General features: G+C 45.8%; 4 protein-coding genes across 21 annotated transcripts in view; 1 reads left to right on the top strand and 3 right to left on the bottom strand.

Moving 5' to 3' along the window:
* Window positions 1-2,025: 2,025 nt before the first annotated feature.
* ALDH9A1 (aldehyde dehydrogenase 9 family member A1) lies at window positions 2,026-42,171 on the bottom strand. Of its 7 annotated transcripts, XM_085882189.1 has the most exons (13): window positions 41,945-42,136; window positions 41,325-41,421; window positions 10,186-10,387; window positions 9,894-10,039; window positions 9,469-9,598; window positions 9,164-9,298; window positions 8,770-8,966; window positions 7,338-7,478; window positions 7,027-7,215; window positions 4,055-4,142; window positions 3,627-3,768; window positions 3,084-3,196; window positions 2,026-2,989 (listed from the first exon to the last, which is right to left on the bottom strand). In XM_085882189.1, exons 2-13 carry the CDS (start codon window positions 41,358-41,360, stop codon window positions 2,895-2,897), a joined length of 1,614 nt encoding a protein of 537 aa, XP_085738315.1. In that variant the 5' UTR covers window positions 41,361-41,421; window positions 41,945-42,136; the 3' UTR covers window positions 2,026-2,894. The 7 variants fall into 7 exon arrangements, with proteins under 7 accessions (XP_085738315.1, XP_085738317.1, XP_085738320.1 ...); XM_085882191.1 differs by lacking the exon at window positions 41,325-41,421 and having other exon boundaries at window positions 41,945-42,171; XM_085882194.1 differs by lacking the exon at window positions 7,027-7,215 and having other exon boundaries at window positions 41,945-42,140.
* An 11,174-nt stretch (window positions 42,172-53,345) lies between these two features.
* Window positions 53,346-77,865, bottom strand: C5H6orf47 (chromosome 5 C6orf47 homolog). Its single transcript, XM_085882196.1, has 4 exons — window positions 77,745-77,865; window positions 77,301-77,375; window positions 60,630-60,731; window positions 53,346-56,134 (listed from the first exon to the last, which is right to left on the bottom strand). The coding sequence occupies exon 4, from the start codon at window positions 56,112-56,114 to the stop codon at window positions 55,764-55,766; it is 351 nt and encodes a 116-aa protein (XP_085738322.1). The 5' UTR covers window positions 56,115-56,134; window positions 60,630-60,731; window positions 77,301-77,375; window positions 77,745-77,865; the 3' UTR covers window positions 53,346-55,763.
* A 1,155-nt stretch (window positions 77,866-79,020) lies between these two features.
* Window positions 79,021-89,891, top strand: UCK2 (uridine-cytidine kinase 2). 3 transcript variants are annotated; one of them, XM_085882185.1, is made up of 7 exons: window positions 79,021-79,173; window positions 80,197-80,356; window positions 80,868-80,964; window positions 85,594-85,736; window positions 85,868-85,965; window positions 88,082-88,130; window positions 88,444-89,891. In XM_085882185.1, the coding sequence occupies exons 1-7, from the start codon at window positions 79,093-79,095 to the stop codon at window positions 88,578-88,580; spliced, it is 765 nt and encodes a 254-aa protein (XP_085738311.1). In that variant the 5' UTR covers window positions 79,021-79,092; the 3' UTR covers window positions 88,581-89,891. The 3 variants fall into 3 exon arrangements, with proteins under 3 accessions (XP_085738311.1, XP_085738312.1, XP_085738313.1); XM_085882186.1 differs by having other exon boundaries at window positions 88,412-89,891; XM_085882187.1 differs by lacking the exon at window positions 80,197-80,356 and having other exon boundaries at window positions 79,072-79,173.
* Window positions 89,892-103,368: 13,477 nt separating this feature from the next.
* Window positions 103,369-116,849, bottom strand: part of LOC147026600 (ras-specific guanine nucleotide-releasing factor RalGPS1-like) — a 278,462-nt gene continuing 264,981 nt past the window's right edge. For 8 of the 10 annotated variants that reach the window (XM_085882173.1, XM_085882179.1, XM_085882171.1 and 5 more), the window contains 2 exons: window positions 107,245-107,350; window positions 103,369-105,758 (listed from right to left, as the gene is read on the bottom strand). In XM_085882173.1, the coding sequence (XP_085738299.1) occupies window positions 105,589-105,758; window positions 107,245-107,350 (276 nt within the window). In that variant the 3' untranslated portion in view covers window positions 103,369-105,588. The remainder of the gene's footprint in view (window positions 105,759-107,244; window positions 107,351-116,849) is intronic. The other 2 variants (XM_085882177.1, XM_085882180.1) reach the window with 1 other exon arrangement.

The raw sequence follows: 116,849 nt of genomic DNA, 5'->3' as shown, positions 1-116,849 counted from the left end.
GGATTGTCCGTCCGGTGGGCGACGTGCCGCGATTCGAGTTACGTGGCCGTCAGCACGCCGGCGGGCGCGAATCCGCAACAATATAATATATTTTTTCGGATACCTGGTTTAAGGAAAAAAAATGACCCCTTTTTTGTCAAATTATTGGCAATGGAAAAAAAAAAATACTGCTCGTTTATGAGACTTCACACCGAGGTTTTAATTCACAAAAAAAAATAAATCTTTTTTAAATTAAAAAAAAAAAACACACCTCATGTAACTTGATCAACAAAACTTAAACAAATAAAGCTGAAGAACTAACCTTGAGAGAGACTTCACGCTAGGAAGCACAGAGAAGATAGATGGACACCGTGCATGCGTCCCGTACTTGAGTCAGTCACTCAATGATACAAGAATCCGCCGCGTACAGGCCGTCCACTAACCAGTGAGGGCGGTTTCACACTGGCGCCATATAGACATCATTAAATACATTCCCTATGGTTGTTATACTTGTAAATAATATAAGAGGTTGAAGCCTCTATTATAATAACCAAGGAGTTTCCAACAATATGCCGTACGTGTATAGTAAAATTACGAATATTAAATCAAACAAAAACTACTCAAAAATACATTAGCCTATTTATTACTGTTTCTCACAGAACCCCTAGCGACCTCTTGCGGAACCGTAGGGTTCCGGGGAACCCTGGTTGAGAAACACTGGTCAAGACGTACCACGGAATATGACAGCGAACTCCTAACGTATACACAACTTACCCATACTGTATTCGACGCGTGCCAGCGTTTTACACACATTTTTCATAGGTCGGCATACGCTGGCTAAATCTTCAAGGTGTGACTGCAATGTTGACACTTCCAATTTTCAGGCGGTTATGATTTAAATCTGTGTGCGGCAGGTTTTTAACAGAGAACACCACGAGTTCGTCGGCGATACGTGCAGCGCGCTATGCCTAAGTTAAACTATCGTTGGGCATAGGTTGTGAACGCCGACAACAGGCTAAGCATTCGTTGGTATAAGTTATCTATAACACAACGAAACGTTCTGTGCCCGTTACTAATATGTTATGCATACGACCAAAACTTAAAAAAAAAAAACCTCAAAACTTCAGCGTACGCCGTTTTACATACATTATTATACGTTGCCATTGCTGGCTAAAACGTCAAGGTGTGACAGCGCCTTAACACAGTGTTCTTGTGGCAGATGGCACTTGTTGGCGCTAAATACAATCTGGCCTCATCAGCCAGTCAGTGTATATTATATATATAAAAAACTTTTCATTAATGGAAAATATGTAAGCATATTACTTGCCTGGTATTAAATTCAAAGAAAGTTGTGCAAGGCAAAGTCCCATTCAGATGTTTTCTTCAGACTGAATAGAAACAATAGCAAGTACTGTTAAATAACACTAATTAAACATACCGGAAGCACCTGCTCACAAACGGGAGCAGCCAGGGGGGTGGGGGTGGTTATATTATTATCCTTATGCAAACGTGCAATTCAAAACACCTCACTGCACTGGAAAAATTGGGGACAGAAATACTGCACTGTAAAGGGTGGGGAATTGCAATACCTTCTTCCACTTGGACGCAGAGCTACATAATACATATTTACATTGAGAATTTGTGTCCTCCTCCCTTCACTCCCCAAGACCAAAGGCAAAGAAAAAAAAAAACATCCCTGTACATTAATTGGGGTCATGTTGATCCTATGTAGCAAGTATGGATGTAATCGGCCCAGAACTGTAGAAGGAGTAGCAAGACAAACACACAAACACACACTAGGCTGTGAATTATCTATCTATAATTCCAGCAATCTGTGTGTGTGTCTGTCTGTCTGTCTGTGTCTCTGTCTGTCTGTCTCTCTGTCACCGCCGTTTCTCGACGACCGCCGGTCCGATGTCATTGAAAAACTTGCCAGGAATATTGCCGGGGACCCGCGGATGTGCCTTTTTGAGGTTTGATATCGATCGGACGAGCGGTTCCCAAGTTACGCCCATTTATCTGTCGACCAATGACAAGACACGGGGCTATGACATCACAATTAATGTTTATTTATTATTTCTTTTGCACGATTGAAACTTGCCAGGAATATTGCTGGGGACCCGCGGATGTGCCTTTTTGAGGAGAGACAGAGAGAGACAGAGAGAGACAGAGAGAGACAGAGAGAGACAGAGAGAGACAGAGAGAGACAGAGAGAGACAGAGAGAGACAGAGAGAGACAGAGAGAGACAGAGAGAGACAGAGAGAGACAGAGAGAGACAGAGAGACAGAGAGACAGAGAGACAGAGAGACAGAGAGACAGAGAGACAGAGAGAGAGAGAGAGAGAGACAGAGAGACAGAGAGACAGAGAGAGAGAGAGACTGCACATACGGGCCCGCCCCTACTAGTAATAAGGATAAGGAATGCATGAAAGTTCAAAATGTACCTTTTGTTATGTGCATAAATCATTTAAAACAATGTGACACTAACTCATAAGAGCAGTCAGCAAATTGGTGAAAAGTCCTTGGTCCCTTCCTTGGACCACCTATGCACTTTCATTCAACTGGTGTGAAAAGGGTTTTTAAAACCAACAGGTTGGGGTTTAACGAGCACAAGTGGCAGGCTGCAAAACATGGCCTGGATTTGCGGCATTACTGGATCTCGCTGAATTTTTATTTCAAGTGTCGAAGAATCACAGAGCAACTTGTTAAAAAAAAAGATAAAATGCACAACAGAACAATGATAACAACATTTAATACAAATTAATCGAATGCTTGGTTCGACAGGCCCTCACGAGATGGGAGAGAAGCTCGGAAAACCCATTGTTTAGCAGCAGGTGAGGCAATGTGCAGACTGCTTTATCGGTTCTCACAAATCATTTGTCCATAAAAATGTCTCCAACGGCATCCGTTGTAGTTCACAAAGTGGACTCAACGTCTCCCAACTCCACATACACCGACTTGAGTTGCGAGTAGTGTTCAATTGTCGCAGCACCATTCTCTCTACCCAGGCCTATCCAACACACAGATGCAAAGGGACGGTCACTCTTGGATGTGTGGCCACAATCGGACGGTAACCTATAAACGTACCACGGAGCGGCCCTCACCAGACATCTTGTAGCCACCAACAGGCATCTCCATGGGAAAGATGTTGAAGTTGTTGATATAGCATGAGCCGGCCTGCAGAGCAGCCGCGACACGGTGAGCCCTGGAAAGGTCCCTGCAAGCAGAGATGGAGATCAGATGTGCAAACTCTGCACCACTCTGTCAGACTACTTTCCCTAAACATTCCCAGATTGGTAAATATTTTTATTTTCAGACGTATCGGTATCGGTCTGCACAACATGTGGTTTTACAAGATCAACATTATTTTTTAAATCGGTTTGTAGGAGCCACTTCTGGAATATCAGAGTTTTTTTTTTCTTCCTCATCCCAAAAAGAGGTTTGTGTATTTATTTATTTTCCTCTGCTGGGTGAACCTTTGAGCTTTTAGTGCTTAAAAACCAGTGTAGTTTGTTGTTATTGCTGCCTTTACATATCCACACACAAGTCATCGACTTCTTCCGGGTTCACCACTCCAAATGGACAAATGAGCGAAGCAGATAACAAACAAGCATATCAGCAGAGAAAACAGAAGTGAAGACTTCTACCTGGTGAAGACACCGGAAGAAAGTCCAAACGAAGAGGAGTTTGCTCTGCATACAACTTCATCTTCAGTATCAAAGGACAAGACACTCATGACTGGACCGAAAACCTCCTCCCGTACCACTCGCATCTCGTCTCGACAGTTGGCTGCACGTCAGGAACACAGTAGCACAGCATTAACGACGACAATACACTAACCAGACAATGAACATAAAACTGAACGATGGAATGAACAGCACAAAAGGGTGATTTGTAGTGTGTCTTTTTACTCACCATGGTAGGGTGTTCTCTCGGTGTAGAGCTAATAATTGGAGTTTAAAAAAAAAATGGAGAGAAAGGTGTGTGCGTGGGGGGGGGGGGGGGAGGTGGCGTGCTCAGTGTGCAGATTGCCAAATAATCTTGTTATAGGATATAAATATGATAGGATAGTTACCGAGTATGCATGGAGTCATGTAGAAACCTCCTTGCAAACTGTGCTCCTTGGGTACAAACCGTTCTCCACCACACACCACTCTGGCACCCTGGCAGAAAATGTACACGTAATGACGGTGTTCAACGAATAGCAGGATTACAGGACCCACATCATCAAGAGCGCCATTCATAGCTGCAAAAGTTCTCCGTGAGAGTCTTTGAACAAGCCTTATTGGGGGAAAGCCCGATGAAGCTTTATGTGGTGCATCCCTTATTCGAGATGACAGCACACATCGAATGGTGAAAGTTTTATGCACAGAATCAGTTATGGAGTTATTGTCATGTGTTGCACCTGCTGGCCTTTGAGAAGTGAGGCTCAGGGAAGAAAATAAAAATAAATAAATAAATTCCACACCACAAAGTGAAAAATTATTTTGCAATAACAAATTGTACAGCCAATCAGGGATCCACAAAGGCAAGGCAGAGACAGCCACACATAAAGACCAGAAGATTAAATAATTTCCTTTCTCATTTTCTCAGACAAGGATTCAAAAAAAACTTCCTCCTCTCCTCTCGTAGCCAATGTCCAGCTTTCAACATAATCTTTTCATCTCCTCTCATTGAGATGGAGTCCTTCAAGGCAGTGTTCTGGGCCACCATCCTATTCCTGATCTTCATCAATGATCTCTCTGACTCTCTGGAAAACCCTCTTTATCTCTTTCCTGATGACTCTACCCTCTGCCATGACATCCCTCATCCTTCAGACAGGCAGGCTGTAGCCTCTTCCCTCTCTTCAGACCTTGAAAATAATCACAAGCTGGTCAAACACTTGGAGTATGTCTTTCAATCCTGACAAATCTCACACTCACTATCTCTCTCTCTTCCTTTATCCTCTCTTCCCCCTCAAAAGGATCGCAAACACTCCTCCACCTCCCTCCCCTCCCCCCAATATACATTCTTAACAATCCTCTTGAGGAAGTTATCACTTCAGTCATATTACTGGGTCTCACTTTTGGCCATGATCTTTCTTGGGCAAGCAACATTTTAAAGTTGGCTTCCAAAGCCAGCTGCCGTCTGTGCAACGTCAGTCATAACAAGTGAAATCCTTCAATACAGCGCGTGTGGTGAAGCAAATGAGTACACAAATGTTAAAATATGCAATTTATGCTTTTTCAGTTGAAAAACAATTAAAAAGCGTACTTAATATTTGAAATGTAAAAATCTTGTTATTATTGTGATAAGCACCTTTATTATATTACAGAAGGAATGAAATCATTCGATACAGCGTGGCAGGAGGCCGCAAAAGAATGATAGCATAAGAAGAACTTAGCTTTCAGCATTCGGCGACCGGCGCGAAATGCGATGGTGGGCGGAAATGACATCTTTCGGCGCGAAATGCGATGGTGGGCGGAAATGACATCTTTCGGCGCGAAATGCGATGGTGGGCGGAAATGACATCTTTCGGCGCGAAATGCGATGGTGGGCGGAAATGACATCTTTCGGCGCGAAATGCGATGGTGGGCGGAAATGACGTCTTTCGTTCGTTCGTACATGAGAGGGGAGCGTTTCTTGGTTTTTTACCGTCAAGCAATTAATTAAATGGTTTTCACATATATAAAACACATTAGTTTCACAAATTTCCATTGAAATACTCAGGTATTTCTGTCAATTCTTGCTATTTCCGTCGAGGTTACGCACTACATCTACCGGACAGCAGTCATTGGCTGTCTTGAGGCACGTGGGGGGGGGGACAGGGGACACCGGAGACGTGGTAGACACCGGGGACATTTCACTCGGTGCAATTGTATACAGCGCACGCGCTGTAAAAAGTTATTCCTTGGCACACCTAACTTCCTATCCTACGATAAGGCTTCCATTTGCAGCTTGATGGAATACTACTCTCCCCTACGGGCTGGGTCCCCTGCCTCATACCTTTCTCAGCTTGACATTATGGAAACCAAGGCTTTCAAAATGATTGGAATCTCCCGTGATGAAGCTGAGTCCATGGGCCTATCACAGACAGTTTGGTGGTCTTTCTGTCTTCTACCGCCTCATTTCTGGTGTGGCACCATCCGCTCTTTCTGTACTTTGTTTCTCTCCCCCCCCCCCAGGTTTCTGCAGGGTCCACACGACAGTCCACCATCAACTCCCAACTGGCAAAACTACCTAAATCCAGGATCACTGCTCTCTTTCTTCCCTCCAAGTCTTCAAGACAGCTGATCATCGCCAATCCATAACCATGTTTTTTTGTAACCCCATAATACCCCATGCATCCTTTCCTACCCCTCATTCCTCCCCACACCCATTATTTGTCCAAGTCTCCCTCTATTCTGTCCCTCAACCCTGCTCATGGTTTCCCCTCCCACCACCCATCTCTCTCTCCTATTCCTTTTGTTCCGTTACATCACGATCAATTCAGTATTGTAGCTCTTACACGATCCCTGACCTTGTGTAGAAAAAAAGCAAAAATATTCACCATGGTCACATGAAGTAGTTTTTGATTCTTGAGATTTCGAGTTTGGTTTCTCTTAAACACAAGTGTTTGTACATTTCCATAGCACTGAGGGAAAAGAAGGTGGTAGCTGGAGTACAGAAAGCTAAGATTAATCTTTTTATGGCTCTGTTATTGTTGTTTCGAATGCAGCCTGTGGCTGCTGGTTTCATCATTTCTGGAGCGCGGCTGTGCTGCTGATGCAGTGCCCGTTACCAGTCAGCTGGTACTGCATTTTACCGACCTCGGAAGGACGACAGGCCGAGTCAACCCTACCTGGTGTTATTTCAAAGGCACGGCAGGGGCTCCAACTCAAGATCCTAAGATGTTAAGCCAGCCACCTCAACCATTAAGCCAACAATAAGCTTTTTACTGCTCGAAGTAATACGTAGTTTGTGGATCACCTCCCCCACCCCCTCCCCTGGATTCAACAATACATGTTTATATTTTTAATGATTAAATGCAAAACATGTTCATTCACGTTTTACTGTTTATCTGCCAACCTCGACACGCGCACCCTCCACATATTGAAGGACGCGGTTCAAGTGCTCTGCACTGATTAGCGCTCCCATACGTGTCTCCTCACGCAAGGGGTCTCCTGGGACAATCGCCCGCACCCGCTTCTCGATCCTCTCCAGAAATGTGTCCAGCAATGGACGCTCCACAAACACTCGGGTAGCATTGCTGCAAACCTGCATTACCAATCAGCCACACCAGCTCTTTCAATTAAGTGTATGCCACCGCCACCCTCTTCCTCTCACAATCTCACAAAAATAAAATAAAATGCAACATAGTCATTACCTCCAAAACCCACCTGTCCTTGACTCAGGAAGTTTGCCATCAATGCCCCGTTGATAGAGTTTTCAACATCGCAGTCTGCGAAGATCACAAGTGGAGACTTTCCGCCAAGCTCCAGCGTTACCGGCTTTAGGCCTTCTGCCACCTGTTTTAGCACCTACACGGTATACTGTCAGCATTAGTTTGGGTCAAGGATCACCAGGTGTCTCATGTATTAGCTGAACTTTGCATGCCATAGTCTTTGATAAAGAAAAGGCACAGTGCTGTAATATGTACAAAGATACTTTATTTCTAGTAATCCCTGAACCAAAATTTCAACACCAAGTGCTTTCAACCTTTTTGTACTTGTGAGCCACTTCACATGACCACCAAATCTCGGGAGCCAGAAAGGGGATAATGTCCGACGAAGAAAGATATTCTTAGATCCACTTATCGGAACATAATGCACGACATTAAAAAGTAAATAGTTATTATTGGTGTGTGTGTTGTGTATATGTACAAGTATATTGATTGTGCTGGCAGGATGGCGGGAATGCACACTCGCTTCTAAGCTGTCTTGCCTGGGTTTGAATCTCGACCCAGCTACAAATTGCTGTTTCACAGGCAGGGCGATTCATCAATGTGTGTGTGTGTCGTCCCTTGGATGGACGTCACACTGGGCGTCCTGTCTGCCAGCATTAGTTGGTGGACTTCAAAGATCCCACGGTGTCTGTTGTGAGATGTAGGCACGAATCACTGACAACCTGAACAAACTCAAAATTCCTGCACACTCGGTCGAGTATCTTGTGTTGGAGTAGCGACCCGTCCAGGATTGTAACCCGAATCAATAAACTACTTTGGCTGAACCGACACTTGTGGGACATGTGTAGAATGAGGTCTAGACATAATAATGATGACGACGATTCTTTCACCCTGGTTTTCCAACCCCTTGTGCTTGACCTTGTTCACAGACCCTGCATTTTCCTTCCCTCTCCTGCCACCCCCTTTCTCTGTCATTCTAATGGTGCATTTCCCACTTTCCAGCTTGTTCTGTTCTAACTCTTCCAAGGACCAAAACTTCATACACATATACTGTATACATAAAAAATACATCATGTTGAACTTGCTTTGCACACGGTCAATAACGAGGCCATGGACCCCATCTTGACAACGCTGCTCTAAACAATTCACAATAAAGGTGCACAGCAGCAAATTCATGATTAGCATAGCTGGGAATGGAATATCGAGAGCAATGCATTTCAGCAGCACAGCAATGAATATGTTGTCCTATAAGAGATACCGCTGATATTGCCTCCAAGGACAACACATTTGCAGATGTTCCAATTTCAAACAAGTTCTTCATCATATCAATATCTCTCAAGGCAGCATAAAGGGCGACAAAATAATACTTCTGTGTTGAGATGAGGAATGTGGTTCATGGTAACTTTTCAGCTCTGCAGTCCTCTCACCTGAACACCAGTATTCACACTTCCCGTGCAAGAGACCTTCGCGACCGCCGGATGGTTGCACAGCGCTTCACCCGTCTCCACAGACCCTTGTACCACGCAGAAGGCCCCAGGTGGCAGGCCGGCTTCAAGGTAGAGCTCAGCCAAGCACACCGTCGTAAGTGGGGCAAGTGGGGAGGGTTTGAACACCATTGTGTTACCTGCAGGGACCAACATGATCCCAAGTACTCTGAGCAACTTTGGGGAACTTCAACAAACCATGTATGTGCTGATCTCGTTTCTCTCTACACATGTACATCAGTGGTGTTGTCTGAGCTTAACCATAAGAAGCAATCGTCCTGCGAGTTGTGTGTAAATGTGATTACACTATTTTTAGGAATGTTTTCATAAAAATTACCACAAGCAAGGGCAGGGGCACTTTTCCAGCAGGCTCCTTGAAAAGGGAAGTTCCATGCCCCGATGCCAGCACACACCCCCAGCGGCTCCCGGCGTGTGTAAACAAACGCCTGAGTACCCAATGGAATATGCTGGCCTGAAAGCACAAACACCAAGGTTCTACCTGGGTACCCATAATGTAGACAAAAGCTGGTGTGGTGATCCCTTTCCACCCTTGACACTAGAGTCCACCCACACATTCCCCAATTCCAACGTACATAACATCAAACGTAATGCCGGAAATATGGTTGCATCAAACTAGCAGACCTGACATGGTTTGGGTCATGCTTGCGAAGAAGTCGAGGCACTGCCAGCCCGAGTCCATGTCTATACGAGCTTCGTAGATTGGCTTTCCTGTGTCCTTGGCCTCCAGCACCGCCAACTCCTCTCGACGTTCCTTGAAACAACATTTGAGATTGAAGACACAGCAAGGAAACAAACTTTACGAGGACAACATTGACATTCAAGGGGTCACTGACAATGACTCAGGACAATTGCTAACATGAACCTTGGTTGGATCCCAAATCTTCATAAGCAAACTCCAATAAAAGATTGCAGCTCATAAAGGATAAAGGTTTTATTTGGTAAAGAATACAAAATGGCAATTTGAGCAAGAGCTGTCAGCAATAAGAAAAGAGCATCACATAGAGTAAGATAATGGAATAAATCGGCAGAAGAGTGTGACTACCTACTCGGATGAGTGCTGCTGCTCGGCGCAGGACAAGTCCCCTCTCAGTGGCCGGAACCGAGGCCCACGCTGGAAAGGCATCCACGGCAGTCTTGATCACGTGACCCGTTTCCTCACGGCTTGTCATTGGGAAACGGCACAGAGTTTCACCTGTCAGGATGGAATTTGGTCACTTTGGCAACTGTAAGACTCAACCTCCAATCCCAATAATAAGCAAACAAGTTCTATGACTAGTCAACAAAATGTTTACTTGGTACAGTGGCCTGAAATGTGGATGCAACATGAGAAATGCTCACCAGTGGCAGGGTTCAGCAAATCATAAAGCTCGGTGCTAGAAGACCTGGGAGGTAAATCCTTTCGCCCATGTACAAAATTCATGGCTGAGGCTTCTGCCCGAGGTTGCCCTCCGGTCAATCGTCGACAGAATAAACGTGAAGGTGCCACACGAAGCAATGCATGCCGATACAGCTGCCCAAGCACCATGGTGACACTGCGGTGCTTAGGGTAGAAAGACAGAAAAGGCTCAGGATCAAAAAAAAATGAAAAGTAAAAGTAAGAATAAGTACAGAAGTCACGGAATGGTTTTGTGAAGTTTCATGTCAGTCTAACCATTGTTGCTCAGAGATTGAGCTGGTTGTGTTTCATCCCCCTGTAAGGTGTGAGGTCCTCGTGTAAACCCAATCATTTAATCCATCCATCCATTGGGACCATACTCTGTGCAGAGCATTGGTGCTGTCTCAGTGGCATCCTTGGCTATTGGGCACAATCCTGGATGGGTCACCACTCCGACACAGGATACCAGCAAGCTGGCACTCATTTTTACCGACCTCGGAAGGATGACAGGCAGAATCAACCCCACATGGTATTAATTCAACGGCTGAGTGGGATTTGAACTCAGGATCCTTGGATCCCAAGCCTACCACCCTAACCATTAATCCAACACCATGAATATCATTTAATCCTTGTCCTTGTAATGCTTTCCACCTATATTTGTCAGCCAGAGTTGCTATTCCATAATGAAACATCACAGTTCTCCTGTTTGTTTCTTAATGTAAAGGACAATGGGGTTTGGAGGAAATAAACCTAATGGGAGGGTGCGGGTGGTAATGTGTTGCACATACAGGGAGGTTAAAGGTTGGGGGTTGGGAGAGTTCAAAGTTTAGCAGTTTTGCCACTCAAATGCAAACTGGTGGTGGACGACTGAAATTAATGAAAGGGGACTCCTGCATCACCCTAAACCATTTGCAAGACCCCTCATCAAAGTCACGCGTGAATAAAAAAAAAAAGAAGTTTGTTTTATTATAAAACACACACACGCACACACATTTGAGATGTATAATCTGGGTTCAATTCATGACCAAACTATAAAGTGTCACAATGGTGCTTTGCAGACAGACATAGATATTGAGGAATATTATTAAGTGGAAGGGGTCCATAGTTAGAATGTAGTATGTATACTATGGTCCATGCGATTCGCATAGCGTAGATTTACTCTTGTAAACAGGGAAAATGTCAAAGTTGTCTTGTTGCACATGATGCTGAGGAGCCAGAGTAGGTAATTTATAGACAGTATAGCTAGGGATAACGTTGTATGTATAAAACCCTCTCGTTAGCAGGCGGGGCCAGGTGAGGACTTGCGGCAACAAAAAGGCACCAGAAAAGCACCATGCTCTTTAAAAGGACCATTACGAACTGTCGGTGTGTCGAGTATCTTGTGTTGGAGTAGCGACCCGTCCAGGATTGTAACTTCTTCTTCTTCTTCTTCTTTCGGCTGCTCCCATTAGGGGTCGTCACAGCGACCTCACTTTACCGTCAAGGTATATCTAAGTACACTGGCAAGACAAAGTTGAGATGGCTGGAGATGGATATAGTGGATGACCTTGGTTGCCTTCAGTGTCTGACCAGGCTCTTACCTGAGCTTGCAGTTGATACAAAAGTTGATACCTTGCAGCAAAAACTTCCAACGATATGGGCCCATGCAAGGTTTCTGCGGTGCCTCGAGGGGTTCGGATTATTTATTTTATTTCATTCTACTTAAGCTCCATGTTCCCTTCTCCCTGCTCATGTCTGTTCACTCGCTTGGTTTGTCCATTCCACATCCTGTCCACCTTTCTCCCCATACTCCTTATAAAGATAATAAATGTTTTAGTCCAGTAGATTTAGCCCCAGAATGGCTGAACCTGAAACAAATTGCAATAGTTTTTTTTATTGCTGGATCTTGTTCAGGGGGTCACTCTGAATGTCCCAATATAAAATAGGACAAAATAGGACCACCGGAAGTGCCCTAATTTGCATAAATTCAAAATGGCCGCCATTAAGCACTTGGGGGGGGGGGTTGATATCTCCTAAACAGTGCGTTTTAGACCCCATAAATGTATTATTAGCAGATAGGAAAGTGACCCCAAGAAATCCAAATATGTCTTCAAAATTTGTATATGATGTCATATATGTCAGAAATGACGTTATAGGCATCATATATGATGTCATAGGTGTCAAACAAATTCAAAAGAGTTTATTTTCCCTTATCATATAGTATACATCGGGATTGACAAATAAACTATGCAATACAACAACCCCCCCCCCCAATCAGGGTAACCTACACCAGCACATTTCACCTTAGGTAAATGGACTCAACGGCCAGGTGACTCTTTGTTCAGGTGATCATGAGTGTATCTGTACAATACATCAGATTTATGCGGCTATTTTTACACTGTGGGCATGACTGATTTCATTTTGCATGCTTTGTGTAGTGACTGCTGTAGAGTGTACTGTGTATATGGTGTTTGGTTCAGATTGTTTGTGTGGGGTATTAGACGTCGTATGTATGCGCATAGCATTAGGTAAACTACTTGACTGATTTTCGTGGAATTTAGCATAGCTTTGACAATATTCTAAAAACTAATTTTCCATCCACAGGGCGACCTCGACACCATGGATGACAGACACAAAGTGTGCCATGTGCGAGAAACAGCTTGATGATGGCCGACAAATGTTTAATTTGACCGAGAAGGGTGCCCATAGTGAGGGAAGCTGCAAAATCAAGAGGAGTTGCCATCAACGTGATGGTGGGGCAGAAGTTCCACTCTGAATGCAGACTACACTTTTGCAACAAGAAATCTATACAGTTTTCGTTAAAACGAAAGTTTCGGGAGGAGCCAGAGCCGCCAAGTCACCTTGTCCAGTCAGACAACCTCAGAAACATTGCAACTGGAGTCATCGCACATAGTTCAGCAAACCCCCATAAAGCAGAAGAAGTTGGTTCAGCTATTCTACAGAAGATGTCTGGCCAGAATATGTTCGAGTATTCATTTAAGAAGGCAGACACCGCCAAAATAATGGGTCAGAAGGTGGTCTCTGCAGGCAATGAAACCATTGCTGTACCAGTTGATCCACAACTGCTGTTCCAGCGCCTGCTCCTTGTTGCGAACAGTGAACCAAACAGAGATTTGAAGGGCCTGTTCAAGCACGAACTCTCAAGCTATCCTGCGTCCTTGTTTGATGCCCACGGAGTTATGCGAGAAGCGAATAAGCCACAACTTGGCGACGCACTTGAGAACTGTGCACCAACAGCAGTTGGAGGAGATGCACCACAGCGCATCCCTGAGTACTACTTACTAGATGGCGGATCTCTCCTTTACAGAACACCTTGGAAGAAAGATGACACCTACGAGGAAATCTGTGATCACCAAATCACCCATGTCCAAAAGCACTACAAAAATGCCATTGTAGTATTTGACGGATATGCCCATGGCCCTTCCACCAAAGATGTTACCCATCAGAGGAGAACGAAGGGAGCTGTTGGTCCACGAGTTTCTTTTTTCCCCCCAAATGCCACTAACTACAAAAAGGAACACTTTCTAGCAAATGCTGAGAACAAGCAGTGCTTTATACATTTGCTGATGGAAAAGATGGGTGAAAACTGCATCAAGACCCAAAGTGCAGATGGTGATGCTAATGTCTTGATTGTGAAAACGGCTGTAAGGTGTTCAACGTCTGCTTGTACGCAACTAATAGGAGAAGATACAGATCTTCTTGCACTGTTGTGTTTCTATTGCGGTGATGATTGCAAAGGACTCGTCTTCAGGTCAGAATGCAAGTGTGGGGAGAAGGAGGTGAAGAGGAGAGTCTGGGACATTGTTTGCCTCAAGAAGCAGTTGGGGAAAGAATTGTGTCGTCTCTTGCCAGTGATCCATGCCATTGCCAGATGCGACACAACATCCAGGATATTTGGGATAGGGAAAGGAGCGCCCATGAAGAAATCCCAAAATCATCATGAGTTTGTCGCAAATTCTAAAGTTGGTTCAAGAAGGGTTGGGGGTAGAGGACGTAGATAAAGAAGGAGAGAGCGCTCTTGTCTATGTGGTGGAAAGATGGAAGAAAGCCTGGATGACCTGAGAGCCAGGAAGTTCTCGGAAAAGGTGGCTACCAGTGCTCGCAGTGTCCAAGTACAGACGCTACCTCCAACATCCAATGCAGCAAGATATCACTCACAGAGGGTTTACTATCAAGCCCAGGTTTGGATGGGGAAAGAAGAACTGAATCCAACAGATTGGGGGTGGTCGATATTTTCAGATGGTCGAATGCAGCCAAGCAAGATGGACTTGCTTCCTGCACCGGAATATCTGTTGAAAATAATCCGGTGCCAATGCAAGGGTAATTGTGACACCCTAGGTTGCAGCTGTCGGAAAAATGGCTTAGAGTGTTCACCATCATGCACGGGATGCAAAGGGACATCATGCACTAATAAGCGAGATGTTGCCACCGATATTGATTCAGACCAAGTAAAACCTCATCATGTGAATAAGCCAGGACATGTATAGGACAGATTCTGTGGAAGTATACATCTGAATTTGAATTTGTTAATGTACAAGGCATAGCTCATGGAACATTTCTTCTCCAATGGCTTGATTTCCAATCATCAATTTGGTTTCAGACCAGGTCACTCTACCCTGGATATGCTGCTTCTGCTCTCCCATCAATGGATGGAGGTCCTCAATGCCAGACAGGAAATCCGAGCCGTATCCCTGGACATATCACGTGCTTTTGACACAGTCTGGCACCCTGCCCTACTCACCAAACTCTCTTCCCATGGTATTCAAGGCCATCTCCACTCATGGCTCGCAGACTTCCTCTCCTGTCGCAGTCAACGTGTGGCCCTAAATGGAGTTCTTTCATCCCCTCTTCCTGTGCAGGCTGGAGTTCCTCAAGGTAGCGTTCTGGGCCCTGTTCTTTTTCTGGTTTTCAACAATGATCTCTCGGACTCTCTGGAAAATCCTCTATTTCTCTTTGCCGACGACTCCACCCTCTGCCGTACCATCTGTCATCCCTCAGACCGGCAAGCAGCAGCTTCTTCACTCACTGCAGATCTGGATAAAATCACAAACTGGTCCAACACGTGGAACATGTCTTTCAATCCAGACAAATCTCACACTCTCACTATGTCTCTTTGAAAGGACCGTTTACAAAACCCCCCCATCCACTTTCTCAACAATCCTCTGGAAGAAGTCTTTTCTTTCAAGCTTCTAGGTCTCACTATCTGCCATGACCTTTCCTGGGAAAGTCACATTTCCAACCTCGCCTCAAAAGCCAGTCGCCGACTGGGAATCCTCCGTCGTGCTAAGTCCTTCCTCGGCCCTCTTGAGCTCCTGACCACTTACAAAGCTTTTGTCCGTAGCCTGATGGAGTACTGCTCTCCCCTCTGGGCTGGTGCTCCTGCCTCCCACCTTTCTCGGCTTCACGCTGTGGAAACCAGGGCATTTAAGATCATCGGCATCTCCCGCAATGAAGCTGAGTCTTTGGGCCTCTCACTCAATAACCGCAGGTTGGTCGGTGGTCTTTCTGTCTTCTACCGACTCCTCTCCAGCCTTGCCCCCCCTGCTCTCTCTGCGATTTGTCCCCACCACATTTCCACAGGGCGCTCAAGGTCCGCCAACAACCCCCTTCTGGTAAAACTACCAAAATCACGAATCACTGCTCATCTTCACTCTTTCATTCCTCTTTTTTCCCGCCTTTGGAATAAACTTCCTCACTCTATTCTTTCCCATTCTTCCCTCCAGGCTTTCAAAACAGCTGTTCACCACCACCTCTTATCTTCCCCCATCCAAATCCTCGATCTTTTCTACCCCCGATAATCCACCCAAGCCCACTTCCTTCATTTCTCCTGCTTTCCTTCCTGAAAGTCCCTGAAATGTCCATCTTCTCTTCGCCATGTTCCCCATCCCATCCCCATCCCTCTCCCTTCCACAGTTCACCTAATGTGTCTGTTCCCCACTGTTTTGTCCCTTCCACTCCCGCCCCTCTTGTCTCATGCCTCCTTGCTGAGTTGTGTGTTAGCTCTCATACGAGCCTCGACAAGGGTATACAAAAAAAAAAAAAAAAAAAATTAAAAAAAAAAACATATTTCAGACGAGGATATTTCCAAAGAACGTCATACATGTACTTCCTACAAAAACATTGAGGAAAACAAATTATATCAATGACATCATCAATGACGTCATATACAAATTTTGACGACATATTTGGATTCCTTGGGGTCACTTTCCTCTCTAATAATACATTTATGGGGTCTAAAACGCACCGTTTAGGAGATATCAGCCCCCCAAGTGCTCAATGGTGGCCATTTTGAATTTATGCAAATTCGGGCACTTCTGGTGGTCCTATTTTGTCCTATTTTATATTGGGACATTCAGAGTGACCCCCTGAACAAGATCCATCAATAAAAAAAACTATTGCAATTTGTTTCAGGTTATAGTGTAATTCTACTGGACTATTTCTCCACCTTCTGCCTCAACACAAATTACAAGGCCATAAAGGTGATTGAGCAAAGTGGTGGGGAGTGCTAAGAGCCTGGTCAGACACTGAAGGCAACCAAGGTCATCCACTATATCCATCTCCAGCCATCTCAACTTTGTCTTGCCAGTGTACTTAGATATACCTTGACGAGAAAGTGAGGTTGACTCAGCACAACTCTCCCTCACTATAATCTACTTCAGGTGCAAGCCATGACATCATCGATCAATTCATTTACCATATCAAGTGTAAAGAACACAAAGAAGACCAAAACTTTACCATGAGCATGTGTAACGTGCGAACGCTCATGGACATGGACTATGCCGGAGCAGACAAACCTGAAATGAACAGCCCAAGTTGGGAGAGATCTTGCCAGATACAACATTCACAGAACAACATTAAGTGAGACTCATCTCGCTGATGAAGAGCAAATTACAGAAGCTGGAGCTGGATACATATTCTTTTGGAGTGGTCACAGTTGCAAAGAGCGTCAGGAAGCAGGAAGTTTTGCTGTCAAGTCCAACCTAGTCCCCAAGCTTCAGGCCGAATCGAGGACCCAAGAGAAAATAAGCAACAAGAGACAACACCTCAAGACTTAACATGGATACTTTTAAGTCAAAACTTCCAAGGAGATCTGTATTGCCAGCTACATGGGCTTAACCTTGTCTCTCACAAAGTGAAGGATGACTGTATGGCCTTCAGAGACCTGGTACACTCTGCAGCCCAAGAACATCTGGGATCCACCATCTATAAGCATCAGAATTGGTTTGATGAAAACAATGAGGCGATCTGTGCTCTGCTGGATGAGAAACACTGTCTCCTTGGAGCCGACTTAAATGATCGCTATGTGCTTCAAAGAAATCTGCCTTTAACAATATCCATAAAATCATACAAGCAAAGCTTAGAGAGATGCAGGATCACCGGCAAGGAAAGAGTTAGATGAAATTCAATCATATGCAGATCGAGATGATACTAAACGTTTTTATGATGCTTTGAGACAATCTACGGTCTGCAGGCTTCAGGAACTACACTGATCACAGACAAGACCAAAGTATTACAGAGATGGGTGGAACATTTTAACAATGTTCTCAATCACCCATCAACAATCAATTATGAGGAAATTGCTCACTTGCTCCAAATTGAAGTCAATATGTCACTTGCTGACATCCCAAGTAAAGCTGAGATTGTGAAAGTAATCAGTCCCCTCTCGAACAGCAAGGCACCAGGGTCAGATGCAATACCAGGTGAAATACACTCACAGGCAAAGTCACCAAACTACTCCAGACAACGTGGAACCAGAAAGCCATTCCTCAGGAATTCAGAGATGCAACAATTGTCCACTTTTACAAAAGAAAGGGAAATTGCCAAACTTATAATTATCGAGGAATCTCCCGACTGTGCAATGCTGGAAAAATGCCTGCAAGAGTCCTGCTAAACTACTTGACATTACATCTCGAACAGGACCTTTTATCAGAGATGTCAATGTGGCTTCAGAAAAGGTTGTGGCACAGTTGACATGGTGTTTGCTGCATGCCAGCTCGAGGAAAAATGCCAAGAGCAGAACTGAAATTTGCACCCAATGTTTGTCGATCTGATTAAAGTCTTTGATACAGTCTGTCGATCTGATTAAAGTCTTTGATACAGTCAGTCAATCAGTCGTGAGGGCCGACGGAAGATCAGTTGACTATTCAGAACAATTTATTGACATGGTAAGGCAATACGCGACTTTGGAAATGACATAATCCGCCCCAGAATGCTCAGCACGCATGTGCAGAAACCCCGAGTAACAACGGCCATTGCGGCAGGGAATGTATATCGTGCGTATCAGATAAGGATTGTGACATAAAATGGCTCACAAAGCTTCTCAAAGCCAAGAATACATGGATAAACACATGAGAGAAAGGGGGAGGGGAGTGTCTGCACAACGAAAGAGTTGGAGACTTTCTGTTGAACTCACCCAAAAAGTTGATACCTTGCAGCAAAAACTTCCAACGATATGGGCCCATGCAAGGCCTGTGGACGGAGGGCATTGCACGCGACCTCCCTGATCATCCCCGTCAGTGAATGGACTTTGAACTTTGCAGGATTACCTCATGTGAACATGGCAGGCTTGGTGTTTATTTAAAGGATATTTGCAATTGGAAAGACGATGCAGTCATTACCAACTTTCAGGCAGACTTCCCAGAGAGAGACACTGCATCTGGTTTGGTTGCTTCTTAGCACCAATGGAAAGGTCATGTCTGAGGCTTTGCAATGCATAAGGTAAGTTAACCCTTTGAACCCGAGCGGCCATTTTACCAGCCGTGATTTAAACCTCCAATACCCGAGCGGTTGGATTTTTGTCCAGTGAGCCCGGGGTGGGGAGCCAAAAATCCAACAAACTCAGGGCTCAAAAGGATAAAAATGATAATTTTTTTTAACCTCAGAGACATCTTTACCAGAGATACCAGATCGACTTGGGATGTATGGAGATATTTTTTTGATGGAAAAAAAACAAAACAAAAAGGAACTTTGACTATTTTGTTGATAAAAGCACCCCACATTAGTTCCACATTAAGCAATAGTTCCACATTAAGCACACCTTCATCATTTGTACCTGTATAGGGAGAAGAGGTACTAAGTTATCATTATATGCATACAATACATAGGAGTACTTAGGGTGCGAGCTGTTGCTACCCTGGTAATAAGTCCATAAATCGTGAGTTGTAGTGATTTGTGGTGCCACCGATGGGCTGCAACCTAAGTCAGCCTCAAATATTTTACTGTTTGTTGAAAGGCACGACTAAACAGATTCACAACAATGAAAGCCATGGAGGTTGATGTAGGGCAGACTGAAATATTTGTTGGTGAAAACCTGGGTTCCTCCATTTCTTATTTTGGTTGTTTTGAACTTGGTCCCTTCCAGCAGACCTTTAAAAATAAAAATAAATTCCCAGTTTAGATCATATATCGACCACCAAAAAAACAAATCTGATCAAATTCTAGGAGGTCAAAGTATATCATCCCCTAATGGTTCAGCAGCAGACTTAGAAAAACTGACTCGAGCAGTGTTGCAGATTTGGAAAGACCCCGGAGAGCTACATTCAACACATAAAAGAACCCTGGAGTCCAGATTCTGAGGGAGTATGCATCCTGAGGGAGAGAGACCAGGCCTCCAGAGCGTCAAGCGGAATGGGAAAGCACAAAGTGGAAATCAAAGCACTCTGAGCGGAATGCAAAGGCGCCAAGCAAGACGCTTCCTAAAGCGCAAAGCGGGACGGGCACGCAATGCGCAGAACGGAAAGCAGAAATGCAGAACGCAATGCACCAAGCGGAAAGCAAAGTCATCTGATCAACCAGCACCGCCACCCACTCAAGTACATGTACAATGAGAGGCCGGCCAGCAATGCCTATGCTTTTACTGTGCCTTGCCTGTTGCCTGCCACCCTTGTCATGACCCCCCAAAGGAGTGTCATCAATTTTGGCCAAAGGACCACTGTTCGTTTGTGGTTATGCTGGCCTGAAGTCAAGAATCCGCTATAGGACATTGTACAAAGACCAGCGTGATGGACCAGCGTGGAAGAGTTGATAGTATTGAACCCATCTGGTTTCAAGTTAAAAAAATCAAATTTAGAGCAGTGAAGATACATTTGTCAAATGAATAAGTAGGACTAGTTACATATACATTAGATTTCATAAGTTTCTTCGTGGGGACATGCATGAAACTTTTTCTGTACAAATGAAGTGTCACACTTAGGCCTAGGTCACATTTGCCACGGCGGCAGTGGGGTCTCCAAAATCTACGGCCACTAGCAATTATACAGCGGCCACAGTATTTCCACGGTCACACAATGTAGCAGTCACATATGTTTTCATTTTTCGGGGAGCCGCACGGCGTATTTAGGCCTAAGTCACATTTGCCATGGCGGCCGTGGGGTCTCCAAAATCTACGGCCACTAGCAATTATACGGCGCCCGCAGTATTTCCACGGTCACACAATGTAGCAGTCACATATGTTTTTATTTTTCGGGGAGCTGCACGGCGTATTTATAAATTGTGGAGACCGAAAACGTGGGGTTTCCGTACGGTCTTTGATTTGATGTCGCACGGTGATCTTAGGACGCTCCTGCGGCGGCCATAGAATTTTCAAGGCAGATGCAAGGCGCCTGCAAGGCGACTGCAGGGGGGGCCCTAAGGCGAACGTGCGGCCAGACGGATGGTAATGAATGGGTTAATTTTTTTTTTTCGGCTTGTCGAATTGCTACGCGAACGTAGAAATGAAAAAAGTTATAACTCCGCGTTATAATTCCACGGCGACCTTACGACCTGTAAAATATAGCCATATGGCGTAGGGCCACCCTGAAGCCACCGCAGAAAGTCTGCGGCCGCCACACGTTTGTCAATTCAGAGGGCATATGGCCGCCATATCCTCGCCGTAGAGCAAATGTGACTTAGGCCTCAGGGATCCAATAGGCAAGGCATTTGTGCTAAAGGTAACTAGATCTGACGTGTGCAGGAGCCGGCAGACTTAGGTCGAGTCTGGTATGGAGGAGAGGGCAGTGTTGCAGTTGTGGAAAGACCTCGGGGAATTGCACTCAACACATTGAAGGAATCTCTTGTTGATATTTCCAAAGTAATTTTGTTGAGTTAGGTTACCCTTCTCCTCATATCAGGGACAGGGAAATGCGTTGTGTGTGTCACAGGTTTGATTCCCCTTCTTCTCTGCGATAAAATCTTTATCCCTTCTAATCACGCTCTGTGTGTATGTGTGTGTATGTGTGTGTATGTGTGTGTATGTGTGTGTATGTGTGTGTATGTGTGTGTATGTGTGTGTATGTGTGTGTATGTGTGTGTATGTGTGTGTATGTGTGTATGTGTGTGTATGTGTGTGTGTGTGTGTGTGTGTGTGTGTGTGTGTGTGTGTGTGTGTGTGTGTGTGTGTGTGTGTGTGTGTGTGTGTGTGTGTGTGTGTGTGTGTGTGTGTGTGTGTGTGTGTGTGTGTGTGTGTGTGTGTGTGTGTGTGTGTGTGTGTGTGTGTGTGTGTACCGGGCGTAGTGGCGTGCGCCTGGAATCCAGCTACTCGGAGGCTTGGGTTGGAGGATCGCTTGAGGACGGGTACTCTGCACTGGGCCGTGGTACGAGACGTAGGGCAGCCCGGAATCATGGTGAAACCTACTCCTTATTCCCTGTGTCGAAAGAGGCGACCAGGGTTGCGTCAGGAAGGGCATCCGGCGTAAAACCTGTGCCAAATCACTATGCGGATATATATATATATATACATATATACACACATATATATATATATATATATATATATATATATATATATATATATATATATATATGTTGTTGTTCTTCTTTCGGCTGCTCCCGTTAGGGGTCGCCACAGCGGATCATCCGTTATGATCCGCATACTGATTTGGCATAGGTTTTACGCTGGATGCCCTTCCTGACGCAACCCTGGTCGCCTCTTACAACACAGGGATGGATATATATATATATATATATATATATATATATATATATATATATATATATATCTATATTGTTACGGCTGTGGAAATTCGCAGAACACCATGTCGGTCCTTAGTTAGTTATGCCGATAAGTCCGTGTTCAGTTAGATTTCCCCACCGTTGTTTAATGGGGATTATTCGTGTCACAGGGCTGTGATCCTTTGAGATAGCCGTTTTTCTTTACTATCGTTATTTTGGACCAACCACAACAACCTTCACAATGCCACCATCACAACAACCACGATCGCCTCAAACCACAACAACCACGATCACCTCAAACCACACCAACCACGATCCCCTCAAACCACAACTCTCTACCGGTGGCGCGCGGATTTTCCCGCCTGCTTTTCCCGCACTTTGGTGTGGGGGAAGTGCGATTCCAGCAAGAGGTCAAAGGTGAAAAAAGGTGGGGGCCTGATTTTGGGGGAATGAATCTCCCTGGACCTGTGCCAAGAATGATTCTCTCGGCCCCCGCGAGGCGCGCGGGGAGGGGGGGGGCGAGAGGACACGCCCCTTTTCTGGAAGCTTCCTGCAGGAGCTGGAAGGTGGGCGGAGCGATAAAAGGGGAGGAGCGAGGCGTTGGGACGGGGTGGGCGGGGGGATATAAGGGCGCGCAGGACACCAGTTGGGGCTTTTTGGTCTTTTTGTCGTCTTCGTGTGTGTGGTGGTTTTTGTGGGTGTGTGGGGCTTCTTCTTCTTCGTCGTCTTGGTCTTCGAAGAGTCTTGGGTTCGGTGGTTCGGGTTGAGTCGTCGGAGCTCAGAGTCGGTGGGGAGTCCGGGCGTGGCACGAAGGACGCGGACCGGAGGCGCTGCTTTGGAGCTCTGCCACGCAGACTGCGCACCCGGGAGGAGAGCGCTGGAGAGAGCTGGAGAGAGCTGGAGAGAGCTGGAGAGAGCTCGCCCACCATTGCACCACGAGGGTGCAGGTAACATGCAACGGTCTCGTGGGGTCCGTTCGGTCATCCAGGCTCCACGCCATAAAGGTCTACGGACCCTGTCTGGCGCCCTCGCCTTTGGGGGTGGCCTTTTCTTTCCTTTTGAATGAATGTTGGTGTTGCTGTGTCCTGTAGGTAAAAACTGTTAAGTGACGAGATGATTGCTTATAGACGGTCATAGTGCTTTTACCTTGATCGTTTCTTGTCCCCTTCCCCCATTGATAGCATGGCTGTATATGTGTACGTGCTGTAAATAAATGTACTTGTGTGAATGTACCCCGTTCGTTGCGTCCTCCTTTCTCCCCATTGAAATGCCATCTTGCATCACGGAATAATAGTTGGGGTTGTTAAATACCCGTTAAATTGAATCGGATCCGGCGAGGTCGGCCGATAATACCCGCTCGGTTATCACTGCAGAATGGAACGGACTGCTTGGGCGGTTCGTGTCCAAGCCGACCTGCGCCGAGGTACGGTCTCCCGGTAGGCTACCCGCGTGGGTACTTAGGTATATCGATATTCTGCGATTGACCCTATTCTGCGCGGGTAGAAAATTGGCGAGGCCGTGGTGGGGTTGAAGACCCACCCGTGACAGAGTTCCGGAAGGTCACGACTGAATTGTCCGTCCGGTGGGCGAGCGGCTACTATTAGTGAAAAGCGGTCGTTCGCACGCCGGCGAGCGTGAATTCGTAACAATATATATATATATATATATATATATATATATATATATATATATATATATATATATATATATATATATATATCTTCTTCTTCTTCTCCTTTCGGCTGCTCCCGTTAGGGGTCGCCACAGCGGATCATCCGATCCGCATAGTGATTTGGCACATGTTTTACGCCGGATGCCCTTCCTGACGCAACCCTGGTCGCCTCTTACGACACAGGGATATGGTACACCTATTTTAACCGGGGTATACACCGGCCCAGTATACTGGTACTCATTTCACCGACCTCGGAAGGATGACAGGCTGAGTCAACCCCTGGTGTATTAATTCAGTGGCCCAACGGGGCTTGAACTCAGGACCTTTTGGATCCCAAGCCGCTGCCCTAACCACTGCGCCAACACACCAGGCTTATATATATATATATATATATATATATATATATATATATATATATATATATATATATATATATATATATATATATATATATATATATATATATATATATATATATATATATATATATATATATATATATATATATATATATATTGTTGTGGTTGAGGAAATTCGCAAACCACCATTCAGGTCCCGTAGGTGAGATATCTCTGTAAGTACATGTGCAGTTAGCCCCAAACCCGTTGTTTATAGGGAAAAATGTGATTCATTCGGGCTGCGACCCTTTAAGATAGCTGTTTTTCTGTTCTATCTTTATTTTGAACCAACCACGTCTCAACCGCCATCACACAACCACCAACCGCAACGCCGCTTCACAACAACAACAACGCCAACAGCCACGACCTTTACCTTCACAGCACACCATCCCGCAACCATCGCATCACCGCCATTCCAAGCGTCACCGTGGCCAGGGACCGCCACTTTAGACGGAGTCTGTCGGGGAACTGCAGAGAGGGGAAGCCGGGAACGCGGTCGAGGTCGCAGTGGAGTCGCTCGTCACGGGACCCAAGCAAGCCAGCTATCCTCTTTCCCCAGAGCATCAACAATTCCCCCCTCCCCCCCCGGCGCTGAGATAGTGCGGAAAGGGGGCCCCGTTCCCACCCCATTCCAATCAGTGCCAACGAAACCCGCGGAGGAGCGCGGAGTCGGGGCACCGCCGCGACATTTGCGGCTCATCACAAGACGGGTAGGCTCCGCCTGGTCTCGCGCCCACAGACCACGTCTGCCCCCTTGTCGTTGAGGGTGGCCCTTTTCTTTTGCTTTTGAGTAAATGTGTTGTCGGCGCCGTCTGTAAAGTAAAACTGTGTAAGTGTTGCCATGTGCTCGCGTAGTCGGTATTAGATCTGCATTGTTGTGTTTCTTTTGTTGCAATTGCTTTTGGTGCATAATTGTTGTAATTGTATATGTGTGCTTTCCATGTGCCGCGGAATAAATGTGCCTTATGTTGAACTGTTTTTCCCGTTTCGCTTCGTCTTTTCTTTAATTGAATCTCCATCTTACTTCACATAAAGGGTTGGTAGTGGGCTAAATACGCCCGATAATTAATTGGAACCGTCGAGGTTGACGATAACACCGCTCGGTTATCCCGATAGTACGGAACGGGTCGCTTAAAGTGGCCCGTGTCCGGAGTCGTCCTGCGGCGAGGTGCGATCGCCCGGTCTACCCTCCGTGTGGGTACTTAGGTAGGTCGAATTTGGCGAACAACCCTATCCCACGCGGGGGGCCGATTGGCACGATCGTGGTGAGGCCGAAAGGCCCACCCGTGACTAGTCCCCGGCGTTCGTCCGAGAGGGTCACGACAGAATTGTCCGTCCGGTGGGCGACGTCCCGCGATTCGAGTTACGTGGCCGCTCGCACGCCGGCGGGCGCGAATTCGCAACACTGGTGTCAGGTCGTGGGACACAAACTCATCCCCCTCCTCGCGGCACTGGTGTCGGAGAGCGGGAAAACGGGCTCTCCTGTCTCCAGCTAAATTCACGGGAATCGGTCCAGGGGTGAGAGGAGCGACCCCCGATTCCCTCCAAATTACGAGCGATTTAAATTAACCCTTTACGAGAAATAAGATGGCGTCTCAAGGCGAGCGGGAGCCGGGGGTATTAGGTATGTGTAGTCATGTAGGATCCATGGCCCAGGTTGGTTCTTTTTATAATTATAACCCCACCACTAACTGTGGTCAGTGGGAGCGGCTTGAGCACGAACTTTGCCGGCAAACGGAGCCGCACAATGGCAGCGCGATCGCACCTCAGCGCAGCACGGAGCGGGCTGATATTAATGGCACAGCACGAGGCGTGAGCTCCCAGTCACCGGTTCAAGGCATGTGGTCACGGCATGTGCCATGGCAGGCGTGGCAGGATGAATATGTGAGCATTGGCAGGCTTCAGGCACAATTGGGGGATGTCTTGGAAAAGGTGAAGCATTATGAAGAATATATCGAGGAGGTGCAAAGTGGAGTGGACGAGTCGCAACGGCACGCAGACGAGCTTCAGAAAAATTATGTGTACGGGGGGACACAGCGATTGGACGATTTACTGGAACGAATTCGGTGGCAAAAACATGACTTGGCCAATAGAGTCGACGAACTATGTGGGAAAAAGAATTTGGTAGTGTTTTATACCCGTCAGTTGGAATATGCGAAGAGCAAACTGAACAAAAGAATAGAGGAACAGCAAATTGGTATCTCCCAGGAAAGGAAACAATGGGAGGAAGAATGGAAAACCGAGCTCGAAAAGAAGCAAAAGGAGCACGACTTGGAAGTAAAACAATTAATGGAAAAATTATTGGAGGAAGCAAGGCGGTTCAAAGAACTGGAGGGGAGAGTGAGGGAAATACAGTTGGAAGAGAAAAAATGTGAACATGATGGGGAGTTGGAACAATTGAAGGAAGAGATAAGAACAGGCAATCAGGAAAGAGAGAGCCGAGAATGGAAGATAAAAAGAGGAGAGAGACAGCTGGAGGAAAGGGCGGAGGAATTGCTGGAAAAGTCAGAACAGTTAAAAGAACTGCAGGGAGAATTGAGGGAGGAAGGAGAAAGGAAAACAAAGCTCGAAAAGGAAAAACGCAAACAAGATGGGGAATTGGAACTACTGAAGCGAGAGGTAAGGGCAAGCCAAGTTAAAAGAGAAATCCTGGAAGGGGAGATAAGAATGGGAAAGGAATGGCAGAAAAAACTAAATGAATACAGTAAAAAAGGGACGAATTGAGGAGGGAAGCGGTGGAAAGAAGAGATGAAATGAGTGAAGAAGCACGCAAATTGAGAAAGGAATTGGAAAAGAAAGCTTCTGAGTTACAGAAACACCAAAACAAAGAGACGGAATTACAAAACGAGTTGAGGATGGTGAGAGAAGAAAGAACGACAACAGAGAATGAAACGTTAAGGAACCACACTGAGCAGATTGAACAATTAGAAGCCAAAGCAAAGTCGGAGTGTGCGGAGATGAGAAAGGAATTGGAAAAGAAAGCTTCTGAGTTACAGAAACACCAAAACAAAGAGAGGGAATTACAAAACGAGTTGAGGATGGTGAGAGAAGAAAGAACGACAACGGAAAATGAAACGTTAATGAAACACAAAAAGGAGATTAACCAAATGAAGAAAACCATGAAACTGGATAAGGAAAGACAGGAGAGGAAACAAGGAAGAGTAATGAGACAGCAGCGAATGAAACACAAAATGGAGATTAAACAAATGAAGAAAACCATGAAACTGGATAAGGAAAGACAGGAGAGGAAACAAGGAAGAGTAATGAGACAGCAGCGAATGAAACACAAAATGGAGATTAACCAAATGAAGCAAATCATGAAACTGGAGAAGGAAGGACAGGAGAGGAAACGAGGAAGAGTAATGAGACAGCAGCAAATGAAACACAAAAAGGAGATTAACCAAATGAAGAAAACCATGAAACTGGATAAGGAAAGACAGGAGAGGAAACAAGGAAGAGTAATGACACAGCAGCGAATGAAACACAAAATGGAGATGAACCAAATGAAGCAAACCATGAAACTGGATAAGGAAAGACAGGAGAGGAAACAAGGAACAGTAATGAGACAGCAGCAAATGAAACACAAAAAGGAGATTAACCAAATGAAGAAAACCATGAAACTGGAGAAGGAAGGACAGGAGAGGAAACGAGGAAGAGTATTGAGAGAACAGCGAATGAAACACAGGAAGGAAATGAGCCAATTGAAAGAAACAATGAGATTGGAAAACAAAGAGCAGGAGGAACAGTGCGAGAGAAAACAACAACTATATGAGTGTGAAATTGAACAACTAAAACGGAGAGCAAGATTGGAGTCAACGGAGATTGAGGAGCTCCGGAGGGAGAACGAACAGCTAATGGGGCTCAGAGAGAAAGAACGACTCAGATGGGAAGGAAAAAGGAACCAGGAAGAGACAGAAATAAGGAACAAGGAGAGAAAATGTATAGAGACACGGGAGACAGAAAAATAGAGGAGAGACTGCATGATAATGACAAGGCTAGAGACGTACACACACACACACACACACACACACACACACACACACACACACACACACACACACACACACACACACACACACACACACACACACACACACACACACACACACACACACACACACACACACACACACGGAGGTAGGGGAGGATAATGAGGGGAGCTGGCGGACTGGGTGGAGACCCAGTGCGAGCAGCGGGATGGCCTCCTCCAGGTGCGAGGGGAGGGAGTATGCCCCCTTGAGGCGAATCACGACCAGGTGGGTTCGGTCGTGCTTTGCGAGGTTGAGGGGACGGGTGCTGTGGACAGGTGCACGGAGAGCTTTGGGGGTATAGAGGCCCCGGAGACCCTTGCGGGGACACGAATCCCCAGTGTGGTTGTCCCGGTGTGTGTGGTGCAGGGTGTGAGTGCGTCCCCGTGTGTGGAAGCGACCCCGTGTGCGAGTGGTGTGGTGGCAAGTGTGCCGAAGGGCGTGCTCCCCAGCACGCCGTGTGTGGATGAGACACCGTGGGCGAGTGCCCCCGCGTGTGTGAGTGGTATGGTTTGTGTGAGGGAAATGGCACGAGTGAGTGGAAGGCCGCGAGTGAGTGGAGCCACGTGTGCAAGGGAGGGGGCATGCGTGAGTGAACGGCCGAGTGTGAGGGAGACCGTGTGTGTGAGAGAGCGGTATGTGAGGGAGATGTCGGTCGGCATGTGTGAACATGCAGCCGCGTCTCCCGGTGTGAGTTTAATGGTGAGGTGTGTTAGCGTCGTAACACGCGGGAGTGCGTGTGTTGAATGGCGATGACGACGGCGACAGAGGAAAGAAAGCCGGGTAGCGGCTGTAGCTGTTTCGGGGACCGCGCCGGGTTCACCCAGCAGCGAGCGCGAGGTCCGTGCTCTGCAACGCACGAGGCCGCCACGTGCTCGCTTGCGGGAGTGAAGCCCGGTCCGGAAACGCCAGCGGTGAAGGTTGCCGATCACGCGGACGGACAAACTTTAGGCAGGATTACAGATTTGGACCGGACGGGTTCTCCACGCGGGCGTGTGTGTTAAGCTCCAACGGGCAGAGCACATGTGTTCGTGTGGGGAACCCCTCGAGACGTGGGGCTTGTGTTTTTTTTTATGCGCACGGTGACGTCATGGCTGCACGTGGGGTTGGAATCCGGCAGGAGGGGTATCCCTGCCGGATGGTACCGTCCAAGGAGGGACGAGGAACACGTGCAGCTGCATGACATCACGGGCAGGTGCAAAGTGCGCGAGCTGTGAGTTGCCGCGCTGGTGCTGCGCATGTGAAAAAAAAAAAAAAAAAAAGCAAGCCTCGCTTTCGGGTGAACAGGATTTCCCGGGCAAGGGGTGGAAGACCCCCTTACCCGGGCACAGGATGAAACTAGTCAGGGGGAAGGGTTAGCTTAGTTAGAGCGGCTCCATGGGGCAGGGGTAAGTCCTCATGGGGCCCGTGGAATGGATTAGTTAGAGGGATTGTAGCCAGATTTGGGTGGGAAAATGTTTTTTTTGGGGATATTTTGAGGACAGTGACAGGCAGTGAATGTGTAGAGGGGACGTAGTTCAGCAACGTAGTGTTAAAAGGAACGTGCTGTAGTTTAAGGGACGACGTGGGAGCACGAGTTAGTTAGGGGATGTAGTTAGCAGGATGGCAGAGTTCAGCGGTGTGTGTGTTGAAGAGGAGTGAGGTGAGTACATGTTGAGTGAGTGAGGCCAGCGGGTCTGTGTGTGTGGAGCGAATGGGGAATGCATGGTGCGATGAGTGATTGGGGGGAGGAGTGACTCCCGCCCAAGGGGCCCCCGGGGTCAGTGTAGACTGAGTTAGTGGGTTAGTCAAATTAACAAAAATGGAAGTCGTTTTGTTGTTGGTGGGAAAGTAGGCTCGAAACCCGTTTGGAGGGGTGCAGGAGCCCTGTTGACGGGCTGGGAACGTGGCTGCGAAAGGTGAGTATCGCTGAGTGGGTACCCCGGGCACCAGGCTAGTCGGCCGTAGTAGGCCAAGGGCCCATGGGGGGCCGGGATAGCTTAGTGGGCACGGGTGCGTCTGCTTGGTGCGGGGGCCCGGGGCGCCATTAGCCGCATGGGCAGTGTTGTGGGCACGGGTGACCCTCGGAAAGGGGCCTGGGAAGCCAGCCTGCCACGTGTGCGCTTCAGGGGAGGTGTCATGGGGGGCACTCCCCGGTGTTTAGGGAGCTGGTAGGCTCGGAGGCAGTGTAGTGCCCGGGGGTGCCATCGTAGGGGAATCGGCAGAGGGTCGTGCCTGCCAAAGGGAGCCACGTGTCCCAGCCATGAGACCCTGTGAGGGCACGGGAAGAAAATTGGGGGGCGAGGCCCGAAATTTGAGAGGACACAAACACAGGCGACAGGAATCTGGGTTGTTAGAACCAATAGTTTAAGCGCGAGGTGCTTGTTGAAAGCCCCGGGGTAGTTTAAAGGTTAATGGTTAGGGTAGATAGGAAGTGTACCCCTCCGCACCATCCATCCCCTCACTCTCGTTGTGGGCCGCTGGACCCACTTTGTGTTATAGATCGCTGAAGTCTGGGGAGGCCATCCTGAGGCTTGAGTTGGGCCTCGACACAGGACGCTAGCTCTCCATTATTCCCCTCCAGGAAGGGAATGTAGGGGATGGGAGTCGGCTAGGTGACAGGATAGGTTAGCCGAACAAGGACGATAAAGGGGGTTAGGGGACGAATTATAGTGGGGAAGTAAAAATAAAAACAACAAAAAAAAATAAGTTGGGGCTAAATTGGTTTTTGACAAATTAAGGGTGTGGGTATGGACAGTGACAGGCAAAGGCGATAGGTTGGGAGGGAGACCGTAGGGTAGGTCCGAGCCCACCTTCCGAGTGGCCAGCACCACCGCACTCCCTCCACCAACCTCCACTGAACGGCAAAGGCTGGCCAGCTTCATCTGCTGGCCGTGTTTCGCTTCAATGCCTGTGCCGGCCACTTCATCTGCTGGCTGTGTTCCTTCAAGGCCTGTGCCGGCTAGATGGTCTTCCGGCTGTGTTTGCCTGCAATGGCCTTGTTCTGCAGGCTGTGGTTGCCTACTCACCTTTGCCATGCCATGCCCACTGCCCCATGTTCACCAGCCCCGTTAAATTTTGCTTTGCCCCCCCCCCTGTTCATTTCCATGTACGCCAGGATCAAAGCAACAGTTTGCAAGCTGCAAGAACTGCCCTGTTGGCAGCTACAACACGGGCCTGCAGTGGCGGCCCGTGCACCGTGTTTGCGTCCATCCATTCATCCATCCATCCATCCATCCGTTGTGTTCATTGCGTGTGCCACTTGAGCTGGCACGGAGACTGCATTTGTGCAGCCCATGCACCGTTGTGGTTCACTGGGTTCATTTTAAAAAGGGAAGGCCTTGGACTGCTTGTGAGCAGCCGGCCACCTTCCCTGTCACCTGCATTGCTTGAGCCAGAGACTGCATGAGAGCAGCCTGGCTCCCTGCTAACTTCTTTCTTTTTGCAGAGTCCATTGATCCTGGGCCATGGTTTCGTGTAAAATTTGTAAGTTAAGGTTAAGATTTACTGTACATATGAGTGCGCCCCCGGCATGTCTGTCTTAGCGCCGGCAATTTTATTTAAGTCGTCCGTGTGAGTGGGTTTGTTTAGGTAGTTACTCAGCCCTCAGGTTATTTATTTTGGGGACACGAATACCATGAATGTCGCACTCAGGGATCCGTAGGTAAAATGTACTAGGGGAGAACTACACATGATGGCACATGAAAATTTGACGACTCGGGACGAGTCTGTAAAAAGGGGAGGGGGTAGTGTTGTGGTTGAGGAAATTCGCAAACCACCATTCAGGTCCCGTTGGTGAGATATCTCTTAAGTACATGTGTAGTTAGCCCCAAACCCGTTGTTTAGAGGGAATAAATGTGATTCATTCGGGCTGCGACCCTTTAAGATAGCCGTTATTCTATTCTATCTTTATTTTGAACCAACCACGTCTCAACCGCAATCACACAACCACCAACCGCAACGCCGCTTCACAACAACAACAACAACAACAACGCCAACAGCCACGACCTTTACCTTCACAGCACACCATCCCGCAACCATCGCATCACCGCCATTCCAAGCGTCACCGTGGCCAGGGACCGCCACTTTAGACCCTCTACCACCTTCGCCGCTCCTTCTGCGGCCATTCCCGCACCACGTGTGAACGCCGAGCGTCAGGCTGTCCTGGACTCGTACAGGGCGTGCGCCGAGCAGCGGGTGCAAAAAGCGGCCTTTCCGAGGAGAAGTCGGATCAGGAATGATACACGCCCACTTCTGATCCGTCCTATCAGCAAGCGCGGGGCGATTTGGCCCCGCCTCCAGGCGAGTCGGAGTAGAATCGATATATGCAAATTCGAGGATCAGGGGAGGTTCACGCCCACTTTTCCTCCGTCCAATGGGCGAGCGTGGCTCCGCCCCCGAGCTCATCCTCATCCGGAAATTTGCATATGGGTTCTCCTGCCGTACTATAAAGCGCCGAGCGCGGGGCGAATTCAGCGAGTTTTTGGGCTCAGGCGAGTTGGAGAGGTGTGGCGGTGGCGAAGTGTGGCAGCGGCAGAGTGTGGCAGCAGCAGTCAAGACGGGTCTGGAGGAGAGTCAGTCTGTCGGGGTTCGGAGTCTGTCGGGGAACTGCAGAGAGGGGAAGCCGGGAACGCGGTCGAGGTCGCAGTGGAGTCGCTCGTCGCGGGACCCAAGCAAGCCAGCTATCCTCTTTCCCCAGAGCATCAACAATTCCCCCCTTCCCCCCCCCCCCGCGCTGAGATAGTGCGGAAAGGGGGCCCCGTTCCCACCCCATTCCAATTAGTGCCAACGAAACCCGCGGAGGAGCGTGGAGTCGGGGCACCGCCGCGACATTTGCGGCTCATCACAAGACGGGTAGGCTCCGCCCGGTCTCGCGCCCACAGACCACGTCTGCCCCCTTGTCGTTAAGGGTGGCCCTTCTCTTTTGCTTTTGAGTATATGTGTTGTCGGCGCCGTCTGTAAAGTAAAACTGTGTAAGTGTTGCCGTGTGCTCGTGTAGTCGGTAGTAGATCTGCATTGTTGTGTTTCTTTTGTTGCAATTGCTTTTGGTGCATAATTGTTGTAATTGTATATGTGTGCTTTCCGTGTGCTGCGGAATAAATGTGCCTTATGTTGAACTGTTTTTCCCGTTTCGCTTTGTCTTTTCTTTAATTGAATCTCCATCTTGCTTCACGTAAAGGGTTGGTAGTGGGCTAAATACGCCCGATAATTAATCGGAACCGTCGAGGTTGACGATAGCACCGCTCGGTTATCCCGATAGTACGGAACGGGTCGCTTAAAGTGGCCCGTGTCCGGAGTCGACCTGCGGCGAGGTGCGATCGCCCGGTCTACCCTCCGTGGGTACTTAGGTAGGTCGAATTTGGCGAACAACCCTATCCCACGCGGGGGGCCGATTGGCACGATCGTGGTGAGGCCGAAAGGCCCACCCGTGACTAGTCCCCGGCGTTAGTCCGAGAGGGTCACGACAGAATTGTCCGTCCGGTGGGCGACGTACCGCGATTCGAGTTACGTGGCCGCTCGCACGCCGGCGGGCGCGAATTCGCAACAATACACACACACACACACACACACACACACACACACACACACACACACACACACACACACACACACACACACACACACACACACACACACACACACACACACACACGAGAACAAGCATTTGATACACTGCCGATTTTGCAGGTTTTCCCACTTACAAAGCACGTTGAGGTCTGTAATTTTTATCATAGGTTCACTTCAACTGTGAAAGACGGAATCTAAAACAAAAATCCTGAAAATCACATTGTATGATTTTAAATAATTAATTTGCATTTTATTGCATGAAATAAGTATTTGATACATCAGAAAAACAGAACTTAATATTTGGGACAGAAACCTTTGTTTGCAATTACAGAGATCAGAAGTTTCCTATAGTTCTTAACCAGGTTTGCACAGACTGCAGCAGGGATTTTGGCCCACTCCTCCATACAGATCTTCTCCAGATCCTTCAGGTTTCGGGGCTATCACTGGGCAACACAGATTTTCAGCTCCCTCCAAAGATTTGGCTCCCTCCCTCCAGCTCCCTTAGTTGCCCTGGCTATGTGTTTCGGGTCGTTGTCATGCTGGAAGACCCAGCCATGCCCCATCTTCAATGCTCTTGTTGAAGGAAGCAGGTTGTTGGCCAAGATCTCGCGATACATGGCCCCATCCATCCTCCCCTCAATACGGTGCAGTCGTCCTGTCCCCTTTGCAGAAAAGCATCCCCAAAGAATGATGTTTCCTCCTCCATGCTTCACAGTTGGGATGGTGTTCTTGGGGTTGTACTCATCCTTCTTCCTCCAAACACGGCAAGTGGAGTTTAAACCAAAAAGCTCTATTTTGGTCTCATCAGACCACATGACCTTCTCCCATTCCTCCTCTGGATCATCCAGATGGTCATTGGCAAACTTCAGACGGGCCTGGACATGCGCTGGCTTGAGCAGAGGGACCTTGCGTGCGCTGCAGGATTTTAATCCATGACGGCGTAGTGTGTTACTTATGGTTTTCTTTGATACTGTGGTCCCAGCTCTCTTCAGGTCATTGACCAGGTCCTGTCATGTAGTTCTGGGCTGATCCCTCACCTTTGTCATGATCATTGAGGCTCCACGAGGTGAGATCTTGCATGGAGCCCCAGACCGAGGGAGATTGACTGTTATCTTGAACTTCTTCCATTTTCTAATAATTGCGCCAACAGTTTTGCCTTCCCACCAAGCTGCTTGCCTATTGTCCTGTAGCCCATCCCAGCCTTGTGAAAGTCTACAATTTGGTCCCTGATGTCCTTAGACAGTTCTCTGGTCTTGCCCATTGTGGAGAGGTTGGAGTCTGATTGATTGAATATGGACAGGTGTCTTTAATGCAGATAACGAGTTCAAACAGGTGCAGGTAATACAGGTAATGAGGGGACAATGGGAGGGCTTCTTAAAAGACAAAACTAACAGGTCTGTGTGAGCCGGAATTCTTACTGGTTGGAAGGTGATCAAATACTTATTTCATGCAATAAAATGCAAATTCATTATTTAAAAATCATACAATGTGATTTTCAGGATTTTTGTTTTAGATTCAGTCTTTCACAGTTGAAGTGTACCTATGATAAAAATTTCAGACCTCTACGTGCTTTGCAAGTGGAAAAACCTGCAAAATCGGCAGTGTATCAAATACTTGTTCTCCCCACTGTATATATATATGTATATATATAAATATATATACATATATATATATATATACATATATACATATATACATATATACATATATACATATATACATATATATATATATATATACATACATACACACACACACGAGGTGTGTTCAAAAAGTATCCAACCTTAATTTTTCGTGCATAAACAAATGAAGCTAGGGAGGAGTGGTTTGGTGCACGTATGCGTGAATATTTTCCCGCCTGCAGAAGCTGTCAGTCACCGACAGACCACCGATGAGTGAGGAAGTGTAAGTGAGCGCCGTCGGATTTTCGTTTTTGACAAAATAACGGATCACTGTGGTCGCATCGCCAGTGATCACTGTGTTGAAGAAGTTGGGATCGCTGTTCAGTCTCCAGCATGTCCTGTGCGATCTCCAAACGGAGTTGCTTCTGCTCGATCGTTAGCAGCTTTGGCACGAACTTCGCTGAGATTCTCCTTAAGCCCGAATCCTCAGTCACAATGGAATGAACGGTTCCAATGCTGACGCCCGCCTCGTCTGCAAGTTCTCTGATCGTGATTCGACGATCCTGCATCAGCAGGGTCCTCACTTGGTCAATGACTATCTCATTTCGGGATGTTGAGGGCCTCCCAGAACGTGCTTCACTTTCCACTGATGTGCGACCATCTTTGAAGCGGTTGTACTCCCTCTTTTATCTGTATGGTGCACATTGCTTCGTTCCCGAAGGCCTGTTGAATCTTGTGGATCGTTGCCACTTGGGAATCGCCAAGCTTTACACAAAATTTGATGCAGTAGCGTTGTTCAAGTTTTTCTGTCATTTTCGGCCTACTTTTTTACAGACCCAAGCTGTTGCAAATTAATGTTCGCGTGGACAGAAGGGTTGGCTGGTTTATGGTGTGTTAAAAACACCCGTAGCTGGGTTTCGGCGTTGATCCGGAAGCTGCGACTAGATTGCCACGTTCGGTGGGCGCGCGCGGCCGCAATTAAGCTAAAGGCGGTCGTCCGCACGCCGGAGTGGCAAAAATCCACAACAATATATTGTGATGGGCTGGGGGGGGGGTCGGGTGAGAAGATCACAAGGTGGGGGTGGGATCACTATGTCGATTCCCACCAGACTCCCCGGAATTGTAGGCAGTCGCACACGGATAATTCCGTGATCGGCGGGTCGCTTAACCGACCGTGGATGCCAATAACTCAACCGCGTGACCTAAGGTCCTCGCGTCTATGGGTTAATTCGGTTACCTAATTAATCACGTGATTTAATTACCGGGGAACATGCCCTCGGTACGCCTTGTCCGAACCAGATCACTCTACAGATCGGATCAATTTTCCAGATCGGATGCAGCCGAGCGACACTGCCAAGGAAGTACCGGCTGAAGGGAACGGATCATTGGGAATAAAGTCCCAGCTAAAGTAGGATTCGGACCATGCTGGATCAATGGAAGAAAAGACAAAAACGAGCAGGGAACATTCCTAATAATAATAATAATTTATTTTCAAGCAGGCGAGGAAAGATATGTGGCACAGTGAATAGTTTTATTAACCTCCGCCATCGAAGATCGGAGGTTACTGTTTTCACCCCTTTCTGTTTGTTTGTTTGTTTGTTTGTTTGTGAACAGTATTGCGGAAAAACTCCTCGACGGATTTCGACGAAACTTGGTGGGGGGGTTAGGTATGGTCCAAGGATCATGCTATTAGATTTTGGACTTGCTCCAAAGTCCAATATGGCTGCTATGGCGGCCATTTTGAAAAAATATTTGAATTTTTCTTTTTGCATTTCTACATGTTTTAAGTGATTTCCAACCCCCAAAAAAAAATTTGTTAGAGAAAAAAAAACAAAATAAAAAAAAAACAAAAAAAAAAAACAAAACTTCGATTCTCTTAAAAGTACCCGCCCTGCGGGCCATCTTGTTCCAAACATACCTCATGTTTTTATGACGCATACCTTTATTTGGGTGGTGTATAGATAACTAACAGCTCTGTAAAGGCAAAAAAACCCAGCTTATGTGCATGAAGGCAAAACATACCTACAGCTTATAATTCAAAAACTTGAAGAAGAAAAAAAAAATAAAAAAAATCTCCACTGCTCTAAATGTTAGAGAAAATTTTGCAACTATTTTCAAAAAAAATTGATTTTATTTGAAAAAGATTTGAATATTTTTTTTTTTACATTTCTACATGTTTTAAGTGATTTCCAACCCCCCAAAAAAATTTGTCAGAGAAAAAAAAAATTTTGCAACTTTTTTTTCAAAAAAATTTCGATTTTTTTTGGCATTTCTACATGCGCGTCGATCTCGTTTAGTTTATTCAAACGTGGTTCAGTAGAGTCTGATCCGTTTTGACCTACAATGAATAGGATATCAGGTTCACTTAAGTGACCCAGCAGTATTGGCTGCGGAGGTTTTGCACTCTACCGAGTGCCCCCCCCCACCCCTCTAGTTGTTGTGTGTAATGCAGGGATAGAAAGAAGCATGTGGTGCGACAATAAACAGGCAACTTACAAAAGGAGACACAGAGCAGACTTAACGCAAAAATAACAACAATAACAATAACGGTCTCCTGCAGTCTTACTTCGGCAGACAGGCACCAGGACACACACATATACAGAAAACCCGATGAAGAGGGAGTTTAGAACAAGGAATTGGGCACCGTAAAGGAGGAGCTCGAGTCGAGAAAGGGCGGAGTCCAGCATGTGAGGGTGGAGTAGTGGGCGGGACCAGGGGGGCAGGTGGGGGTCGTCGTCGTGTGGGCGGAGACGAGGAGCAGGAGGCAGGTCGTGGCGGTGTTGACGAGGTGAGGCGAGAGAGAGGCGGAGAAACTCAAAAAGCAAGAGGCAAGAGAAAGACGGAGGAACTTCTCCGACCTTTATAGGATTTGCAGCTCAGGGGGGGGAGGGGCCACCCCGAATCGTAACGTCATCATGTGAATCGGGCGCTCCGATTGGCCCAGGACCCTCACGTGGCCCGCCAGCTTGGGCCGGAAAACGCCTCATTTCGTTTCCGGCAAGGCCATCCCAGACAGCGAACACACCTCGCTCCGACCCCACGAGATGACACGAATCACCCACACCGGAATTGGCACGCGAATCATCCTGCAAAAAACTTGGGCGACCGGTCGAGGGTCCCACATGCCCGCTCGGGCATTCGACCAGCCTCGATCAATGTGCTCGTTCCGTGCGCGCCAGCGTGGCCTACACTGTAGATTCCCTGGCTCGATCGCAGCTTCGCTGGCCGTAGAGACGAGAAGACGTTCACCATCCGTGGAGAATCCACTGCTGCCAGCGAGGACCGAAGGTACATCATCATGGATAAATCCGTGTACGTCTCACGAGCGGCGTACGTGTCTGCTTTCGAGCACATTCCATACAGTGCGCGTTGTTCCGCCATTACGCACGTGGCCCGCGCTCGCATTCACACGACTCCGCTTGCGTGTGGGCGGGGCAAACACCAATATGTGTCGGATATTGAGGTTAAAAATGAACAAGCCACTTCTACTCGCACACTCGTATCCTGCCAAACATGGCGTGGAGTCGTCTTTATTGGCCTCCATACGCATTTCGTGCAGTGTGGTCATCGTGCTGGCTGTGTTTCCGTGCCGTGAAAAACACCATTCGTACAGCCTCTTAAGAGGTATTTATTCGCATGCCTTTTTAATGGAACTGGCAATCTTCCCCAGATCATCGGAAGCTCGAGTCGATATCCCGCACCAACAAGCGCACCACATGACTCGGCGCTGCAGTTTCCCCACCGCGGTGCCGCATGCGCTGGCCTCCATGAGGCCCCACCTTGCAGTGAAGACGCACGTGGCCGATTTACCTCAGGAACTAGAGGGGGAGCACTCGGGAGAGTGCAAAACCTCCGCCGCCAATACTGCTGGGTCACTCAAGTGAACCTTATATCTTATTCATTAAATATGTCAACAGTGCTGACAGAGTTATGGTTCTTTTGTCCAACATTTTTTTTTTGGGGGGGGGGGGTTGGAAATCAGTTAAAACATGTAAAAATGCAAAAAAAAAATTTCCCCCTTTTTTGGGGGGGGTGTAACAATTTTTTTTGGTGGGGGGGGTTGGAAATCACTTAAAATATGTAAAAATGCAAAAAAAAAATGCAAAAAAATAAAAATCGAAATTTTGTTGAAAAAAGTTGCAAAAATTTTTTTTTCTCCAACAATTTTTTTGGGGGGGGTTGGAAATCACTTAAAACATGTAGAAATGCAAAAAAAAAGTTTTTCTCAAACAATTTTTTTTGGGGGTAACAATATTTTGGGGGTTGGAAATCACTTAAAACATGTAGAAATGCAAAAAAATTAATTTCTCTAACAATTTTTTTGGGGGGGGGGTAACAATTTTTTTTGGGGGGGGGGGGAGTTGGAAATCACTTAAAACATGTAGAAATGCAAAAAAAATATTTTTTTTTTCTCTAACAATTTTTATTTGGGGGGGGGGCCCAAGTCCAAAATTTAATGGCATGATCCTTGGACCATACCTACCCCCCCCCCCACCAAGTTTTGTCGAAATCCGTCAAGGAGTTTTTCCGTAATACTGTTCACAAACAAACAAACAAACAAACAAACAGGAAGGGGTGAAAACAGTAACCTCCATCCATCTTCGAAGATGGCAGAGGTTAATAATCAGAAAAGAAGAAGAGTGGGGATAAAATGAAGGAGAAAATGATTTAAGCAACCCCAACTATTAGATCATCACAACAAACTCCCTCAAGCATTTGTAATGACTATGTTGCTCAACTTTGGGTGCTATTTTTCGATACATCTTATTCCAGGTTTTAAATCAACATTTTCTTGTAAATAACTTATAAACACAGAGGCCATCACCTGTCACGAGGAAAGGGAAGGTGTGGGGGTGTGGGGAAGGAGTCGAGGGAGGGGGAGATGGGAAAGTGTGGGGTGGGAGTCCAGGGTGAGGGGGTGGGTAGGGGTCCAGGGGAGAGGGTGGGGAAAGTGTGGGGTGGTATTCCGGAGAGAGGGGGTGGGAGGAGGGAGACGAGGAGGTCCAGAAGGAGGGGTGGGGTGGGATTAGGGAAGGTCCCGGTGTTGCCCATCAACACCGGTAGCTTTGCCAGCATCTCCTTCCTATAATTAATTCACAGACCAGTGTTTGTGTCGTGGAGACTCCAACAATCTGGCCCAATTACCTCCATATTTGCTACATAGGATCATCATGACCCAAATTAATGCATAGGGGTGTTTTTATCATTGCCGATGGTCGTTGGAGGGAGGTATGGCGGGGGTCGGGGGGGGGGGTGGGAGGGAGGAAGATGTGAAGGGAAATTCTCTATGTAAATGTGCATCGTGCAGCACCGCTCCAGGTGGGGGAGGGTATTGCAAGTCCCACCATTTACAGTACAGTACAGTACAGTTTCCTGCCCAAGCGTTTTCCAGTGCAGTGAGATGTTTTGAATTATAAGCTGTAGGTATGTTTTGCCTTCATGCACATAAGCCGGGTTTTTTTGCCTTTACAGAGCTGTTAGTCATCTATACACCATGCAAATAAAGGTACGAGTCATAAAAACATGATGTATGTTTGGAACAAGATGGCCCACAGGGCGGGTACTCTGCCAGTGTTATTAATGATCTGTACGGGCCTATTAAATGTATTGCCATTTTCAATACTAGTGCATGCCCGTAGGTGTGTGCCCATACGTGCGTGGCTGTACGTGCAAACAACAACAAAAAAAAAACTTTCAAACCGCGTGCCAGAAAGAACAACCACACAGGCCATTCCTTCGTTCTCACGTGCCCGTACGTGCAAAAAAAAAAATAATAATAATAATAAACTTTCAAACTGCGAGCCAGAAACGACAACCACACAGGCCGTTCCTTCGCTCTCGCGTTCTCACGACAACCACACTTCCACATACAGAGTTAATTAAAATCCAAATTAAAATCAACTTTACCTCCCTGTCTTTGCTTGCCATGACATTCACTGCCATGTAACGGCACGGCCCGTGACGTCATCGTCGGCCGGCCGAGCATCGACCTACGCAGCCACGCCTACACAGCAACGTGTCATGTCATTGGTTGGTAAATAAATGGCCGCAGCAACGGGTCATGTCATTGGTTGGTAAATAAATGGCCATAACTTGGGAAGCACTCATCCGATTAATATCAAACCTTGAAAATGCACATACTCAGGTCCCCAGCAATATACCTGGCGAGTTTCAATTAGATCGGACCAGTGGTTGTCGAGAAACCACACACACACACACACACACACACACACACACACACACACACACACACACACACACACACACACACACACACACACACACACACACACACACACACACACACACACACACACACACACACACACACACACACACACACACACCTGGAATTATAAATAGATAAAGGAAGAAGACAAGGTAAAATACATATTTGTTTGAATATTAATAAATGAAGATTTTCAAAGAAACAAGCACATGAAATACGAATCAAGTGTCCCAGATATAATAATAATATTATTAATAGTTTACTCCTGTGGTTGCACCATCACCACATGACGTTTTACCGTGTAATTGTGGAATACTTCTTTACTGTAGCAAGATGCAGGAGACCACAAAACCCCAACAGTCGCCCTTACAATCCTCTCACGTTGCCTCGCGCTGCATGCGAAACACCAAGACGACAGGATGTCCGTACTCAGAGTTCACCGCTCAAAGCGCACGACAAATCGTTTGGATCAACAGATTTAAACGAACTCGTGAAATAGACCTTTCTTCACAGTCCGTAACGGCTTTTTAACAGTCTTTTTTTAAATCAAACATATATATATGTCTAATAAAGAGTGTAACTAGTGAGGAAGATAAAGAATCTGACAAATGGTTACTGCACCGCCGCTAACTATCTCGTCATGGCCACTTATAGTGTACAACATAGAACGTGATCGCACACGACAAGTAGAGAATCCCACAATTAATTTGCAAGAATTTCTCATTGGCTTTGAGAACGATACGAATTTTTATTACGACCCGAGGCATTAGAAAAAGAAAAGCGACGTATATCGAACAAACAGTTTCGAATGGAACACCTCTCCGCCATTTAGAGCATTTAAATTGCGTCAGATGCGGCAATGAATGTGAATTGTTTCTCCCAGCTTGAGCCTCGATGACAGAAGACGCCATTTGCATTTTTGCCTCCTCCATCCAGACCCTGTTTGGAATGCCGTGCAGGCACGGGCATCTTACGAGTGATCAGTTATTTATTTATTCGTATGCAGGCTGTGGTTGCTTGGCTGCATCATTTTCGGGGGGTGGGAGCACGGCTGTGCCACTGATGGCCTGGATTTTAATCCGGACCTGAACCAAAATCGAATCTGCTTGTTCTTGTTCAGCTGAGGCTTCAGAATCACAGTTTGGCACGCTAACGAGGCTGTGTGATTGGAGGCAGGTCATTTTGAGTTTTTTGCCTTGTGCCTTTTGTGTATGCCTGATGTTGGCTTTATGGTTCGGGTGGTGGGCTTTGGGTCCGAGGGTCCTGAGTTCAAATCCTGCTCGGCTGTTGAATTAATACCAGGTGGGGTTAACTCGGCCTGTCATCCTTCTGAGGTCGGTAAAATGAGTGCCAGCATGGTGGTATCCTGTGTCGGAGTAGCGACCCGTCCAGGATTGTGCCCAATAGTCAAGGAGACTGCTTAGGTAGCACCAATGTTCTGCACAGAGTATGGTCCCAATCTCCCCCTCCTCTTGTGCCAATTGTTGTGTTTGTCCGGCACATTTTTATTTTCCCCACCTCGTCTATTTGTTTTCATTTTTGCCTTGTTTGTCCTGTGTTTTCGTTCGTCTTTCCCCTTGTCGCTTTTCCCCGGCCTGCCAACTGTCTGGAGGGCCTCACTCACCAGGCAGGAAGGAACCCTTGCACTTCTCCACAACCACTTCCATCGCTCCCCCTCTCCCCCCCCCTTTTTAGGGTGTTGTCCCCACCCTCCCCAGGACTCAGGCATGGCGAGTAGATGCCATAACAGTGTCCAATTCAAGTATACGAAGCAGGGACCTGTTTTGCCAAGTGAGGTATGTATTTGGTCAGATGGTATTGTTGGGCATGTTGGAGTTTAAGGCTGAAAATTTTTACTGCCTCATCTCCTTAGTCCATCTTTACAATGATAGCATTACTGGTCAGGTCAGGTATGGGAGCATGTACCAGAACAGCGCGTCGCTGCGTCCACTTTCCACCGGTACTCCAGGGGCCTCCGTCTAGCCATCCCCCAGGCAGATGCCAGGCCCATCCCCATCTCCTTGAGATGATGGTCAACCTGCTGCAACCACGAGGCATGTAGTCGTCCCACTGGCCTCCTCCACTCATGAGACTCCCTCGCTGAGAGAATCTGGTGAGCAGGATCAGCGTCAGGAAAACAAGCCACATGTCCATACAGCCACAACTGACGCTCACGGACTATGCAGGTAACAAATCTCATCTGAGTCTCTCTCAGCAACCGCTCGTTGGACACAAAATCCGACCAGCGATAGCCAAGGATTCTCCGAAGAGACCTGGTACCAAAGGAATTAAGTCTCCGTCTCAGATCCTTGGTCAGAGTCCAAGTCTCGCATCCATAGAGCAAGACTGGAAGTACCAAGTACCTGAATACTCGGATTTTCGTCCTCCCGCACAGGTACCGGCAGCGCCACACCCCATGATCCAGTGAATCCATGACTCCCCAGGCCCGACCCAGACGTCTATTGACCTCTGACTCACAGCCAGCAGAGACATGAATATCACTGCTAAGGTAAGTAAATCTCTCCACAACCTCAACATCCTCACCACAAACAGACACAGACAGGACAGCAGCATCCAAGATGTCACCGAAAGCCTGGATCTTAGTTTTGACCCAAGAAACCCGTAATCCCAGCGGCTCAGACTCCTCTTTCAGCACCTCGAGGGCCCCCAAGAGGATGTATAAAGTCTCCGCAAAGATGACTGCATCATCTGCAAAATCAAGGTCCGAGATCTTGACATTCCCAAACGATGCACTGCAGCTTGATCTCTCCGACATCCTCCCTAAAATCCAGTCCATACAAGTGCTGAAAAGTGTGGGGGCCAGTACACACCCCGACGAACTCCAGTAACAACTGGAAATAAGTCAGAGATGGTACCACCACACTTCACAGCACTCTCAGTACCAGAGTAGAGTTCAGACATCAGATCGATCAGTTTTGGTGGCACCCCACGAAGTCCAAGAATCTTCCAGAGGACATCCCGATTCACTGAATCGAACGCTTTACAAAGATCAACATAGGCTGCAAGCAGCCCCTGCCGAAACTTTCGACTGCGTTCGGTGAGGACACGAAGGGCAAGGATACGGTCAATCGTTGACCTCTTTGGTGTAAAGCCTGACTGCTCTGGACGCTGGTGCTCAAGCAGATGGTGGCGAACCCTATCAAGAATTATCCGAGCAAAGACCTTGCCGGGCACTGAGAGCAGGGTCACCCTTGGTAGTTGTTGCCGTCTTGGCGATCACCCTTCCCTTTCCAGAGAGGGACAACAAGGCCCCTCTTCCAGTCAGTTGGGATGATGCCTGTGTTCCAGGCAGAGCACAAAACTGCATGCAACGACACGAGTGCAGCATTTCCACCAGCCTTGAGAAGTTCAGCATGGATGCCACAGATCCCTGGAGCTTTGCCCCGTTTCAACTGGTTCACCGCAGCCCGTGTTTACACAAGCGAAGGTGGACCACAGTTGATTCGAGGGTCAGCAACAGGGATTGTAACACCCTTGACGTCCAACTCGACAGCTGAGGGATCAGCCTGGTACAACCGCTCAAAGTAACCGGCCCAGCGGGCCTTCACTTCAGACTCCTCTGTCAAGAGCCTACCACTCTCTGCTCGAACTGCAGTACTCCGAGGGATGGGCTTGGATGAACGCAATGCGCGAATTCCCCTGTAAGCGGGACGAGAATCACCTGTCCACAGGTGATGCTCTACCCCCTCACAGATTCCTCGCACATAGGCCTCCTTGTCCACCCTCAGTGCACGTACAGTTTTACGCCTCAGCTCCCTGAACAGCTCAGCTCTGCCATTCAGCCTGGCCCTGCGACTCTGGTCAATGCTATCCAGTGTCCCTTGAGAGACAAAATTCTTCTTTGCCCTGCAGTGAGCTCCAAGACATCCACTGGCAACATCAAGGACGGTGGTCTTGAAGGCACTCCACAACTCTTCAGGACCCCCCAAAGCACCCAGACCCCCCAAGTGTCCACTCAGCCTGTTCGCAAACTCCTCAGCTACTCTCTCATCCCTGAGCTTGCCAACATCCAGCCGAGGCTGGGGTGGTACCATTCTCCAGGATTTAAAGTGCAGCTTTAGAGTTGCTACAACAAGCCTGTGGTCAGTATTGAGGAACTGAGCACTCCAGTAGACCCTGCAGTTCTGGATCATCCTCCAACGACCGTCAATGAGGACATGGTCAATCTCCTTTGCCACACCGCCAGCGTTGGAATACCAAGTCCAGCGATGACCTTGTGGGCGCTGAAACCATGAACCAGCCACCCGAAGTCCATGACTTCTTGCAAAGTCAAGGAACTCAGTGCTATTCTGGTTCATAGTTCCTGACCCATGGGGACCAACACATGTCTCATAACCATCCCTATCAGTTCCAGTCGATGCATTGAAATCCCCCAAGACAAGAAGTGTATCTCGTCTGGGGCACTGATCAACCACATACTCGAGCATGGCATAGAATGTGTCCTTCACGGTGAGATCACTCGCCTCAGTCGGAGCATAAACAGAGACCAGGGAAATGACACCTAAGGAGTGACGAATCCTTAATCTCATAATACGCTCGTTGACCGGTGTTACCTCAATTATCATTAGGGTCAGCTTATTGGACACAGCTGCAGCAACTCCTTGGGTATGGTAACCATCAGAGCGACCAGACCAATAGTCGGTGTAACCACCCACCATTATCTCGCCGCAATCCGGTCTCTGTACCTCAGAGAGAGCTGCAATCCCGATGTCCAAACGCTTGAGCTCAAATGATAACAGAGACAGGTGATCATCCTCTCTTAGGGATAGGACATTCCAGGCACCCACCCGAAGGGACCGCCTCAGGTTAACCCAAGGAGACCGCCGTCTGGTGGACGACACCTCAGCACCACTCCGACACACTCTCCCACAATCTGACCCAGGGATGTTACCCCGTGGTTTCCCTCCTATCATCAAAGATTGGGGGTCCCGAAGGCTTTGCCCCAATCCCGTCATCCGGTGAGCTGCCCTGCGAAGGGAAGCTGCACAGGAGGTACTCCCACGGAGTGGGTTTTCAGATTCTTTTGCGTTTTGCGGAATGAAGGGTTTTACGGTGGCCGGAGTGCAAATCCTGCCACCAACCTCCTCATAAAAAGTAACCCAACTGCAGGAGGACGTCCGCAGACACAGTTGGGCACTAGATATGAATGGCCGTTGGCTCACAATGAGCTCCTCTGCCCTTTGACAGGTTTTGTTTTTAATCCTGCTGGGTGTCCATATCCAAACACCCTCCTCACCAGAAAACCTGGTGGGGGAGACGGTTTAGTCGCCGACAACCCGACCATGGAACAGGTTAGTACAGGTTTACATGGTACCTTGTAGCAGGTCACAGATCGAACCTGACCTGACCAATGTATTGGTCCTGATCTGACCTGACGAACCTGACCTGACCTGAAATGCATTGGGGGCTCAACAATATCATATCAAGTTCCTGGTTGAGGAGGATGGCATGGTCACCCTCATCCCGAATGCGAAAGTTACTGGGATGGACCATGGGCAGCTTTTAGATGTGGGGAAGCCAAAAGTATGTCACAGGTGCAGTCAACTGGACTACTTTATTGCTGTGTGCAAAGAACTGTTTTGCTCACAGTGTGGCCAGTTGGGACATGAGGTTGCGCAGGTGGGTGCAACCTCTGTGGTGCGTTGGAGCACACAGAATGGACATTGAACAAGTGTTGGAGGAGAACCTGGGAGGGCAGTAGACCATCTCCCCTGGGCAAAACTCCACAGGGAATCTATCATCAATGGACTAAAGTATAGAAGCCTGTGGAGCATAAAGAGCCCAGGCATTAGATGGCCCATCCAGGGCCAGTGCAGAAGGGGACACTATGTGGCAGACTGTGAGGAGAGTTCCCTCAGTTATCCCTCCCCAGTTCCTTCCTGCTCTTGTTCCAGGAAATGGAGCTCCCCACCACTCATTTTTCTCCCCCCCCCTCCAGGTGCTGTGTAAGCAATGGGGATTGAAAGGGTGGGGCAATCGTTTGTTTTATTTTTACATCTTGATTTTTGCTTATTTATTTTGATGTTTTTTTTTGCTTTTTATTTCTTCTTTAACTTCATCTTTATGAAGGCGCCGTCACACCTTGACGATTTAGCCAGCGTATGCCGACATGAAAAATTTGTCGAATACGTTATGGGTAAGTTGTATACGTTAAGAGCACGCTGAAAAACACTACCATACGTCGTAGTATGCTGGCTTTCATCGTTGTACTTTGCGGTTGTCCTCAAATTTCAGCATGCTTGAAATTTTATGACGTATGCCGGCGTATGACTCACCCGTTCCACTACGGTGACCATAAGTTGTAGGCACGTTATGCGATCCTTGACACACATCAACACACGTTACTTGTAAGTTACTCATAAGTCAAAACACGTCAAGTTAATGTTTAGCATACCCGAGACTTATTTATAACCTATGAGTAACGTGTTGTAGGCACGTTACACGATCGTTGACACACGTCGAGGCACGTTATGCGATCGTTGACACACGTCGAGGCACGTTACTTGTAAGTTACTAATAAGTCGAAACACGTCGAGGTAATGCTTAGCGTACCCAAAACTTATTTCTAACCTATGAGTAACGTGCTTTGAACCTATGTTTAACGTACCTCCAACGCATATTGACGTATTTGATTGACGTCTTCCGGACGACCACAGAACTTACTGAACGTGTTTCTAATTTACAGCTACCGTATAATGGCGTATTGGCAGCGTTTAAAAAAAAAACAACAACAACAACAATAACTTCCGATGTTTCGTCACGTGCCGTTACGTCACGTCAGATTGCCTCTTCAGTTTGCTCATGTCTTATTCTTAGTTCCTCCTCTGTGAATATTTTCTGTTTGAGGATATCGTCACATCGACGTCGAAACTTAAAAGCAAATGTCCGAATATATTTTAAAATTCGTGATAGACTATAAAAAAAACACAACAACAACAACTTCAGATATTTCATCATGTGCCTTCACTGAGCCAAGGAGAAAAAACAAATGTGCCTTGATGGAGAAAATAAGTTTCGGGTATGCTAAACATTACCTCGACGTGTTTCGACTTATGAATAACTTACAAGGGACATGTGTCAACGATCGCATATCGTGCCTACAACTTATTCCCAGCATAGCGGAATGTGTGAGTCATACGGCGAGTGCTTGGTAAAATTTTCAGCATGCTTGAAATTTCACGACGTATGAGACGTACCACGAAATATGTCAGCATACTTCATCGTTTTTCTGCGTGCTCTTAACGTATACACAACTTACCCATAACGTATTTGACGTGTGCCAGCTTGGTTCGGCAAATTTTTCATAGGTCGGCATACGCTGGCTAAATCGTCAAGGTGTGACTGCGTGATTGACACTTTCAATTTTCAGGCGGTTATGATTTAAATCGGCGTGCGGCAGGTTTTTAACAGGCTATGCCACGAGTTCGTCGGCGATGCGTGCAGCGCGCCTTGCCTAAATTAAACTATCGTTGGGCATAGGTTGTGAACGCCGCCAACAGGCTAAGCATTCGTTGGTATAAGTTATCGATAAGACAACGAAACGTTCTGTGCCCGTTACTAATATGTTATGTGTACGACCAACACGTTATGAATACAACCAAAACTTTAAAAAAACATCAAAATTTCAGCGTACACCAAAGTTTTACATACATTTTTATACGTTGCCATTGCTGGCTAAATCGTCAAGGTGTGACAGCGCCTTGAGAAGCAATGCAGCAAGGAAGTCAAAAATGTGAATATGAATAAGAGAGGTTTGAGAAGCGTACATGTGGTTACACCAAGATACTGTGTAGAGTCTGATAAATTGCGGTCATGTAATCATAGAAGTTGCAAGAACGAACCTCCTCAAAAGTGAGAAGACTATTTTTAAAGTTTCCTGGACCAGTCAAACTTTCTGAACAGGTGAAGTGTCTTCTCAAATGTATGGGATAGGACTACAGATATCGTAAAACTCCCAAGAACCAATACCCCCCACCCCCAGAGTTTATCACAACCTTTGATCGAACGGGACTCGAGCTTATACCACTGAGTTGTAGGACAATGGATCAAAATGATAGTCTGAGTCGGAAGATCTCCATCATAGGGATCAACAAGAGATCACATTTCTGCTGTCGTACATCTTCTCTACCCTCATGTACTCGACCTGGGGAAAACAAATGCTTGTCATCCAGCTTGTGATTTTTCCAGATTGGTAAGACATCTACCACACAAGGAGCCACTGGTAATGTGAGCAGTTAATGCCTGATGAAGCACCATTTACTGAACTACATGACGAGGATAAACATATACTAACTAGTGCAGATTAACTACATGCAAACATATTGATTGGTGTGTTATAATCAGTAGTTGCAGTCCATTTTAGTATTGATAACTAGTACATAGTGAATAAGCAGAATCAGAAAGAAGCGTTCTGCTTTAAGCACCCTTGTGGTTTGTGAAGCCACATGTAGAAGTGTACACACACAGTACACTCCTCACTTGGTGTTAAACCATATTTACTATTAAAGTATAGTGCTACCGATTTCACATTAAGTTCATTTTCATTCTTCTCTAGCATCCACAATTTCTCTGCAAGTTTCCTACCTTGAATGTTGTACTGTATATATTTTGCTTTTGGTAGTCTGGCATCCTGCTTTACTCTCCAAAGTAAAGTAATCAATGGATTATTTGACATTAACCATTTACATTGATTACCATGGGTGGAATGTGGAGTTCTGACGTCCTCTACTCTCATAACCAATGTGTGACTCTCAACAGTCCTTTCATCTCCTCTCCTTGCTAAGGATGGAGAGCCCCAAGGCAGTGTTCTGGGCTCAATCCCATTCCTGATCTCCATAAAAGATCTCTCTGACTCCATGGAAAATCCCCCTTATACGTTTGCTGATGACTCCACCTTGTGCCGTGACATCCCTCATCCTTCAGACAGGCAGCCTCTTTCCTCTCGTCAGACCTTGCTAAAATCAAAAGCTGGTCAACAACTTGGAATATGTATTTCAATCCTGACAACTCTCACTCTCCATCTGGCAAACACTCCTATCTACTTTCTTTATAATCCTCTTGAGGAGGTTCAGTCATTCACACTCCAAGGTCTCACTATCAGCCATGATCTTTCTTGGGGAAACCACATTTCAATGTTGGCCTCCAAAGCCAGCTGCCGACTGGGCATCTTCTGTCATACAAAGTCCTTCCTTGGCACACCTGAACTCCTACCCACCTGCAAGGTCTTCATCCACAGCTTGATGGAGTAGGTTACTGCTTTTAATAGTTGGATGGAGTATTTATGGCACAATTCACTGCTCCCTCTCTGGAATCGTTCAAAAGATGCATTAGTTTAGCTAAGTTGCAATCTGGAAGTACCTGTCCTGCCTTCAGCCATCTATTAAAAGAACTGCATACCTGCCAATGCTGCACTCATATACTCAGCTACCTCCATCAGCATAATATCATGTAAAGCATCTGATCCAGCAAGGTTTATATATTGTTACGGCTGTGGAAATTCGCATTACACCATAAAGGGCCCTCAGGTAAGATATCTCCATAGGTACATGTGTAGTTAGCCCAAACCCGTTGTATAGAGGGAATTAATGTGATCCATTCGGGCTGTGATCCTCCAGTTAGTCATTTTTCTTCTTCTATCTTTTATTTCAAACAAACAGCATCTCAACAACCATGCCATCCCCATCACAGCGCCAACCACACTGCAACCACGCCACCTCCACCATCTACGCTACCACATCTTCGCCACTACGTCTGCTTCCGAACGGCAAACAAAGGCGCCAAGGAGGGAACTGCGAGGATGCGCAGGTTTCCCCGCCTGTTTCTCCTGTTTGACTTCCCCGCGCTTTGAAGTGGAGGGGCGATGCAGGTCAAAGGTCAGAGGTCATGTGAAGGAGGGGTCTCATTTTGGGGGAATAATTCTCTGGCCCAGAGCCAAAAACTGACTCCCCCGGCCCCCGCACGGGGCGGGATGGAGAGAGGGCGTGAGGGAACGCCCTTTTCGGGAACCCTCTCGAAGGAAGGTGGAGCCGAGAACGGGGCGGGGCGAAGGGCTATAAAAGACGGACATGGGCGGGGCGCTCTTGAGCCTCTTCCTCTTGAGCCTCTTCCTCTGGCCCCTCTTCCTCTTCCGCCTCTTCCTTTTCGTCTTGGCTGGTGGTCTGGGTGGTCTTCAGTTGGTTTTTGTCGAGAGTTGGTCTTCGGGAAGAGGTCCTGCACCCGCGGCTTGGCGAGCGGCCCCGTCACGAAGGCACGGACGGGAGACGCGGCAGCGCCCGTTGTGAGGTGGACCTGCGCGTTCGGACGGGGAGTGCCGGAGAGGGTTCGCTAGCCGCAAGAGAGGTCGGGGCCAGGCGCTACCACGCTGACGGTCGCGGCAGAGGGACTCACCAGCCATAAAAGGGAAGTCTTGACTTCTTTCTTTCTTTTCCTTCCTTTGCTTTTTGTATAAGTGTGTGTGTTGGCACCGTCTGTGAAGTAGAACTGCGTAAGTGTTGCCGTGTGTCGGTCGTAGTCAGTTGTAGCTCTGCATTTGCTTTTGTTGCATGACTGTTTTAACTGTTATATGTGCATTTTGACTGTATGGCTGTATATACGTGCTTGTCTGTGTGTGTGTGTGTGTGTGTGAATAAAATGCTTGCTTGTTGAACTGTTCCCGCTCTGCTTCGTCTCTTTTCCTTTTTATTGACCCTCCATCTTGCATCATGTAAGGGGTTCGTAGTGGGTGCAACATCCCAATAATTAATCGGAACCGTCAAGGCCGACAATAACACCGCTCGGTTATCACTGTAGCACGGAATGGACCACTTAAGCGGTTCGTGTCCAGAATTGGCCTGTAGCGTGGTATGATCGCCCCGTCGACCATTCGCGCAGGTACTTTGGTAGATCGAATTTGGCGAGCAACCCTATCCTGCGCGGGTGGGCAATTGGCACGATCGTGGTGAGGTTAAACCCCCATCCGTGACTAGCTCCCAGCGTTGTTCCGAGAGGATCACAACAGAATTGTCCGTCCGGTGGGCGACGTGCCGCGATTCGAGTTACGCGGCTGTTCGCACGCCGGCAGGCACGAATTCGCAACAATATTTTGAAGCTAACTCAACTTGTATTACCTTTTATTCCATGGAATATTTTCCACTTCTCTCTTAAACATGTTGAAAAGCAATCAGATGTGCGTGGAATATTGGGATTCCTGGTTCTGGCTCCTTTGTGAATGCAGAGTTTTCCAAACTTCGTGAAAACCTTTTCGAAAGCAGGTGAAGAACACCCATTCAGATCTATCATAACTGTTATTGTTTGCTCCCCGCATTGTTACTTCTATTGTGAATGCATTCTTGTGGAGTCTTAACCATACTAAGTCAGTTCTGTCATATCAATTCTGAGTTTGTTTGTCTGGTCCTCGTCTAGATCACGTCCTCGCGCTGACAAGTAAATCTCTTTCACTTTTCTTCTCAAAAGTTATTGTGTTTCCTCCCTTCTTGTACTGTTTCTTCTTTCTCTTGCTTGGAGTGTTCCACTGTCGATTTGTTGCCTTTTTACCATCCATATCCTCACTTCCCCCATTCTCGATCTTATAAAAAAGTAATAATGAAAAAATTCTCCAAGTAGTGTCATAAGTGACAGGAACACTGTATAAATAGTTTGAAACATTGGAAAAAGGAGTTCAAAATCTGTTATGAAACCCATTATTTGGAATTAATTTTATTGAGTACCGTTTTAGAAAACACCAAGGTATAATATCATGCAAAAAGGTCATTGTGGAGAAGTAAGGTCCATATCTGAAGGAAACGTCAAGAAAAAGAAGAAAAAAAAAAGGCACAAGGTACAACTTTACACACCATGCCACAAATATAACCATGCTTAAATAATAAAATCAACTATGGGATCCTTTTTAAAGAACAGATTAAATCTTAAAAGTACATGACCCATGGAAGAAGATGGTTTGTTCTATTGCTGTGCTAAATGTATAACCGGAATGGACAAAGTGCAAGTTAGTTTTAGAAACGGTTTTACGGCCACGTTTGAGTTAAATGCAATTCCTTTTATATGTTATGCAATTGCCACAAACTCTCATGTATATGTGCTGTTCATTTTTTAGTTCTGAAACAGGTGTAGTTCTTTAACCAGTCATGCATGGGCACTAGTGTTACAAAGAACAATTTCATTAGCGTTTCACATCTGAATGCAAATCATGTGCAGCATGGTATCAAACACAAACTTGTGCAAACATGTTTTTGTTCATAGTTTACAAATGGGTTCATTGGAGATTGAGAAACATTGTGTGATCCAATGGAGCAGTCTCACCTGGGTTTGAATCCCAAACCAGCTCCTGGTATTCCACATGCAGGGTGAGGTGTCAATGTCAACATTGTCCAACAGAAGGAAATTAAGCAGGAGGACCCATCTGCCAGCACTGGTCATTGGTGAACGTCAAAGATCCCACGCTGGCCATCGCAAAGAGTCAGCGAGGTATCACTGGCACCCTGAACAAAGTGCCAATTCCTGCTTGGACTACAGGTAGCAAATTGTCTGGCCACCTTGGAGGTTCCTTCGCACCAGGATACACCACTTGCTACCAAAAAGTGTGGTTGTCTGGTTGAGCAGCTTCTGCACTATAAATAAATTCATGTCATGGTGTTCGTAAGCAACAGGTGCACATCTGCTTTCGACTATCAAGGGCGATATGAATGGTGATCCAATAATGTCTTCGGAAAGATTTACGTTGACGCTCACTGCAATGGCAGTGAAATAGAGTATGACAGAAAACGTGGTGTGCCAATTTTCTTCAACTCATACTCACCTGGTGAAAAAAAAAATCGTTTTACAATAAATATTTTCTTAGGAGAACAATGACTGATGATGAAACCCGACTCCACGTTTATGACCCACAAACATATGACAGACTGCTTGCTTCCTGAGAAATGAAATATTTTGCAGTTAAATTTCAGTCATTCACTTGAACTCCAAAAACTTCCTTTCATATACATGGTACAACCAAGAGTTGGCATGCTTTTTTTACACAGAAGTGCATTAACAACTCATACGTGGCTTTCGGGATGTAATGAAAACACTGACGAACATGTTGTGCATGTCAGAAGATGTCCATGGAGTGGATGAGTGCCTGCACGTAAAAGCAGCCGTGTTTGTCAGAGTCTGCTAGGATCTCAGGTGGCAAAATAAAAAAACGGTGAACCACAACCGTCTTGTTTCAAATACAAAATAAAAGTGCACAAACGTTACAAAACTGCGAATGGACTGTGTACTTGCCACTATAATTAGCCCTTCAAAAGTCCATTCCTCAACATTACAGCTCCTAAAACCCATCCACCACTTCCACCATAACGGTCTGCCTGTAACTATAAAATACTCAGGGTCTGAATTCAGGTACCTTATCAAAGGAAAATACAGTATACAGAGAAAACGACGAGTTATGGCTTTGGAATGTCCTCCAAGAGCTCAAGGACCAAACCAGCAAGTGATTCATACCAGGCCAGATTAGTGTGTACCATGGTTTGAGTGAATGCTCACTACAGGAAAAAAACGAAGAAAAAAAAAGAAGAAAAAGATTGCTTTTACATCAATGGCCACCCTTGGCCTGGATTTGGTGAGTTAGAGCCCAAATGTGTTGATTGTGATGACGACGAGTTCGCGTTGGAGTTCGAATCTCCACAAAATCTGGGGAAAGGTTTTCAATCTTCCAATCAACCTGTTAAAACAGACTTGTTTTTCTTCACATCACAGGAACACATTATGCTGAGGTTCAAAGCGATATATTGGAAAATAATAAACCCACTGCATTGTTTTGACTTTTTGTGACGCTAAATGAACAAAATTGGAATACGAGGTCAGATGATCATCACGTGTCAGTTGTTTTGCATCAAACTCAATTGGGAGAAAGGGACAGGGACAAGCATCTGAAAGCAGTCATTGTGCTTTTGAGTGATGGAGTGTATCTAGCCTTCATAAAGTCATGTAGTTACCATAGAGCTAACTGGAGTCAAATTCCACAATGTTTTTACAACATGTGAGCTCACATATTGAGTTGGTGAGATTCAGTTAATGATTATATTTATCCACCGAAGACCAGCATTGGACCGTGACCCTCAAGCATGTCGCAAGCTTGCAGCCAGCACAAAGCAGTGGAAAGCAGCAAACGCAACAGTGGCCTGCACCAGGTACGTCCGCAGTGCTAAAGTGATGAGAGACAGGCCATACACTGCAGCCAGGAAAACTGCCACGCCATACAGTGAGTAGCGGAGTGGGCGCGGCAGACCGATTAGATCAAGCAACCAGCGGAGAGGTGACAACAGGAGTCCAAACAAGGCACACAGAGTGTTGTCCACAGCATGGCGGATGAGACGCCTGGAGACGGAGTATCCACAAACAGGGAGCGGAGATGGACGATCGACATCAACAAAGCCCTCCACGCCACCAGTCACCTTCCCTGGCTCCATGGTCCGTCTCTGCACATGGTCTGGTCCCAAAATGAATCAAAATCAAAGATACACACAAAGAGGCAAGCAAAATATAAGGGAATTAAAAAACAAAACATGTGTGCACGCCATGTTTGTTGTGCGTGTACGCGGCAATGCGTCAGGGCTAGAACTTAGGCCTGATGAAGTCCATGAATCACGGATAAAACGTTGCTGGAAACAGTCTGCCCTTTCCTGTTTGTTACAAACAAATTATTGGGTGGCGAGGCTTTTCTTCTTTGTTGAACATATGTAGACACTTTAAAAAAAATACAAACTACATCTCTCATCCACAATTGGCTGGAGCAATCATCATCTCTCACCTCCTCAATTTTCCCTTGCTGTGATAAAGATCTTACAATGACAAAGAAAATCTCCAATTGGTCCAAAAGAACTACATACATACCAACAAGCTAGTCACCATTTCCCATTCTGTCCAAGTGGCCCCACACTCCACAGCAAAGCACTTACATGTACGTGGTACAGATGCAAGCGATGGAATTGGCCCATTTCTCAGTACCAGGTTAAACTCCGAAAAGCAACGTGTACGTATTCGTCAATTGTCTATGAATGTCCTTGTAATTCACATTAGAGTACATTGATAGCTACCGAGGTCTTTGCCATGCATGCGATTTAAGTACAAGCTCCTTCGATTATTCTACACCATAAAATTGAATTTGTATGCATCAGGCTTGATATTAAACATTGCATAAAAATAGGAAAATTGTCTGGGAGTCCAGGTGGCCACTTAAGGCTCCCTGGCTGGTGAGGTTCAGGGGACAAAACCCCCTGAAGTCATTGGGTTTTAAGCATTTTGGACATATTTAAGGCACCCTCTAGGGCATGTTTTGTGACACAAACAATGTTATTGGTATTGCCTTTCCTGGCATTTTGAAATATGTCATGTACATACAGCAAACAATTTGTGCACTATAAGAACAAGGTATGAAGACATGCATGCAGACATTTTTAATGATACCAACTAACTGTACATGGATATTTGTTGTTTGTGTGTACTTTGTTCATTAAATATTACCATGCCTGCTTTTCAATCATGTTGATTATTCCATTGATGCCGTTTTTGTTTTTCTTCGAGCAAACTTGTTTCGCATTGCTTGCCGGTTTGCTTTTCGTGCTGAGCAGCCATTAAGCTAATATCTTTCAGTTTCTGTTTGGCATCTGCAGTTTCTTTCTTGAAGTCAAGTTTAGATATTTGGTCTGGATTCTCCTCGTTATGTCTTCCTGAGCACATCTTTTATGTGCTGACCTCATGTTTTTGATGAGTGCACAGTTAACTGGATCATGATAAATGTTTTTCCTTTTGAAAAACTCGACAGCAGACTTATCAGAAGCCTGAAAAGTGAACTTGACACTGGATGTACAAAACGCTAGTCACTGTGAAGGCTGGAAGAAAATGTGGTAAATTTATTTTTATTGGGGCCACCCCCATGGGCAGCACCCCAGAGGACTCTGCCTAGGAGGAAGAAGAGGACTGAGTCGACCAGAAGAAAATTCCAGGCAACCAGATAGAGAGCAAAGAGGCTCGTGTGGAAGGAAGTCGAGCAAGTGGTTCATGGAGGACCTTGTGAGGCAGAAATTATTGTGGTTTGCTCTGCAAAAGTTTTGGGATATACCCAAACTGGTATCACCCTGCCTTTGGAAAGGGGAAGAAAGACCTCAGCACTTGGAGGAGGAAGAAGTGCCAACCATGAGGCCTCTTTGGGGAAAAGGACAAAGATGACTACATGGTCTGGTTGAAGGTCTACTCATCGCTGGCCCTGGTCATGGATGGGTTTACTCATCTTTGAACACCATAGTTAGCGACTCTTGTCTTGCACCTGGTTTCTAAAGCAGGCTGCATTGAGTCCTGTGATCACCGTGCACATCGTAGATAAAGGAAAGTCCTGTCTGCATTGTTGTTTTGTGAGAGTATGATATCTGGAACCCAGTGGGTTAGGTTTTGCATTTTATTTCTCCTTCTAGTGTACAAGTTTTCATATTCTCGTTCTCCTCTGTGTATTTTGACTCGCTTCATTTGTTCCGTTTGATAGCGTCTTGTCGACCTTCTTCCCTGTACTTTGCTTTTCAAACAAACCCTTTAAAGGGTAAGAAAACATGTTTCAGCCATGTGCTTTCCGTGTGTGTTTGCCATCAATTTTGGCTTACTTGGGTGACTATGGGGAACTGTAACGTCGAGTCATACTGAACGCAGTGCCATAAAAGACCGTTTGGACCATCCCTTGGGACGAAAGGTCCTGGCTCTGAGGAATCCCGTATTAACAGGTACTCGGACGCGAAAATACTTCATGAGAATAGGTTTCACAAATGGTATGGGTGTAAATGGCTTTATAGACTATCAGTAGGCATCAAAACAAATAGGAAACTAGAAATACCTTAAATAGTGATTGATCCAAAAAGATCTTCCAAAGAAGGTTTCTTTTTTTTGGTATGACGGATGGTAAGGACCGAAATGTCAGCTTATCTTCCCTCCACATGGCTGGTGTTGGCTTAATTGTTAGGGTGGCGGGCTTTGGATCCCAGGGTCCTGAGTTCAAATCCCACTCAGCTGTTGAATTAATACCAGGTGGGGTTAACTCGACCTGTCATCCTTCCGAGGTCGGCAAAATGAGTGCCAGCTTGCTGGTATACTGCGTCGGAGTGGCGACCCATCCAGGATTGTGACCAACAGCCAAGGAGACTGCTTAGGCAGCACCAACGCTCTGCACAAAGTATGGTCGCAATCTCCTCCTCCTTCCCTCCACGATGAATCTATCACCATTTACGGTATTTTATTTCCTAGTTTTTTTTTTGTTGTTGTATACATTGTCTAGGCTCATATGAGAGCGAACACACAACGCAACAGCAAGGGGGCATGAGACAAGAGGGGTGGGAGAGGGAATGACGAAACAGTGGGGAACAGAGACATTTGGAGATCTGTGGAAGGGAGAGGGATGGGGTGGGGAACACGGGGTATGCAAGATGGACATTACAGGGACTTTCAGGAAGGAAAGCAGGGAATAACTTTAAGGAGATGGGTTTGGGGTGGATTAACGGGGGGAGGAAAGATCATGGTTTTGGATGGGGGAAGATAAGAGGTGGTGGTGAACAGCTGTTTTGAAGGCTGGGAGGGAAGAATGGGATCGAAGAGAGTGTGAGAATTTATTCCAAAGGCGGGGAAAAAAGAGGAATGAAAAAGTGAAGGTGAGCAGTGATTCGTGATTTTGGTAGTTTTACCAGAAGGGGGTTGCTGGCGGTCCTTGAGCGCCCTGCGGAAATATGGGGGGGGGGACATTTCGCAGACAGAGCAGGGGGGGCGAGACAGGAGAGGAGACAGTAGAAGACAGAAAGACCACCGACTTTCCTGCGGTGAGACAGTGAGAGGCCCAAAGACTCAACCTCACCACGGGAGATACCAATGATCCTAAATGTCTTGGTTTCCACAGCGTGAATCCGAGAAAGGTGAGAGGCAGGAGCACCAGCCCAGAGGGGAGAGCAGTACTCCATCAGGCTGCAGACGAAAGCTTTGTACGTGGTCCAGAGCTCAGGTGGGCTGAGGAAGGACTTTGCACTATGGAGGATTCCCAGTCGGCGACTGGCTTTGGAGGCCAGGTTGGAAATGTGGCTTTCCCAGGAAAGATCATGGCACGTAGTGAAACGCAGAAGCTTGAATGAAAGGACTTCTTCCGGAGGATTGTTGAGAAAGTAGATGGGGGAGGGGGGGTTCCAAACGGTCCTTTCGGAGAAACAGTGAGAGTGTGAGATTTGTCAGGATTGAAAGACATGTTCCACGTGTTGGACCAGTTTGTGATTTTATCCAGATCTGCAGTGAGCGAAGAAGCTGCTGCTTGTTGGTCTGAGGGATGACAGATGGTATGGCAGAGGGTGGAGTCATCAGCAAAGAGACAAAGAGGATTTTCCAGAGAGTCAGCGAGATCATTGATGAAAACCAGAAAAAGAAGAGAGCCCAGAACGCTGCCTTGAGGAACTCCAGCCTGGACAGGAAGAGGGGATGAGAGAACTCCATTTCGGGCCACACGTTGGCTGCGACAGGAGAGGAAATCTGTGAACCATGACTGGAGATGGCCTTGGATACCAGAGGAAGAGTGTTTGGTGAGCCGGGCAGGGTGCCAGACTGTGTCAAAAGCACGCAATATGTCCAGGGATATGGCTCTGATTCATGTCTGGCATGGAGTACCTCCATCCATTGTTGAGAGAGCAGAAGCAGCATATCCAGGGTAGAGTGATCTGGTCTGAAGCCGAATTGCTCATCGGAAAAGAGCAAAGATTTAATGTCTGACTTATTTTGCTGCTCATACAGATCGCTAATTTTGTTTTAAGATAAGCATTTACATTATTTCTGTCAACGGGCATGTTAGCGTGTCAAGTATCTGGGATGTAAAATACGAGGGGCATTCAAAAGTTTCGAAGCTGACCCATTTAATGATATTATTCATCGCATGTACGCAAGGGCATGTGTGGTGACTGTTCAATACCAACCTGTAAAGGTAGGGTCTGGTTCCAAGAGAGGCCAACGGTGAATGGCCAAATCAAAACCACGCACGAATCTCTTTGTTTGTGCCCAAACTCCAACGGTCTCAGCTACAACAACAGTTCCATTGACAAGTCAGATATCCCCATGCTGGTTGAAAAAAAAAAATTGGATGCATAGTCAAGGCTCATAGAAGAGCTAGTACTAGAACAATGAACGAATAAGAACACAACAGGAGTCCTGTTGTGTTCTTATTCATTCATTGTTCTAGTACAGGACACAGCAGAGAGAGGGGGGAAACACCAGCAGCCGAGCTAAAGGTCAAGGCAGTGGGAGGCAGACAAACAATGGGTGACAAACAAACATTATTATTTTAATACGCTAAGCCATATTTTGTGGACGTATCTCCTCCGAAAATGCCGGATGGATTGTCGCCACTTTCGGCATGCGGTTGCTCTGTGGTCTAATGTACAGCATAGGCTATGTGAGATCATGCAAGATGGACAGGTTTGGGAATTTTTGGCGATTTTCTAATTTTTACATTTGTTTGCATGGCGACATGTGGCGTCACCGCTGAGAGGAGTAATGACGTCATGACATCATCGGTCATTCGCTGACGTCATTATGTCTGTCGTCGACAGACCGTCACAGCTGAGAGGCGTAATGCCACTCCTAGAAAACAGCGTCTGCAATGTAAAACCCTCTTCTGCACATGCTAACTACCTCAGAAGGTGCATTTGACACAAAAAAATGTAACAAGAAACATTATATATAAATAAATTCTATAAATCACATTGTGAACACCAGAGAAATTGACGTCCTAACGAACCCTCACTTTAGAAACTTTGTGCGGAGTGCGGGTTTGGCTAGTCTGTCTTTAAGACCTGCTGGGGATGAATGATGTTGAAGAGAATGTGCAAATTGGTTCCACAGGCAGGAAAAACCAAAAAGAGGAACAAATGAGTGAAAGTGAGCAATGATCCTGGATTTAGGTAGTCTCACCAGTAGGTGATGGTGGACCGTGTGAGCCCTGCAGAAACCTGGGGGACAAAGCACACAAAGAGTAGAGGGAGCAAGACCAGAAAGGAAGCAGTAAAAGACAGCGAGACCACCGACCTGTCTGCCATGGTGAAGTGCTTTTGCACCTTCTTGCCATGTGGTGATCATAACTATCAAGTTTGGTGAACTTCTGTACAACTGTTAAGGAGGAAATAGCATGATGGATGGACAGACAGAGCCGATTACAATATCCTTTTTTCATGGTCTGCCTGTAGTGAGACTCCCACGAACGACACCACTAGATCACTGCCAAATTGACAGCAGGCTGTCAATAATTGTGAAAAATAGCAGGAGATTTTTAATGTTCAGAAGCGAATGCAAGCATTTTGGTCACCCAGTTTGAGGATACCTTCAAAATACAGCAGGTTTTTTTTCTTTTGAACACAGTCGAGACTCGTGGAGGAGCTACAACACAGAACAGACCAGGATATAACAGAATGAAACTAGAGGGGGAGCACTCGGTAGAGTGCAAAACCTCCGCCGCCAATACTGCTCGGTCACTCAAGTGAACCTGATATCCTATTCATTCAATTTGACGTCAACAGTGCTCACAGAGTTATAGTTTGCAACTTTTAGGTCATGTGGAGGTGGGTCGGTTCGTTCAGTTTCGTTGTGCAGATCACCAATCTAAACGAAATTCACCCTGTACATTTATGAGAACACACCATTGAAATTCCTACTTGTTTCCATATGCACAAGTTGACACACTGACAGTTATTACCATTTGAAATTACCGCCATGAAGTGGGCGTGGCGTGCTTGAAATCGCGGAGGAAACGACCAGGAAACGACCAAATGAAGATGGCGGCGCCCATGGTTGTCGTGTGATTTAGAGTGATTTTTGGTCTTTCAACAACCAAATATGCATTGTTTCATACACTTGGGCACGGAGGATGATGAGAAAGTGACGCAATTCACGGATAAGAGCTGGCGTAAGGTATGCGAGTGTGCAAAGGCTTGGTGCGACGCCACAGATAGTGAAACTATCAACAAATGCCATTTGCTGGCTGATCAAATTATGAAACTGCTGCCAATGACTGATCCTCCTGCGGATGCCGGCTGTCACCGGTTCTACTATGCGTCGTTTTGTAACAAGGATCATATAAAACGTGCTGAAGCCAGGAAAAGGAAATCAGAAGCCAGCACTACTGCAGTTTCTGCTGGAGCCAGTGATGTGGTGGGCAGACAAGAAGAAGAGGGGCACTCATACCACAAAATACGTAGAAAATCCCTCAGAACCTCTGTAGAAAGGGTGGCTGGCAAATCAGCTGGTGTACTGCCAAGAATTTGTATCATATGTCAGAAAAAAGACAAATTCATCCGTGTCAAAGGAAAATCTCAACGTGATCAGTTGTCCCTGGCAGAAACACAGGATGGAGGAAAGCTGAGGGAAACTGCTGAGCAGAGGAGAGATGAACATGATGTGAGAATAATAACAACTATAAAGGATAAAGACTGTGTGGCTGGCAGTTTATCACCGTAAATGTTATTACGAGTATGTGAATGACACATACCACAGACAGAGTGAAAGTAAACTCCAAACTCAGAAAGTGAACTATGACTCAACATTTGACATTTTCTGTGATAAAGTAATCCAGGTAAGACTCATTGATGGAAAGCAATCTATACATATGAAGATGTTGTGTGAGATGTTCAATGACCTACTCAGAGTATGCGAAGGTCGGGATAAGGCCAACTACCAGGCAACAAGACTGAAGAAAAGACTGCAGGAACGGTACCCAGACATGATTTTCTATCGTCCACCAAAAATGTCTGAGAGCGAAGTGGTGTACATGAAGGACATTGATATTGGTTCCATTGCTCAGGCTGCTGTTGTAGACAGTAGCTCTACAACAGAAACAGAGTCAACTACAGAGGATGAAGCCAGCCAGGGTCCACAGTAGGGTGACTCAGGCCTCAATTTACATGTTCTATACTCAGGAGCACTCATGGTGAGGGATGACCTGAAAAAACACCAAAGTGTGGACATTACATGGCCACCACTTGCTCCTGACTTCGACATATCAAATGCTGAAAGAGCCGTCCCTGTTGCATTGTACAACCTTGTTACATGGATCGTGGGCCTGTCAGACGAGCCAACCCTGGAGAAATTTGTGGAACTCCCACGGCACATTCATCTGAAAATGCTCTCTGTTCTTCAAGACGTTGTTTCTATTGCGTCAAGGGGTCAGACGTTTACTCCGAAGTCCTATGCCTTGGGCCTGACTGTGAAACATTGGACTGGTTCTACTCGACTGTTAGGACTGCTCAACAAGCTTGGGCATTGTGTCTCAGTCAGTACTACACAGGCGTTGGAAACTGCTTTGGCACTGTTGCAGTTTGATCAGGAGGGAAAACTGCCCTCAAACTGCCTCAGAAATGTACCGACAATATTTGTGTACGATAACATCGATTTCAGTGAGGAGACCCTCACCGGTCATGGGACCACTCACCACACCAATGGATCGATGATACAAGACGCACCCTCTGAGCCGATTCAGCACGCTCGTCCAGTGACTCCAATTAGCCGTCGTCAGCGGTCATTAGTTGGTAACACGCCACCCATTCTCAAGTATGGTGGCGGGAAAAGGCAAGGGACCACAGCCTTTTACAGTTGTGACATTGACATCAGTCCGTCACAAGAGGACAGGCTATCGCTGGATGTGCTCTATTACACAATGAAAACGGTCCAGAAAACGGATGGGCGGTTGCCGACATGGACTGGGTACAACACCCTCCTTCGCCGGGATGAATAGTTGACCAAGTCAGCCATCATCTACCTTCCCGTGATCGAGGCATCATCCACGGAACTGGACACCGTTTACTAGGTCCTACACCAAAGCATCGATATGGCTGATAAACTGGAACGTGAAGAAGTAGTTCTAGTCTTCGATCTTGCGATCTACAGTAAGGCGCAGGAGATTCGTTGGTTGCACCCGGAGTTGACAGAAAGGTTGGTAATTCGTCTTGGTGAATTCCACCAACTCATGAGCTTCCTAGGCATGATCGGCAAAAGATTCAGAGACGCAGGTCTGCTAGACCTCATAATAGAGTCTGGTATTGTCGCTCAGCGTTCTGCAAATTCAGTAATAAACGGCCACCATTATAACAGGAGTCTGCGCTGTCACAAGCTCGTCTACGAAGCGCGAGGAAGACGATACTTCCAGGCCTTCATGGACTCCCTCGCAGAGGAGACGCGTGTGCGATTAGAGAGGTGTATAGAGCATCTCCAGGAAACGTTTCAGTCTCCGTTGTTCGAACAGTTACTGTCATCGGAAGAGGTCTCGGAAATGTTCACATGCTACAGAGACTTCAGACAGCAGCAATGTACAGCGAGCAAAACATTCACATTCTGGTGCTCATACTTGGAAATGGTGGAGCTAGCACAAGAGCTTATACGGGCAACTCGTACTTCGAACTGGCCAAAACACCTTGCGATCACGAGAGCGTCAATGCCCTGGTACTTTGCGTACGATCACCCAAACTATGCAAGGTACTCACCCGTTTACTGGCTGAAAATGGCGGGGCTAGAGCACTCCCACCCAGACACCTATCAAGCGTGCATGGACGGCAAATGGACTGCCCAACGGCATACTCATTATGGATTTAGTAGTGTTGCGTGCAATCAGATCATAGAGCAGACTTTAAATAGGGACAGCAAGACCAGTGGAGGCATCATTGGTTACACTCAGAAAAGCACAGCTGTGAAGAAGTGGATCCTGTCCCAACCAGCACGTGCGGAAATCGCAAGGAAATGTGAGTCCATGGCGGGTATCCACGACGAGCCCCGAACGAGAAAGGATTTGGATGTGTCAAGCTCGAAGAAGAACGAAGCAGCGGTGGTACAAGTGATGGACACAGTACTTCAAATGATTAATATAACCCTTTCTCCGGTGCTCACCTTGAACTCGTCAATATTAGTTCAGGTGTCATCGCACCGCCAGCCACTTCCATGGACTTGATGAACGCATATGTCAAGGGAGAGAATGCTGTCGTGCAATTCATGCATGATCGGCTTCTCTCGGGTGAGGTCCCATTCTTCAGTCCGATTTCGAAGGCCAAATTGGCAACTTTCTCGAAGACGCGAGGCAAGTCGGCGACTCCCCACCAGCAGACGCCGAAGGTTGAAATTGCGAATGAACGTCATCTTTTCACACGACTGCTGTTGATTGGAGAGAAAAGCAATGTAACACTCTACGATCTGCTCGCGTACCCACTGGCGAACATATCTTTCCCGCTGGCATCTGGTGATGGTTTGATTGCTCAGACGGACAAAGCCAAACTCCGCAACCATATCCTGAAACTGTGGCCCAATTGCCGTGTGGACGCTCGGCCTATCCAAGGTGCAACGATTGTGGATGGAATGGCCGTTATATGGCCGATAAAGGCCGGTTCACTGCCTAACACTTTCGGCAAAATGGAAGAGATGGTGCTGAACATCATCGTGGCCAAAGCACGACATAACCAATCTTCGAGACTGGACGTGGTGTTTGATACTTACCCAAGTATCAGCATCAAGTGCCTGGAGCATGCCAGACGAGCGGGCAGGGTGGGCGATCCTCAGGTGCGAACCATCTATGGACGTGATCAAGCTCTTCCAAAACAGTGGGCCAATTATCTCCTGAGGAGCCAACAAGGAGGCATTGATAGAGTTCTTCATCGAATCGTGGACGAGAAACATCTCTCCATCAAAACTGGGCGACATGCTGTTGTACGTCAGTCATGCCGGCAAATGTGAGAAAATCGAGGCGTCGAATGGTGTCATGACCGTGTCGTCAGTACCTGAACTTGAATGTGACCATGAGGAAGCTGACACGAAGCTCCTGCTACATGCCACTCACGCGGGACAGAATGAAGAGTCGGGGCGCACAGAGAGTTTCGACACCGATGTGTTTCTGTTGGCGTTGGCTCACTCGAAGTCGATTCGAGCACGAAATTTCCATCTGGCCACAGGAAGTCCCAAGGACATTATCGTCGTTGACATTAGGAAGCTGAGTAATGCCCTGGAATCTTCTGTCTGCGATGCATTGATAGGTTTGCACAATTTCATGGGAAGTGATACCACCAGTGCATTCCACGGTAAGGGCAAAACAAGGCCATTTGACTTGATGATGAAGGGTCCCCATCTCATCACCTGTTTCGGGAGCATTGGTCCAGAATTCCCGCTAGATCAAAATATCATTCACGACCTGGAACAATTCGTCTGCGCCATGCACAATCATCCGACCATGAAGAGTGTGGATGAGGCTTGCTACAAGCTATTCTGCAGCCAGTCGCTGGGAGAACAGAAGTTGCCGCCTACAAGCGACGCTCTGATGCTGCATTGCAAAAGAGTGAACTATCAGTCTGCGATCCACCACCGCGCGACTGAGAGGTTTATAGAAGCTCCTTCTTCTACATTTCACGCATGGGTGGAACGCAACGGAGCACTGACTGTTCACTGGCTGAGCAAACCACCAGCACCGAAGGAACTGTTAGAGGCGACGAAATGTAATTGCAAGAAGATGAAATGCGAGACCAACCAGTGTTCTTGCTGGTCAAAGGACTGTCCTGCACAGAGTGCTGTGGGTGTCAAAATTGCGCCAACGATGAACAGACCCGTGCAGAAATGGAACTTATGGATGATGAAAGCGGAACTGACTATGATTCCGACGACGAACTGTGAATGCGGGTGTCACACTGCTTTTGCTGTGGTGATCTACTACACAGTAGTATTCAGGTTGGTTAGCATGTAATAGTGGACTTGAGTTTTGTGATAGCAGCAGTCAAGAGCCTCGTTCAGCAACCGCTTCAGAGCAAGAAATACTGGAGTTCTAAGACAGTAATCCTCTTGTGGTGGTTCTACTTTTCATCAGGCTGAGTCGCGCAGTCTCTTTGTCTTTGATTTAATCCGTAATAGCCAATGTAACTGTCTTTAATAGGCACTGTAACTGCCTTTAATAGTCAATGTAACTACCTTTAATAGCCAGTGTGGCTGCCTTTTAAGCAAAAAGTTGCCTTGGTCAACTCGAAGGCCTGTCTGGTCAGTCCAGACGTTTTCGGCCAGTACAAATATGTAACTGCTTCGGTTTACGACCTTTAATTATAAACATCTTTAATAACAGTGAATATGGTTTTCATTGATAATATACAACTCTGAATAAATATATTGTATCATTTTAAGACCTCACAAGAGTTTTCTTTGACGTACATATCAGTCTGACCTTGATTCTTCATTTCTGTGTCAAAATCGTACTTTAATGTTCGGTGTATCTTTAATTGCCAAAAATGACCAATTGTGTCACATCCTCGATGTGGAAACAAGTGGATTTGGACTCAGCATCTAAAATTCTTTAAGTATGCCAAATTTCATTTAAGTATACCTCCACATGGTCTATTTCCCTTTTACATACTCAATTAATTCGTCATTACTAGATTCCTTGAGACAGAAATTGATTTTACGTGGGTATATCCACCTGAAGTTCCAAAATCAGCCGCAATTATAATTTTGGCATGTTTTTTGTTGGAAATCACTTAGAACATGTAGAAAAACAAAAAAAAAGAATCGAAATTTTGTTGAAAAAAAAGTTGCAAAATTTTCATGTAGAAATGCAAAAAAAAAATCAAATATTTTTTCAAAACGGTCAAAACGGATCACACTCCACTGAACAACGATTGAATAAACTAAACAAGATCGACGCGCATGTAGAAAAGCCCCCCCCCAAAAAAATAATAATAATAATAAAAAAAAAAATCGAAATTAAAAAAAAAAAAAAAAGTTGCAATTTTTTTTCTCTATATTTTTTTTGGGGGGGGGCGGGGGTTGGAAATCACTTAAAACATGCAGAAATGCAAAAACAAAAATTCAAATATGGCCACCATAGTGGCCATATTGGACTTTCATGGACCAAGTCCAAAATCTAATGGCATGATCCTTGGACCATACCTAATCCCCCCACCAAGTTTCTTCGAAATCCGTCAAGGAGTTTTTCCGTAATACTGTTCACAAACAAACAAACAAACAAACAAGCAGTCATAGACTGGTACTTACGAAATAGTCAACCTGACCTCTGACCTTGTCTAATAAAAGCTGTCTCTCGAGAAGGTAGCGACGCAAACCAGAAGTTTCTACGATGATTCTGCACCAAACATCGAATGTTTTGGATGTTTGAGCTCACTGTGACCTTGTCCTTTGACCGATTTTGACCAAAATCTAATCAGCACTAGCCATCACCCTCCTGAATCATGTGGTGTAATTTGACATTGGTAGCTTCTTCCGTTCTCAAGTTATCATGCCTACAAACAAACAAACAAACAAACAAACAAGCAATCATAGACTGGTACTTAAGAAATCGTCAACTTGACCTCTGACCTTGTCTAATAAAAGCATGAATCAGTCAGAAGCCCAAGGGGAGCTTGAATTCTGAATTCATTGTGGTCTACGATTTTACACTGTGGTTTGCAGATAATGAGTCCCAGACAAAAACCAGATTTCTTATAAAAATTCCATTTTTTTGTTTTTATTTTTAAAAAAAGTGATTCAGTACCAGCAAGATATGCCACAAAATAGGTGTATTACTTTTCAGAAGAATCTGATAAAAGACTTATTATTTATTATATATATATATATATATATATATATATATATATATATATATATATATATATATATATATATATATATATATATATATTATTGATCGCTGTTCCAGAATTTCGACAACCGACTTTTAAGCGTCCTAAGCGATTGCAAAAACCGAAGACAAAATTAAAATCGAAGTTAAAACGAACTCGTAACGTCGAGCGAAGCAAAAATACTCCATTTCTCCACGCAAAACCTTAACGTCCCTCAACGACGCGTCTGCTCGAGCGCACTGCATCATGGGATGACCCGTGATGCGTCGAGTGAAATATTTTTATACAATCTTAAAACGTCTCCAAAACATCCGATTTTTACCAGAATTTCGACAACCGAGTTTTAAGCGTCCTAAGCGATCACAAAAACCGAAGACAAAATTAAAATCGAAGTTAAAACGAACTCGTAACGTTGAGCGAAGCAAAAATACTCCATTTCTCCACGTGAATTTACGGAATTATGTTTGACCTCACTGTGACCTTGACCTTCGACCGATTTTGACCAAAATCTAATCAGCACTAGCCATCACCCTCCTGAATCACGTGGTGTAATTTGACATTGGTAGCTTCTTCCGTTCTTGAGTTATCGTGCCTACAAACAAACAAACAAACTAACAAACAAACAGAAACGGAAGTCATCAATAAACTTACGAAATCTTTAGATTTCGTAAATAACAAACAAACAGAAACGGAAGTCATCAATATACTTAGAAATCTTTAGATTTCGTAAGTAACAAACAAGCAGTAATAGACTGGTACTTACGAAATCGTCAACTTGACCTCTGACCTTGTCTAATAAAAGCTGTCTCTCGAGAAGGTAGCGACGCAAACCAGAAGTTTCTACGATGATTCTGTACCAAACCATCAAAAATCGTAACGTCGACCGAAGCAAAAATCTCCATTTCTCCACGCAATTATTTTTATTATTTTATCAAAGTCACAAAACCGTAATATTCGGCCATCCACCAACAATCTGTACATAATCCGATGGCTTAGCGAGTCAGGCATGCGACGATTACCTTTATTGGGATAAAAAATGACTTTTAAACACCATCTTTATCGAAAACACCGTCAGCGCACACACGGAAAACCATTACGAGACTCAACGCCGCATCTGCTCGAGCGCGCTGCACCACGTGACGACCCGTGACGCGGCGAGGGAAATATTTTTTAGACAATCTTAGAACGTCTCCAAAACATCCGATTTTTACCAGAATTTCAACAAGCGAGTTTTAAGCGTCCTAAGCGATCGCAAAAACCGAAGAGAAAATTAAAATCGAAGTTAAAACGAACTCGTAACGTCGAGTGAAGCAAAAATACTCCATTTCTCCACATGAATTTACGGAATAATGTTTGACCTCACTGTGACCTTGACCTTTGACCGATTTTGACCAAAATCTAATCAGCGCTAGCCATCACGCTCCTGAATCACCTGGCGTAATTTGACATTTAATTGGTACCTTCTTCCGTTCTCGAGTTATCGTGCCTACAAACAAACACACAAACAAGCAGTCATAGACTGCTTACGAAATCGTCAACTTGACCTCTGACCTTGTCTAATAAAAGCTTTCTCAAGATAAGGTAGTGACGCAAACCAGAAGTTTCTACGATGATTCTGCACCAAACCATCAAAAATCGAATGTTTGACCTCACTGTGACCTTGACCTTTGACCGATTTTGACCAAAATCTAATCCGCTAGCCATCACCCTCCTGAATCATGTGGTGTAATTTGACATCAATTGGTAGCTTCTTCCATTCTCGAGTTATAATTTTTTTTTGATGTTTGACCTCACTGTGATCTTGGCCTTTGACCGATTTTGACCAAAATCTAATCAGCGCTAGCCATCACCCTCCTGAATCACGTGGTGCAATTTGACATTGGTAGCATCTTTCGTTCTCGAGTTATCGTGCCTACAAACAAACACACAAACAAACAGAGTCCGGACGTCATCAATATACTTACGAAATCTAAAGATTTCGTAAGTAACAAACAGACAGGGGTGAAAACAGTAACCTCCGTCCATCTTCGATGGCGGAGGTTAATTAGAAGAGCACTCAGTAGAGCACATACCTCCGCCACGCAATGTCTGATCCACTACAACATATTGGGGCCAATACATTTTTGAAACATCATGATTTTATATTTATCTTCTTCTTCTTCTTTCGGCTCACTCCCGTTAGGGGTTGCCACAGCGGATCAACCGTCTCCATTTCGCTCTATCCTCCACATCTTCCATTGACACTCCAACCACCCGCATGTCCGCCCTCACCGTATCCATGAACCTCATCTTTGGCCTTCCTCTTCTCCTCCTGCCTGGCGGCTCCATCTTCAACATCCTTCTCCCGATATACTCTGCTTCCCTCCTGTGCACATGTCCAAACCATCTCAATCTCGCCTCTCTCACTTTGTCTCCAAACCGTCCTACCTGCGCTGTCCCTCTAATATACTCATTTCTTATCGTATCCATCCTCGTCACTCCCAACGAGAATCGCAGCATCTTTAACTCTGCCACCTCCAGCTCCGCTTCCTGTCTTTTTGTTAGCGCCACCGCCTCCAAACCATACAACATAGCTGGTCTCACTACCGTCTTATATACTTTCCCCTTCACTCTTGCAGCTACTCTTCTGTCACAAATCACTCCTGCAACTCTTCTCCACCCACTCCATCCTGCCTGCACTCTCTTTTTCACTTCTCTCCCACACTTTCCGTTACTTTGGACAGTTGATCCCAAGTATTTAAACCCATCCACCTTACCCACCTCAACTCCTTGCAACCGCATCATACCACCACCCTCCCTCTCATTTACGCACATGTACTCCGTCATACTCCGACTATCATTCCCCTTCTCTCCAGTGCGTACCTCAACCTCTCGAGGCTCGCCTCAGCCTGCTCCCGACTCTCCCTGCAGATCATGATGTCATCAGCGAACATCATAGTCCATGGAGACTCCAGTCTGATCTCGTCCGTCAACCTGTCCATCACCATTGCAAACAGGAAAGGGCTCAGAGTCGATCCTTGGTGCAATTCCACTTTTACCTGAAACCGGTCCGTCATTCCTACCGCACACCTCACCGCTGTCACACTGTCCTCATACATATGCTGCAAGATCCTCACATACTTCTCCACCACTCCCGACTTCCTCATACAATGCCACAACTCTCTTGGCACCCAATCATAAGCTTTCTCTAAATCCACAAACACACAATGTAACTCCTTCTGGCCTTCCCTATACTTCTCCATCAACATTCTCAAAGCAAACATTGCGTCAGTGGTGCTCTTTCCTGGCATAAACCCATATTGCTGCTCACAGATCGTCACCTCTCCTCTCAACCTCGCTTCCACTACTCTTTCCCACAACTTCATGGTGTGGCTTAACAACTTTATCCCTCTGTAATTTCCACAGCTCTGCACATCACCCTTATTCTTGAAAATCGGAACCAGCACACTTAATCTCCACTCCTCCGGCATCCTCTCACTTTCCAAGACTTTATTAAACAATCTGGTTAACAACCCCACTGCCATCTCTCCTAAGCACTTCCATGCCTCCACTGGTATACCATCTGCGCCAACCGCCTTTCCACTTTTCATCTTCTTCATCGCAGTCCTCACTTCATCCTTACTGATCCACCCCACTTCCAGATTCACTATCTCCACCTCTTCCAACCTTTTCTCTCTCTCATTTTCTTCATTCATCAGCTCCTCAAAGTACTCCACCCACCTTCTCAACACACTCTCCTCGCTCGTCAGCACATTCCCATTTGCGTCCTTTATCACCCTAACCTGCAGCACATCCTTCCCAGCTCAGTCCCTCTGTCTTGCCAATCGGTATAAATCCTTTTCCCCTTCTTTTGTATCCAACTTCTCATACAGCTCGTCATATGCCTTTTCCTTGGCTTTTGCCACCTCTCTTTTTGCTTTTCGATGCCACTCCTTGTACTCCTGCCTACTTTCTTCATCTATCTGACTATCCCACTTCCTTTTCGCCAACCCCTTCCTCCTTATACTTTCCTGTACTTCCTCGTTCCACCACCAAGTCTCCTTATCTTCCTTCCTCTGTCCAGATGTCACACCAAGTACCTTCCTAGCTATCTCCCTCACCACTTCTGCTGTAGTTGCCCAATCATCCCACCCATCTTTACCACCATCCAACGCCTGTCTCACCTCCTCCCTAAATTTCACGCAACAGTCTTCCTCCTTCAGCTTCCACCATCTGGTCCTTGGTTCAGCCCTCACTCTCTTCCTCAACCTCACCTCTAAAGTCATCCTACAGACCACCAATCGATGCTGTCAAGCTACACTCTCCCCTGCCACCACCTTACAGTCACTAATCTCTTTCAGGTTGCATCTCCTGCTTAAGACGTAATCCACCTGTGTGCACTTTCCTCCACTCTTGTATGTCACCCTGTGTTCCTCCTTTTTCTTGAAATATGTATTTACCACTGCCATTTCCATTCTTTTTGCAAACTCGACCACCATTTGCCCTTCCACATTTCTCTTGTTGAGACCGTACCTACCCATCACCTCCTCATCCTCTTTATTCCCTTCCCCAACATGCCCAGTGAAATCTGCTCCAAAAACCACTCTTTCATCCTTGGATACACTCTCCACCACTTCATCTAACTCACTCCAGAAATATTCTTTATACTCCATCTCACACCCCATATGTGGGGCATATGCACTGATGACATTCATCATCACCCCTTCAATTTCCAACTTCACACTCATCACTCGGTCCGACACTCTCCTCACCTCCAATACCCTCTTGACATAATGTTCCCTCAGGATTACCCCGACACCATTTCTCCTCCCATCCACACCATGGTAGAACAGTTTGAAACCGCCTCCAATGTTCCGAGCCTTACTCCCCATCCACTTGGTCTCTTGTACACACAGTATGTCCACCTTTCTTCTCAGCATCATATCAGCCAACTCTCGCCCTTTGCCAGTCATCGTCCCAACATTCAGAGTTCCAACTCTCTCCTCCACACTTTTACCCTTCCCCCTCTTCCACTGCCTCTGGACTCGCCTTCCCCGTCTCCTTCTCCTCCTTCGCTCAGCAGTAGCACAATTTCCACTGGTACCCTGCTGACCACCGGTACTGGTGGCGGTCGTTGGTAACCCGGGCCTCGACCGATCCGGTATGGAAATTCGTTTTGTTGTCCGCATAATGATTTGGCATAGGTTTTTATGCCGGATGCCCTTCCTGACGCAACCCTGGTCGCCTCTTACGACACACAGGGATATGGTACACCTATTCTAACCGGGGCATACACCGGGCCCAGTACAACTGGTACTCATTTCACCGACCTCGGAAGGATGGCAGGCTGAGTCAACCCCCTGGTGTTTTCAACTTGGTATATATATATATATATATATATATATATATATATATATATATATATATATATATATATATATATATATATATTCTTTGGCCCCATCTCTCAATGGTGAAGAATCACTTTAGAAAATTTAAAAAAATTATTGAATCCAGATCTTCACCAAAATCAAATCAATTTGTCATCACACACCCAACCTGTCCACAAAGTTCCATCCAAATCTGTCCACAACTTTTTGAGACATCGTGCTATATATTGTTTAGCCCAATCTCTCAATGGTGAAGAATCACTGAAAAAAAACAAGAAAAAGAGCAATTAGAGATGGCAGACTCTCACCAGGACTTCTTTTGAGTGGTTTGAGGGTAAATCCAATATAGCTGCCAACCATCTGACTTATATCATATGTGTGAACCTTTTGTTCCTCATGGACAGGTGGTCATCTGTGCAAAGTTTTGCCTCGATTTGTTCAGCCACTTCAGAGGTTTTTTTGTTGTTTTTTTTTAAACAATATGGCTGCCGAATCACGTGACTGATGACGTAATGATTTTTTTTTTTCTGTAGACCATTTCATCCCTAGATGACCCTCAAAAATTTTCATACTGATCGGATGTAGCGTTCTACATAGGCAATTATGATGTCATAAAAAAAAATCAAACTCATTCCACATGAGGAGTGCTTACCATGTGCCAAGTTTCAATTTTTTCCTTTGTGCGATTTCAGAGATACAGAGGTCCAAGTTTTTCCTGTTTTTCCAATATGGCTGCCACACCACGTGACCTCAGGTCATAATTATCATTAAAATATTCTACATGAGGAGTCGCACCAACGGTGAAAATTTCGTCTCAATCCGACAAGCGGTTGCAGAGAAAAACACAACAGTTCTGTGCGGACAAACAGACAAACAAACGGACCCAAATGCAATACCCTCTCCTTTGGTGAGGTTAATAATTATCGGATCCGGATCTTCACAAAAGTCTAATCCATTCGTCCTTGTCACACACCCAACCTGCCCACCAAATTTCATCCAAATTCGTCCCCAACTTTTTGAGATATCCTGCATACAAACAAACACACAAACAGACAAACAAAGAGATGGGGGTGAAAACATAACCTCCTTCCACCTTCAATGGCGGAGGTAACTAGAACGGCACTCGGTGGAACACATACCTCCACTGGGCTGAAGAGTTTACAGTTTGTATCCCACTGATAGGCCGGATCTGCATCCGGACCTGAACCAAAATCGAATTGGCTTGTTTATGATTCTATCAAGTCTGAAGAGAGGGAAGAGGCTGCTGCCTGCCTGTAGGATGTTAGAGAATGGACTCATCATCAAAAAGATATGGAGGATTTTCCAGGGTCTGAAAGATTGTTGAGGAAGACTAGCAACAGGACTTGGCCCAAGATACTGCCTGGGGAAGTGGGGGTGGGAGGGATTGAACTCCAGGATAAAGAGGTCAGATTTCTCAAAACCTCCGTAATGTTAAAATAAAAAGCAATGGTAAAGTTTGTGTTTCTTTTACAGGAAGGTTAAATTAACTTTTACCAAATGCATGTTCAGACAAAATATTAAGGGCAATACCCCAATTTTTTTAACAAAGGAACTGTCAGTATGGTTGTTAACGATCCAAATCAAGAAACAATGAGGTTTAATGTTCAGAAAGGAAATAAGCAAAGTAATCCTTACTATGTAATTCACAGACTGGTAAGCCTGGTGTTGGTTTAATGGCTAGGGCAGCTGGCTTAGGATCCTGAGGTCCTGAGTTTCAAGCCCTGTTGGCTGCTGAATTAACATCAGGTGGGGTTGACTCGGCCTGTTATCCTTTCAAGGTTGATGAGATGAGATGAGTACCAGTGTACTGGGAGAGGGACACAACATCAATGACACAACTGTGCTTCCAATAAATGATCGTTTCCTGGCAGTGAAGCTGCCATATGCAAGAACAGAATGGACCGGTGTTTGCATGTGTGTTTGTTTGGTGAGCGACTTGTCATACAGTTCTGACCCGATTACATCCAGACTTGCTATGTAGGATCACCATTAATATATAGGGGTATTTTTTTATCTTTGCTGGTGGTTTTGGAGGGAAGGAGGGACAAATTCTCCATGTAAATGTGTATGGTGTAGCACTACCCCCAGGTGGGAGAGGTTATTACAAGTCTCCACCATTTACAGTACAGTGTTCCTGTCCCCATGGTTACCAGTGTAGTGAGGAGTTTTGAATTATAAGCAGTAGGTATGTTTTTGCTTCATGCACGCAACCCAGGTTATGTTTTTTTTGTATTTTTTTGCCTACACATAGCTGTTACAGTTACCTATACACCGCCTAAACGAAGGTATACGTGTTGCACGTTTGGACAAGATTGCCCCTCAGGGCGAGTACTCTGCGAGTGATCATAAAACATTGATCCTGTAAGATCGATCAACCGTCATCTCCAAAGTGTTGGGAAAACGCTCATGTTCAACTGCAATTTGAACCAAATGGCAGAAGTTGATGAGGATCTGGGCAAATATAAAGCCGTTAGAATGCTCGACTAATTAAAAACAGACATAACCCCATTTATACTTTCTTAACTCTCAACACGATGAAAGTTCTTCCGAAACCAAGATCCAAGAACGATGGACCACCGACCACCGACCACCGACCACCGACCACCGACCACCGTACCTTTTCTCGCTCCTGATTGGAGGACAAACTCAGCGTGATTCGTCAATCTCGTGAGCCATGCAAACGGTTCAAGGACTGGGGAGAAGAAGAAGAAGACGCGGAAGATGAAGAAAATGAGGAAGAAGAAGAAGAAGAAAACGCGGAAGAAGAAAAAAATGAGGAAGAAGAAGAAGAAGAAAACAAAACAAAACGAACAATAATCAGTGCAAACCACTCATTTACAAATCGAATCATGTATGAACTGCATCGTGCTTGAGTTAACAGTAGTTAGGTGGATAGGAGACTAGTTAGGAGACAAGGACACACTGAGGGACAGTGAGATAAAGAAATTGTGAGGAAAATTATGTCGGGTACTGAAGTAGGGAAACAAGAAAACTTAAAAAAAATATTTTAAAAAAATCCTTGTGTAAGTGAATAGATCATTGCAGAATTCTTCATTCGAACCTGGTAGACGAGGCCAGGCCAGAGAAACGAGCACAGCCGGAAGTTGCTGGTCCACAGAGAACCGGCAGCCGCGGCAGCAGCACCAACAACACCAACAACACCAACAACACCACCACCACCACCACCACCACCACCACCCACCCACCCACTTCCTTATGGAGAACAAGAAATTACTGGTTAATCCCCCTTGGTGATTCAGGCGTTCAGTCACTGCCTTTATTTATTTAATATCAACCTTTAAAAAAAAAAAAAAACACGACTCATTTCTGATCAAGTGTTGGTTCATTCATGTTCTATTTATTCCGTACGCATTCTGAAACCAAGCGAGATGCATTTAAATAAAAGCGAACTTATGTAGAATCTGCTGTAAACGAACAACAGCAGAGCTGACATTTATTAACATATACACCACCAAAAGGCAACTCCGTTTATTGCAACATCCTGCGCAGCAAATCGAATCGGAAAAAAAGTGAGGGAAGTATGAATAAGTAATAGTGAAAGGAAATCGAAAGAGGACGGGGGATAATGGTGAGCAATGAAGAGCTGTGGATAAATGCACTGGGTATGGCAGTTTATACACCGTCACTGTTTTCCATTCCGAAATTCAAGGAACATTTACCTTTACCTTGGAATACAAAGGTTTCTTACGAAGCCACAAATTACAGGACAAGATAAAAAAAAATGTCGAAAAACGCCCCCGGATGTCTCAGTGAAGACTTTTACCACGTAATTAGGAACATTTTTTTCTCTCCAACGGTTGCACAATAATCGTGTGGTGATGGAGTTTGTCGCGTGGCTTGAGGAATGAGTGGTCGTTTTGCTTTCACCCAAGGAAGGAAACAGTGAAACAGGAGAGAAAAAAAAAGAACAAAGACGAGGGGATGGACACAGCACAAGGATCACGGACAAACACACAGCGAGGAAAAGCGTAAATTTACTCTCATTCTGCTTGTATCTGCTGTGTTCTGTGCCATAATTTTCGTGAGCTTTCCACACCAAACACCAGAGCCAAGCACGCCGTGCCGCCATTAATAGAAAGGCTTGGGAGGCGGAAAAAGGCCCCCAAATCAACACGCCCCTATTTCGGCACCGTAAGCCTGCCCGGCGCATTCGCCTGTCACAAGAGTCCGTTAATATTGTATTCCCATCATGATCACAAACGGTTTGCGCTGACATGCTAGAAAACTAAATGTTAGCAGCGTCCTTTGACAAATGAAGTGCGTCTGTCGTCAATTGTGGGATTTCCTGGATGTGCGCCAACGCAGGCGCGCCTCGGACAGCTTTAGCGCAGGGTCCTCGCCCTTTCTTATATAAGACGTGGCTGAAGCGAGGCGTTCACGTTGGCGATATGGCGGGGGACCGAGGCTGCTGTTTAGGGCAGGGGCTGCCGGTGCTGATCGGAGTCAGTGGGGGCTCGGCCAGTGGAAAGGTGAGCTAGCCGGGTCCATCCCAGCCGGCTGTCTCCTTTACTGCAGACCAACCGCACTTGAGTTATTGATTTATCATCGAGACGATCCACGTGTTCGAAATCTTGAAAAAAAAAAATTCCCATTCTCCTGTCTTTTATTTTATCCCATATCTGGAGTCCCTTATTATTATTTATTTTATTATTTGTTAATTTGCGAAGGTGAGACTTCTGGTTGTGAACGTTTTGTTCACTCTTGTGTGTGGAGGAAGAATTCAAAAGTCAGAATGGTCCTTTGCTTTCCTTTAACCACCACCACCACCACCCTCCAATTTCAGTGGTTATTAGTGCGTTCGTTTCCTGTTTGAGATGTTTCGGCGCCACCAATTTGAGAGAAGTAATTTTACTCTGTTTTGGCGCCATAACAGCGTATCCAATGGAAATTGGGGGCGGAGAGGAAACGTGGGCTCGCCTTGTACACGTCACTGCGTATTTCTTACGTCATTACGTTATTCCCAAGTTCTGGCCGGAGCCTTTGCATCAAGCGATGCTGTTTCCCAGCGCTCTGCGTTTGAGTAACTTAAAACTTCCTGCTGAAGCATGCGATGGCCAGTGGGTCACCAAGTGATTGCTTTATTGAGGTTTTGGAATTTTTATTTATTTAATTTTCTTTCCTCTATCTCCAATGATTCAATGACAAAGCCAAGGATTGGAGGGGGGGAAGCACCAATTCCCCCACTCCCCCCCTTGAATCTTCTTTTAAAATTTAAAGTAACGGAGGGTGATATGGGGGGAGTGGTGGCCATTCGGTGCTCAATATGTGATTATAACAAACCACTATATATATATATATATATATATATATATATATATATATATATATATATATATATATATATATATATATATATATATATATATATATATAATTCTGTTACTTTTGGTCCAGGTGATTTAAAATGGACGTTTGGCACGAGAAGGTACTTTGACTTGATCCAAGTTGCACAGTTGTCTGCATAAACCCACAAAGTTTTTCTCCCTTTCCAGTCCTCTGTATGTGGACGGATAATGGAGCTATTGGGACAGAATGAGGTGGAACAGCAAAGCCGCCAGGTTGCCATGCTGAGCCAGGATAGCTTTTACCGAGTGCTGACTCCCGAACAGAAAATGAAGGCGGACCGGGGCCAGTACAACTTCGATCACCCGGGTAGGAGCACCTGCTCGCATGGTCGACGATCCAGTGTGTCCCGTGCCTTGTAAATTGGCTTTTGGTGACCTGTCTGCGTGGCTCAAAGATCCAGTGTGTCCCGTACTTTGTCTGACTGCTTGTCTGCCCGACTTGGTGGATCCACTGTATCCTTAGTGTGTCAATGCCGGTATGGTTACCTGCCCATGTTTTTGTTAGGGTTCGGTGTCCTGTTTGTAAATGACGACAATGATTGGTATCTGCCGTAGATACAGCATTGGTGGTTTTGAGATGTTTCCCTAACCTGTAGTTTGGTATCGGACAAAGTTTCCTCTTGTGCCTTCCTCGTATCGTCACTAACATGAAGCACTTGCATGACTTGAAGTTGGAAATAAAAAAAGCACTACCTATAGTAGTCTTGCTTCGTAAGCCCATTGCTGTTGGCTTTAGCCACAACCCTTTGAACCATGGTGTGATCACAGTGCAGACCTTGTCTCTCCCTCGTTTTGTGATGACTGTTCTTCCTGTACAGATGCTTTTGACAATGACCTCATCTACACGACTCTACAAGACGTCATTGCTGGGAAGCCCGTGCAGATCCCCACCTATGATTTTGTCACACACTCCAGGCAAGCTTATTCGTCCATCCCCTGTCTTTGCATGTAACGAATTGTATCTCCTTCGCACATGGCGTTGGCTCAAGCTTATTCCTTTTAAGTCCGATCGCAAAGTTCCCTTCCAGATATCCTCCAGACGTTTTAGAACATTCCAAACGTCTTATTTGGTGTGATTTTATTTTTAATTTATTTATTTGTTCCAGGAATCGAACGGGTTGATCGAACGGCCAATTTTGGCCAGGTCTTTTCAAAGGTTATCTTTTGTAATTGCACAGCATCCTTCGATCGATCCACATGACGTGGAAGACTCGTATGGCTACACCATAGGAAACTGCAACCCTGCTATTGGGTGATATTTTATTATAACGGATTTGGGCCACCTAAAGATCGTTTGTACAGTTTCCTCCAGCTCTATTATCCTGCCTGTGTGGTCGAGTTAGGTGGTGACCAAGCAAGATTTGGCATGCTTCATTCTACATTGTGTAAAATGCCACTTTTGGCTCGTGTGCTTTCCATGCCTTAAGTGGCTTGCCAAGATGCGCTGCTCTCCTGCACCTCGAGTGAGGCAAACCGACGGATGGAGACGGCGCAGCATCTAATTATCGTATTTGTAACGTGCTTGCCAAGTCCAAGCTATTAGTTCTGTCGGTGAAGTCTCCTTTCCACTGCTGGCAAACCAAGAGGCATCGGGTTTTCTTTAAACTCGACACGTAAATGGAACATTACTTCAAAGTGTTCCGATCAACTTCGGTGTCATTGGGTCGGTGACGTTGCCTTTCAGATCGACTTCGTAACCTATTAAGTTTTCGGGGGACTTTTGGTGAACATTTTGATGACTTGTTTACTGGACTGTGGTTTTTCCTGTTTGAATACCCATTTGATGCATGTTTTGAGTAAAAATTGTTTTTTTATTTTTTTTAAGTATTATTTCTGTGATCAGGATATCTCAAGAAGTTGTAGATGAATTTGGATGAAACTTGGACGCGTTGGGTATTGTGACGAGCATTGGATTTTGGTAAAGATCTGGACCCGATAAATTTTTTAAGTGATTCTTCACCATTGAGATTGGGCTAAAAATTGTATCGAGCACGTTTCAAAAAGTTGTGGGGTGATGGATTTTGACATAACCTGGTGGATGAGTTGGTTTGGTGACGAGAGCAAGCTTGGATTTTGGTGCAGATGCAGATCCAGCCTATCGGTGGGATGCAAAATGTAAACTGTTCGTCCTGGTGGAGGGACAGCACTCTAACAAGTGCTATTCTCGTTTATTATTTTTTTCCCACCCCTTCTCCCAAACCCTTACACCAGCCAAGTTTGCAGCAATATTTATTTTTGTTTTTGAGGTTTAGGCTCATGGAAGTAGGTGGTAGGATGTGCATTCAGTCTGTGTGCATACCAGTATTTACCACTAGTCATTATAATGAGATCTTTCAAAACTAAAAGGGCATTTGGTGGGGTAATGTAACACCACCACCCTGTAATGCCTGATCAATCGTAACATATCGGGCCCAATACATTTTTTGAAATGTGCTATATATTGTTTTTGGCCCGATCTCTCAATGGTGAAGAATCACTTTTAAAATTCTACTTGTCTGATCTGGATCTTCACCAAAATCTAATCGGTTCGTCCTTGTCACGTACTGAACCTGTCCACCAATTTCATCCGAATCCATCCACAACTTTTTGAGATATCCTGTACATGGACAGAAAGGGGTGAAAACGTCACCACCTTCACCTTCGGTGGTGGAGGTAATAAAGTTGTACCTTGAGGATTGGGAAAGGGACGAATCGGTAAAGATTACGATGGGTGCCCATAGAGGATTGGGGTGACAATCTTGACTTCAAAGGGTTGTCGGATTGGGTTTGAACAGGGAAATGATTGATGGAGTACAGTGTCACCAATTTATGCCGTCTTCTTTCATATGCAGCACAAGGTTGTATTGTAGCGTCATTGGCTGTGGGCACGGCTGCTGCTGATATGCCCTCTGGAGGTTAGGGCAGGAATTTGGAATATGGACATGGTGCTGGCGATGGCTTGCCCACTCTTCGTGAAGGACACTGTGGGATCTTTCACGTCCACCCTTAAATGCCCTCAGACGGGCTGCCTGTTTAAAGGCCCGGTCACACCTTGACGTTTTAGCCAGCGATGGCAACGTATTAAAATGTATGTAAAACGCTGGCTTACGTTGAACTTTTGATGTTTTTTTTTTTTTTCAAGATTCGGACGTATTCATAGCGACTTGGTCTTATGTATAATGCATTGGTAACTACACAGAACGTTTCGTTGTGTTATAGATAACTTGTACCAACGAATGCTGAACCTGTTGTTGGCCTACACAACCGATGCCCAACGATAGTCTAACTTGGGCATAGCGCGTTGCACGCATCGCTGACGATGTCGTGACGTAGCCTATTAAAAGGCTGACGCACAACGATTCGAATCATAACTGCCGTGGAAATGGAAGTGACAACATCGCGGTCACACCTTGCTGATCTTGCCACCGTATGCCGACCTAAGAAAAATGTGTCTAAAACGTTGGGGCACGTCAAATACGGTATGAGTAAGTTTGGTATACGTGAGTAGAACGCTAAAGTACGCTATCATACGTCGTAGTAAGTAGATTACGTCAAGAAATTTTAAACATGTTCAAAATTTTACGACGTACTCGGCGTATGACACACGTTCCGCATGCGATGGGGATAAGTTGTACACACGATATGTGGACGCTTACACACGTCCACAAACGCTACTTATAAGCTACTCATAAGTCGAAACACGTCGCGGTAATGTCTTTTTTACGCGAAACTTATTTCTAACTTATGTTTGACGTGCTTTGAACCAATTCTTTACGTAGTCCCAACACACATCGACGTATGTAGACGTATTCCAATGACGTCTTCCGGTCGACAAAAAAAAAATGAACGTGTTTCTAGGTTACAACTGCCATATAAAGACGTGTTCCCAGCGGTTTTGGGAATTGGTATATAAAAATGCTGCTCATAAAAGGGGAACCCAACAGTGTTTTCGAGTCGATGTCCATGTCAGCAGTAACAGTATCAGTATTAGTATCAGTATTAGTTTGTTCATGTTGGCAGAGTGTGAGGGGGAGGGTGGGGTTATGATGGATCGTCCTTGCGTCCGCGTGTCCACGGGTAGGAGACATCTTTTCACCATTGTTCGAAGTTTTTCGCGGCTAATTTTTTATGGGGCTTTTTCAACAATGAGCTATAGCTTGTTTTTACGATTTAGGTCTATTCATAACGGGTTGGACAAATGCACAATGAACTAATAATGTGCATAGAGCGCTTTGATTACTTATAGATACGGTATACCAACGAATAATTATCGTGAAGCCGGCGTTCACAAACTATGCCCAACGATAGCCTAACTTATCCATATCGTGCGGCAGTTTATCTTTGCCAGTGCGTGGGGTTTGCTATTCATAGGCTGCCACTCAACGATTTAAATGGCTGCATCTCCACTATTGAAAGTAGACGCTTGCGCTCAACAATTGGATTTTTTTTTACACTCAACGACTTTTAAACGGTACCACTCAACTATTTTCATTGTTTACAATGAACGATTTAAATTGCTGTCACTCGCCTTTGTTTTTTGACGCTGGGGTTTGGAAATTTGAAGCGTTTCTTCTGAACGTGTTAAAACGCTCAAACTCGACTATTTTAAATAGACGCTGCCGATGGACAATTGGAATCATAGCCAAGCTAGACATCGAAGTGTGAACATCCTCGTCATGCCGAAGAAAAGTTTGAAGAATGCTGCAAATAAGTGTCCTGGCCGTGGCCGTGGACGCTGACGCAAGGACGATCCATTATACCGACGTCTTTCAGCCTATGAGTAACTTAAAAGTAACGTCTGTCGATGTGTGGCAACGATCGCGTAACGTGCCAACAACACGTTAATCATAGGTTAGAAATAAGTTTCGGGTACGCTAAACATTACCTCGGCGTGTCTCAACTTATGATTAACTTACAAGTAGCATGTGGTGACGTCTGTCAACGATCGCAGACCGTGCATACAACTTGTGGCCAGCGTAGCAGAACGTGTGAGTCATACGCCGGCATACGTCGTGAAATTTCAAGCATGAAAAAATTTTAGGACAACTGAAAAGTACAATGTTTAAAGCCAGCGTACAACGGCGTATGGCAGTGTTTTTCAGCATGCTCTCAATGTTATCAAAACTTACCCATAACGTATTCAATGTGTGCCAGCGTTTTAGAAAAAAAATTCAAAAATCGGCATACGTTGGCTAAAACGTCAAGGTGTGACCGGGCCTTAACGCCCATCCGAGGGACGGCGCGCATACATTGATTAATCATCCTGCCTGAGACATCAGGATGACGGTTTATAGCTGGGTTAGGATTTAAACTTCGGTGAGAGACCTTTGAGGTGAGTACATACCTTGAGGCCATACTGCCACCCCTTCACGTATAGTCCTGTGGTGTCATGTGGTGTCTGCTCATGGAGAAGCAACAGTATCATCACCTGCTCGTGGAGAACTGCCGTGGCTAGCATTTGTCTTTACAAATGAATTGGAAGTGAGATGTGATTAAATGAGGATGAAACTTGCATTGAAAATGATGTTGATTGTTAACACCGAGTTCCTCTTGTGTGTGATGTAGACTTCCTGAGAGTGTGATGCTCTTTCCAGCTGATGTCGTCCTGTTTGAGGGAATCCTGCTGTTCTATGTGCAGAAAATACGCGACATGTTCCAAATGAAGTTGTTTGTGGACACGGATGCAGACACTCGCCTCTCACGCAGAGGTACATATCACCCACTTTAAATTCATGTTCTGTTCCACCGGAAGTCAGGATTTTGTTGCTGGATGTTTTCCTGCATCTAAAGTTCAGTGGGTGGCAGACTCGAGCCAATGAGTGATTCTGTGCATGTGCAGTTCTCAGGGACATCGGTCAGCGTGGCCGTGACTTGGAGCAGGTGTTGGCACAGTATACGACCTTCGTGAAACCAGCCTTCGAGGAATTCTGCCTTCCGGTAGTTATCAGCGGTGGTATTGGTAACATGCAGCTCACTTATGTAATGAAGTGTAAAATGACACGAAGTGATACAAATTTCCCCCAACATGGTGTCACATAAATATATGGGTGTCAGATGTCTGGTGCAATTGGTCATTGCTTCCCATTGTGGTTACATTCTTTAAAAATGTGACAAAGCTAATCCAATTTCCCCATAATTATTAATGAAAATGGAGGGGGGGTAGGGTGGGTTGGGAGGTTCCGTTCCAGGGAAAAATTTTTATCAGACAAAAGACATCATTTTCACGTCGACTACAAGTGAAGAAAAAAATTAACAAATAAATATATTATTTTAATAGATTGAATTTTATTTATATATATATATATATATATATATATATATATATATATATATATATATATATATATATATATGTTCTAATATTTTCTCATTGCTTCAGATCTTAATTGGTTAGCTCTTCCTGTGTGATTGTGTGACGTTAGCTTCTTCCACCTCATCGAAACCTGCTTTTTCGGCCAAGCCGAGGATAACTTTCTTCATAGCGGGAACAACATCTTTAAATCCTTTCAATTAATTGACCCATTCAGGCTACAACTGTGATAGAATTAGTGGGGTGCTCGGACAACAACGAATCTGTTACCAGAACTGCAATATTTTGGCCTAATGCTATTGAGAAAATGTAGAAAATGCTGACCACATGGATAGAGTCTCAGAACCAACAGAACATGTCTTTGTCTGGAATGAACATTCAAGAGCAGTTGAGTTTGTTTGGTGATCTCACCAATGATCCAGTGCATTATGCTGCCACCCATGCGTTCCACAATCTCAAGTTGACGAGGGAAGCTGCTGCTGTTGCAGATCATGCTGCTGCCTAACAATTTCCAGCTGTCAAGTGGGTGATTGCGGATGGAAGTTGCACACTGAGCTCGGTGTTTAACCTCTGAAACTGGACTTCATTGGAAAAGCATGTCCAGCCACACTTTGATCTTCATCTCCAACTCTGGCCTGAAGCAGTGATTGAGTTCAGAGGTTTCATGGAGACTGAAGTCAGTGAAGAAAGGCAACAGATTGTGGACATGGCCCTGCAAGTGGGATTTCAGGATGTCGACGAAGATGAGCATTTGCTTCTCGCACAGAGGGGCTGAGCAGTGAAGCTCTGGAGGAGCGCATCAGAGAGGAATCAGGATAGAGTCTTGAGGAGCTTGTGCCTGTTAAAACCCTCATGACGAAGGTCATAGCTAAAGGTTTCAAATTGGTCGCTGAAGCCATGGCCATCTTTGAACATGGTCCTGACTATGCTAGGTTCCAAGGTACAGAGGGAGATGGATAATGTCCTGAAATGTTACAAGGATGCCTATGAGCAGAAAACGAAGGCAGCCACTTTAGTCTCCAATATAAAGTTCTTCAGAATTTTTTTTTTAATCTCAAGTGAATCAGCCTCCATTTCATCCTCTGAGCCTCCAACCTCAACTGGACAGCCTACCCCCACCTGAATGAGCCTGCCACAAGCAATAAATTGTCCACCCAACCCCAATCATAACTGATTAAAAAGTAATTTAATGTTTTTATTTCTGCATTGTTTATCGTTTTACCTTAAGTTGAAATCTCTTCCCCCCCCTTTTTTATTTTTCTAAAACATGTTAAATATTGCCTGTATAACATGTTTTCGAATAACATGGCCCTTTGTAGGAATGCATCCTCCATGTTTGTTATACGAAGGTCAATTGTACTGTACGTACTCTGGGCTTGTATACCAGTATTTATGGTACAGTTTGTACTGTAGTTTTATTAAAATGAGGAAAACCATTCCGAAATTAGAGGTAAAACTACTTTATAATGAACGGTGACCGACTTCAATTGAGTGTTTTCTAATTGATCAGCGACTTGATAATGAAACTATCAGCGTGGACCGACTGTATATGCGACAAATGCAGTGTTGAGTGCAGTTGCATTGCTCATGGTGGTGCAGCCTTTAATAGTGTATTATGCAGTTTGTAAAAAAATAAAAAAGTCCACCAAATGTAGTTTGTTGCAGCTTCCAAAGCTTGTTGCATTTGTGAGAATACCCAAGTGCTGGTGTTCCAGTGTCAAACATGTCAACTGTCTCTTGCAGACTAAAAAATATGCGGACGTGATAATTCCTCGTGGGGTGGAAAACATGGGTAAGTTGTGAAGCTTTCACCTTCTTTCCTTGAGCACACCATCCAACAAGCATTTTTACCTCCTTGTTAAAACCTGTGCAGATTGCTCATTCCATTTTATAGTTTCCAACAAGTGGCATGAAAAGTGATTCCAAGTTAAGTTGAAAGTGAGATGGTTCTTGATGCTTGCCTTTTTAAAGGTTTGCACCTTGTTCAAAATGTCATGATTGCGATGAAGTGTGACACCAACTGTAAGTGAAATGGTTGATTTTTTTTTTTTGTTGTTGCCGTTGGCCTTCTAGTCCTTCCTGATCTGGGCTTTGTTCTCCTGCAGTGGCCATCAATCTGATTGTTCAGCACATCCAGGACATTCTCACAGGGCGGAATACAAAGAGGCAAAACGGGTACATAAATGGCTACAGCAATGCCAAGGCCTATCCACTTGCAGAGGCTTGCGGTCGTCCTCACTGACAGGACAGGCTTGGTGCAGCGTTCCCTTCCCCATGTATGAACTTCATTGCACATTGAGTGCAGTGTTTGCCAAGTGACGGACAGTGGTCAGTGGTCAGCTTGGTGCTGGGATAGGGGCGAGGTAGCAACCACGTTTGTCTTAACCTTTATGAAAACTGTACCATCCAAAAGGTGTCAGAAGCAGTATTTAATGAACTGCCATTTTAGGTACTCAAGAGTCCTTTCAATGTCCTGCTGCACCCTCTTATTAGGTGAAGCAATAAACTTGACCCTGAGAAATTGCTTTTAAAATGAAGGTGTCCCAAGGCCATTTCAACAAAAAGGTAATGCGCTTGTATCACGATTCCACATGAGAACCGTTTTGGCTTTTGCGTTGTGTAGCAGGTCATCAATTTGATGCCAGCATGTCATGTTTCTCCAAATGTCGGTGAGGCTTTGATACAGTGACCAACCTGAACAGCTCAGCAATGCTTTCCATATTGGACTTTTCACCTCGATATGAAATGTGTGACTTGTTGACAGGTAAACTATGCCCCGAATCATCCCTACCAGTGGTGTTGGTGAAGCATTTTGCTTCAGGCTCCTGGTGAATTGTATTTTGCTCATCTCATGGTAACTGAGCGTGCTGGTTCAGTCTGCGATGCTGGTATCTCGATGGTCATGCAACCACTTGGACCTTTTGGTATTTTCCCCACTTTGAATCGAGGTGTATATTTATTGTGGGCTGTGCACTGGGAAGCAATGATTTCTCAACCTCCGAATGGGCTCATCTTGGAGCCTCGACTTCGACATTAAAGTGAAAGATGGTGTTTGTGCCATGTTGGTGTTAAGCCTTGCTTTGAAACTGCATCTAAAAGCTTGTTTTTATTTTTTCCCTTTTTTTTGGGGGGGGTGCTGTTTTGTTTACCCCTTACTCTGTTCACACGATGGTTTGTGTATTTAATGTATATAAAATAAATGATGCTTCTTGCTGAAATACTTCCTGTTTACATGTTTTGTTATCCAATGGATTTGGTTTTGTGTTTGTATTTGTCAGATATTTAAACTCATCGGGCTTTTCTTCTCTTTTTTTTTTTTTTCTTTTTTTTTAATTTAAAAATGTAATTTGTACCGATGCCTCTCCTGCCCCCTCCCTCCCCCCTTCCACCCCCAATTAGTTTGAATGATATGTGGACCATTAAGTTGACAGTATCCCAGAATATCATAGGATTAAAATGTCTGTTTACGAGATCAGATGAAGTTTTTCATTCTGAAAATGCATTTCCTGATGTGAGGTGGTCTGATTTAAAATAAAACGTGACTCGAACTGCATCTCGACATGCTTCTGTTCCAAAAGTACCTGCTTAGGTGAGTCTCCAGCAGTCCCTGTTTAATGGTCCATAATCACACCACAGGTTTCCTTGATTGGGGTTCCCAAAGAACCCGGTATTTTTTATTTCATTAATTTAATCCAACTGTGCTGCCAATGCAACGCCACAGCGCAATGCATGACGTCATTGTTGTCGTCCCTTGATCTTGAAGGTTTCTGTTGTCTTGGGTTCACTGACTGAGCCTAGTTCTAACTCCCAAACACAGTGCCCTTCTACGCTATTACATTTGGGTAAATAACCTCAACACTAAAACATTTTTTTTTATCGAAAGTGTTTTGTGAATGACATTAAACAACGAGTATGTTTTGTGATTGATTAAAGTCTAAAATCGTGTTTTTTTTTTTTTTGTTTTTTTTTGGCCTTGTCTGTTGTTAACCTGGATTGTTGAGGTGACTGAGGGTACAAAATGAAACAACATTCCTTAAATCCTTGTAGCTGTTGGAGATGAGATTGAGATAGCTGGTGCTTCTTATGTTGGACTTTCCAATTATCCATATTCTTGGCTATCAAAAGATTGCCTTGGGGAAGGAGGAAGAGTATAAAAGGATTGATGGAGGGTGGGAGTGCCATTCCAACACCAAACCCTTGCTTCTTGATTGGCTAAGCATGCAGGGCTCCTGGTTTACAATGAAAGCCCAACTAAGATTTTGCTCCCAAGGAAGTTCGTGAACATTAGAATGTAATCCAGTTGGGGGTGTGGTTGGCTGAGAGGTGTGTGTGTCCGGGACCTGATGTCATCCCCGAAACATTCAGGTGGTTGCGGAGCTGAGTGACCCATATGGGTCACAGACCACTGCAAGTACAACCTGACTTTCACTTGACCCAAAATCCTTCCATCACCCCTCTTCTGCTAACCAAGTTTCCTCTTACTAATTCACAACTTCAGTGTGTTCATTTGAGGCTCCATGGATATCTGGTGCTTTTGTTTTAAGTTGACTTAAGATTTACTTCTGCAACCATCCAAACTGGTTGGTATAAAAGTTAACTTTTGGAAATGCAGTTTGTCAAACGAATAAAATTCCTTTTACTATGCTGGAAGTTTTTCCTTTGAAAGCAACAATTGACAGTCTGAGCTCATCATTGATCGTATCACCAGTCCTTTGGATTATCTCGGCTACAGCATGATGCAATTAAACATCCTTGACATTTGATGGGGTGTGACAATGAAGGTTGTTCGCTTGGGAAGCCTGGTGGAGTAATTTGGTGGATTTAATGATGAAGTCGTGTGGGGGGTGGTGCTGTCACAGGGATCAGTTCCAGGCCTGTTTTCACTCTCGTCTGCAGGATATCGTAAAGTTGTGAGCAGATTCGGAAAAACCTTTGTGTACAAGTTGGGTGTGACAGGATGAATTGATTCGATTTTTAGTGAATATCCGGATGAGAATTTTGAAGCAATTTCTGCATTGAGGGATGAGGCCAAAACTATATACTGTTGTTGTGCTGGGTTCGGTGGCGAGGAATGACCGCTAGATGGAGCCTTTGGGCTATCTCCCACCGAACACCCGGAATTGAAGGTCGTCACCCCAGACAACTCTAAAGTTGATGGGTTGCTTAATGGATCGTGGACGCCAATATTTCAACCGTCTAGCGTTGGGTTATTCGTCTTTTGCCAAAATACCTGTCACTACGCGATTTAAACTACCGAGGAAGCCACACCCTCAGCCAGCTTTGTCCGAACCGAGTCGCTGTAACCGAGTGGGAATTACTAAAGCCGTGCCGGCCCAAATAACGATTTACGGCACAATTGGCCTCACTATAACTCGAATCCGAACCATGCTCTGCCAATGAGAGCACAGAAAACGAGCTGGGACATTTAACAAGAGGGTTTATTTTACAAATAATAATCAGGGAGGGAGACACAGAGCCAGGTTAAACTGACTAAAATGCAATGTACAACAAGCAAGGCACTTATGCAGTTCTACTTAAGCTGGTCACACACACACACACGCACCAACTGGCCTTTATTCGGACCCACCAGCCGCGGAGGATAGGCAAGCTGAGGGTTTGAGTTTGGTCGGGTACCTGGCAGCCTTGTGCGGTTTTACCGACCTACACTTGTGGAGCTCGGAGTCCGCGGAAGGGAATGGGGATCCCCAGCTCGAGTGCTCCAACACAACCCACCACGGTGGGACACGAACCAGAATCCAACGAGCGCAGCCAGGATCCGACGAACGATCCATTTCGTCCGCCGGCCCCCTCCACACTGCCCCAATCGTCCACCTCCAAAAGTCTAAACCAGACATCAAAATCTCTTCACCAGTCCCATGAAACCTCTGCATGGCTCCAACCAGGCATTTCAATCCCTCCTCAAACAAGCCACTCTTTGTCATCCACTTGTTAACCTCCACCATCGAAGATGGACGGAGGTTAATTGTTTTCCCCCCTGTCAGTTTGTTTGTGACAGTATTACGGAAAAACTCCTCGACGGATTTCGACGAAACTTGGTGGGGTATTAGGTATGGTCCAAGGATCATGCCATTAGATCTTGGACTTGGTCCAAAGTCCAATATGGCCGCTATGGTGGCCATTTTGAAAAAATATTTGAATTTTTTCTTTTTGCATTTCTACATGTTTTTAGTGATTTCCAACCAAAAAAAAAAAAATTTGTTCGAGAAAAAAAAACAAATTTTGCAACTTTTTTTCAAAAAAATTTCGATTTTATTTGAAAAATATTTGAATTTCTTTTTGCATTTCTACATGTTTTAAGTGATTTCCAACCAAAAAAAAAACATTTTGCACCTTTTTTTTCAAAAAAATTGATTTTTTTGGGGGGCATTTCTACATGCGTGTCGATCTAGTTTAGTTGATTCAATCGTGGTTAAGTAGAGTCTGATCCATTTTGACCTACAATGAATAGGATATCAGGTTCACTTAAGTGACCCAGCAGTATTAGTGGCAGAGGTTTTGCATTCTACCGAGTGCTCCCCTCTAGTTTCAGGTGTGTTTAACGCTCTGCTTGCAATGTCTCCACGACCCTTTTCAATCATCACCCAAATCCACTCGTGCCACTCCCATGCCCTCTGCCATCTCTCAATCTGCATTCACTTTCGGTACAACTCTCAATCAAGATTTTCACATCCCCATATGGCCTACTTCTTTGGCTCATTGGAAGGGGAGTGAGGTAACGAATCCCTCATTACCCATTACATGAGCCCGCCGTCTTTCCTCCACGGCTCAAAGGGGTCACCCCTCAATGGGGGCTGTGATCTACCCCCTCCTTTTCTCCAGGGTTCGCGGAAATCAGGCAAACCCCAATCGGTGGAATAGCCTCCCCCTCTTCTCCAGGGTTCACGGAAATCAGGTAAACCCCAGTCGGTGGAGCGGCCTCCCCCTCTTCTCCAGGGTTCACGGAAATCAGGCAAACCCCAATCGGTGGAATAGCCTCCCCCTCTTCTCCAGGGTTCACGGAAATCAGGTAAACTCCCAATCGGTGGAATGGCCTCCCCCTCTTCTCCAGGGTTCACGGAAATCAGGCAAACCCCAATCGGTGGTATAGCCATCCCTCTTCTCCAGGGTTCACGGAAATCAGGTAAACTCCCAATCGGTGGAATGGCCTCCCCCTCTTCTCCAGGGTTCACGGAAATCAGGCAAACCCCAATCGGTGGAATAGCCTCCCCCTCTTCTCCAGGGTTCACGGAAATCAGGTAAACCCCAGTCGGTGGAACGGCCTCCCCATCTTCTCCGTAACTCCCTGAAGACAGATAAACCCCATTCAGCAAGCCAAACCACTCGTGTGCTCAGAAAGGTCTGAAGACCAAGTGACACGCCAGTGCTGCCTGCCACTCATCTGCACTCCACTCAAGTTCTTGTGAGGCTGACAGAGAAATTAAAATCCAATTTCTAAATTGGATTTCTAAAATCCAATCTAAAACTGCTCCTGGATGCAGCACCTCCAACTCTAAGAACCGCTGCGGATCTGTCCATTATGATTTCCGTCCCCTGGCTCAAGTTCTGTCCTGGTGGCATTTCTATTTCCCCTTGTACCTCAAACCTATTTCCTATGTCACTCATCCCATGCTCAGGACTCCCACACACAGAAGGCTGCACACATTCCAAGGTTGTGTTGACCTTCCACACCTTCAACCTTGCCTGTGTACTGACCAACTGCCTCACACTCCAGGGCTACATTCTCGACCGCCAGGTGAATGCCCACACACACTTCAGCCTCGGCAGCACATACCGGTACTGTAGTCTGGACTGGGCTCACAGCATTCATTCACAGGCACTCTACACACACATTCATGGGTCACGCATACGTGCACCCCATCGGACAGAGGCTCTTCATTAAAATAAAATTCAATTTCTACCTTAAGCTCATTGTCCGCACAATGTATGCATGTGCCCACGTACCCGCTTCGTTCCAGAGTCACCTCTGTCCGGTCGCTTCTCTCCAGCAGGTTGCTCATCATCGGTTCGCCATGCTCCTCTGGGGCTGTCAGCTCCACATGCTGGACCTGCTCAAAATGTGTTTCATTCGTCAACAACCCGGCATGCTCCCTCAATGTCTCAATCACCAGGGTTTGCTCTAATTGTGGTGTCATCCGACGAGATGTCAATCAAGTTCCGCACCACCAACATTACTCCCTGTGGTGACGTTACACATCCCACATTATTGTGCTGTTCTACTTCCTGGCTCCATTTTCTTTTCCATTTGAGTCGTTCTTCCTCTCCGAGCCTTTTTAGTTGTTCGTTAATCTTTCCGGAGTTTTTCCATCTCCGTGAACTCCAACCTTGCTCTCTTCTTTAGTTGGTCAGTTTCAAATTCGTTTTCGTTTTGTTTTCTATCCCACCGTCTCTCGTGTTCTTCATTCTCCAATCTCATCGCTTCCTTCAATTTGTTGATTTCCTTTTCCTGTTTCATTCTTTGTTCTTTCACCATCTCCAAATTCTCCAACCTTGCTCTCTCCTTTAGCTGGTCAACCTCAAATTCATTTTCTTTTTGTTTTCTATCCCACTGTCTCTTGTTCTTCATTCTCCAATCTCGTCGTTTCCTTTTCCTCTTTCATTCCTTGTTCTTTTTGTTTTTTATCCCAGTGTCTCTCTTGTTCTTCCTTCTCCAATCTCATCGTTTTTCACTTGGTTGATTTCCTTTTCCTGTCTCATTCATTGTTCCTTCACTAGTCTTTCTTGCATCTCATTCTTTAATCTGGCCTTGGCTTCTAATTGTTCGATCTGCACAGTGTGGTTCCTTGTCGTTTCATTCTCCGTTCTCTTTCTTTCCTCTCTCAACATCCTCAGCTCGTTTTGTAATTCCGTCTCTTTGTTTTGGTGTTTCCGTAACTCAGAAGCTTTTTTCCATAATTCCTCTCTCATCTCCTCACCTCTTTTGCATTCTTGCTTTCTCCATTCGTCCATTCTCTTACCGTGTCCCTTGCTAATTTCTCGTTCACTTGCCAGTTCATTTCCCCTGGACTTTAATTCCCGAAGCTGTTCGGACTTTTCCAACAATTCTTCCTTCCTTTTCTCCAGATTTTTCTCCCCTCTTTTTATCTGATTGCTTGATCTTACCTATTCCAAATCGTGTTTCCGTTTTTCCTCTTCCAGCTTTGTTTCCCATTCTTCCTATCCTGAGAGTTACTAATTTGCTCCTCCTCTTTTCTTTTGTTCAGTTTGCTCTTCTCTTGTTCCAACTCATGGGTACTTCCCTCTACTTTCCTCATTTCTTCCTGTTGTTCCTTGAACTGTCTCGACTTTTCCAACAATTCTTCCTTCATTTGTTCCTGTGCATCGGCCAATTGTTGTGACTCCCCGTGTACACAATCCTCCTGAACCTCATCCAATTCAATGGCAAACGAATGCAATTCCTCTATACAGTCATCACCACACCTCCACCGCTCCAAGGCCTCCGACAACTGAGTCTGAAGCTTGCCAATGTATGCGCTGGCGTCCCGATTCGTCTGCCCCGGCGTATACCGTGTCCATGTGGCCTGAACCGGGGGGCGGGAGCATTTCATTCGTGCCTTGCGGCTCGTTGTGCTATAATAACCCACACCCGCTTCGTGTCGCGCCGAGATGGAGCCGCGCCGCCATTTTGCGACTCCATTTTCTTTATTATTTGCAAGTTTTTCCTCCGATTCGCTCAAGCATAAAATCAAATCAAATTTGGACCGGTTTTTTTTTGTAACCAATGTCCGGGGTGCGAAATGCACCACTGGTCCAAATATCTGGCTCCAGACTACGAATTGTTAACAATTGGTGTTCTGCAAATTTACGGAGGGGGAAGCGGAGAGTTCGTCGTCCCACTCCTGACAGCCAGTGTTAAAGATTCACGACGGAGGGATTCTCAATCCACTCCGGACACGAATTGTTAATGGGTTCCGCGGTGTCGGGATTCGAGCGGTAACGGCAATCAGTCTTCAGCAGTTATTTTTTTTCCTCTTTGGGCGGATTTATTCCTCGGCTCGTCCACAAATTTATCCATAGTGGCAACTTCATATGAATTAACCAGATTTCTTTGGGAACATCGGGGATCACAACACAAGCAAAATTCATGACAATGGTTTTATTAACAATCCTCAACCCGTTCTTAACTCGGGAACCACGGTCTACAGGTTTTGAGGGGGTCGCTACCGAAATATGCCTTGTACAACACGTGCAGACAAAGACAAACAGCATGCATGCAAAACAAGACAGAGTACTTGGTGAGGTTTCATGGACGAGAGGACCGTGTCAAAAAGCACGAATGTCGCTCGCAACAGGCAGATGTCCACGGATTCGAGCTCCCGCTCGAACGTGCCGCGTGGCGAAATGGAGGAGGCTTACGCTTGCTCCCTTCGCACCGCACGCGGTCTTCGCATGCTCTGACCCCGCGTAAGGTCGACGATAGGCCTCAGCTGATCTCTGACGGTCCAGCATACAAATCCAGGCCTGGCCCGTTCTCCAGACAAGGCCCAAGTCGAGGGGCTGAGCTCCGCGGGCGGATCGACAAACGTGTCGAGCCGTGAAGTAAGTACGGAGGCTCCGTGGCCAGACACAAGCCGAACCTGTCGATCACCTCTCCATACGAGTCGATCGTCGACTCCACGTGCAGGCAGCCTCTCAAAGCCGACTGCTGTTTCTGTACCGACAGATTCCACACTGTCCCTCCTTTGTTCACCCGCTTCCAAAACATGTGCACGCCTCGAGAGTGACTGTTTCCACACATCGAACCCTTTTAAGAAGCCTTTGTTCGCTCACCTCGAAGCGACTCTGAGCATGCCTCGAGAACCCGACTGTTCTTCATACACAGCACTCTTTTTACGAAGCCTTCGTTTCTCTCGCTTCAACACACGAGCACCCTCTCAACCGACTGCAGTTTTGCACGTCTCCCAAACTGGACCTGAACCTGAGGTCCTCATTTTCTCTGTCGTTCCACGAGCACGCCTCTCTCGGCGAAACCGACCAAAAGCCCTCCCCTTCACGTCACTTCCTCCCTCTAGCCACACCCCCTCAGCCGACTGGGAGGGGCCTATCCCGGGATGGTGTCGGAATAAGAGGCAGTTCTTGGTTTACCACCACTGTACGAACAGCGCAAAACGCACCACGAGTTCCGGGGGTCGTTCGCGCATGCGCAGAACGCACCACGAGTTCCGGGGGTCGTTCGCGCATGCGCAGAACGCACCACGAGGTCCGGGGGTCATTCGCGCATGCGCAGAACGCACCACGAGTTCCGGGGGTTGTTCGCGCATGCGCAGAACGCACCACGAGGTCCGGGGGTTGTTCGCGCATGCGCAGAACGCACCACGAGGTCCGGGGGTCGTTCGCGCATGCGCAGAACGCACGACGAGTTTCGGGGTCGTTCGCGCATGCGCAGAACACACGACGAGTTTCGGGGGTCGTTTGGACATGCGCAGAACGCACCACCTGGTCCCCGGACCTCAACTATATCAACCTGATTTCTGGCCATGCCCCCACCTGCAGCCGTGACGTCACTGGACCCTCCAGACTCAGCCATTATTGGCTCGGGGTGCAGTTTGTGCGTGGGGAATCCCCTGACCTTTCTCGCAGATGATACTGGTGGGGGACGGGGGTGATCTTGTGGGTCGAAGTCACATTTCCTTCACAAATTATGCCAAATGGTCTATCAGATCCTTTGAAGACACAAGTAAGACATATGAAAGGTGAGAGGGTATGAAAGGATGATGGTTTTCGGCACACATTCAGGAAGGAAAGACAGCAGCTTTCTGTACATAAAACAACGCATATTCTCTCACTAGCAAATACAACCTGTGGCTTCACCACTTGGTACAAGAAAGGGGGTGGGGAGAAAGACAGAGAGAGAGAGAGGAGGCAGGTGCGGGGTGATGGGAGAGTGAGATGGGTGGGGGGGCGAGATGGGTGGGGGGGCGAGATGGGTGGGGGGCGAGATGGGTGGGGGGGCGAGATGGGTGGGGGGGCGAGATGGGTGGGGGGCGAGATGGGTGGGGGGCGAGATGGGTGGGGGGGCGAGATGGGTGGGGGGCGAGATGGGTGGGGGGCGAGATGGGGGGGGCGAGATGGGTGGGGGGGCGAGATGGGTGAGAGTGACACCTTGATATTCCAGTTTCAGAAAATTTGTGGAAAAATGAACCAAAAGTCATCACTGAAAACATCGAAGTACCGCTCACGTACGACCTAATGATCCAATCGAGCGTGAACATCGAAAACAAAGCCTTGCGATCAGATATCATACTTATATTAGGTACAAAAATCAGAGAGAAGACATTGCTGTTTGAGGTACTGATTCCAATGAGTTTCGACTAATGATTAGTCGGGTCAATTTATGACAAACAACCACCAAACCCACAACAAATTGCAACAAAAGGTTTCTCAGTGGTTTTCATTCCTACTGGATATACTGATCAATAGCAAAAAAAGTCTACCAAAATCTGACATCCGCAAAATCATCTGACGAGACACGATCTCGGGATCAATATAGGGGTTTTTGAGGACGGCGAGTTCAATAGTGTCATTTTCAACACCGCCTGAGGTCATCTTCAAGGTCAAAAGGTCATATTTCAAGGTCAAATTACTGAATTTTGGTATTTTTTGCCCGTTTTTGTGTCTAACTCATAAACGGTGAGAGATGGCTGATTGTAATAAGATGAAAGTGTGTAGAGCTGTCAAACTTTGATATTTATTTTCATATATCGTATGACATAAACATTATATGCATGTCACAACACTTTGCCTATTACAACTATGTCTATGTCTATCTCGAGTTGGAGAGCTTTTCTTGCCTCCTAAGGCATCCCAAAGCTTTTTCTTTGTCACTTACATTGAGGACATGAGCTTTCAATAGAATGTTAGCAAAAGTAGTACATGCAGCATTACTACAAGCTAAAGGTGCATCTACAGAGGAGAACAGCTCAGCAAAATGAAATCGGCAACGCATTTTAGTCTTGTCATACAAATTATAGGCATTATGTACAAAAAAGACGGTTGACATAGTCGGTATACTCAATTCATCTTCTTCTTCTTCTTTCGGCTGCTCCCGTTAGGGGTCGCCACAGCGGATCATCCGTATGATCCGCATAGTGATTTGGCACAGGTTTTACGCCGGATGCCCTTCCTGACGCAACCCTGGTCGCCTCTTACGACACAGGGATATGGCATACCTATTTTAACCGGGGTATACACCGGCCCAGTACACTGGTACTCATTTCGCCGACCTCGGAAGGATGACAGGCTGAGTCAACCCCCTGGTGTATTAATTCAGTGGCTCAACGGGGCTTGAACTCAGGACCTTTTGGATCCCAAGCCGCTGCCCTAACCACTGCGCCAACACACCAGGGCATACTCAATCCATCTCTATTCAAATTATCTAGAAACTCGGATGACACCTCGTTACCATCTTCATCATCAATGATCTCCTCCATACTAGTGCTTTCGCCATATTTATGAACAAGGTGTCCGGCCAAATAAACTACTTTATGCTTAAGGGCATCGTCAGACCCCAAGAGATCCTGAGTGTCTTGAGGAGTAATCTCGTCAATGAGTTCACTTCGCTCATCTAGATTTATGGAAGTTGTACAGTTCTTGTCGCAATCAATCACACGAGAACTAGATTCGGGTATAATGTCATGCTTGATGAGTGTTTGCAAATTTACAATTTTAGCTGCAGCCATAATGTCAACAACGTCAATGTAGAAGTTTCCACCGCTTCTTTGCCAGGCTTGGCCGAAAAACTTTTCCAAGGCTTCATCTGCAAATATAGCAGGAAGAACGTAGTCAAAGTCTTTCTCTGCCAGAAGCAATTTGACAGCATCCACATTATTACGTGTGGACACAGTGAAGGCTTCAGCAGTTTACTGAGTTAGCTTCAGCTTACGACCACCACCTCCTAGCCATGCGCAGGTAGATATAATTTGTCAGGCCTGCTCCAGCCTAGTGAAACTTGTACAGTCTGCTGTCCAAGGCTGTCTGGATTCGTCACGCAGATGGATAGCTGAGAAATGGTCTTTCACGTTCATCATCTTGAACCACTCACTCATTATCTGGGTGAGGATGATTGTGCCTCCGCTGATGCCCAGTGAATCCTTGAAGGTCTTTAAAGCAGCGACAGTCTTGTCATTGAACACTTGGCATATCAATGGTACGCTCTGGCGTTGAAGGGGCTTGGGGAAAACAGCGGTGTGCGTCAGCTTGGTTAAGTGAATAGGAGTAGCCCGGTCGATCTCATAAACCTTCTGAATATCACTCCAGTAAGCTTTGTACTCATTACCATTTACGACAAATGAGTGTCTTGCCATCAACAGTAATCCAGTTGTTGCGAACATTTTTGAAGATGTGCACGTAGTCATACACTAAGAACATAGATTGCTCTTGAATTGACAGCACTTGGCAACTTCCTGGTCCTCCAAGTTTTGAATAAACACTGCGGTTGGTATTGCAATTGTCACATATCAAAGAAATCACAGTACCGCCAGCACCAACTACAGCTGAAGCAGCTTCGATAAGGAGTTCCTTCAGCTGATCGGCAGTTAGTTTTTTGCAGGGCAAAATGCATAGAATATAGCGTAGACCACCGAAATGGCAGGCAACTTCAACAACCATAGCATGTGAAGCAAGCATTTCATGTTCACCACCCGCTGCTGCATTTTGAGCATATCCTACAACATGCCCTCCAGAAAATCTCAATGTCTCGACCAGCTTTACCTCGTCAAACATTAAATTGACCAAACACTGCTGTGGTTTAAGCTGGTCGAGCAAGGTTTTGAGGTTGGAGTCCTGCTGACTACGAGCAAGCATCTGTTTTACCTTTTTTGGTGATGGTAGAATGATTAAGCCGGATCGACGAATCATTTTGTATGTACTGGGTGATATGTTGTGAAGCTGCAATGCGAAAATCATCATATCAGTATCAAATCGGCGACGATCAAGAGGTTTGAACATAAGATGCAGCTGCGACAGAAGGAAGGTGAAATGAGGAAGCTCGTGTGCCTCAATGTAAGTGACAAAGAAAAAGCTTTGGGATGCCTCAGGAGGCAAGAAAAGCTCTCCAGCTAGTGATAGACATAGACATAGTTGTAATAGGCATATTGTTGTGACATGCATATAATGTTTATGCAAATACGATATATGACAATAAATATCAAAGTTTGACAGCTCTACACACTTGCATCTTATTACAATCAGCCATCTCTCACCGTTTATGAGTTAGACACAAAAACGGGCTAAAAAATACCAAAATTCAGTAATTTGACCTTGAAATATGACCTTTTGACCTTGAAGATGACCTCAAGTGGTGTTGAAAATGACACTATTGAACTCGCCGTCCTCAAAAACCCCTATATGGATCCCGAGATCGTGTCTCTAGCCCTTCCAGAAGTCATTTTAGCCCCAGACTCAAGTTAATCCTTAAGACTCAAGTTACAACCCCCGAGATCGTGAGGTTCCAGTCCTTCTCTATCGGAGTCTATGGTTAAAACAGTCATTTTCAAGATGGCCACCACCAGGCTTTGAAATAACTAAAACAGCTACAACTTCTTCAATAATTGTGATAAAAACACAATTGCTGGTTCTGGTCCATGGTTTTAATGGATCAGCAATCCACTGGTGTCAATAAAATTTAGATCTGATCAGTATTTAACCTGAAATCCAAGATGGCGGCAAAAAATGAAGGGCGTAAAATCAATAAATTGTCTCTATATAATCAAACCTCTGTTAGGCAATCACCCAACATTTATCAAATTCTAACGAAAGGGTTTTCAGTCTTCTCTTACCAGTAATTATATGGGATGTATTACATCTCAGGGGAATTTCCCTGGCTCTGATTGAGTAGCCTATCCCTTTCTTCAAATGCTCTTTCCCTGAATGTTTTGTTTTCTGTGTTTCAGGTTTGAAGAATGAGTGCTACGACACTTATGCTTGTTAGCAAAGGTTAACTTGTTCACAGATGGGTCCTGGTGAATAACATTTGACTCGTTAGAGATGGCACGCAGGCTCTCAGTGGTCTGCATACATGCATTGGCTATTTCCATGACTTTCACAAGATTGGAATAGGATTCAGTAAGAAGTCAACAAAGAATCGAGTCGTTATTGATCCCGATGATGAAAAAGGCAGGCGACATTTCTTCGAGTTTGTCTCCAAACTCACAATGGTCGGCGAGTCTGCGTAAATCGGCCGCAAATTCTGATGCTGACTTACCATCATCAGGATGGTAAGTCATCATCGGAGTTTATATATGGATATACAATTTATATCTCCAGACCATCTTACCCGGTTTAGGGTGATGATTTATTTTAACAAGATTAACGAGCTCTTAGTCTGGTGTTGGCTTAATGGTTAAGGTGGCTGGCTTGGGATTCTAGGGTCCTGAGTTCAAGCTCAATTGGCTGCTGAATTAACACCAGGTGGGGTTGACTCAGCCTGTCATCCTTCTGAGATTGGCAAAATAAGTACCAGTGTACTGGGCACAGCATCAGTGGCATAGGCACGCTCCAAGAAATGATAACTACCCGGCAGCCAAAATCTGCCATACGCAAGAAAAAGAACGAGCTCTTCATAGAACTTGTCAAGGTTTGGTCGGAGCAAGAAGAGCTTTGATGAGGCTGTATGTCAGGGCACCGCAGACAGTTAGTAATACAGTGCGCCACCTTTCAGCATCCTCATCAGTGTCCATTTTGTTGGCCATAAAGTACAGTTTCAAATTTCAGTCTCGTCTTCCCAATCCTTCCCCACTGTGTATTCTTGCAAAATGGCAATGCATAAAGACATCCTCATAACCACTGTAATGTGTTTAGAAAGAGACAGACTATGAAGTGGGAACAATAAGTTTATTCCACTAACAGGTTTAGCACAGGTGTGGGAGAGGAACTGGTCATGTAACACATCCCCCTCCGACCCCACCCCCACACCCTCGTCTGACCCCACAGCACCCCCCCATACGTGTTAGCATAAACTACTCGATACATTTCAGGAATTAAGTAGTTCCTCAATAATAGACTGACAGACCGACTGAAGCAAATGCTTTATTGCGAGTGCGCATGCTCGCTCAGGACGAGATTCCGTACAATTTGGTAAAAATCTGAGCCAAAGCCCTGCTAACTTGCAGGTTTGTGTTCTGATTTACAGTGTTCAAATTATAAAACTCAATTTAAATCAAGTAGTTTCTCGATCATAGAAATGGAACAACAAACAGACCAAGAAATAGATTGACAGTCGGACCAACTGAGTGAACCAATTGCTGAACCCAGCTTTGCGCTATATGCGTGGGGTGTGGTGTGAAAAATATTCATTAAACCATTTGGTGCTGGAGTTCCAATTTTGAAAATAATCTTGTTCTCTGAGATTCTTGGAATCGTTTGCTCCCTGAAAGAGGGGAATCCCACAAACAGCCACATGATCTGTGGACTTTCCGGACTGGTTTAAATGTTTGGCTAACTGGTTTGTGAGGTCACTGCTGATCACTTGATCATCAGTGTTTGGTCAGACTGGAGCAAGTGGGTTAGTGAACAATGCCTGATAAGCTTCATGAAAACTTGATTAAACGAGGTGTTTATAATTAGTTCTTTCTTGATTGTTTATTTATAATAAAAACATCTTCAAGCATATAATGAAATGAAAACCAAATATTTTTTTTACTTCCCTGTCAAGTGGTGTCAAACATCAAGGAGCAAACGAAGTGCACAGTGCCTCCCCCACCCAGTGGTACCTCGATATTGGGAAGACGTTTTTTTTTTTCATTAGCTGGTTTCATCCTGATAAATACCTGAGGAAACAGGTGTGTTGTGGATGTGTGGAGCTTCAAATACAAATCTGGATGAGGACGAAAACCTTCAGCTTTGACTATGGAACTGTGCCAGCCCGATCTCTTTTTGTGTACAATGTTGGAAGAAAGCTGTGGAACAGATAGTGGGACATCTGGATGACTGTGGACAGGCATCCGAGGTCCATGTGTGCGACATGTGATTTAAAAAATGATGTCGAGTACTACAAAATGGATTAATATTTTGTTTAAACACAACAAGGGAGGGTGAACGATACTTTTAACAATGCAGCCAGAACAGTCTCGCATACAAAAAAAGTAGACAAAGCATGCTTGGACAGTACATTGATGTAAGAATGGTAACTTGAGATATGTCTTACAAAGTGAGGGGGGGGAGGGGGGGTCAAGGAGAAGAGAAAATTGCAAAACACTCAATGCTTTTAGAAACATCGTTCATTGATGTTCAGAAAAAGGAAGACACAGTAATGCAGTTTTGGTGCTTTATACTCTACAATGGATCAGCAGCTTTTAAATTCCAAATTCAAACTCTCATGAATGCTGTCCAATGCTGGTGGAGTACGAAAAGTTGCACAACTGCTACTTGGCCTAAGATATTCACTAATCCTTCAGCCCTCATTTGGGAACCAAAGACTTGGTTCACCAAAGTTTCTTAGTCTCCAGAATCTTTTGGGCAGTGATATTGGTGAAGAGAAGAGGGAGATGGGGAGGGTGCAGGGGAAAGGGGATGACGGGGAGGGGACGGGAGGAAGGGCCAGTGATATAGCAGGGGAAGAAGGGTGAGGGAGGGGGCATGGGAAGAAGGGCTTGGGAGTGGGCAAGGGGCAGAGAAAGAAGGGTGGCCTTCTTTGGGAGTTAATCCACAAGTCATAAGGCATCCACCCTGGACGGGTCCTGTGCTCGAAGCACTTATGAGTCCAAACGTTCATCCTTTGGGTACGGTGGTGTTGCAGTCTATTAGCTGGAAGGAGTTGAGAGTAAGGTCGCTGTGGATGATTTAAAAGCCTGGTCTTACATCAAGTGTTAACATCTTTGGTTGGAAAGCTCCTTGATGCCACCGATCCAAGTTACACAGCAGGATTCAAACATGTAGTCTCTGTTCAAACGCCAGCAGTGGATTGAACCACACCCCAGGAATTATCCCTGTAAAAAGGTTGCTTGGTCCCAGGTTTCCAAAAAGTCAGGCAAGAGCCTCCATAAGCGCTCTTACTCAAAGCTCATGAGGTTGTCTGGGGGCTGGACAAGAGAAAATGAATCATTTGTTTTGTAAGAATAAATTGCTTGGAAAATTCAAAATTAAACAAATGCACAATTACTTATTGACTTTTGGGGTTTACCTATAAGCGCCTCACATTGAATGAACTGTGACTGATTTACGAAGAGATCTGAAAGGGACTCTGTGAACTAAGGAGAGATACAGTAGAGGGGGAATCAAATGTCTGAAATATTTTCCTATTTGTCCCTACACTTTAGGTGGTGCACACAATGTGTACAATGGTTACTGGGAATGGGTGAGGACAGAAAACTTGCCTGAGTACGGTTACTCCGACAGGCATCCTCCAGGTGTGTGACCCAAAGTCTTGCGATAGTTTCAGAGTTAGCCTGGAACTTGTACACATTACCTGCAGAGTGGAACAAAACAAAAATGAGATGCATTTCCATTGTGACAGGTGAGTGCATGTTAAACCTCTCCCTCATCTGTGATTGGTTTCTGCCAATACTTGAACACACATTTGAACCAAAAAGAGGCCATGACATTTTTCTGTTAATAGCTTGTATTTGTGGAATCATTGACAAACTCGATCGCTATGCAAGCTTAAGTGAGACAATTGTGGGGAAAGATTCTGCATTCTTTAAATTTGTTTGTGGGAGCACATTTGATAAAGGATAGGGGTGTGGAGACAAAGGAACAACAATGGATGGAGGAACTTAATACCAAACATGCAATCAGGGCCGTCTCTCTGGACATATCTCAAGCTTTGGATATGGTCTGGCATCCTGCCTTTCTCTATAAACTCTCTACTTACGGCATCAAAGGCCAACTCCACTCTTGGTTTCCTGACTTGCTCTACTTTCGTAGCCAAGGTGTGGCTCTCAACAGAATCCTTTCATCTCCTCTCCTTGGGAAAGTTGGAGTCCCCCAAGGCAGTGTTCTGGGCCGTCCTAATTCATAATCTTCATCAACAATCTATCTTTTTGAATCTCAGGAAAATCCCCTTTATCTATTTGCTGATGACTTCACTCTCTACCGTGACATCCCTCACCCTTCATTTAGGCAGGCAGCAGCCTCCTGGTGGCTGGTATTATATCTATTCTCACCAAAGAAGCTGCATAAAGCAACCATGAAAGGATACACAAAGTAAGCCCTTTATTATTCCCAGGGGCTGGAGAGTTTAATTGATTATGTGAGAGCCAATTGGTTATTCCCTCCATTCACAGGTGAGAGATGTGAGTGGGTCCTTGTTTTTCATACATATACAGTATGTATATACATATCGTGATTCACTGTCATTTCTTTGGTCAAATATCCATAATAATGAGAGCAAACGTGGTTAGATCATTCGCTGCGAGTGTGGGATATCGGTGGTTCGATTCTGACTCCAGCAGTGTCATACCAAAAACACGCAGAAGGACATCGTGGGTTGGAGGGTGGGGGGGGGGAAGAGGAAGGGGAGGGAGATTCTTCCTCAATAGCCCTACTGCTTAGATATAAGAGACATCATAATATTGCATCACTTCCTCCAAGGTAACCGGCTGAGTTTGTCTCAACTAAAGTCTGTTGTTGTCCATTATCTCCATGTGCACGCATTTGTAATGATTTGTATAACAGCTCGTCCATGAGCTTTATACCCTGTCGATATTTTTTTTGAAGGAAGTTCAAATCCAGGTACCAGCATGTGCACTCTTGAAAAATCTTCACACAGATACACAAAATAGGATATGAGCATATCATATCAAATCTTTCAATTTAATGTATTGTCAAGGATGAGTCAACGAGGTGTTACCAGAGTTGATGCATGCTATATGTTGATAGGAGATAAGATATACAGTACTGTATTTCAATAATAGGCTCTCAATCTCACACTGCAACACAATGGGTCACCTTACCATGCTCAGAGTCCATGAGCTGGAAGGCCCCGGCTGTGTCGGGCTCTCCCAACTTGACAACCATGCAGCCAGCCACGCACGTCTTCTTGGATGGCCGTGATTTGAACTGCCACACATTAAACCTTTTATTCAAATACAAAATTCAAGCTTGTGGAAGAGTGTGGTGATGAGGATAGAGCAGAAACATACCGACAGTGGGATGGTGTGAAAACAGGTGGATGCAGAAGAAAGCAAATGGATGAACAAATGGGAATGAATGAATGAATGAATGAATAAGCAATGTTTAATAAGCAATGTAATCATAAGCAATGTTTGCAGGTGTTTTTGACACCCTGTGTTCGGTGTATGTGAGCCGGAAGTTCCAAGCCATGTCAAACTATCCAAGAAGTGAGAGACTTCTGCCAATTAGGATTTCTGCTTTTTTCAATAAAAATGATTAATGTGGACTCCAATGATTGAAGGTTTATTATTTTGTACTCTCTACTGATATCCATAGTAAGCCTGATTGTTTTATGGAGAACTTCCTATACATGAACAGTTTTAAAACAATTTACTTTTTCCTTTTTGCATTTGTGCTCATGTTTAATTAGGACAGCTTAGAGGTGGTTGGTATTAAGTGAAGTGCGGTTCTTCAAATTAGGATATGCCTCAAGTTACTTCCAAACGACGCCGATTGCATGACATGGAAGCTTATACCTCAGCCCAGCTCATGTGGCAGAAGTATGGTAAATTATCAGTGCCATCATCTGCCACTGCAAGTTACCAGACCCCACCGTCACAGCCAAGGAATGTATAACAACAAAATGCTGAGCAGCTGACAAGGAAATAGCTATTATCATGGCAGACAAAGGCATATGCGTAGTAGTGTTGGATGAAAAAGACGACAACACTAAATGTCTGGACATACTGAAGGATAACAAACCATAGCAGAAAATATGTGATAACCCTACAAATAGTTATAGAAAGAAGGCAACTTTACCAATCAATAAGTTACAAAAACAGGTGTCATCAGTGAAGAACACAAGCGTTATCCAACTCCACCTACTGAACCAACAGTACCAGCCTTCTACAGACTGTCCAAAACTCATAAGTCAGAATCAATCCCTCTTGTCCAATCGTGAGCAGCATTGATTCAGTGACAAACAAGTTAGCAAAACTAGCGGTTAGCATATTGGGTTAATTAATAGGACAATCCAAGCTTCATGTGAGGAATGCCCAGTACTTTGTAGAGAATACAAATTACCTTCAGCTAATTGAGGATGAAACTGTTGTGGATGTGTCGTAAGTGCGTTGTTTACATCCATACCTCCCGAAGATGCAATCGGCGTCGTTCAAAAGTACCTTGAGGCAAACCCCAAGTTGAAGTTGACAATAGCTTAATATCGATCAAATATCTTAATATCGCACATCACTTAATATCCTTCAGTTCAACTCACACCACCCATTAAGTCACAAGCTTTTAGTAATATGGACTCTCATCCATTGAGCTGATTATCTTGTTTGTGATCCAAGGAGCACTGCTAGGGAAAAAGAAAACACCAGACAAGTGCTCCAAAAGAATGGTTACCCCAGATGAGCTTTCCTGAAAGCTGAACGGCCTAAACGGGCATGATAGTCCATCGTTTAACTTGGCCAAGGACAAAAAATAAATAAAAAAAAGAGAACCTTGGTCACCATACCATATGTTGCAGGCTTATCGGACAAGTTAAGACGATCCTTCTCAAGATTTTGGATAGTCACTGTTTTTAACCCCCAAAACCCCTTGAGACAACAATTGGTGCATGTGAAGGATGAATCCCCAAAGGAAAACAAAAACACAATGTGGTGTATAGTACAAGATGACATTAGGTGGATTGCAAGGATTATTACATTGGGTAAACACAACAGTCCCTGAAAGCCCGCATGGGTCAACATCGAAGGTCGAGCTCCGCAGAAGGTATTCCAAACTTTGCGGTGTATTCTCATCTACAATCTACCAGCAATACCTTACACACTAAAGATGCAGTGATATTGGACAGGGAAAATAAGTGGTTCGAAAGTGGAGTAAAAAAATCCATTTGGGAAAGCATCGAGGTACCGACATTTAACAAGATGGGAGGTCTCCACTTCAATTTATCTCTTGTGTGGGACCGGGTGCTTGGGGAAGTTCCTTGTCACGTGAGCAGCAATGGCCACCCGACTCTCAGCAGCATTAGTCACTGGTCATTCAACAACGATCATCACGTGACACCTTTACGTCGTATATAAAAGGTCTTTGCAAGTTGAAGATTATTTGGCGATTGGCGCAATGTCGCATTCCAAGCAAACAATTATTTTCATAGTTTGATTTGAATCTCTCATCACAAAGGCGTGATGCTAAATGGCTGCTTAGGGCAACCAAACTAATGACTTGGTTGTCCAGGGTCGGACAACCTCATATCATGCCTTGAACATTGATATTGACCCTGTGATGTACAAAACGATCTTCTGGATTAACAACAAAAGAAAAGTTTCATCTTCATGGTTTTAGCAAGAGGGCTTGTCACCCAGACTTTCAAAAGTAATGCGAAAGATAAACTTTAGCTGTATTCGGACTAAGACAATGCTATTATTTTCTCTCTCTGGTTTATGCTTGTTGTTTTGGAAGAATGTCATGCCTGTTGATGTCTCTCTCTCTCACACTTATGCGAAATTCCTCTTACCTCTCAAGCAATGGTGAGGTCTCTTGATCAGACATCGATTTTCTGCCAACACCTGTAACCTTAACTCCTGTAGTCAACTGTTATTCATTGTTGACTACAAGAGTTGTGATTCATTTCTTCTTGTATGCTGTTATTCATAACCTTGCTTTTACTTGCCAAGTTGAAACTGTATATTAAGGTTATAAAAGTTCTTTATAAACGAGAACGGCACTCGGTAGAGTGCATATCTCTGCCATGCTGAACAGTTTATGGACACCAGGACCCCAACATTCGAGGGGGAAACGTTCCGGGAAAATCCCGTGAATGTTGAAGCCACGAATGTGGGGGCGCTGTTTCAATGGGAGATGGGGGATAAGTTCTGGGGATTTCCTAACCCACGAAAAATCCACGAATGTCGGGGTAAAATCCGCAAATGTTCGAGTAAAATCCACGAGTGTGGGGGAAAAATCTGTGACTGTTTTGTCATTGTTATAATAGAGATAAGTGGAATAACGTTATCGGTTCACAGCGGTTCCTGGTTCATGAAAAAGGCCACAAATTGCGACACCCCCAAAATCAGGGAATTGCTACAATGGCGACAAGGGGGATAACGTTATCGGTTCGTGGTGGTGCCTGGTTCAAAGGGGAAAGTTTTTAAAGTTTAAAATGATTTCGACCACGAATGCACAATTACAATATCATTAAAGATGCTTAGAAATAAAAAACACGACAACACCAAGCACCGTTTCCAATTTATTGAAGAATTAATTTTATAGTCAATAACCATACAGTACCATACGACGAAACGAAAACAACATCACCACCACGCACCGTTAAATTTTTTTACTAAATAAGCACAACACACGTGACTTTGCAAAATGATGAAGATGATGATGATGAAGATGAAGATGAGGTGCGCCAGGTGTATCAAGTCATGAAAGTCGATACTACCCCCTGGTCAACCGGCTAGATGAGGGAGGTGGTGTTCGGCGGCAGAAACATGACCTCAACATTCGGATGAGTGCCATTCAGGTCCATGGGGTCAAGTCAGTATGGGAGCACGTGCCGGAGCAGCACACCACTGCGTCCACTTTCCGCCGGTACTCCAGGGGCCACTGTCTGGCCATCCCCCAGGCAGATGCCTGGCCGATCCTCATCTCCTTGAGATGCTGATCAACCTGCTGCAACCACGAGGCATGTGGTCAGCCCAATGACCTCCTCCACTCACGTGGCTTCCTTGCTGAGTGAATCTGGTGAGCAGGATCAGCGTCTGGAAAACGAGCCACATGTCCATACAGCCGCAGCTGAAGCTCACCGACTACGCAGGTGACGAACCTCATTTGGGTCTCTCTCAGCAACTGCTCGTTGGACACAAAGTCCGACCAGTGATAGCCAAGGATTCTCCAGAGAGACCTGGTACCAAAGGAATTATGTCACCATCTCAGATCCCTGGTCAGAGTCAAAGTCTCACATCCGTCGAGCAATACTGGAAGCACCAATGACCTGAAGACTTGGACTTTTGTCCTCCTGCACAGGTACCGGCAGCACCACACCCCATGATCCAGTGAATCCATGACTCCCCAGGCCCAACCCAGACATCTGTTGACCTCTGGCTCACAGCCAGCAGAGACATGAATAACACTGCCAAGGTAAGTGAATCTCTCCGTGACCTCAACCTCCTTGCCACAAACAAGTACAGATAAGATAGCAGCATCCAAAATGTCATAGTTTTCACCCAGGAAACCCGTAATCCCAGTGGCTCCGACTCCTAATTCAGCAGCTCGAGGGCCCTCAAGAGGATATCTAGAGTCTCCACAAAGATGACTGCATCATCTGCGAAATCAAGGTCCGAGATCTTGACATTCCCAAATGATGCACCGCAGCTTCATCTCTCCGACATCCTCCCCAGAATCCAGTCCTTACAAGTGCTGAAAAGTATGGGGGCCAGTACACACTCCTGACAAACTCAAATAACAACTGGAGATAAGTCAGTGGTATCACCAAATCTCACAGCACTCTCAGTACCAGAGTATAGTTCAGACATCAGATTGATCAGTTTTGGTGGCAACCCACAAAAAACAAGAATCCTCCAGAGGGCATCCTGATTCACTGAATCGAACGCTTTACATAGATCAACATAGGCTGCAAGCAGCCCCTGCCAAAACTCTCGTTTGCGTTCGGTGAGGACCCGACGATCAAGGATAGGGTCAATCATTGACCTCTTTGGTGTAAAGCCTGACTGCTCTGGATGCTGGTGTTCAAGCAGTTGGTGGTGAACCCTATCAAGAATTTTCCGAGCAAAGACCTTGCCCGGCACTATGAGCAGCGTCACACCTTGGTAGTTGTTGCAGTCTTGGCGATCACCCTTCCCTTTCCAGAGGGACAACAAGGCCCCTCTTCTAGTCAGTTGGGCTGACGCCTGTGTTCCAGGCAGAGCACAGAACTGCATGCAACGACACGAGTGCAGCATTTCCACCAGCCTTGAGAAGTTCAACATGGATGCCACAAATCCCAGGAGCTTTACCCCATTTCAAATGGTTCACCGCAGTCTGTGTTTGCACAAAAGAAGATGGATCACAGTTGATTAGAAAATCAGCAATAAGGATAGTAACACCCCTGACATCCAACTAGACAGCTGGTGAATCAGCCTGGTACAGCCGCTCAAAGTAACCAGCCCAGCAGGACTTCACTTCAGACTCCTCTGTCAAAAGCCCACCACCCTCCGCTCCAACAGCAGTGCACCGAGGGACGGACTTGTAACGCGTGAATTCCCCTGTAAGCAGGACGATAATCACTTGACCACAGGTGATGCTCTACCCCCTCACAGATTTCTCACACATAGGCCTCCTTGTTCACCCTTTGTGCACGTACAGTTTTATGCCTCAGCTCCCTGAACAGCTCAACTCTGCCATTCAGCCTGGCCCTGCAACTGGTCAATGGTATCCAGTGTCCCTTGAGAGAAATTTTTTTCTTCGCCCTCCGGTGAGTTCCAAGACATCCACCAGGAACATCAAGGACGGTGGTCTTGAAGGCACTCCACAACTCTTCAGGCTTTCTCCAAGCACCCAGACCCCCAAATCCCCACTCAGCCGGTTTGCAAACTCCTCACCTACCCTCTCATCCTTGAGCTTGCCAACATCCAACCTAGGCAGGAATGGTACGTTCTCCCAGATTTAAGCTGAAACTTCTGAGTTGCTACAACAAGTCTGTGGTCAGTATTGAGGAACTGAGCACTCCGCTAGGCCCTGTAGTTCTGGATTATCCTCCAGCGACCATCAACGAGCACATGGTCAATCTCCTTTGCCAGACCACCAGCATTGGATTACCAAGTCCAGCGATCAGCCTGTGGGCGCTGAAACCATGAACCAGCCACCCTAAGTCCATGACTTCTTGCAAAGTCATGGAAATATGTGCTATTCTGGTTCACAGTTCCAGGCCCATGGGAGCCAACACATGTCTCATAGCCATCCCTATCAGTTCCAATTGATGCATTGAAATCCTCCAAGACGAGAAGAGTATCTTGCCAGTGGCACTGATCAACCCCAGACTCGAGCGTGGCACAGAATGCATCCTTCACGATGAGATCACTTGCCTCAATCGGAGCAGATACAGCAACAAGGGAAATGACACCCAACGAGTGACGAATCCTTAGTCTCATAATACGCTTGTTAACCGGTGTTACCTCAATTGTCATTGGAGTCAGCTTGTTGGACACAGCTACAGCAACTCCTTGGGCATGATAACCATCAGAGTGACCTGACTAATAGTAGGTGTTCCCACTCACCATGATCTCGCCGCAATCCGGTCTCCGAACATCAGAGAGTACTGTAATACCGATGTCCAAATGCTTGAGCTCAGATGATCATCCTCTCTTAAGGATAGAACATACCAGGCACACACCCGAAAGGACCACCTCAGGTTAACCCAAGGAGACTTCCGTCTGGTGGAGGACACCTCAGCACCACCCTGACACACTACCGCAATCTGACCCGGGATGGTTACCCCATGGTTTTACTCCCATCATCCCTTCATCCTTCATCCAGTGAGCTGCCCTGAGGAGGGCATCTGCACAGGAGGAACTCCCACAGAGTGGGTTTTCAGATTTTTTTGTGCTTTTCGTATGTTTTGCGGAATGAAGGGTTTTACGGTGGCCAGAGTGCAAATACTGCCACCAACCTCCCAATAAAAAGTAGCCCAACTGCAGGAGGACATCCGCAGACACAGTTGGGCACAAGATATGGATGGTCATTGGCTCACAAGGAGCTACTCCACCCTTTGACCAGGATGGCCAGGAGCGTTGTCATGGGGTGGCCAGGAGTGTTGTCAAGCAGCAAGAGTACCTTGTATGAAAGATTGTTTCCTGCCAGATACCTCTCGACCTGAAGAACGAAAAAGTTATGGAACTAGTCCATAAAAAGTTCAGACGTTACCCACGCCTTCCTGTTCGCCCTCCAGTACACGGTCAGCATCTGTTTGATTTTGTTCTTCAGCGCATGTGGGTTCAGGGAATGGTAGAACATCATTGGCTTTTCCATGAAGTCCCCTTCAGCATTTGCGCAGAGGAGAAGGGATACCATGAAGTCCCCCCCCCCCCGATCCTTTGCGCCCTTGAAGCTGGCTGATTTGCTCTCGCACTGTGAGATGAACGTCCTGGTCAACATCTTTTTCCAAAACAAGACGGTCTCATCAGCGTTAAAGACCTGCTCCGGCAGGTACCCCTTCTCCTCTGAGGCGCACGAGTTCTGCAGGGAATGCCCTGGCCGCATCGTGGTCTGCGGAGGCACGCTCCCCTATGAGCTTGACGTTGTGCAAATTATATCATGTCTTGAAGCGGTGGAACCACCCCTTGGTCGCTGCAAATGAGCTGGAGGTGCTGCTTGTACCAGCCACACTCGTGCTTGCACCACCCACGCCAGAGAGATGGTCATGCAGGAGCTTCCCCTTCTCCTGTATCAGTGGTCTGCTTCGAGGCATACCCTCCTGAATGTTATCCTTGATCCTTGGGAGCCATTTTCAAAGAATAAATGGAGCGAGAGGCAATACATAAGTCAGAGCAATATGACAAGAATGATGGTGAACCAGGACGCGGTGAGTAGTCTGCGTATTGTTTGTGGAGGATTTTTACGGGTGATGCTGTATTCGGCAGCTGATAATTATAGATGTGGTGAATGATGCCATTGTGTAATCAGTCCGTATGTAGCTCGCTGCTAATTACTCTAATAGATATTCTGAACATTTCCATTCTTTAACTCACAGGACATAATGTCTTTCCTATCTGCAGGCAGATTATGCTGAGCGTTTTGAAAATGTAACCACTCAGATTGTGCTGTTTTTAGCAAGATGGTGATTTACACTAAGATGCGCTGAACGTTTCCATTGTGTAATATCTATATGTGGCGACCTGGTAATTACTGGATCCATCAATAGATCCTGTTAGTGTTTTCATTCTGTAAGTAACTCATGGGGGATGGCGCTGTGACGTGTTACACTGGTGAGACATCACGCGAAACAATGTTCATGCCACGAAGTTACAAAGCAGTACATACAGTACCATATGTTTGAAGTGCACATGGTGAGACGTCCCACGAAGCTACAATACACGTACAGGAAGCAGGTGATGTTCGTGGCTAATGAAAGATTTGTTTTTTGCGTATGTGTAGTGTTGTACTGTAAGTACATTCAGCTGCTTTGTGCATGCCTTGTGTTTTAGAACTGTTATGTTCACCGCTAGTGATAAAAAAAGAAAAAAACGCCGTGAAAACTGCGAATACGTGGGGCAGTTTCCCGCAAATGTAGGACCATGTCACAAATTATCAACCCCGAATATGCGGAACCCCACGAATGTTGGGTTCCTGGTGTATTGTATCCCACTGGCAGGCCAGATCTGCACCAGGACCTTAAACAAAATCTAATCAGTAACACACCTTCTAATTGTTACTCACCCACACTGAACTTATCATCATCACAATCATCAGTTACTGGTCACACCTAACTCATCTACAAAGTCACATCACAATCTGTTCACAACCTTTTGAAATATCATGTTATATCGGGTAATATTGTTACGGATTTGGAAACCTTGTGCACACAAACAGCCAGAGTCCCCTTAGTTCAGTTATTTCGATAAGTATGTGTTTATAGTTGGAATCCCTCCTTCTGTCTAATGGGAATTTCATGTGTGCGCTATGAGTTATTTTTTAGTTAGGTTTTTCCAACAACAACTACAACAACAACAACAACAGCGCCACTGTGCCTCACTCGACCCAGTCGCCATTGCCCACGTGTTTTGGCTGAGGGCGTGGGCGGAGACTCCGTCGCTTCGGGTCGAGGCTCTGCTCCAAGGAAGGGCATGGACCGTTTCCTCCAGCCAATGAGCGGAGGGCAAGCATCACACGCACGCCCCAGCCAATCGAGAGGTTGAGCACGAGTTGTCCGACAACCCCTCATCCAATCAGGAGTCGAGGGGCGTGAAAAGAAACCCCTCCCACCTCAAGAGAGCAAAAGAGACAAGAGGACGGCAGACAGGAGTGATCGAGGCAACTGCCTCGCAGACAGGAGTGATCGAGGTGACTGCCTCGCAGACAATAGTGATCGAGGCGACTGCCCAGCAGACAGGAGAGATCGAGGCGACTACCTAGCAGACAGGAGTGTTCGTGGCAATTGCGGCGTGGTCTGTGGTCGTTGTCGAGTGGTCTGCAGTCTTGGTGCTGACAACGCCAAGGTCGTGGGTTCGGGTCCCACCGTGGTGGTTCGGGGTCGGTGTGACCGCACGATGCGGGACAGGTACCTCGGCCCGGCTCTACCGAATAGACCCACGGGGTCCAGTTTCGTGTGCGTGTGTGTGTGTGTGTGTGTGTGTGTGTGTGTGTGTGTGTGTGTGTGTGTGTGTGTCCATGGGTCCCGTCTGAAAGTAGGATTGTATAAGTGTATTCCTTTCCTTGTAAA

Source organism: Eptatretus burgeri, chromosome 5 (assembly GCF_056783735.1).
Source record: "Eptatretus burgeri isolate ZD-2024b chromosome 5, Ebu_testis_v1, whole genome shotgun sequence".
Taxonomy (NCBI): domain Eukaryota; kingdom Metazoa; phylum Chordata; class Myxini; order Myxiniformes; family Myxinidae; genus Eptatretus; species Eptatretus burgeri.
The sequence above is the reverse complement of the archived record's forward strand: the minus strand, read 5'-3'. Positions and strand labels throughout refer to the sequence as shown.

Excerpts from the sequence above, each read along its gene's own strand:
- ALDH9A1 (XM_085882189.1), bottom strand. The coding sequence starts at position 41,360 with ATGGCAGTGAATGTCATGGCAAGCAAAGACAGGGAG. Across the intron at positions 10,040-10,185 it reads TTTGCTGAACCCTGCCACTG|GTGAAACTCTGTGCCGTTTC; the intron begins GTGAGCATTTCT and ends CCATCCTGACAG. Across the intron at positions 7,479-8,769 it reads GTGTGAATACTGGTGTTCAG|GTGCTAAAACAGGTGGCAGA; the intron begins GTGAGAGGACTG and ends TATACCGTGTAG.
- C5H6orf47 (XM_085882196.1), bottom strand. The coding sequence starts at position 56,114 with ATGGAGCCAGGGAAGGTGACTGGTGGCGTGGAGGGCTTTGTTGATGTC.
- UCK2 (XM_085882185.1), top strand. The coding sequence starts at position 79,093 with ATGGCGGGGGACCGAGGCTGCTGTTTAGGGCAGGGGCTGCCGGTGCTG. Across the intron at positions 79,174-80,196 it reads GGGGCTCGGCCAGTGGAAAG|TCCTCTGTATGTGGACGGAT; the intron begins GTGAGCTAGCCG and ends CTCCCTTTCCAG. Across the intron at positions 80,965-85,593 it reads GATTTTGTCACACACTCCAG|ACTTCCTGAGAGTGTGATGC; the intron begins GCAAGCTTATTC and ends TGTGTGATGTAG.